Raw genomic sequence first — 144,179 nt, 5'->3', positions numbered from 1 at the left:
CAATCACAGAGGTCAGACGTTTCTTGTAGTTGGCCACGAGGTTTGCACACATTTCAGGAGGGATTTTGTCCCACTCCTCTTTGCAGATCTTCTCCAAGTCATTAAGGTTTCGAGGCTGACGTTTGGCAACTCGAACCTTCAGCTCCCTCCACAGATTTTCTATGGGAAAAAGGTCTGGAGACTGGCTAAGCCACTCCAGGACCTTAATGTGCTTCTTCTTGAGCCACTCCTTTGTTGCCTTGGCCGTGTATTTTGGGTCATTGTAATGCTGGAATACCCATCCACGACCCATTTTCAATACCCTGGCTGAGGGAAGGAGGTTCTCATCCAAGATTTGACGGTACATGGCCCCGTCCATCGTCCCTTCGATGCGTTGAAGTTGTCCTGTCCTCTTAGCAGAAAAACACCCCCAAAGAATAATGTTTTCACCTCCATGTTTGACGGTGGGGATGGTGTTCTTGGGGTCATAAGCAGCATTCCTCCTCCTCCAAACACGGCGAGTTGAGTTGATGCCAAAGAGTTCCATTTTGGTCTCATCTGACCACAACACTTTCACCCAGTTGTCCTCTGAGTCATTCAGATGTTCATTGGCAAACTTCAGACGGGCATGTATATGTGCTTTCTTGAGCAGGGGAACCTTGCCGGCGATGCAGGATTTCAGTCCTTCACGGCGTAGTGTGTTACCAATTGTTTTCTTGGTGACTATGGTCCCAGCTGCCTTGAGATCATTGACAAGATCCTCCCGTGTAGTTCTGGGCTGATTCCTCACCGTTCTCATGATCATTGCAACTCCACGAGGTGAGATCTTGCATGGAGCCCCAGGCCGAGGGAGATTGACAGTTATTTTGTGTTTCTTCCATTTGCGAATAATCGCACCAACTGTTGTCACCTTCTCACCAAGCTGCTTGGCAATGGTCTTGTAGCCCATTCCAGCCCTGTCTAGGTCTACAATCTTGACCCTGACATCCTTGGAGAGCTCTTTGGTCTTGGCCATGGTGGAGAGTTTGGAATCTGATTGATTGCTTCTGTGGACAGGTGTCTTTTATACAGGTAACAAGCTGAGATTAGGAGCACTCCCTTTAAGAGTGTGCTCCTAATCTCAGCTCGTTACCTGTATAAAATATACCTGGGAGCCAGAAATCTTTCTGATTGAGAGGGGGTCAAATACTTATTTCCCTCATTAAAATGCAAATCAATTTATAACATTTTTGACATGCGTTTTTCTGGATTTTGTTGTTGTTATTCTGTCTCTCACTGTTCAAATAAACCTACCATTGAAATTATAGACTAATAATTTATTTTTCAGTGGGCAAACGTACAAAATCAGCAGGGGATCAAATTCTTTTTTCCCTCACTGTATTTGACCATACTTCTCCATGCTGAGCAGTATGGGCTTGGGAAGCGGTGGTGGGGGTGGGAGTAGGACTGGTTCGGATATCACTCGCCACCGATGTTAGCCGCGTCGGGGAATCAAAGTCATGAAGCCGGCGTGTTCGTATCGCAGGACGCTGAGCGCTGCGCCTCCGTCTCCCATGACGTAATACGTGTGTACAAAAGTCACCTGACACAGCAACACAATTACACACCGAAGTGTCAAGCAAGCAGGCGAGCTGACAAGTTAAATAGATTCAGCCCTAAGATGTCTGCTGTAAGGGATTAATTTAAAAGACGGCGAGGTCAGCGGGAGCGATACCGATTGAAATACCACCACGTCGAAACCGTCGCGCGGCCCAGGCTGCCCGCCTCTCTCTGTGCCTCTGCCTGAAACACGGCGCCTTCGCTCTGCCCAAGCGGCGGCTGCTGCTGCTCCGCTTCATCACCACAACAACAACGACGTTGCGTGCCGGGAAGAAGTCGCCCGCAGAGGTCAGCGCGGGGAGCGAGTCGCGTCGCCACCGACGCGCCGCGGGCGGTCGTGCGGGGCTGCCGGCTTGGGCGAGCCGGCTCGCTGGGCCCCCGAGACGGCGTCGTGCGTGGCGGGGACGGCGGCGGCGGTGTCCGCTCCGTGCCACGGTTCCATTTCGACCCTAGGCCCAGCCGGGTGGATTCCTCACCCCCCCCTCCACACCTCTCTCGCATCTACCCCCCCCCCCCGGTCTCGTGTAATGCGCGCCTGGCTCTCCATGCCCCCCCCCCACACTGATTTTGCCTCCCTTGCCTGTCAAAAACATGTTTTTTACAAAGGGGGGGGGGGGGGAATCGCGACTGTAACTAACAGGGCGGCTGTGGGGGCGGCCGTGCCGCTCAGGACCTGTGGGGGAAGGGGCGGCGGGGGTCACTGATCGCCCCCCCCCCCCGTGTGGAGCCGCGCGGAGGAACTCCTCGCGCGGAGAAACTCCGCGCAATGGATCCGTGCCTAATTCCATTGTTTGTATCCCCTCCCGCCGGCCCTGGCCGAGCCGAGTGTACACGTCTCGGTTTTAATAGTTACCGCGCCCGTGTAAATCAAACACTTAATAATAATAACAACTGCTGTAGGGCAATGCGAGTGCTATGATGCTGGAGTCTACCGATTTGCCATTATTTCTTTTTTCATAGCTTACATCTTAATGAAAACATTAACCCATCGCCGTGTATGTGTAGTGGCAGGCAAATTAATATCGAAATAATGATCTAACATAAGTGGTGGTTTGTTGATTCCGCGTTGCTTGTTTAATGTTTGAGTGTTTTATTACTGAGATCTGCATAGAGACCCTTTCTATAGCAAGCACACTGGCATGGCTTCAGCAAGAGTGAAGATCTCGCTGGAGCATTACAGGCGAAGACAAACGAGGCAGAAGGTTAAGGTGAATGATCCACGCAAGCGGCGATTTCTAGACAGCAAGAGGAGCCACTACGTCCAGAAGCCCCCTGCCCCCAGCGTGCCTTGCGTGTTCAGAGGCGTCACCGCGCGCTTGCGATGCGCGCACACCAACATCCAGAACGATGGCCCCATTATCTGAGACAGCATCGGGACAACGAGACAACCGCATCCTGGTTTCTTTCTCGTTCGGAATCATCGGTGCAGTATAGCCACCATTGCCTCACGAACCGTCTTGCTGTATTTCCCTCCACAGGCTACAAGTATCCCATGCAGGTGAGTCAACGCACACGCCTAGGAGGAATGAGGAGGGGGAGGGGAGAGACACCGATGGCTCGGATTAGAGTCGGACCAACCGGACTTTTTCAGCAAAAGGAATCTGAACGCTTTTGGTCATTCTCACTACCCGAGACTGGGATGGACCAAAGGCTGGGGCTGCCACTCGTCTCCAAGTGGACGCCAGTCACGTGGAGCAGCGCCTCTCCACCCCAGTCCTCGTGGGAATCACCACCGTGGACTAAACAATAAATGGATGCAGGGGTCACAGTAAAGTGGAAATGTTTTACTTCAGAATTAAAATAATGCTGAGCATTAAAACTGAACGGCAGTAGCCACGGGTACAATTGACAAAGCAATTGTTTGACAGCACAGGACGATGTAGTGGCGTTAGACCCGCTGTGATGGCGAAATGTCTAAACACGTGAATTCATGAACCCATCTGTGCAGACATCTCGCATGCATGGTGGGTCTTCTCTAGGTGCTTCACCTTCCTTCATGGGACTGGTTGAAGTATCCTAACTCAGGACCCTACTCAAAATAGTCTTAATAATCAGACTTTCTTTGTTTTACTTAAATGACAACAGGTAGGCGAATTGCAGTGTTCTGTTGTTACTGAATCATGAAAAGAAATATCGCATAATGCATGATCAATACATTACAATGAAATAATTAAAATCGAGTCCCCATTGGCGCAGATAGGATCGGTGGATCTGATCTGGGTCGGATCTGCAGGAACGTGGATCGGCTCAGTTAGGCGATGGATTACAGTGCACCGATCCGATCCGCGGGATTGAGTCCAATTGCACCATTTAGTCGGGCTTGTTAAACCGCACAGCCTCGTGCGAGTGTCCGACTGAGTCGGTGCCCTATCCACTGGGCCGGTTCACTGTAAGGGGTTAACGGATCAAAGTCCCCAGCGAGCGGGCGCGTGAAGCTTACGAGACACAGCGCCCATTTTAAAGCACATTTTGCCCTAAAATAGACATTAAAGATTATTTGTCATCATTATCATAGGCCACTGTGTACTAGCATCAAGGCTCAAAATTTCCACAATTTGGAAATAATAAATAAAAATAACAATCAAACAGACCCTGCCCCGTTTGTTGCAGAAGCGGTGCAGCATATGCCAGGGAGCCTCACCTGTCCGTAAAGAGAAGACTTTAATTAATTGACATGCACGGCCAAGTGTTGTGAATTCTGTCCATGCATCCAATTCCTGCCGTCCAAACAAACGCTGCACGAGAGTAAACAAAGACCCCCTCGTTTGAGTAAACAGCCCAGCGACGCTGTGCTGCTCTGATAGACAACACTCTTGCTGGTTTCACAACAGAGTTCATTTTCTTCAGGGCATGTGGACAAAGTGGCAACACTTGGGCCAGTGTACAGATATTTGTGTTTGACAAAATATTTTATTTCATGGGAAGCCAGCTGCTGTGTTTGTCTGCTCCCACATTCCTTTTTGTTTTATTGATTCTAAGCTCCAGTTTGCATCTCAGACGATCTTTTTTCGTAAAGACTCATCTTGTTTGGAATCACAGGTTGATTTTCAAACCAGAAAGCAGCCTCGTGATTGGTCGTTGTGGCGACGCGATGAGATTACGGTCCTATACTCACTTTGCTTAACAGACTCCCACAGACGACATTATCTTTCTCTTTTGCATTTGACAAAGCGATTCATTTGAGCTGCCCCCTTGCGTCTGCATTTGCAGCTCCGCTATAGACCGCTGCTTGCACGTGTATTCCACACCAGGACAAATGTAGCCTCCCTGCTGAGCTGTGCAGCAGATGAACACGCTGATTTATGCAAATATCGTGTCGTCGAGCTTTCCGCGGCCTTGACGTTGTGAAAATGGCCAGAGGCCATCATAGCTGCACTGACTCATGAACAGCGGATTTTATTCACATCTCTGTGGCGTGATTTTAGCAAAACATTTGACTGGCAACTGCATGCACAGAAGGCCTCCCATGGGTCAAGTCACCCTGACATTGAAGCACCCGTCTCTGGCCTTCCTTGGGTCGGCTGTACATGTACAATGAGTACATTTACAGTCGTGAAGAGGGCTACGCCTAGGTCACCTCGGCCTGAAATGAGTGCCCTGAGTTGCATTCTCGAGCACTTATTGGGTCAGCTCCCCCCTTGCGGCTGGGGATCAAGGATGGGTCTCAGAGCACCAGTGTCCCTATGGCCCCATATTTAGCCGTAAAAAAACCGCTTAATGTTTTTTTTACGCGGTGTAGATCGTCTAACGATCAGATGGTATGTCTACGATAAACGCCGCTCGCCTTTATCGCGGGAGCCGGTAGATGTGGTTCGCTCAAGTTGAGAGTGAAGTTTACATTTGTGCGCAGATGACGACAACAACGTCCCCGAGTTTTAAATCCGCCGGGGCGACGTTTCCGCATTGCCGCCCGACCGCTGTCGTGGCCGGTGCGATGGCGCACGGTGCTTGCAATGCCGCTTGCAAACGTGCACAAAATAATTGTTCTCTGCCTTCTTCTCCAATTTGTCAACACACACTTTATAACCTGCTCTCTCAGGTGGAATACTTTTTTTTTGCGGCTGCCACTCGAGATGCTTCCGGGGTGTCTGGCTTCTCCGCAGAAGCGCAATTACCGCATCCTCCGCTGCCGCCCTGAGCCCAGAGAGGTGGCGCTGACTCGCGGCGTCCGTCTGCCTCGCTTCTGAGGCTTCCCCCTGCGAGTCGGAGGCTTTATCTCGCCGTCTTTATCGGGGTACGTCGTCACAACAAAGGCGCGTCGCGTGACCTACGGCGATGTAAAATCCTAAATTAAAGACGTGCCGCCGAATCAGTTCGGTGATTGTCCAAGATCCCATTTATGACAGACTCCGACTTAAAAGGGATTAAGAAGAGCGATGGAAAGTTCTGGAGGCTGCAGATCAAAATTGAGATAGATCCGCACAATCTTCTTCATGTTATGTTCCGCAAGAAAAAAACCGTTTGAAATTGCTAAGCGCACTTTATCGTAAAATTGTAAAAGTTCACTTGCCTTTTTAAATAACCATTCTACATCGTGACTCTTGTCTTTTCAAAAATAAAATAAAAACTGATGTTGGATTGCAGGGAGGAAGATTTGTCCACTCAAAATACGCACCTTTCTTCCTTCCTCCTTTATATGACTTTGCAGCCATGGGACCGACCGTCCCCGCCCACTCACTCATACCTGCAGCTAAGTGGCTTTTATTTCTTTTGGCGAGCAATGCTTGGCTACAGTGAGCTGGGACAGCTCTCTAATCTCTCATTGTCTGGGGATGATTGCAGGACGCAATTGAAGCATAATGTGCCCTGGCAAAAAGAACCAGAGGCGGCCATTTCCAATTATGGGCCTGGGACTGCCTTCAGCCACTTGAAGGCAGCAAAAGCTGGCAGTGCACGTGAATGTTTCCCCCCCATCCGTCTGCACTTACCGTGGCAGGATAAATGGCCATTTGTGCGTCATTTTAAAAATAAAATAAAAAGTGTTCCATCTTAATTGGCGGTGGCCACTGCTCGGCACAACTTGGAAGGATGTGCGTGTAATCTGTTAGTGAATTATAGGCTCACATTAGCTGCAGAATCCTTCTGGCCTTGAGCTTTGACCGCCTCTTAAATTGTGGAAATTGCTAATGTGTATTTTTGGTTGAGCTTAAGAGGCTGTGCCGAGTAGGACGGCATATCAAATTAGGCTTTCTTTTTATTGCTGCCAGGTTACGTAAAAAATGTATCTCTAACTGTTTGAGACTTTCTTACATAAAGTTTTTCATACATATTTTTACTTATTATCTATCCAAAATATAATTGCTTAAAATTTATCATCATCATTATCGTAATTTGTATCATCAATATCACTGTATAAGCAGTCTGGATACTTCAGCATAGTTCTGGTATCGAAAACCTTTTTGCAAATAAAAGTGTCAATTAATTTTGATTTTGGCCCCATGCCGAGATTGGCAGAGTGCAAGTTCAAATCACAGTCAGAAGCGGACTCAGCTTATCATCCATCCACCCCCCGTACGTCCGAGTAGCATGGTTGGCTACGTATGGTGTGAAGTTCAACATGCATATGTAAATCCAGCATTGATAAAAATTACCAGATTTGTGGAATTATACGGTGGTTCTATGCAGATGCTTGTGTCTGCTGTAGGAATATAGAATTTCCATCACTGGCTAAGGGCCAGTAACAGATATGAGCGAGGGAACAACTTTGACCAGGCCTGCCTGTGTTGATAAGGAATTATTTGTCACTGTGAGCAAAGTGCACACACTTTGTAAATGCGCTGACGCCCGCTTCAAGTCAGGGGTCACGGGTGACATGGTCCGCACTTCAAGGATCATTTGGAGCCACCGATGGTGACCAAAAGTGGCAAATTGAGGGATATGAGAAGCAATTTACTTTCAGAATTAGTGGCTTCAACTCTGTTTCAGAAGACATTTTTTACGCCACTTGTGCGATTTTCTAAATAATTATGTCACGAGGAAATGAAACAGTGAGAACATTAAGTGATAGCACTAACGTTAATCCTCAAAACTGGCCGGAATACTTGTCTACTGTAACCCGGTCTTTTTAAATGGTACAATTGCCAAGCAGAGGCCTTGTGCCCTTCAGTGCATAATGGGCACTGGTCATCAAACCCACATGACCTTGTATTTCGTCACTAGCTATAATTTTGGACGTTCCCATTTGATCATTAATTTGGTTTAGCTAAATACTGTATCTTAACGATAAAAGCGAAGGTCTTGCTTATTCAGTGGGCTTTTACAATATCTAAGGGGTAAATTGAAATAACGACTTGTTTTGGTTACCGCAACCGGTTGCTCTTGCAAAATAAAACGCAACTTGTGAGTTGAATAAAAGTGATGTTAATTAGTGATCACATTTTTTGGTGTAGCATCGGTCATATGATTATTGTGGTGGGCCACTGCAGGATATTGTTTTCTCAATTATATACACGCATTGCTCTGGGCTGAATGACGAGGCCAACATATCAGCTGGCCACGCTGAAAAAAGCAAGGGAATTAACTGGGGCAACTCATTAATATTTATGAAAAACTGTATATATAAAATATATTTAAAAATAATTTTAAAAAGCATAATTATTATTAAATATGCAATGAGTATGGAATCTACAGTGGCTTTAATAGTAACGGGCGTAACGATTAGTAGGCAGATGATGTGGGATTTTGGATGGGTTGTGACGGGGCCTGGTCTCCGGGGAGAAGCCTTCCCAGCCTAATTGCCTCGCATATCTCCGCTCTACTCCCCTAAAACATCGCGGAATTATCAGCAACGGTGCTCGCGCGCCCTGCGCCCACTGTTCTGTCGGGTAGTCCTTGGAAAACCAAGGAATTTTTTCCCTTCACGTATAATGCAAGGTAATGAAGTGGAAAAAAACACTATTAGAGACCTTTTGTGGTTTGTTGTTAGGTTAAACGTTTGGGCACGCCTCGCTCATGCCGTCCTTCATTTGAATGCGTCTCACGCGCTCAAAGTGCGCTAATAATGCTCGCTTGTGTGGATTAAAAAACAATAATAATATTGCCAATTGTGGTGTTGGCAACTGCGGAGCATTGTTAATGTTGCGGCGCTGAATACATTTTCAACGACGTTTCGGTGAAGATTCATGGCGGGCGCGGGCCACGATCCCGCCGAGTGGCCACTGGCTGTGCCGCGGGACCGCGCGCCGCTAGGGAGTTGCCGCCAACTCTTCAGAGTGGCACGCCAGGTCTTGGCCTGCGGTAGATTTCCTGGGCTCCCTCTCCACCATGGGGGGGGGGTTCCTTTCTTTCTTTCTCCCTCCAAAACTAAACTTGCGCACCACTTTGGGTTTTATCGTCTTCAGGCCTCTTCCCGCCCCCCCTCCGCCTCTCCGCCAATCCGGCCCACGCGAGAAGCGACGAGCGAACCGGCAAAAACCTCGAGCAAAGAATCGCTGCCGCTTCAATAAATCTGAAGAGTTTATACAGTGGGCGGTGGCAGGCCGGTCGATGGCGATGAATTGGCGCTGTCTGCAAAAGGATGTTCCTTTATACGAGCAGCCGTAAAACCCTGCCTGTAAAACTGACCCATAAACGAGGAACGTCTTGTCATTGATGGTTCTGTAAATCCCGATCTGGCCCAGTTTACGTCTCGTTTTTGCCGATGCGGCCGGTGGTCCTGTGTGGTGCACACACGCAACAGGCGTCCCCCCCACCACCACCACCACCACGTTGTTCAGTGCTCGTGGCCAACTTGGTGAATGTTGCCGCACTCTCCTCTGGCGTAGGCCGCTGCACGTGAGAGGATGAAAGGTTGAGGGAGCCGCGTGCGCGATGCATTCACGGCGGGGGGGGGGGGGTCATGGATTAGGCGCGTGGCCCCTGGGCTATTGTTGTCGTTGTGCCCCGCCCCGCCCACCCGCAGGTGCCCCGGTGGCACGATCACAGGGCAGCACTTCCTGGCAGGGGTGTCGCCTGTCCATCTGAAAAGGCCGAGGGCCGTCCGTGAGACGATCGCAGCACGAATCCCGTTCGGGAAGCGCCACGTTGCGACCCGAGCCTCCGACCCTTAAATGATCACTCTCCAACTGAATGGTTAAATTTTGACTTAAATCACTTTCGTGATTGCAGGAATTCATATTGCAATATGTGGTTCTTTCGGTAAAGTCACGTAGAAAAATAATATTTAAAAATAAAGGGAATAAAAATTACAAATATTAAATAACAAAATAATAAACAAAAACCCACTAATGTTGACTGTAGCCTGGTTCTTAATTGGAGTGAATGTACCGGCAGTCTATGATGTAGACTGTAGCCTGGTTATTAATCACCAGGCTACAGTTTACATTAATAACCAGGCTACAGTCTACATTATTGACTGACAGTACACTCATAACCAGGCTACAGTCTACATTATAGACTGCCAGGACACAGTACACTCACTCCGATTAAGAACCAGGCTACAGTCTACATTAGTGGTTATTTGTTGTTTATTATTTTTATTCCCTTTTTTTTCTACGTAACTTTACCGAAAGAACCAAAGAATATGAATGGTTAAATGTTGTGACTTCCATGGTTGCGTTTTTTTAGCAATTAGATATATCATACACGAAATCGTAAATCATATTAATATTAAATTACTCTGTTAAGTGTAATGTTACACAAGTCATGAATAATGCAACGGCTGATCAGGCCATACTTTTAAAAACACTTTGGCACACGCTTTTAGCGAGCCATGGAAATAGAGCTTGTTCTGCTCATCTTGTGAACAACTAAAACGGCTGCTCGCGTGGTTAAACAAAATAACTGAAATGTTCTAAACAATTGTAAAGTCCTCTGTCAATCCACTGCTGAATGAAGGACGCCTCCACCATGTTGCTCATGGGGGTTGTTTCACCATACTTCACCACACTGGTCAGTGTGGGTTGGCGAGTGGAGGGTGACGGGGAGGGAGTGGCGCGTGTTACATTTCGGTTTTAGGGATCTCCAACTGTGATGAAATCAAAAGAAAATACAAAAATCCATTTCCGAATTCACGACTAATGCCGTTAATTTTAAATGCTTTTGCAAATGTTGGTTGTTCACTCGACCTCAGGCCTCTCTGTGTGCTATGAGGAAGGACCATTGCATGAAACGTCGCCTATTATATACTTTCTCTTAATCCCACAGTGTTATTGACATGTGTCGAGTATCATTCTTGGTCCCCGTAATTTTTTGCGTTTGCAACATATTAAAGGTGTTTTGTACAAGAGTTATATTTCACACCGCTTGCGGTAAATGCCCCACCAAAGTCACCACGGGGCTGTGGTAATTGAACCGCCGGCTGCAGAAACTTGCCCAATGGAAATCGCGCTGACCACTCGTCTCTACTCGGCCACGTAACTGTTGGGTCGCGTCTGCCAATCTGGTGTAAGCTTATCCTGGTGGGAATGCGCGTCTCTTGCACGACGCCACTAGCTCTTTGTAACTGTAATTTGCCGCTGTGTAGGCTTAAGCACACGACATATGGATCGGAAACACACGGACACGGACAAAGCACGTGGAACAGAAGCTGAAAAGTGTGCAAAGAAGCATAGACGAAGACTCATGCTGGGGAACTGCACTGAGAGAGAGAAAATAAGGAACACGTGGATCAGAGAGCAAGTGTAAATTGGAGGCATTGTACTGACTGTTGAGGAAAGTAAGTTGGCGAGAATGGGACAATTACCAGAGGAGGTGGTGGTGGTGGTAGCGGCTCAGTGGCGAGGCTGGCAGCTGGTGGAGAAGCCACGTCTCAGAGATGAGATCGTCTCGTGTGCAGGGGCGACCGTGGCATCGTGCGATCGTGTGGGCTGACGATGGCACGAGGAGGCCTTCATATTGCAAACTACGACATCGCGCTGGACAAGAGGAGGAACTCGAGCAATGTTTTGTGTTTGATGCCATGACATATTATGGATACTTCTGATTAAAACTGCCGCCAAGCATGGACAGACCTTTTATAACTTCACTTCTGGATGAGGGCCTCTCCATGCCTATTTGGCCATACTTCACCACGCTGGTCTGTGTGGGTTGGTGACGCAGGGTAGCATAGACGTTGGAGAGAAGTACAGCAGAAGAGTGTGGACGACCTGCCATCATCCCTCCTAGCTGGGTGCTCGCGGCCCATTGCAAATGTTCGGGTCACTTTCTGGACAAACACTTGTGCATGTTTTCGTGAATATTCAACAAACTTGATAATAATCGCAGCTGCTGTTGCCGCAAGTAAGAGATGGGCCTCGGCGCGGGTGGCAGGGCAGAGGCGCCACTGTCGCGGAAGTGGTGGTCGAGGAGGTTCGAGCCTCGTGCCGCTGGTGGGAGGGGGGCCGTTGGAGGCACGGCCGCTCGTGACTGCTGCTGCAGGAGCAGCAGCCGCAGCAGCCGCAACAGCCGCTAATGTAATGCGACTGAAGCGCTCGGTAAACATTTATAATTATTTTTTTTATTTAAACGGCGAATTTCCTCGCCGTGCGCTGCGCGTATCGAGTCACCCCCGCGGTGTGTTTACTTAGTGACGCACACTTATTTTCACATTTTGCCCGCGCCCCGTATTCAACTGTGACGCGTCGGGGGTCGATCTCAAACAAGACAGATTTCCGAGGCTTTCGCTAAACAACAATAACTCGTGATGTTCGTGCAAGCTGAACTGAAGGTCGTTTGCGTGCAGCGGTTGCAGTAGTAATGGCATCATTAAACTAAACTATTTTTGTTTATTTTACCAGGTCAGGCCCACTGAACTGTATAACTCTTTGTCATAAGCGACGTGGCCACAAATGATATCCGAATGAAGTGGCCTATCATCATGTGGAAATGTATAGCAGTCAAATACTAGAAACGCACGTTTCTAAATGTGGAGGGAAAAACTGGGGGACCGGGATAAAAAATCCTTGCGACCACGGGGTGAACATGCAAACTCCAAACATACAGCAGCAGGCGTCCGGGACGGGATCGAATGCACGACCTCCTGTATACCAGGCGAGGTAGTTAACATCTCCTAGCCACCGCGGCGTCCATCGTAACCTCCTCCTGATGGACGGTGCCCCGTTTCAAGGGAGCGGGAGGTGTCTCTGCTTCGTCTCAACTTCCCTGTGCAGCTCGAGCAAGACGAGCCCAGGAGGTCTCGCGACAACAACAACAGCGGCAATCGGGTCAGCGCGCGCGCGCGCGTGCAGCGTCCACACGGCAACGCGATCGGAGCAAACGTTCGCGTTCAAACGCACGCGCCCGCTTTGGTGAGTTCAGCGTGGCGACGTGCCCCAGCCGAACGGGGAAGGCGAGGTGGGGATGTCAAGAACGTCGTCCTTCTCCATCGTACACGCGGAGAGCCACACCGCACGTCCCGTGGCTTGGGGCCTGTTTGAAGTCTAATTTACTCAATCAAAGAACGAAAAAAGTTTCAGTTAAACTTCTTTGATTATCCCTCAAAACCAGTCAGAGGACATTATAGAGAAGAAAGTGCTGTAATGCATTCAGCATCGTATTTTGCATCTCATGAATACAATTAATATCACCGAAATAATTTGCTGTAATTTTTTCCAAAGTAAAAAGTTAAATAATCTTTTTGATGTATTCTGTTAAAGCGCTGCGGTAATTAAGATTGCCAGTACTTCAAAGTGAAGTGCCTGTGTGTGGATTTTGCCCAGCCCCTATCCCTATCCTTGCCTCAAGCAAACAGAGATTAATTAATAACGTTGCTATGTTTTGCGAATTAATTCATTACAGAGTTGCTATTCAATTAATTTAATGAAGTCAAGTGATATAACAAGTTGTTAATCGAGGCAACAACTTATCAATTCTCCATTAGTTCAAGGTAACAGTCTGTCTGCTTGCATTACAAATAAAACAATATTGGGACCTTCAGCAGAGCCTATGGGGACATTGCAGTTTAATTGGATGCTCTTCGACTTGCCAGAGTTGCTATTGCATTCACGGATGCCAGCCCTGGCTGGAATTGGAATGATTTTGTTTCTGCCACCATTGCAAGTTGACTGTGAAAGGTGGGCGGGGTGGGTGGGTGGGGGGGGGCGACTGCCCTTGCGTGTCCAGCTCCGCTTGTGCTCCGCTTGCCAGTGTCTGAAGTAGTGTCTGCTTACAGGGTGAGCAATTTCTCTCGGCGACACCATCACGTTGAAGAATTGTGTGATGGACACACGAACACGGGCTTTGTTATCTCTTTTAAATGCAGTCATTTTTCTGTACAATTACATTTTCAGGGTTTTTTTTAACATTCTGCGTTTGTTTAAAATTTGCGTTACTGCACGGGCACACGGTAGTCTACAACTCACCTGGCACTGATGTCACGGGGTCTGTGAACTCCAACTCACAGGAGACCGTATACCTTGTCCACGACTGGCCCCTGGCAGGGGCAGCGCCACTGACGTGTGAATGACATTGGACGCTGGCTACGAGTCGACGCTGCGTTCCCACAGCTCCGCTCGACTCGAGCCGAGTTCCTCGCGATCGTGGACGCGCAGCGCCAGCCCCCCTGGTTCCACCTTCCCCACACTCACCGCTCTGCACCCCGAATCGTCGTGAATGCACTCGCTAGGCTGCGGTGAATTCACTCGGTTGGCTGTGAGGCACCCAGTTGATGCCCTATAGGGGCGAACCCACACAGAGAGCGGTGGTTGTCGTGCGCCTTCGGCTGTGCAGTGCGAGTTGGAATCTTGGTTAATACATTAAAAACAAACACTTTAAAGTTATTGCCAAGGGAGTCATAATGGCACTCTAGTGATGTTACTTCTGTTCATGTTGTAATGCAAGTGCTGGGACAAAGTGCCTGACTGTGATTTACAGACACTCGTTTGCATTCATGAAGCTCACGGTGCCCAGGGTAAGCGCGTGTCCGCAGTGGATATTAGTTTCATCACAATGTCGACCTTCGAACTTTATACCTTGACCTCAGTGCCCGCACCTGTGTGTCTGGCTGGTTCATTTTCGTTTTTTTTACCGGAACATCTGTGTTGGGGCAGTGGTTAGTGCACTGCACCGTGAATCCGGCTACCTGAGTTCGATTCCCAGCTCGCATCATTGGCGCGTGGTGATGTAAGCCAGTCCAACCCCACCCCAGTGGAAATGGTCAAACGACCCCCATTACTCACACGATGGGGAGAGGTCTTAATCCAGCAGTGGATTGAGAAAAGGCTGTACATTATTATGACTATACATATTCATTACCTGTATGTATGTCTCATACGCAAGCGCTGCGCTTGTGTGCCCCACTCCACCCGCGTCCCTGCGCACACATGGCTGCAATGGCTGCACCTTTGTGCCCCGCCTGCATAGCTCCGCCTCCACGACTCGATGCGCACACCTGGCCGGAGCACCTGGCCGGTGGTGCCTCTCTTCTTAAATAAAGGCAAAGAGAGAACAGCTCGATGGCCCTTTGTCTAGAGATTCCCAGAAATAATGTCCCCACAACAATAGACAGGAAATTGCGAACATTCGAGCAGGTTTAATAACACGACGGTTAAAACCGCTGCTGATTGTAATTTTAGTGGATAATTTAAGCAGCGAGAGAGTTCTGCGCTTTCAGAAGAACTGGCGCTATGGGTGGGCACGCAAGCACCGAAGAATCCACAAAGTGAGAGCGGAGCCCTCGAGCAGAGTGGCTGACACGAGCTTACGCTGCTCCTGTGGGAATGAGATTCACTAACGCTGAATAGCAATGAGCATTTAAATAGTGGCAGGGTGAGGATAGTGATGAGATGGTCCATCGATAGCGAAGGGACTGCAGCGAGCCAGTCAATGTCTCATCACCGATAAGTCATTAGGGTTTAGACTGAATGTGGTGAAGCACTGCACAGGAGTCGTGCTTGCGACACCATCTCGCACCTGGCAGCAACGCAACTTTACAACTCGGGACGCAGCCCAAAACTCTTTGGGGAGCGAGAGGAGCTGTCGGGCTTCCACAGGAGTGCCCCTCCGCTAGCCCACCCTCTATGTCGGCCGTACACCTGGCCTGTTCGCCTATATCTCTACCCCCGACCGCACCATCTGTACACCTGGGCGATACGCCCGCAGGAATGCAGAATGCGTTCTGGACACGTCCTCCGGCGCCGTCCTGGCGAGCGGCCGTCGGTAGACTGATACGAGGGCACTGCCATTCACAGGGGCCTTAGCAGGACCCTGGCACTCCGCGGGGTCTTCGCCAGACTGCCTTCGTAAGTTCGCGGAACCGGCCTCCCCCCCCCCGCTGCACTGGGAATGACCGCGGTGCAGCCTGCAGAGTTGGTCGCGTGGGCCCACGCAGCGTCTGCACGTTGCGTCGGCCGGGGAACGGAAACATGCGAGGGGTGTTGATGTTGTTGTTGTTCCTCTGAAGAAATGCACGTTCACGCGAGCGCGCCTCGCTCCGAACAACAACAACAATAAGAAAACAACGAAGGGCGCGGTGCGAGGCCGCGGAGAGCCTCAATGAGTTTGTGAGCGCACGGGCAAGCAGTGGAACATCGTTGCCGCTAATAAAGTCTATTGCATACCAATTTCTTTTCACAGCTGAATACATTTACTCGGCTTTATCAGCTGTGAATTATCTGCGCATAACCCCTTGTGCAGCCTTAGCCCCGTGACTTAATGCTGCGCGGGCCATCTTACGGGGCAAAAACCATCAGCAGCAACAAAGGGGAAGAAAGGGTCTGTTTCTGTGTAGATTGTGTCTGGAGAGACTGCAGTCTGCACCCGCTCTGTTCTGCTGCTTCAAACAAATGAATTGCTATCTGCCTTTCAGCCATCTGAGATAGCCGTTTATATACACACACACACGCGCGCGCGCGTGCGCGACCATCGTGCTCTCCGGGTGTGTACGGAACTGTACAAACCACGCACGTGGCAGCCAGAACTCAGGAGTGATTTGGGAAGAAAGTTCTGAGAATATAACTCAGACTTTGAGAGAGGGTCCTTTTGAGGCCGAGTTCTTTTGTAAATCATTCTAATATTTACACGATCGCAACAAGGAGCCGGCGTACGCCTCCATAGATATATAACACTGTAAACAGTTTGTATTGACATTTGTGAGAAGCGATTTCTGTCATTTATTTTGCCATGTAACATCCCTCTTTTGTAAGGGAGGCCCGGGTAACTGTATTTGAATGGAGATTTTTTTATTTTACATTTTAGCTGTAGGTCATTTAAAAAAAATGTGTCAGTGGCGCACACAAGGCCTTTGATATCATCAAAGGCGTCTTTAACATCCACTTCATAGAAGAGGACATGCTTTTATAATTTTGGGTTGAAATATTGGGCTGCTTTTGGAATAAAACCATTAACCGTGTACACTCTGGCCCAGTGGTGAACACATCATTCACTGAGCTGGGTTTGTGTCACGGGAAACAAAAATAACAGCGGAGGAGAAGTGGCACAGTGGTTAGCACACTGCACTGAGAATAGTGGCACAGTGGTTAGCACACTGCACTGGGAATAGTGGCACAGTGGTTAGCACACTGCACTGGGAATAGTGGCACAGTGGTTAGCACACTGCACTGGGAATAGTGGCACAGTGGTTAGCACACTGCACTGGGAATAGTGGCACAGTGGTTAGCACACTGCACTGGGAATAGTGGCACAGTGGTTAGCACACTGCACTGGGAATAGGGCCACCATAGCTTGATTCTAGGCCACTGCTAACATCAGCGGTGAGTGATATCTGAGCCGGTCCTGGGCTTCTTTCTCAACTCGCACTGACCAGCGTGGTGAAGTATGGTCAGATCCCCCATGACCAACACGCCACGGAGAGGCTTTCATCCAGCAGTGGCTTGACAAATAGTTGCTAATTGTTATAATAATAAATTATTATATCATTCGTGGAGTAACAGCTTGAAGCAGAACTCACAGAACCGTTTCATCGTTATCATGCCAGTGATACTTATACCAATTACATACTATATATATAACATGTATCTTTATCTGAAATTGGTTTAAAAAAAAACTGCCGGCTCTCAATTAAATTACATTTTTTAAACAGCCCGGCCTCTTATGCCTGTGTGCGCCGATTAATCAGAGTGTACGTCTTACGTGAATGTTAATTTTAAACGTGCACACTCTGTTTAATATTGGCTTTGTCGCGCACGGACGGAGTCGCTGGGATCTGCGGCGGTGGCTCAGCTCTCTGCCTGTGGCCACAGTGGCTCGGAGTTGTAACCCGGCGGGGGGAAAAAAAGAGAAATAAAGCAACCCCCAACCCCCCCCCCCCTAAATAATGAAGTAATTTAGCGGAGCCTCGCGTAACTGGCGACCCCCCTACTCGAGCGGGGTACGCGCGGTGCCCCCCGGGTCCGGTTTAGGAGCGGCGGCGGCGGTGGTGGTGGTGGGGGGATGCCGGCTGCAGGTCAAGAACCGCCTCATTACGAGGAGCATCCAGCCTGGCTGGAGGAGAATAAAAGGGGCGAGCAGCAACGGTGTGAGGGGAGGGGCCAGTGGGGGGGGGGGACTTGCCTCATCGTTACTACAGAAAAAGCAGAAATTAGAACCCCACTGTCGCTTTTATTTGGGGTCAAAGAAAAATCTTTTTTAAAATACTGTTATCGATTAATTAATCTTTTACACACACACACACACGTTGTGGACATTCCCACAAACTGTTCCATTTGTGAACCCTGAGAGAACGGGAGTAGGCTTTGTCTTCCCTTCAGAATGGCTCGAGGCTTCAACGAGGATGGGAATCTGAGGGAAGGATGCGGCGTGGCAATAATGAGGGATCGTAGAGCAGTGGGGCACACGTGGGCTACGCGTGGGGTTCACGATTAATAAAACATCGCGGGGCACACAAGGGAGTGTCTTCATTTGAGGGCGCAGCGGTGACACGTCCGGGAGTTATGACACGAAAGCCGCTCGCCTTTGGGGTGCGCTCTGAAAAACAGACTGGCTCCAACAAGGGAATGTGGAATTTCCACAGGGCTGCAAGTGGAAATGAGCACCAATCCCATCCATCGCGCCAGCTGTGAGATATTCTCCGGCGTACATTAAGAACGTGTCGAGACGATTACAGTCGAGAGGCGTATTGCACGTGGTGGACGGTGCATAGATTTATTGATTAACGGTTATTCTCGGGGTAATCGGTGCATCCCTGTGTAAGAATACATATTTTTTCAATTCAAGTTCTGTTGTGTGTAAAGAGTTTCCGTGACGCTTACAGCCACTGGAGGCCGCTACATTAACTGTGGCTCAGCGGTGGAATGAGCGGCCTGAAATCTCAAGGTTGACTCAGCCGGTCATCCCTCCAGGGTCACTTCAAGTCGACCGTGGTTGTCCTCTGAGTAGACGCGCGCACGGGCCCATCGTAGCGATATGGAATTGTCAGCACAAGAGGATGAGCCACCGCCTCAATGCTCATTTGTTGCAAGAAATCGCTTTGGTTTTCTCAGAAGAAACGATCCAAGAGTCGAACCTGCGACCCTGAACCACAACAATTCACCGAATCGCCGGGGGCGCCGAATCATTACGGCCCTGCTGCGCACTGTGAGTGCTCGCCCCGAGCTTGACCCCACGACCTCAGGGACGACGACCGCTCAAGCACTGACGCGAGCCCTGGCTCCCGGTGTCTCCCGGTGAGCCGCCCTCTTCCCGTGCGCGCCGCTCAGAGGAATCTCTCCTGCTACGCCCAGCTGCGCGAGCCCGGTAGCCGTAGGAGAGCACGTGTCACCGCCAACAGCTGGTTACACCTGGGCACGTTCTTTTAATTGGGGTCTGGGGGCCACTACCGCTGACCCCTGCTCTCTCCGCCGCCAGCGGGGCTGGGGACATTCCTCGTGGACCCGCGCGCCGCTGGGATCTGCAGCCATCATCCGCCTGTTTCTCTTCTGGCCTCAACGTTTCCATTTCAGCCACCACGGGGAGTCATGGTGGACCAAACCTTCCGTTCAGATTTCACGCCACGTGGATCGGTTTGTTTATTTACGCGTGTTAATCGGGCAGTTTTACGTCGAGACATCTCAAAGCGCCCCGTGGCACACACGGCAAGGCTACACTTTAAGATTTAACGCATTATCTGGTGACGTTGCTGCTGCTGCTGCTACAGCGTTGGCAGCGGTGCACAACCAACTCAACAGGTTCGTCAATAACGCCGTGGCCTCGAAAGGAGAAGCACAAACACACAGTACATATATATATAAAAACACAGTATATATAAAAACACACATTATATATAAAAACACACACAGTATATATAATTGGTGACGTTTGGGGAAACAGGCCTCCGTGTGCCCGAGCTCCAAGTAACAGATCCATGCGCTCTGACTTTGCCCAAATGCCGCCTATAATGTTTTATTTTCCTTCAATGCAGTGCTATTGAGTATTTTACACTCTTAACAGACGCAATCAAAAACACGTTCCATAACAATTAAAATCACCATTGAATTGTGCCTCGTGAAATATACCACCTCTTGCCTTCACTCAGATATCCATTACAAAATAGATGCGTCGTTCCAATCGGCTCTGACCTGGGTTCAAAGATCGTTGATTGATTGATTTATTAGATTGATTGTTGGAGTGATTGATTGACTCCGGTTAAAGTGTAAAAACAACAATGCGTACGTGCACAACCACAGAGAACAACTCTTACCGCATGCGTTCAAGAGATGTCAAGAGGTCAGGAGAAGCCAGAGGACACCTCCTGTTTCACCACAGTTTCAAATGTATAACGTCTCTGCGATTTGCTCGAGGCCTTCATGCGGCAGGGTATAGAGCGTAGCTGCTGGTAGTGGCGGTGATTAAGATGATGATGTCCGGATGAGGGAGCAGCAGAACGCGGGGGATAGCGCCGCTCACGGATTTTGCAGGATCACCCATGCCCCAGGTGTTGTTTAACTCCGTGTCAGTGTGTGTGTGTCCGTGTGTGTGTCTGAGTGTGTGTGTCTGAGTGTGCGTCTTGGACTGGCTCCAGTTTAACAGCAGAGGTCTCACTCCGAATCAGTCGAGCGGCAATATCTTTTCATCGGTTGCGTAACGCTGTGTGGAAGCTACCTGGTCTGTCGCTCCGCACTAAGCTTCAGGTCTTCTCGGCCACGGTCATTCCCTCCCTTCTCTACGCTTGCGAAACGTGGACCCCCCTAATGGAACATCTTGGCCGGTTAGAAACATTTAGGCTGGCCTGCCTACGATCCATCCTGGGTTTAACCAGACTGGGTTGTGTGAGGAGCTCACAAATCCTTGAAAGATCTGGGCAAGGTCCCATCGGTGAGCTCCTCCGGCGGGCAAGGCTGCGATGGCTGGGTCATGTAGCCCGCATGCCCAGCCACCGCATGCCGAAACAGCTTTTGTTTGGCCGGATTGAGGGGGCTAAGCGGGCGCGGCACGGGCTAGAGAAGATATGGAGTGATGTGGAGGACGTGGAGCTGAGTGGACTTGCCAATGACTGGTACCAGCGGTGTCAAGATCGGCCTCTGTGGAGGAGGCTCGTGAAGGATGCTACTGGGCAGTTGGAGGTAGTCGCCCTCCAACAACAACGGAGGGCGGAGGAGCGACGCTCAGAACAACGAGCGGAGCGCCGGGTGGCTAAAGCACAGCAGGTTGGCACAGTAGGCAGCACAGGTGGTGCATCAGCCAGTCATCTCAGTCAGTCGACCCGTGGCACCTGGGTCTGCCCCGTGACCTCCTGCCAGCGGGCGTTCGACACTTCACGTGGCCTCAGGGTGCACATAGCCTGGCACAAGCATCGTGGTGACGTCACCGCCACTTAGTGGCGAATGGCGGTTGTTGTCTTGGTGTGCATACGGCATGCGGGTAGTGCAGCGATTAGTGCACGGCGCTACGAACCTGGCGACCGGAGTTCATTTTCCGCTCAAGGCCAACACCAATGACGACCAGTTGCGAGGTATAACTGAGTTCCATTTGCGGGCTGAACATCAGCATTGAGGAGACACAATCAGCTGGGCGCGGTGCTGGCCACACAAGTCCTCCTAGCCGTCAAGGGAGCTCGCTGACAGAACTTGCCCCGACAGTCTGTCTCTGTGCACAAGGCCACGTGCTCATAATTTGATTTCGCAATCTATCTTTTTTTCATCTTATTTTTTGGCGTCTACCATTTTGGTATTGTTTGCACAGTTGTATTTACTCTATTAGCCTAAATGTTTACTTTAACACATCATTTGCATATCATTTGCGTCAATTGCGTACCACGGCTTCTTGCAATGTAAGATTCGATGCGTGTATTGTGAGTGTACGAATACATTTTAGTTGATGCATCATGCTTCATGTGCATCTTGGTCTTAATCTGCCGATTCACTCCTCCGATTAGCACGGTTGGCTACGTACTGTGCGAAAGAAGTTCAACATACATACATACGTGACATTACATAACGATACAAATGTGCGCATCATCCGCATTAAAACAATCATCAGATCTTGCGCCTTTCAGACCAATGCTTTCCAGGAGTGTTTGTTTAAGCAGGCAAACCGTGCCGGGATTTCAACCTTGTGGGTCTCGCCAGCAGGGTCAGGGCCTGATAAATAAACACTGCCACGCGTGGGGAGCATTTCACGAGAAGCAGCCTCGGCAGATGCTGCTGGAAAGCGCTCAGCGGAATGCGCGTAGTGTGACGGATGCATTTTTGTGCGTGGAGAGATGGACGTGTATTTGTTTACGCATTCATCATCAATCACCATAAGCAGCCGTGTTTTTGTTTGTTCCACTGCTGGATGAAGGCCTCTCCAAGCCGGGCCACCGCTGCCTTAGCTGCCCTTCGTGGCGATGATTGACACGCTGCACCGGGCACAGGACCGATTCAAATAGTTGATGTTCGGTGTGAGCGGGAATCGAACTCGGTTTGCCGGGTTGGTAGCGCAGTGCAGCGCTCACCGCTACACCACCGCTCCCCAGCCCATTACATGTGCCCGCACTGAAGCACAGAAACACAGAAGCGCAGAAGCACTGAAGTACAGAAGCACTGAGGCACGTGCAGATGGACAGTGCACTTACACTCCCTCGCGACCACAACCCGTGCTTAAACACGGCCAATATTACGAGGCCAAACTTGTCAGAGGTTATTTTCCTGGGGCTCCTTCTGTGGACTTGTGAATGTCCCCCCCCCCCTTCCCCCCAGCAGCCTCTCTCACCCCCCATCTCTTTATTAAACATTTAATGCAAATTTGCCGGCTAATCCTCACGGACAAATAAACCAGATATGCGAGGCAGCCGCGGCGGTTCCGAAATATTCCCCTCAAATAACGAGAGATCCCGGGCCATGACGGGCGAGCGCTGTCCGTATTAATCATTTTTAACGACGCTCTTAGCCGCACGTTGCCGATGTTTGGTCTAAATTAACACCTCTTGTGGATTCCTGGGAATAAAAATTAGCTGAATTACGGCGCTCCCTTTAGACGGCCCGCGCCGCCGTGGCGTGAGACGAGCGGCCGATTTAACGCGTCGCGAGATGGGCTCTCCACTCGCGCAAGCTGCCCACACTCGGGAGATGATTTATGACATATTATTTATGAGCCAGTTGTTTATGCCATCAGCCTCCGCAAAATGCTAATAATGGAGGTGGGCTCTGGACCGCAAATTACATGAGAGTTTCGCAAATAAAGAGAGAGCGCGAATAATAATACTAACCAAGCTTCGAATACATGAATTATGGTTTAAATAAAACTCTGGCACAAAAACACCCCCCTACATTTAAAGACACATCGCTGTGACGTTCATCTATCCACAGGGACAGCGAGGATTTAGTATTAGTGATATTACATTTTACCGTTTGATAACTTGAACTTGTTCAATGCACGCTTGCCTGTAAATCAATCACAACAAAGTCACCGGCAGGCATCACTATATTTACATTAATTAATAATGTCCCAAAGACCTGTAATTCTTAACAAAAAATGGAAAACTCGACAAATATTTAACAACTCGGGGCGCGCGCAGATCTTTATTGAGCCGCTCGGCGTGCTGGCATGACGAACGCCGCCTCTGGGTGATGGCTGTGTCTTGCGAGAGGCTCGGGATCACTTGAATATTCGCTCTTTTAGTCCTGGCGATGTACAGCGTTCCTTGCTCTCTTAAAATAAAAATGTATTTTACTTGGCAACAATACAGTGCGAGCTTGCAATAAAGGCAGAGAGGTACTGGGCGTAATTTCACGCGGAACACGCGAGTAGAAGTACAGTGCAAGGATTTGAATGGTTTAAGGAATGCACTTTGCTGCTGATTGCGGCAGCGCTCATTTTGAAAACCTTTCCTGTCGCCCCCCCCCCTCTCTGTTTAATTCTGAAAACATGGTAATCATAAGTAGAGGCTCCATATGGTGGAGATCAAAGGTGTTTTATAGAGTCTGCCTTTACTTCATCCCCAGCCAACGCTGTTAATTAGACAACACGATTAGACGCGATAATAAAACCCAATTAAATTGATACGAACAGATTGGGGTATGATGTTCTCTGATGCAGGCTGGACCTCCTTGTGAATTTTGACGGTCCCAAGCCCCGTGGACTTTGCAAAAAGTGAGATGTTCGCTGCTCAACACGGAACTTCTAACCCATCATTGGTCATAACGGTAACGTTGGTAACAGCAGTTTCAATACTGAATTACTGATACCGAATTCCAGCCAGTTATATTAATTGTGCAATTGCTACACTTCGGAATTTCTGCATTCGATTGTTTGTGACTAAACTGTGTTTCCCATTAATTGCGAATGGCAGTTCTATTATTTATTTGGCTAACTTTTATTTTTTACGGGAGGCATCTCACATTTATTTTGTTCACCGCTTGTGAACGAAAGCGATGTGCACCAGGGCCGTGTGTGGATGCGGGGCTATTGGGGGACCGGGTGTCAATCCCCCCCCTCTCCCCCATTGATACCTGGGTGTAAAACCTATTTTGTGCGAGCTCACCACGCGAGTGAGACAACGTCGCATCTCCTCCTCTCGCCTCGCACCGTGAATGTAAACGCGTCCACAGGGGAGGAGGAGGCTGCTGACTGCCAACAGCGGAGGATGACGACGTAGGACGCGAGCGAGTCGCTTGTGGCGTCAGAGAGGGGACGGACGATGATCCCAATGTTGCGTCCGCGAAAGGCGACGCGCAAAGCCCACCACACGCGCCTGCCCGCCTCCAGAACACTCGTCCTAGCCAGCAGTGGAGCTGTATGCATGTATCTACGCGTGTTGAACTTCTTTCGCACCACACGCAGCCAAGCACGCTCATCGCAGGTGTGGGAGGGGGGGGGGGGGTAAAGGACACACGAGCGGGCCGCTGCGAGCCGCAGGCCTCCCCGGAGTTGTTCTACGCGTGGAGCGCGCCGCGGGTTCGCTGGTGCGCAGGAGTTTGCGGGGCTGATGGAGTGGGGGTGCGGGGGAGTGCAGAAGTTGGCGGCTCGCGGGTAGCGGCACTCCCCTGGCGCCCAAGAAGCTCTGTTGATGCGTGGGCACGACTTGTCACCAGCGCGCTGTGTTCCCTGCCAAGCCAAATTGGTGCCCGCTCAAGTCGCCCCCTCCCTCCACCCCCTCAACTTGGGGAAATTCCGCCTGGGCCACTGGAGACCAGCACGACGTGGAATCTGCATTTAGCTGCGGCGTAGCAGGGGGTGGGAGCAGGGGGGGGGGCGATTAAAACGATCCGCGGTGTCCCCCCTCCCGCCCACTTCCCGCAGCTCCGATCGGGGTTCGCACGGGCGAACACGCGTTCATCGAACACGCGTTCATCGAACACGCGTTCATCGAACACGCGTTCATCGAACACGCGTTCATCGAACACGCGTTCTGCGAAGGCTCGTAACGACGTGCTCTCTGCCGCATCACACCGCGATAAGACACAAAGTGTCTTATCGCTCTCAGATCGGTCTGTTGCACGCAGCAGAGTATGACGATGACTTCGGCTTTGACTTACGGCATCTTCCGCGTGCGCTGGCCGACGGAGGTGGGGGGGGGGGTCAGAAGTTTGTGGTGTCGGGGTAGTAATCGACACACGTCGATGAATGTCAACAGCACGAAGGACGACGCGCACGGCAGTGCCAGGGACGCGGCGCTGGGTCGGATCGCACCGCGACGCACGGTGCTCATTTCGAGGCCGAGTTGACCTCTGGGGAGGTCACACCCAGGCGAAGATATCCGCTTCCTCCCTACTGCTGGCGGTGGCCTAGGAATCGATACCGCCGTGTTTGTATCTCGGTCCGCGAGCCTCCATTACGCAGCCCCCCTCCCACTCATCAACGATTCCCGTGTAGCCTTGAACAGACCGTGGGGACTGTGGGGGTGAGTGTCGTCAGCGAGCACCTATTGATGTTGACACGGAGTACGGGAGGAGGGCGGCGTGGTCAGCACCACTCGCTCCATCCTCTTTTTCCCACAGTGCCGATGTGAACCCGCTGCGTCGAGTACTCGTGTAAGGCTAAGTCGACCTAGTGGAAGGCCATGGCCGGTTCAGATACCACTCGCCACTGATGTTAGCCGTGGCGGGGAGTTGAAATCGGTGTCACTGGGTGCATAGTGCACTGCGAAAAACACTGCCCCACCCTTCCACACAAATACTCGTGCGTGTACATACACACACGTACTCGGGGCATTAAACATTTCAAATTTCTGAAAATAAATGTACCTACCTGCTACTTTTTCGCACATGAATGGCATTACATAACCAGTCGATTGACTTCATGAATACAATGACGACGATCCCTTGTCAAAATGTGTTGGCTGTTGTTCTTCTTACACGGTGGGTTCCCCCAAGACCATGCATGCAAATTCATTTTAAAAGAATGTTTACATGATTGGTAATCTTATGAAAACAAGTAACAAATCCAATATATGGTTTATTGTTACATTTAGTTCAAATACTTTCCTGGCAGAGAACACACAGAACACAACAAGTAAATGAACAAAGAAACTGGAATGCATTGCTGCTAAATGGCTTGGCGTACAATCACATTTTACAACGTTCTAGCCTGCCCACAATCGCAAGTTCACCGCTGTACAATTCGCGTTGGTACGATGTCCACTGGACGCATTGAATGTTCACTTCGTTTTTTCTCTCTCTCTCTCTCACACAATCTTCACAATTGCACGTGATCCTGGCGGTTTGCACGGAACGCAAGCAACGCCGCTCTGCGTGCGTGCACGCGATTCTTAAACGTGTTTGGTTATCATGTGAAAAGTCAGCGGCCTGGCAAGTACAATCATCTTAAAAAGAAGCAGTTTGCAGCGGAAAAAAAAAATATTTAAGTTAACCCTGTGAGATGTGAATATTTCATTTAGGCAGCATTGTTAAGTGTGATAATTAATGAGGGGGCTGTGAGATAAAACCCCACGCAGGGCTGACAGCACTCAGGGTGGCTTTATCACTGCAGGACGCTAATTTGCAGCCGGGCCTAGCGAGCAGGAGACTTGGCAGGGGCTGGCTGGGTTGTTGCTTGGGTTGTTTTGGGTTTGGCTGGGTGGTTCTGGGGTTGGCTCGGTTGTTCTGGGTTTGAATGGGTTGCGCTGTGGCTTGTGCTGTGGCTTGTGATGGGTTGTGCCGGGGTTGCCTGGGATTGGAGCGAGTGGCGAAGGCGGCGGTTAAGCGGCGTGGGTGGCAGGAGAGTGGGGAGCCCGCACTCCCACTGCCAGGCCTACAGGCTTCACTGGCTGCCAGCCCACGGATGCGCACTCCCCGCGGTGAGCCCGTCTAGCCGAGGCCCCGGCCAGCTGGCACAGTCTGCCCGGCCTGTCCGCGGTGCATCATTAACGCCGACAAATGGGCGGGTAATTACTGAGAGGGCCCCCGGACTAGGGCATGATGCGGGCTCACGGCGCTAATCTGCGGAGTGAGAGGGGGGCACTGGCGGGGTTGGGGATGGATAGAGAGCGAGCGAGCGAAGAAGAGAGTGAAAGAGAGAGAGGGAGGGAGAGGGGCGATGTGTGATGTAGAGAGAGGGAGAGGTGGGGGTGCCAGAGAGAGCTGGAGACCGCCTCTCTGCTGGGCGATGTTGAGTGCTTGAAATGTTAATGGCGACCAGATTGAGAGTGTCATCCGGAACATCCGGTGGGAGATGCTGGCGCGAAAGCGGCCAGCAAACAAGTAATGATGAGTCTGCTCGACACAGAATGTCAATGTAAAGTGATTCTTTTTTAATAAAAGACAATGGGTTTTAAACTCAAAGGAGCAGCTTATACAGTTTTTATACATTAAAAAAAACAATGCAGCTGCCACTGCAATTTTCATGTGTGCCCTGGACAGATGGTTTTCCTCCATTTTATCAGTGGTGCATTGTTAGTGTGGAATACTGTTGAGCTTTTAGCGTGTTTCAGAACGCGAATTGTTGCAATCTGTTTCATGAAATGTTTTTGTTTGATAAAAAAAAACTTTTACACAACAACAAATTGCTTTTTTGTGTTGTCATGCACATCATCCATTTATCCAAATGTGTCCACTTGTGGTATTTATTAATTTATCAATAGGAGGGGAGGGGGGGGCGCCATGTCTGGGTGCGGTGTTCGTGGAGGGAAAGGGCGCCTGGACTTTAATGAAAGCAGCTTTCAGTTTCCGCATTAATTGGCCCACGCTGCCTCCGTGCCTCGCTGTACCCATGCCCCAATTCTGTCACGGGGGGAGCGGGGGGGGTCCCACCACCCCCCCCGCGCTCCCCCGTAATTGGGTGCCGTGCCACTGGGACCTGGAAGTGAACGAGACGGACGATTTCCGCCGTCCGTGACCCAGACGAGCAGAACCACCCCGCTTCGCCGTGCCCGGGTCTCCCCACCACCCGCGGGAACGCTCTTCCCCCCGCCTCCTCCCTCTTCCCCCCACCTCCTCCCTCTTCCCCCCACCTCCTCCCTCTTTCCCCCCACCTCCTCCCTCATCCTGCTCCCGCTGCTGTCCCCGACTCTTCCCAGCGCTCGGGTTGCCCTCCGCCCAGGTTTTGGTTTTCTCGTTCCCCCCAGCGCGCCCCACTGCCCCCACCGGTCGTGGGGAGCGCCGCCCCCCTCCTCCAGCGCAGATGGAGGAGCGGCTTCCCGCTGGGCAGGAGCGGTGTTCAGGGTGAGGGTTCAGGGAACTGGAGTTAGAAGGGGGAGTGAGAAAAAAATCAACAGCAATGATTTGTGTGTGCGTATACGTGTGTGTGCGTACATGTGTGTGCTTAAAAAAAAATCATTAAACTTAATTTTCTCAGGCTGCTGTATAGCCCGGCTGGAGTGTGGTATGTCCTCCCAACTAAAAATACCCTCACCAGCAGCGGACCACTGACTATAATGGCAAACATACGCGTTTGCCATTACTAACTTCGGCTGTTATTATATTAAGATTTTTTCTTGGTGTTGTTTTAAGCAACACACCGTCGGTGCGACCCCCCTCGGCGGCCCGCGCTCGCGATTGCTACCGAGGGAGGGCCCTGGGTCCCGTGAGCAGCGGGGACCCCTCCACACCCCCTGGGTCCCGTAAGCAGCGGGGACCCCCCCACACCCCCTGGGCCCCGTGAGCAGCGGGGACCCCTCCACACCCCCTGGGCCCTGTGAGCAGCGGGGACCCCTCCACACCCCCTGGGCCCCGTGAGCAGCGGGGACCCCCCACACCCCCTGGGCCCCGTGAGCAGCGGGGACCCCTCCACACCCCCTGGGCCCCGTGAACAGCGGGGACCCCTCCACACCCCCTGGGCTCTGTGAGCAGCGGGGACCCCTCCACACCCCCTGGGCCCCGTGAGCAGCGGGGACCCCTCCACACCCCCTGGGCGGACACTCCCGATTGCGCCATGGCGCGCGATGGCTGTGGCTTTGGCTCTGGGACGGCGCAGTGCACGGAGAAAGTCGACTGACGACGGAGGTTGTTTTTCCTCCCCCCCCCCCCCCACAATTATTAGATTTTTACGTAAAATGTTTGAGAAGCCCCGGACCGATTGCAAGTTATTTTCTTTCGAGCAGTTTTCTTTCTCTCTCTCTTAATTTTCGCGGGGTAAATGTTCTTCACGAGGAGTGTCCATGGGGGAATTATTTAAGGTGAACCTGGCCTTGATATGTAATTACATACATTGTAAATTCAGAGGGAGCAAGATAAAGAGTGGAAGATATCGAATACTCGAGGATGCATGCTGCAGTCCTTTCTCAATCTGTCGGACTCGCAGTCGTAGCTACAGTTTCATTCTTGCTCCCTTTGGTTTCAGTGCCAGCTGTGTTGAAATCCACCCGTGTGTAATTTATACCTGAACACCGTCCACTGTGTGGTGGCGAAGTGCTGCCACGGGGTTGTGGTCACCGGCCATTCACGTCGGGGCAAGTGATGTTGGCACTTCTATTGCACCTCGTCTGACCCACCGCTGTCAACCAGCACACCAGTGCGTCGTGGGAGTGCGCGGATAGCATTACGCATCCTGACAAAAGACAGAGGTTTGTTGTAAAATAAAATAAAAATCTCCTTTGGATGCAACCCACACTGACCAGCGTGGTGACGTATGGCAAACATCCGCCACGCGCGACACGGCGTGGAGAGGCCTTCATCCAGCAGCACTTTGACACGGGCCTGTACATTAACTTTTTGAAATTAGTATACATGGGCCAGAGGCTTGTTTGTATGAGTAATTACTGTACTCTGCTTTAGGAATCAAAGCGCTGATGCTGTTGTGAGAGGCAGTTGCAGAGACACAAAATTCAGATTGTTGGCAGATGAGAATCCCTTAACCATTGCATACAAAATGATGCCATGCTCGTCTATAGCAGGACCCAGAACGGAAATGTTTGTGGCAATTAATCTCGGAATGTGTCCAGATCAAACAAGCAGGCAGGCGGAGACATTGTAAAAGTGTTGTGTGTTTGGTGGTGCTGAGCCTGGTCATCAATACCTGCACATAAAAAAACGCATCATGTGAAATTGGTTTTGCACATAATTTGGCCAAATTCCTGCTCTGAGACTTAAACTTATGGGTTGTATTGCCATGCAATGGACATTTGCCTGTGGCAGGGTGGGTGGGAGAGCGCAGCCTCCTGGAGTGGATAAGAGGTCAATTTAATTGAAGTGAACTCACAAGGAGTGCTGCGATATCTAATTCGGCGGACCGTTCTCGAATCATGATGGTGTCACTCTTCCAAAGGGTTTCCGAATGGAGTATCTGTAACGCAGGGCGATGTGACGGCTCAATTGCAATAAAGTTGGGGACGATAACAACAAAGTACAATAACCCCACCCTCACAGACAACCACAAAGCAATGTTTGGCACGTCCCCGATCAAACAGCTGACGTCCCGCGTGACATCACGGGCCCGCGCGCGTGCTCTTGGTCCTGTTGTTGCCACCGAGGTCGACGGATTCACAACCAAGACCTCCATGCAGACCTTCCTCGTGCTGCGTTCGTTGCTGCGAGCGCGTAGAGAGTTCCTCAAGTGTGGACGGATTTCAGATCAAGTTGCCGTCCACTTCGTTAGAGACATTTGACACTCCCTGGTACTGTTTGCCAAGCCAAGCGTGCGCCAGTAACGTCCATCATCCTGGCCAGAGTAATTATACACAGAGACATTGCAACAACTGTGCACATAACTTCAATTGCATAATCTTTATTAGAATTGCCAATTTTCCAAAAATATATATGATGAGCGCACCCAAAAAGACCGCTCGGTCTATGACATCATGGCAAGTTCACTATGGGCTGTACCACCTGGGACACAAGTGCTGTACAGGGAAACACTGTGCAACACAATGCAATAAGAGCACAGTCAAGGACGTGATATCCAATGTGAAACTGATCACGTGGTGGAACAATTCAAAGCGGCGAGTTTGGTGGCAGCCGTCAACACAAACGCCGACTTCACACCGAAGGAAAAGCTCTAGGGATGCAAAGGATTGTGGGATTCCAAATTCAATACAATCCGATGATTGGCTTTGGAATTCCTTAATCTCCCGTGGGCTTTATCAATGTTAGGTATGATATTCCAATGGCTTGGATAGGTACTGGAAACCCACAGTCCTTGGTGGGCATCATGATGATACTCCACGTGACGTCTCGCAGGGTGAATGACGCGTTTTAGATCAAACCTCTGTTGCCTAAGGGAAGGAGAACGATGCAGTCAATTAGGCTACAACCTCCCGATTCAAATAAACTGTGGACACGGTGCTACGCGTATCATCAGGGACTAGAAGCGTGCCGGTTAGCTCGGTGCGCTGTGAACCCGGTGGGTTAAGTTCAATCCCCGACACAGCCTGCGGAGGCTTCATCCAGCAGAGGAGTGACAAATGACTGCGAATGACGGCAGTTTTGTTCGTTAACAAGGATATCATCACCAACATCATCATCGAGGTGAAATATAGGAGGCAATTACAAAGTTGAAGTTCATCAAGATGCAACTATTTTTTCACCCCAACAGGAAACAGCGGAGCGAAGGCAGTGGTGTATTTTAAGATGTTTTTTTCTTACGTAATTAAAGTGCATGTTTAACATGTTGATAATTATATGACATGCATATTTTCCATCACTTTGTATTAATGTAATACACCTTGGCACGAAACAAAGAATTGCTTGTAAGGCGGCGTTGAAACGTGAGGTGTAAGAATGTGTTTCTGCTGGTAACCATGAAGGCTGCTGATTTCCATTTTATATTTTATATTAATTTAACACGGTGCTTAAGCTTAGACTGCAATTTACGCCACTATTTTAAGGTCCAAAGGCTACATCCACTCAAACACCTATCCAAGAGAAGCAGTCCCAATCATGAAGAACTCTAGGCTAAACGCAAAAAAATATATAAAGTTAACAATCATATATATAAATTTATATATCAAGTTAACAATAATCAAACACGGACGAAGAAAGTTTGGCCTCACAGTCATGACCACACGCTGATAAAAGCCTCGAGCACTGCCGAACTCCGACACTTCGGAACAGAGACTTTACCAGCACCTGAATCGCAAAACATAATAATAAAAGTATTAAATACGAGTCTCAAAATCTTCACCATTTAAGGTCTCGAGGGAACGCGTGGGGTTTATCCACCGCTGACCGAGCTCTTGCTGCGCTCCGCTCCCCTTAAAGGTTCCCTCGGTATGTGCGGTGCAACTGGCCCCGACTGAAGCCCCCGCTCTTTCCCTCTCAAGTCTGTGCCAAGTCCCTTAGGCGAAGCTGCGCCTAATTAAACCAGTTCGGGCACTGCGCTTGGGCCCATTTCCAACTCGCCCCGCTAATTTACAAAAGGTCCTGGTCTTTGACATGCGACTTCAATTCTGTCTGGACGCGAACAAAGCCTCCTGATGGAAAGGAAGTCTGAAATGGTCTGGCATTTGCAAAGAGGTGGAAATTTGACCCCAACCCTATTATGCAGTGATCTCATCCCTCTGTGATTTGGCCCGCGCAGCACCGGGCAGTCGAAGAAACTTTTTTGGTCGCGGTGCCCTTGTTTTCACCGCGTGCTTTTATTTCCCCCCCCCACCCTCGATCTCACTGCCCCCGAATCCCTGCCCTTTCCCCACTCTCCATCCCGTCTGCTCTCACTCCTCTTTGCTTCTCACCCCGCCCTCTTGTCCCCGCCCCTCACCTCCTCTAACCTCCCCCACCACGCGGTGCCCCTTCTAGCTCCGACAATGGCTCACGCCGGCCCCGACGTTTCCAGCCAGGTCCGGCCGAGGACAACAATGGGCTGGGTGCGTGGATTGGATCCGTTGCTAATGAGGCGCTGTCTCTCCGTCCGCCGTGCTGGCGGCCTGCTGCTGATCAAGGCCTGAACCACTGCCAGCCGGGTCAATTGCCCGTGGCCTCTGCAAGATCGTCCCGCAGCAATGGCTAATGCAAAGGTGCGGCTGGAATTCTCGCAACGCACTCAGCTGCAATTACCGCCAGCTCAGGTCCAGACTCGTACTGCTCCCCAAGGTTCCTTGGATAACGCGTGGAAGGTGCACACGGTAATAATCCCGAGCAGCTTGAGACGAGCTTGGGAAAAATATAATTGGCTTCGTCTTTGCGTTTAACCTTTTAAGGGTATGAAATGTTTAACTTTGTTTTAAAAATACATGAGGGCATTGCGGATCATGCTGTCATTGCATTTGTTATGATTTCTTTAAGGAATTGCTACTAAAGGGTTTTTCATACGCGTTTTTTTTAAAGGTGAAGGAAACAAGGAAAAGCTGTACATGCCTGAAAAATGTCCCAGGCATAAAAAATGCCCCCGTGTGTTGTCAGCCGGAGGTTCGGTGCGCGCGTTGCTAGCGAAGCCGCAGTCTTAGGTAAATATTCCCATGCACAGCATCCGTATGAGCACAGGAACCCGAGCGGTCTTGTGTGGCAATAAAACCAGGAGCACTTAATTACCGTGCACTGTTTGCTGTCTGTGCTGTGGAATGGTTTTGGCATCAGAATTTGGCTTTTATATATACAGTGAGGGAAAAAAGTATTTGATCCCCTGCTGATTTTGTACGTTTGCCCACTGACAAAGAAATGATCAGTCTATAATTTTAATGGTAGGTTTATTTGAACAGTGAGAGACATAATAACAACGAAACATTTCGGAAAACGCGTGTCAAAAACGTTATAAATCGATTGGCATTTTAATTAGGGAAATAAGTATTTGACCCCTCTGCAAAACATGACTTAGTACTTGGTGGCAAAACCCTTGTTGGCAATCACAGAGGTCAGACGTTTCTTGTAGTTGGCCACCAGGTTTGCACACATCTCAGGAGGGATTTTGTCCCACTCCTCTTTGCAGATCTTCTCCAAGTCATTAAGATTTCGAGGCTGACGTTTGGCAACTCGAACCTTCAGCTCCCTCCACAGATGTTCTATGGGATTAAGGTCTGGAGACTGGCTAGGCCACTCCAGGACCTTAATGTGCTTCTTCTTGAGCCACTCCTTTGTTGCCTTGGCCGTGTATTTTGGGTCATTGTCATGCTGGAATACCCATCCACGACCCATTTTCAATGCCCTGGCTGAGGGAAGGAGGTTCTCATCCAAGGTTTGACGGTACATGGCCCCGTCCATCGTCCCTTCGATGCGTTGAAGTTGTCCTGTCCTCTTAGCAGAAAAACACCCCCAAAGCATAATGTTTCCACCTCCATGTTTGACGGTGGGGATGGTGTTCTTGGGGTCATAGGCAGCATTCCTCCTCCTCCAAACACGGCGAGTTGAGTTGATGCCAAAGAGCTCCATTTTGGTCTAATCTGACCACAATACTTTCACCCAGTTGTCCTCTGAATCATTCAGATGTTCATTGGCAAACTTCAAACGGGCATGTATATGTGCTTTCTTGAGCAGGGGGACCTTGCGGGCGATGTAGGATTTCAGTCCTTCACGGCGTAGTGTGTTACCAATTGTTTTCTTGGTGACTATGGTCCCAGCTGCCTTGAGATCATTGACAAGATCCTCCCGTGTAGTTCTGGGCTGATTCCTCACCGTTCTCATGATCATTGCAACTCCACGAGGTGGGATCTTGCATGGAGCCTCAGGCCGAGGGAGATTGACAGTTATTTTGTGTGTCTTCCATTTGTGAATAATCGCACCAACTGTTGTCACCTTCTCACCAAGCTGCTTGGCAATGGTATTGTAGCCCATTTCAGCCTTGTGTAGGTCTACAATCTTGTCCCTGACATCCTTGGAGAGCTCTTTGGTCTTGGCTATGGTGGAGAGTTTGGAATCTGATTGATTGATTGTTTCTGTGGACAGGTGCCTTTTATACAGGTTGAGGCTAGGAGCACTCCCTTTAAGAGTGTGCTCCTAATCTCAGCTCGTTACCTGTATAAAAGACACCTGGGAGCCAGAAATCTTTCTGATTGAGAGAGGGTCAAATATTTATTTCCCTCATTAAAATGCAAATCAATTTATAAAATGTTTGACCTGAGTTTTTCTGAATTTTGTTGTTGTTATTCTGTCTCTCACTGTTCAAATAAACCTACCATTAAAATTATAGACTGATAATTTCCTTGTCAGTGGGCAAACGCACAAAATCAGCAGGGGATCAAATACTTTTTTCCTTCACTGTATATAAAAAAACATGTCTCAGATTTTTTTTAGTGTATTTAAATTTACGTTTGAGTTTTTTACGTCTGATAGCGGAAGTCGCACCACGTGGGGGATGGATGGGAAAACAAAGAATCTCGGTTGCTAGTGGACTCGTTTCGGAAAGAACTAAAATCGAGCTTGTGATTGAGCAGTGCGCACGTGACACTCACCTGGACGTGCGCGCATGCGGGACGCCTCGTGCGCAGTTTCAAGCAAGAGCAGAGGTGCAGCCCTGGAATCGCTCGCTCACGCCACTGCCACCAGAAGGGACTCACTGCTAGAGGGAGCTCTAGGGGATATTTGGTCTACTCTTCCTCGCTAAACAAAAGTCTTGGAAGAGATGGGCGTACCCACACTTTGGCCCACCACACGCGCACATTCATACCGCTGGGTACACAGAGGCGGCGCTGGGGGGTTTGAGACATTTTCACGCTTCGTTTAACTGCCGCGCCGGGAGCTCGAATCGAAACGGTGCCCTCTGGATTGCAATTCCAGTGCGCGAACCATTCACTGTCCCACTGTGCACTGTGGCTGCAGCAACAGCTCCCTGTACCGGAAGCATTGCATAGTGCAACATAGTTTTTTTTTTATCATTGCCACGGTGAGGCCGGTTAGCCGTGACGGCATCACGGTGGCCGGGAACTGCCCTAGGCGCCCAGGCCGTGAATTTCAAATGGAAACCTCATGCAAAAGTGACGCTTTTTCAAATGTGACGGGAAGGTCCAAAACGTCGTGTCTGGATTCATAAGCCACGTCCTGGACGAATTCCAATTTGCTTCAACTCCATGCCAACTGGAGAGGATCGTGGACACACTGCAGGAGCGAGAATAACATCGCACGACTCTCAGAGGACTCGCCCCTGAATCTGAACTTCATGGGAGAGCTCACGCCTTGTTCTCACTGGGAAGGAAGTGCTGCTGCTCGTGTTACCAATACCCACGATGGAATCACTCTCAAAATGGTGCCATATGGCCGGTGATTGCATACAAGCGGGCAGCAGCATGAAACGTCGGACATAGCCGATGGACGTGCTGTCGCAATGGAGGGGGCAGGGGGCACGGTGGCCGCGTCTCTGCGTGCCACGCGCCAGGACTGCTGCTGTCGCCCGACCACCCACGTGTTCCCCATCGCAGCATTCACTCGCTGGCGGTTTTATTGTGGTTATTCTTGCCTTTGATGGAGAATGATGAGAGAGTACACAAATGATGGGTCATAAGTTATTAATATAGTTATTGTTAATGAAAAAAAACCCCATTTCGGTTGAATATAGAATCCTTTATCAGCTGCTCAGTAGTTGTTGTGTGTATATATAAACATCTGGATTCTGCAGTTGACGCTCTGCTGGTGAACATCATGGCCAGCACATCCACGGCCACGTTTCCCACGTTATGAAAATGATAACTTCAGTGACCAATTGAACATTAAAAACGCAACCACCGTGGTTCTAGCTGCTATCCCACACGGTGGATGTGTAGTCGTCAAGACGTCGCTAATGTTAGTGAAATATGTGTTTATTTGATTATCGATGTTCTGTGTTCATGCCAGCAGTCCCTAACCTTGCATTATTTATTTATCTATCTATTTATTTAATTCATTTATTTATTTTGAACGTCATGTTTGTAAAAGTTGTGTACACACAAAGTACCTAGTGTGAACGATATCAAATGTTTGTAATATTTATGTAATAATTCCTGAATCACATTTTTTGAATGTCTTAAAATGTATTGACCACTTTCTTGATGTGTTTGATTCCCACTCACGGCCAACACCAGTGACGATTATGTGAACCGGTCCCGGGCCTCCCCTAGGTCGACTCAGCCTCTAATGAGTACCTGGTGCGGTGTGTAAACATTGCCAATAGGGAGACAAAAGCGGTCGGGCGTGGTGCTGGCCACCCCCTCGTGTACCGTTCCGGCCTTCATAGGTGCTCGCTAACAGCACTTGCCCCTACAGTCTGTTAAGGCTATATGGGGGATCTTTGTCTTTGTATCTATGAATGTGTGTATCTATGTCCGTGCTGCACTACCAACCCGACCATCCGAGTTCGATTCCGGCTCACAGCCAACAACAGTGATGATTATCCAAACCGCTAACAGCACTTGCCTCAAACGTGAGTGAAGCCTATAGGGCGATCTTTGTCTTTGTGGTGCTGCCAACATCAGCCCTCATCTGTGGTGCTTGCCTTAATTAATTAAAATCCATTCTTTAAGCTCGCGATATATGCATCAGATTTCGGGTACGATAATTATAATTGATCAGTGATGTTTGATTTGCGTGTTGTATGTAATGGGTTCGTGTGACCCATGCAGCCAGTTGAGGGCGCTAGAGTCGAGTTTATTTTGTTTAACCAGGTGAGAGGGAGAGAGTTCAGGAGGTTAGTCTCATTTGCAAGAGTGATCTGGTATCACCAAAAATGACCAAGGCGAAATACGTTAATACGTTAAAGCGCAGTCAAACAATTAAGAGAATTGAAATCGGAGTAAAAAACAAAGTCACCGCAATGGTATCGAGATAACGGAATCTCGGATGGAATCGCAGCAATTCAAATACATCGCCAGGGAATGCATTGTCGCACCCCGACTCGCCGGGAGGAGTCACCCCAAAGTACTGTGAGGCTAAACAAGGAGCTTGTGTTTGGGTCTGCGTGCTGCGTTAGATAAACACGCACACACTCTGTGTGTTTGTGTAACACGAGTGTGCGGGCACGTCTGGTTACGCAATGGATCTCAAACTCTCACAAGGGTTAACAATATTAATCTCTTGCAGACATTTGTCAATCCACTGCTGGATGACGGTTTACCCCACGCCATGTCCGTCACGGGGTTGTTTGAAGAGACTTCACCAAGGTCAGTTCGGATATCACTGGCTGCTGATGTATGCCAATCGCCACTGATGTTAGCAGCGGTCGGGTATTGAACTCAGATCGCGGGGTTCGTGACACTGTGGAGGATAAGAGACCCACAGGGGCTAAAGATGAAGATGTGTGGGCCAAGTCAACGATTAAACCGACGGACGAACGATGACCCCCGACTCGATCGCGCGGCATCAAAAACAAACGATTCGAGTGAATCCGCAAGGAACCAACAAAACAAAACAGGCGTCGCTCCTCCCGTTGATTGATTCCTGATGGGGGCGAGAGGCGCTCCGTGAGACGACGCGGGGACAAAGCGGGGGAGGGGGGGGGGCCTGAGCGGGTTCTCATCGCTGGGCGAGGAGAGGGCCTCGCGGACACAGCTGTTGCCCCCCCCCCGCGCGTGCTCAAGCGAGCCCGCTGGGGTCACGGAGCCACCAGGGGATCCTGGGAAAGTTCAAAAGCTGCAGCCTCCCAACTTGGCTGGGCAAGGGCGGGTTGGGGTGGCCGTGGGGGTGGGGCGGGAGAGACGCAGGGGACGAGGGGGAGTTGCGAGGCTGTTGGCCAGCAGGGAGGGAGGGGAAGAATGGAGATTGGAGGGGAGGGCGGGAATGGTTTTGGGGAAGAGGCCTGGGACCTAGGTATGGTGGGGGGGGAGAGGGCGGGGTGGCGGTGGGTCGGAGGGTGGCGGTGAGTGGTAGGACGAGGGGGAAGGGCTTCGTTTTTGGGGAGTGCTTGCAAGGGAGGGGAAGCTTCGAGAGCACAAACAGTCGTCACGTCCAGACAGCCCCATTTAGAGCCCCGTGTCTGGCCAGGGATTATGGGTAGCAGACGGACAAAGGAAGGGCAGCGGGGGTCTGGTGTCTGCAACGCCCAGGTGTCTGATCTCTTAAGCCCTCTGCCAGAGAGAGGACGGAATTCCGTGCAGCCCGACCCGCACGCCCCCACCGCCAAACTCGAGTGCCCGTATTGAGTTTCAACATTTATACATTTTCTGTTGTCATTTATAGCAGGAATGTGGAAAATTCACCGCGGTTTTTTATTATTATTAAGAATGTTCAAGTAACAAAATTAATAAAAAAAGAAAACACAACCTATGAGAGGAATTCACATTATTTCTTCTTATTCTATACCAGCCTCCAATTTCTCTGCCTGGGTAAATACTGGCGTGGCTTCCCTGGCCAGTCGTGCCTCTCTCTGCACGTCGGAATGTAAACTTGCGATTGCCCTTCATTAACAAAAATAACCTTAAAACACGGACAAAGTTTACGGTGTCAAATATGTCTTTTGAACGAAATAAGAAATGAAATCTTGCTTGGCAGAGATCTCAACAACAACAACAAAAACAACCAGCTTGTTTTTTTTTTTAAATCAGCTACATCATTCACGATGTAATCCCCGTTTCTGGTGCATTTGTCGTGTTCCCTGCAGCAGTGAAAGGTGCTGACACAGGCACCCGCGGTGGACGTCACACTTGTAAGAGCAACCATAGCCACCCTTTTCCTCCCAGCGGCCTCGCGGGCACAGCCGTCACACGCCAGCTCTCACGATCGCGTGGGATCATCGTCGTTGTTGTTATTATTATTATGGGATCGCATTGTGCCGTATGGGTATAGACACGCGTGACGAGTACCTCCATTCACAATGCTCCACCGATTCTCCACTGATGTGCATCGTCAAAATCCACCTGCTTGACGCGCGGCCCCATCGGTCAATGCTGCCCACAGAGAAGGAGCACTGATCACTCAACGTCATTGTGGAGAACGTCCAGGTGACGAGACGTAGCGCAGAGTTACGCCTCCTTCCCTTGTTGCTCTCTCCACACAAACAATCAAAGTATTTGCTTACACATCCCATCGGTCACGTGGCCTACGTTTGTTCAGCAGCGTTGGCTTATTTAACAGATAACACGAGCGTCGTTCGCATGATTTTCCACGATTTCTCCACAAATGATCTCCCTCTGCCCGGCAGTGCATCAACAAGAACCTGGACGTTATCATGCATGCATTGTTGTAAATACTTTGTTTAAATCACTGCTCAGAAGTATAATCCGAGATAACCACTGTCCACTTTTGACTCGAGTTTGTGGCACAGGTATATTATAGATTATACAGGGCAGGGAGATGGCCACTTGGCTCTGTCGACATTTTTGGCATTCGTTGTAAGAGATTTTTGACCGTCACCCGAACTGTCGTGCAGTCCGAACTTTCGCTGTGACGCTGTTGAAATGGTTGGTCACGTTGAGTTGGCACGTGTCGACCGATGTGGAGAACCGGAGAAGCGATCCTCAGGTTGTGGTCTTTGGCCATAGAGACGCGTGGACAGGTGAGCAGGACTGAGATTCACGGCGGCACGGCGATTAAAGCATTATACCTGCCAGGAATCACATCATATGCTCGATAAACCCGTGTTCTACGCGAATCTATAGAGGTGTGCGCCCGATATAGAATACCCATAGCCGGTAAACTGGTGGTAAGTTTAAAAATCTTTGCTAAAAACGTAAAATGCAGTTCCATTCCCGAGTGGAACAAACGTCCGGCTAGGCGTGGCGTGCATCACGGCAACAACCGGTCACACGTTCATTTCCCTTTGTTCTTGTTCTTCACACGTGGTTACTGGTGCATGCAGAAAACAGATTGTGATATCGATAATATTCACCTGATAGTGTGAAGCGACTTGTGAAAGTGAAAAGCTCATTCGTGATATCATTGTTATTAGGATTATTTTTATTAGCCGTAAATATGTATGGTTCCCATCCAAAAGCTACCACCCCATAGCTACCATCCTCTTGCTACCATCTTATAGCTACCATCCTATAGCTACCATCCTGTAGCTACTACCCTATAGCTACCATCCTATAGCTACCATCCTATAGCTACCATCCTATAGCTACCATCCTATAGCTACCACCCTATAGCTACCACCCTATAGCGATCATCCTATATCTACCATCCTATAGCTATCACCCTATAGCTACCACCCTATAGCTACCATCCTATAGCTCCCATCCCATAGCTCCCACCCTAGAGCTACCACCCTATAGCTAACATCCTATAGCTCCCATCCTATAGCTCCCATCCTATAGCTACCATCCTATAGCTACCATCCTATAGCTACCATCCTATAGCTACCATCCTATAGCTACCACCCCATAGCTACCATCCTATAGCTACCACCCTATAGCGACCATCCTATAGCTACCATCCTATAGCTACCATCCTATAGCTACCATCCTATAGCTACCACCATATAGCTACCACCCCATAGCTACCATCCTATAGCTACCATCCTATAGCTACCATCCTATAGCTACCATCCTATAGCTACCACCCTATAGCTACCAGCCTATAGCTACCATCCTATAGCTACCATCCTATAGCTCCCATCTTATAGCTCCCATCCGATAGCTACCACCCCATAGCTACCATCCTATAGCTACCAACCTATAGCTACCACCCTATAGCTACCATCCTATAGCTACCATCATATAGCTACCACCCTATAGCTACCATCCTATAGCTACCATCCTATAGCTCCCATCCTATAGCTCCCATCCGATAGCTACCATCCTATAGCTACCATCCTATAGCTACCATCCTATAGCTACCACCCCATAGCTACCATCCTATAGCTACCACCCTATAGCTACCATCCTATAGCTACCACCCTATAGTTACCACCCCATAGCTACCATCCTATAGCTACCATCCTATAGCTACCACCCCATAGCTACCATCCTATAGCTACCATCCTATAGCTACCACCCTATAGCTACCACCCCATAGCTACCATCCTATAGCTACCACCCTGTAGCTACCATCCTATAGCTACCACCCTGTAGCTACCACCCTATAGCTACCATCCTATAGCTACCACCCTATAGCTACCACCCTATAGCGACCATCCTATAGCTACCACCCTATAGCTACCACCCTATAGCTACCATCCTATAGCTACCATCCTATAGCTACCACCCTATAGCTACCACCCTATAGCTACCATCCTATAGCTACCACCCTATAGCTACTACCCTATAGCTACCATCCTATAGCTACCATCCTATAGCTACCACCCTATAGCGATCATCCTATAGCTACCACCCTATAGCTACCACCCTATAGCTACAATCCTGTAGCTACCATTCTGTAGCTACCACCCTATAGCTACCATCCTGTAGCTACCACCCTATAGCTACCACCCTATAGCTACCATCCTATAGCTACCATCCTATAGCTACCACCCTATAGCTACCATCCTATAGCTACCATCCTGTAGCTACCACCCTAGAGCTACCACCCTATAGCTACCACCCTATAGCTACCACCCTATAGCTACCATTCTATAGCTACCACCCTATAGCTACTACCCTATAGCTACCATCCTATAGCTACCATCCTATAGCTACCACCCCATAGCGATCATCCTATATCTACCACCCTATAGCTACCACCCTATAGCTACCATCCTGTAGCTACCATCCTGTAGCTACCACCCTATAGCTCCCATTCTATAGTTACCATCCTATAGCTACCATCCTATAGCTCCCATCCTATAGCTACCATCCTATAGTTACAGTGAGGGAAAAAAGTATTTGATCCCCTGCTGATTTTGTACGTTTGCCCACTGACAAAGAAATGATCAGTCTATAATTTTAATGGTAGGTTTATTTGAACAGTGAGAGACATAATAACAACAAAATAATCCAGAAAAACGCATGTCAAAAATGTTATAAATTGATTTGCATTTTAGTGAGGGAAATAAGTATTTGACCCCCTCTCAATAAGAATGATTTCTGGCTCCCAGGTGTATTTTATACAGGTAACGAGCTGAGATTAGGAGCACACTCTTAAAGGGAGTGCTCCTAATCTCAGCTTACCTCTATAAAAAACACCTGTCCACAGAAGCAATCGATCAATCATATTCCAAACTCTCCACCATGGCCAAGACCAAAGAGCTCTCCAAGGATGTCAGGGACAAGATTGAAGACCTACACAAGGCTGGAATGGGCTACAATACCATTGCCAAGCAGCTTGGTGAGAAGGTGACAACAGTTGGTGCGATTATTCGCAAATGGAAGAAACACAAAAGAACTGTTAATCTCCCTCGGCCTGGGGATCCATGCAAGATCTCACCTCGTGGAGTTGCAATGATCATGATAAAGGTGAGGAATCAGCCCAGAACTACACGGGATGATCTTGTCAATGATCTCAAGGCAGCTGGGACCATAGTCACCAAGAAAACAATTAGTAACACACTACGCCGTGAAGGACTGAAATCCTGCAGCGCCTGCAAGGTCCCCATGCTCAAGAAAGCACATATACATGCCCGTCTGAAGTTTGCCAATGAACATCTGAATGATTCAGAGGACAACTGAGTGGAAGTGTTGTGGTCAGATGAGACCAAAATGGAGCTCTTTGGCATGAACTCAACTCGCCGTGTTTGGAGGAGGAGGAATGATGCCTATTACCCCAAGAACACCATCCCCACCGTCAAACATGGAGGTGGAAACATTATGCTTTGGGGTGTTTTTCTGCTAAGGGACAGGACAACTTCACCGCATCAAAGGGACGATGGAAAGGGCCATGTTCCGTCAAATCTTAGATGAGAACCTCCTTCCCTCAGCCAGGGCATTGAAAATGGGTCGTGGATGGGTATTCCAGCATGACAATGACCCAAAACACACGTCCAAGGAAACAAAGGAGTGGCTCAAGAAGAAGCACATTAAGGTCCTGGAGTGGCCTAGCCAGTCTCCAGACCTTAATCCTATAGAACATCTGTGGAGGGAGCTGAAGGTTCGAGTTGCCAAACGTCAGCCTCGAAACCTTAATGACTTGGAGAAGATCTGCAAAGAGGAGTGGGACAAAATCCCTCCTGAGATGTGTGCAAACCTGGTGGCCAACTACAAGAAACGTCTGACCTCTGTGATTGCCAACAAGGGTTTTGGCACCAAGTACTAAGTCATGTTTTGCAGAGGGGTCAAATACTTATTTCCCTCATTAAAATGCAAATCAATTTATAACATTTTTAACATGTCTTTTTCTGGATTTTGTTGTTGTTATTCTGTCTCTCACTGTTCAAATAAACCTACCATTAAAATTATAGACTGATCATTTCTTTGTCTGTGGGCAAATGTACAAAATCAGCAGGGGATCAAATACTTTTTTCCCTCACTGTACCACCCTATAGCTACCATCCTATACCTACCAATCTAAAGCTACCACCCTATAGCTACCATCCTATAGCGACTCTCCTATAGCTACTAGCCTATACCTACCACCCTATAGCTACCATCCTATAGCTACTACCCTATAGATACCGTCCTATAGCTACCACCATATAGCTACCTTCCTATAGCTACTACCCTATAGCTACCATCCTATAGCTACCACCCTATAGCTACCATCGCCAGCCAAGTCACCCAATATACTTTTCCATCCACCCAGAGCTCTCCCCTCCATCACCAGCCCGCATCTCTCTCGAGCACCCCCCTCCCATCCCGCCCTCCGCAATTCCCCCCCCCCTCCCTCACCGCATGCCGCTGTGAAGCTACGGGCCATGGAACAAACAGCGCTCTCGTGCAGCTGTCGAGTGTTTACGCGTCTCGCGGCAGACAGGTCAAGAAGTCCACCCTCTCCTCCGATGGTCCAGCGGCGAGCGCACGGCAGTAGGCAGCGCGCGCCCAGACTGATATTAGCTCGGCTAATTAGCTCAGCACAGCGGCCACATGCGATCTTGCTTGTACCCGCGTCGCCTGTTGTTGTTGTTGTGCTTGCGTGTTTTTTTAATGTAAGTGGAGTTATTTATTTATTTGGTGAAACGCTTATTTATTTGTTCGTGAAATAGTACAAACGTAGAACGCGCGTTGTCGGTGCTGTTTTCCATCACTTCCACGTTGCTGCATTTGTTTCAATTATAACAACAACAAAGAACACCGCTTACCCCGCGTGCTCACGCATCGCAAGGGAGAGGTGGGCACACGGAGCCACAACGCCTCGCGTGCACGGCGTTCTCCTGCGTTCAGTGAGCAAATGAGACTCGCTATGATTCTTGACAAAATTAGTACTAACGTGCGTGATTTTATATTTTGGGGAAAACAAATATATTACGTCGTTTTTTTAAAATTGTTCTACATGTTATTGCTGATTCATGTCATGCTGTGTAAGCCTGCTACTACAGTTTGTATGTTGTATGTTATTAATTATGCATTATTAACAGTGGCCATGCACTGCTGGGTTAACGCCTCTCCCTTACCGGACTTCGTGGGTCACGGCACTGGTCAGTGTGGGTCACGGTACTGGTCAGTGTGGGTCACGGTAATGGTCAGTGTGGGTCACGGTACTGGTGAGTGTGGGTCACGGTACTGGTCAGTGTGGGTCACGGCACTGGTCAGTGTGGGTCACGGTACTGGTCAGTGTGAGTCACGGTACTGGTCAGTGTGGGTCACGGCACTGGTCAGTGTGGGTCACGGTACTGGTCAGTGTGGGTCACGGTACTGGTCAGTGTGGGTCACGGCACTGGTCAGTGTGGGTCACGGCATTGGTCAGTGTGGGTCACGGTACTGGTCAGTGTGGGTCACGGCATTGGTTAGTGTGGGTCACGGTACTGGTCAGTGTGGGTCACGGTACTGGTCAGTGTGAGTCGCGGCATTGGTCAGTGTGGGTCACGGCACTGGTCAGTGTGGGTCACGGTACTGGTCAGTGTGGGTCACGGCACTGGTCAGTATGGGTCACGGTACTGGTCAGTGTGGGTCATGGCACTGGTCAGTGTGGGTCATGGCACTGGTCAGTATGGGTCACGGTACTGGTCAGTGTGGGTCATGGCACTGGTCAGTGTGGGTCACGGTACTGGTCAGTGTGAGTCACGGTACTGGTCAGTGTGGGTCACGGCACTGGTCAGTGTGGGTCTCGGTACTGGTCAGTATGGGTCACGGTACTGGTCAGTGTGGGTCACGGTACTGGTCAGTGTGGGTCACGGCACTGGTCAGTGTGGGTCTCGGCACTGGTCAGTGTGGGTCACGGCACTGGTCAGTGTGAGTCACGGTACTGGTCAGTGTGGGTCACGGCACTGGTCAGTGTGGGTCACGGTACTGGTCAGTGTGGGTCACGGCACTGGTCAGTGTGGGTCATGGCACTGGTCAGTGTGGGTCATGGCACTGGTCAGTGTGGGTCACGGCACTGGTCAGTGTGGGTCACGGTACTGGTCAGTGTGAGTCACGGCATTGGTCAGTGTGGGTCACGGCACTGGTCAGTGTGGGTCACGGCATTGGTCAGTGTGGGTCACGGCATTGGTCAGTGTGGGTCACGGTACTGGTCAGTGTGGGTCACGGCACTGGTCAGTGTGGGTCATGGCACTGGTCAGTGTGGGTCATGGCACTGGTCAGTGTGGGTCACGGCACTGGTCAGTGTGGGTCACGGTACTGGTCAGTGTGAGTCACGGCATTGGTCAGTGTGGGTCACGGCACTGGTCAGTGTGGGTCACGGCATTGGTCAGTGTGGGTCACGGCATGGGTCAGTGTGGGTCACGGCATGGGTCAGTGTGGGATGAAGTAATTCCTCCGGTTCCCCATGTTTACGGCGCGCTAGGCTAATCACTCCGTCGCCACTCCAATAACGATTTATGATAATATACTTTATTATTTTAATGGAATCCAAAATGAGGACACGTTGCTTTACCTATCATGACTCCTGAAATATGAAAAGGAAATTTTAAATAGATTTTATTATAATGAGGCACACGTATAAAGTATTCAAGGCATTTTGTTTTCGTTATTTTACCGTGAGAATTCTTTGCAGACGTTCAACCGAGGCGGCGCAATAAACCTGGACTTCCCATAGATCAACTCAGTCTTAAATGAGTGCCCGACGACGCGGCGTGGTCTGCATTAAAATCGGGTGAAGCCGCCACGACTGTGACAAACGTGGTACCTGGCCACAGCACACCCCCTTCCTCTGCTCTCCTTCTCGCGTGCCACGCCAGCCTTCATCGGTGTTGGCTCACGACGCGTGCCCCAACAGTCTCACAAGAACAACCCCTGGAGCGTGTTTAACTTTGTCCCACGTCAACATCTGGTGCGTTTAGAGCCACGCGTGGTGTCCGTGCGAAATGCGCTGTTGAGTGATGCTGAAATAAACTTTTGGGCCTGTCCGGCTGCATTAAAAAGGCTTTCTCATCGCAGACAAAAGCAGGTGGTAGCACAGACTTCATTTTCTTCGCCTGGCTGAGATGATGCATTATTAACCAAAATATTCATTTGTCTTCGGCTGAAAATTCCATGCAACAGAAAAAAAAAGGCAAAAGGTGGAGAGGGGGGAGAGGTTTCGCACAATTCCACGCGAACATTTTTAGAATACATTTTCTGCGTACATTTTTTCTCTCGTGTTTGTGTTTTGTTTATCCAAGCGGCGGTGGCGTGTGCAAGAGGCACCCGCACAACTATGCAGCAGGCTCCTCTTCATTTAGCGAGCTTTAAGTCTCGTCGGTGTGTGCGTGTGCGCGCACAAGCAAGGAGTGAGATAAGCCCCAGCTAATCCTCAAAGACATCTTGGGATATTTTTTTCCTTGAGCATCTCCACCAGCTGTTGCAGCCTGTTTCTTTTGCGGTGTCGTGCGAAATAAAGAAAATTAGATTAGGAAGTGCGGCTGGCGAGCGGAGGGAGAATTCGAGGATGCGCGTGGAGGGCTCCACGCCGCTCGTTTTTTTTACGCCGTGGCGGTCGTGACGACTTTCTGCGATGCGCTCACATTCGGAGGTTATAAACACAAGCGGGATCATAGTCTCGCTCGCGTTGTTTCTCAAACGGTGTGCCGATTGTTGCCCTGTAGCAGTTTCACGGGGGAGGAACGCATGGCAAGCATCCGAGGATTGTGATTTAGTTTATTTAATTTGGAATTACGGGTAATCATCATGCTTGGTGATATTTTCCCCATGGCACTTGTGCACAGTGGTCTGTTTTTACGGTATTCAACATTGACTTCATATCGGGGTACACTTTATATAATGTTAGCAACATATTGAAATTCATAATATATATTAGCTTTATGCCATGCAGCAAGAAGCAGAAAAGAACGTAATCTTTGTTGGAAAATGTATTTAAAGTGAGTACCAAATATTTAACAACCGTGCTTCAATTCTGGCTGACAGCTGTAGATTAATTTTACAAATTATTTATGGTGTTTCATTTTTCCAAGTTGGACATTTCATCAATATCTTCACGTCTTAAAATAAGCTGGTATCTCAAGACAGATTTGGTCACGATCATTTGAGAATTTTTATTTTCAAATCCCAAATATTTCCCCCTGAGTGGATAGTTGATATTTTGCAGTTGGCTAAATTTAGGACTTTATTTTCAAGGTCATAAATCAGAAAACGTTGACATTCGAGGTGTCCATGAACATATCATAAAAAAAATCACGAATTAAATTGTCCAGGAGTTTGGGCTGAGTCGATAAAGCAAACCACTCATACACTGGGTCGTGCGAACATTTCATTGGAAGAGTCTCATCACTCTCAACCTCCACATGACGTCGTAAAGTTACACTCCAAAAATCCGCGGTGAGAGTCCCGCGCACTCTGTGACCCGCAGTCCTCTAAAAACTGGCGATTCATCCCATTGGCTACACGGCATCCTGGGAGGGAAATATTTCAGCCATCATTGGTTAAAAAAAAGCATCGAACTCTGGACTGGTTTCCACAACCAGTGTCTCATCAGCAGAGTTGGGCTGGGCATTTTGAAATGTTACGAAAAGGAGGAACGCCACGGTGGGGCAAGGCCCAGGCGGAGGGGGCCCGGCTCGTCTCACGCAGCCCACGAGTGCTGCTCACCAGTCAACGTGTGGTCACCGGTCCACGTGTGGTCACCGGTCAACGTGTGGTCAGCGGTCAGCATCGGTCACTGGTCAGCATGGTCACCGGCAGAGCCCTGCCGGCGCGGTCGTCCTCAGGACGACCGCTTGTGCTGCGATCGAAACGTCGTGATATATAATTTATTATTTTTATTTTATTATTTTTCTTCTACCTACGTGACTTTACCGAAAGAACCAAAGAGTATGAGAGACAGAGGAACCGCAGCGCGTGGCGCGGGCCGGAGGGCATTGCCCACGGCAGTATGTGCCCACGTGTTGCTGTTATGCCACCAAGTGGAAAGAAAAGTCAGGGTGTCTGCGTGCTCCAGTGAGCAAGAGGCACGATACATTTCAATTGATAGCCCTAAGCCAGTGGTGAAAAATCCATATTCCTATGATGGGGGCCAGTCTCTCCACAGGACAACCAATTTTGACGTAACTTTATAATCCAGAATTGTCTTGACTGAACGAACAGCTGATCGGGATTTAAGCCGGCAACTTTCCTACTGTGAGTCGATCACTGACCGCAGTGCCACTGGGTCGGACGTTCTGATGGCATTTCACGAAACTTGTAAAGATACAACAAACTTGATTCGGGTTTTTTTTAATATCACGAGCTATGTCCCAGTCGAACATTTTCTGTAAGGCTGCTTTGGCTAATGTCGAATGGTTTTGGCACAGTATCTGTGGATTTCTCTTATGACTTCCACATGTCCCTAGTTTTGACAGTTGTGGTCGCGTGATCGCCCCAATGGTCTCGAATAGGTGTTTGATATCGTGAGTTAAAGTGAATAATAAAAAAACGATGGTAAATGGTTATGTTTTTGTAATGATATTTATTTTGGCCAGAATAGCTTTGAAGGCAGTGTATGAAGCTAGCCTTGCGCTAACATTCACAACGCAATGTGCTGCCCCATTGAAGTTTCAATCTGAAGAATGCTGACTGCGCCAAAATTAAAACGTGGGGCCTGCACTGTTTCAGCGAATGTATCGGTATTTTTTTCAAACACTCACAAAGTCTGCTTAACACAGCTGCGCAAGGCGTGAACGACAAGGAGAATTCGCAGCTCTCAGCCTTCGCGCTACGAGAGCAAAGCTGCTGCTGCTAACACCTGGCCATGCTGGGTGTAGTCTCCAGCGAAACGTCGCTCGTACAAAATTGTCAACAAATGTTGCTTGGTTTTCAACATTCCTCCCCCGGTTTGTTTTAAATCCAAAGCAATTGGCGTTTGCCCATCACGTGACGACTTGAAGTGATTGGCTCTGTCGGGTGGTGGAGGGTATCGCTGCAAATTGGCATCGTGACCTTCTAAACGATCATCTGACCCAGGAGTAATTAATTGTGAATCAATCCTTTAAAGTGAAATTAAATGCGAATTGAACACAAATGCATATTTTCAGTGCTGTTTGTCTTCAAAGGTACTGACAAAAATAAGTAATGCACAGTACTGTAATAAAAAATGTAAGTGACAATTCATAATTGACCTTACGGTTATGCATTTGTTTGACTTCCGGCGGAGTGTTGTTTGCAGTGGGGAAGACCTGTCCCCAAATAACGTAGCTTGTCCTGCTCATGACACCTGTACACGCCTGTAGGTGCGCACTGCATGGATGCACACGTGCTCCTAATAACGAGGACTTTCTTTACAAGAACATCGTGATCAGGATCAAACAAACTAAATACGGCGATATTCTCAATTCCCATTATTGACCACGTAACCAGGACGAATCTCCTCTCTTGGTCAGCTGATGCTTCAATCCATTCGCGTCTTTACCAAAGCCAGGGCAGAAGCTCGAACCCGTCAAGTCTGATTCCTGACACCGAGTGGTTTAGCAGGCGCACGCACGCACGGACACGCGCACTCTCACGCAATACGCGAGTTAGTTTCAATCGCACAGCATGGCCTCTGGTAGCAGCCCAATGGTGATATTGTATTCAATTTGTGGTAACGCAACAGACCCCCGTCGCAGTGTGCAGCCTGCACTGGCTTTGAACCGTGGCTGATGGGTGCATTTGGATGCTGGTTGGTCTTTATCATCCATTCGTTCCTGATGATAGGCTTTGTTCTTTGTGGTCACCGCTTTCATTAGCGTGCTATTGGTTTAAAAAAAAACCCCGTTTAGGGTTTCTAAATAAAAGGCTTTCCAAGTCATTCTGCTGCGGGACGCTTGGCGTGGTTAATGAAAGTGGTTTCGAATTACAGGTATTAGCGCCACACGCGCCAAAAGGTGATCAGACAAGTTTCGTCTTCACACAGCGGGCTGCGAGATCCTAAAAAGAGAGGGGACTAACACCCTGGTGGGAAATGGCACTGATAATTGTCTGTTTAAAAAGAGAGAGGGAGAGAGAATTCGTTCGTTTCATGGTGCATGGGAACGTCCGTGATGAGAGGAGATGATGAAAGATATGCTCCAGCGACGAGGACCACAGTAGTTGTGCTCGAAGTAGACATTTTAATGCTGCCTACAGACGAGATTCATTGGCTCAGCCAAAATCTACTGTGAAGCCACCAATTTCAGTCCATAAATCTTTCTTTATCGGTAAAACACACGAAAAAAGAGGACCGGCCTGCCTCTCACGTCGGCGCCCCCCAGCGAGTGCTCAGAAAGTGCGACACTCCAGACACCGGCTACAGCGGTCGTCGTCAGACGGCTCAAGTGTGGACACGACGCGTGAACACCGTCGCCGTTCACCCACACCAGGAGGGAGCAGCGGCGCAAAACCGAGGGCGGTGGCGGAGCGGGGCGCGGGGGGAGAGGAGAGGCCCGGGCAGATATTAAATAAAAAAAGGGCAACCTGTCTTTACATTAACAGTTATTGATTAAGTGTCGCTGATAAAAACACGCACCCTGCCAAGGCTATTGCTTGTGGTGTCAGACTAAAGCTTTTCCCTGCTCTCTGTGTTTGACAAATGAAATCGGCGCACGGGCAGGAGCAACGTGGATTCCCCCCCCTCTCTCCGAGTCGACAGCGGACGGCGAGCAGCAGCAGCGGCAGAGGCAGCAGCAGCAGCAGAGGCAGCAGCAGTGGCAGCGGCAGAGGCAGCAGCAGCAAGCGGCTATAGCAGAGGCAGCAACAGAGGCAGCGGCAGCAGAGGCAGCAGCAGCAGCAGCGGCAGAGGCAGCAGCAGCAAGCGGCTATAGCAGAGGCAGCAGCGGCAGAGGCAGCAGCGGCAGAGGCAGCAGCAGCGGCCGCGGCGCGAATGCCTTTTTATTAAAATGACACCGCGAGCGGAGAAACGCGCGCACGGCTCTCGAGAACCCGGAGGGGCACCGCGCTCATTGGAGGTTGCGAAGGTTTGGAGGACTAAATATAATGAGCGACAAGTACACAGCAGCAGCAGCAGCATGCGCAGCGGGTAGCAGCGGGTAGCAATGTGTGACTCGAGGGGAAGTGAATCGATGGTGATCGTGAAAATGCGACGATTAAGAGGCGCGCTGTCGGCACTCTCCGGTTAAGGACAACTGCGAGGGGAGGTCGGCAAGGGCCATCGGTCATGCCAGCTGGCAGTCTTTGCCTTGTAAAGTATAAAAGTGATTATTTTTCACAGCTCATGTTTGACGCGTGCAATAGCCAAGCTCGTTATATTTATGAAGTCAAAAATAATCAAACATTTTTTTAATAAGGACGGCGCATTCGCCTCCCTTCGTTGACAGACAAGGCGCTGTCTAACAAATCATTAGAAGTTTAGCGAATGCCATTGTGAGCCACTCCATCTGCCGCTGCCAACAATATTCATTTCTTATTCATAACCCTGCACATTTCCTTAATCGCCCTTTTCGTGTAAGGGATTTTTTTTTAAATACGACTCCCAAAGAATATGGACTGAACGTTTCGCGCCCTCTACGAGCAACGCAGCTGATCCTCCAAGAGCCTTCTTCGTATCGCAGATTAACAACGCGCGCTCTCCTCTCGGGTTGCGCGCTGCTGTGGTTGATAAGCGCGGAGGTTCGCCAAGGTGCGACTTTGTCATCGCGATCAAATCAGCCGGCACGTCCACAGGAGCTCTCGGCGGGGCCAGCCACGGGTATCCTCACGCAGCTGATTGGCGGCCCTTAATGATTTTTGATGACAATCTTAGTCCAATTACTGGTGCACGTGACCTGTTGCTAATTGCGCGTTATGTGAGAGGTGTAGTGGTTTGACACTCGCCATGAAGACCTCCGATTAGCACGGTTTGCTACGTGCGCTGTGACAGAAGTTCACCATACGTGTGCGTACAAGACGTCGGTTCTTTTCTGGAGGAATTCGCACGCTGGAATTCCATCTCCCGGCAGCTGAAACAATGGCGCGACTCTCCTAAATCACCCCCCTCCCCCCTATATATGTCCATCCAGCAGTGTTAACAGTGCTGTACTACAGTTAGTACATCAGCAGGTTGCCTGGAGTGTGGGGGGGGGCAGTGTGGGTACCCCCACCTCTCGCAACACGCTGTGCGTGTGCCCAGCGTCGAGTTTATTCATGCCGAGGTTCCTCGGCCAGGAGTGAGCAAACAATCGCAGGGCCGCACCTTGCATCACCTGGCCCTGCTCTAGGTCGACTCAGCCCTCCATGTGTACGCGTTGCGGCCGTGTGAGCTGCGTCAGCACTGGGGAGGCAGAGCCACCGGCACCCGTGACAGATGTCCGCCTCAGCCTCTCGTGCGCCGTGCACGTAGCGCGTATTAGGTGCTCGCTAACAGCGATTGTCTCTTTCTTTACTGCAGCCTTCACCCATTTGGTTCTCAATCGCATCTCGCACCCGTAGGTTAAGAAGAAGAGGAACCACTGCTCTCCAGACTCTCTACGGCTCAACAGCGGCACTGGGCGTGTGATGCTGCTGCCGAATGCGCGCTGGGGCGCTGGAGAAGTGGCGAGCGCACTGGACAATGATCCCCGAGTTCGATTCCCGGCCACGGCTACCATCAGTGGCGAGTCATATATAGACCGGTCCCAGGGTCTCTGAAAGGTAGACTCAGTCTGAAACGATTACATGTTGCGCTGTGTACAACATCAGCGCTGGAGAGACAAAGGCGTCCAGGCGTGCTGCGAACCACACCACTCCATCCAACATCTACTGTCCCGGCTTTATAGGTCGTCGGGTTAATTTGGCCATACTTCCCCACGCTGGTCAGTGGAGGTTTGCGAAGCCGGGCAGCACAGACGTGTGATTGTGCCGCACTCTGCTTGGCTGCCCGCGGCACAGCTCCCACCCGAGGCGGCGCTCCGCGTGGGTCGCTGTGCGTGAGACGCAGAGGCGGGCGGCGCCTGGAGCAAGGGCGGGGACGTGGGGGGGATGCCGACATCGCTCGCCGCTCATTGTAGCCGTGGTCGGGAATCCATCTCAGGTTGCCGGCGCCATCCACTGCGCCACCACTCCACCCGAACTCCTGGCACCATGGAAGCGGCGTTCCGCTCGGAAGAGCGCGGGGCGATGCTGGCTCGGGCGAGGAGCAGTGGCAATTCCACGTTCCCTTGGCGGGGGTCACTTCCCCCACAGAAAACAACAACTGTTGACTCCTCACCAAACGTGGTCCTTTTCCCCGACCCGCAGGAGCAGGAGGCGGGGGTTGACGGTGCACCCCCTGACGGGGACGCGAGGAGCTCGCACGCCTCGCGACTCTCTCCCTGCGCTCTCCTCCAAGTCGCCGCGTCACACACCGGCAGCTCGCCTCGGCCGAGGGGGGGCGGGGGGGGGCACGGCGTCGTTGTCAACAACGGGGGGGGGGGGTCACGGTGTCGGACGCGAGGCAGCGAGGACCCCGGCCACACTTCGTCCCCCCCCCCTGGGCTGGCATCGCCACACTCGAGAGAGAGAGGGAGAGGGAGGGAGGGAGGGAGACGGCCTTCCTGGTGATCCCCAACCAAGATGGAGCATCTGACACGGCCTTTCTTGTTCCCCCGGCAATGTATGTACACGAGTCGTCGCACATTCAGAGATGTTTACAAAATAAAGCTGGTGGCTTCATGAGCAGTTGCACCGCCTGCACACGAAACAGCTGTGCCACTAGGCATTGTCAAGTTGGTGTGCCGATATCTTTCATTCATAACGACCACATCCTGGGAAGTCAACAGTGGATGTCCTCTGGACATACTGGTCCCCGCCATACGAGTGTGGAATGTCCACCATTGACTCAGGGTCGCCCAACGAGCGTGCGAGCGAACACAACCGCACATCGAGCGTGCACACGACGACACTTTTAGAATTTGCACAACACAAACAGACGCGGTCGGTGCATCCTTGTTGGGTGGTTTTGTTTCGTCGCTAACACGGTGCGCTCTTTCATGTCACCACCCCCCCCTTTACCGGGTGCCCTGAGCCCTGGGCCGCATTAGGAGCGCGCTCGTTACGACTCCGCGTCTCGGGGCCACCGCGCGAGTGAAGACGCCCTTCAGAGGCTGGCCCGCCGCGACATCTGTCGCATATCACGGCGCGTGTACGTGGCGCGCGTGCGTCCGTGTGTCTGTATGTATGCGGCGAGCGGTGGCGCTGCGGTTAGCGCGCTGGGGTACGACGCTGGCCGATCCGAGCTCGAATCCCGCTCAGGGCCAACACCAGTGGCAATCATCTGAACCAGTTCTGGACTTCCCCTAGGTCGATTCAGCCTCAAATTATCAGCTGGTGCGGTGTGTAAACATCACCAGTGGTGAGACAAAGGCGGCCGGGCGTGTTGTAGGCCGCCCACCCCCTCGTGTGCCGTACCGGCCTTCGTAGGTGCTCGTGCGTGTGTGAAGCGGTGGCGTGTTTAGCGAAACTCTGCTACGAACACGGGGACCCAAGTTCTATTTCCGGCCATAGCGAACATCAGTGGCGACTGAGCCGGCCCTGGCCCTCCCTTAGCCCTGAATGATGGCCCAGTGGACTGCTGCTCTCTCAGGAACAGGGTGGTCGATGGCAGAACAGCGCCGATTCCGGCCACGACAACCAAATTGTGCGACTTAGCGGTCTTAATCGGTGCCCGCTAACGGCGCTTGCCCCAATAGTCGTCTTAGTTTACTTATTTATAAGCAAGAGAGAGAGAGAGGGGGGGGTTATGCAGGAGGGTAGCAGTGACGGCGCAGGACGCGAGAATTCGTTCAATGCTCGCTGCACGCACGAAGAGCACGCGGCCCGCAATGACTCTCGTCGCGGCCCCACTGTCGACGGTCCACGCGGCGCGACTTAGCAGAGGCGTCGCGGTTAGCGAGGAGCGACGCTGCGACAATCCCAGCGCGGGGTGAGCGAGCAGTGAGCGAGCAAGGAGCGAGCAAGGAGCGAGCAAGGAGCGAGCTTCCCCGCGCCGCGAGTCCCGTGCAGTCTTCCCCTCTGGGGGCTACGGTGGTTGCAGCCTCTGCCGGTCACACGCGCGGACAGACGCGGACACACACGCGCCACACACACACGCGCGCGTAGCCACACACACACGCGCGTAGCCACACACACACGCGCGTAGCCACACACACACACGCGCGTAGCCACACACACACACGCGCGTAGCCACACACACACGCGCGCGTAGCCACACACACACACGCGCGTAGCCACACACACGCCGCGTAGCCACACACACACACGCGCGTAGCCACACACGCGGACACGAAAACACACACAAACGCGGACGAACACAAGTGGCAAAAAAAGACAAAGATGTCCCGTGTAGCCTCCATAGGATGATTGGGCAATCAGCATCATACACAACGTGCATAAATGCCGAGCACCACGCATCAACACATTGCAGAATACTGTGGTCACGACACGTCACGAGACACGCGCAGTGCGCGAGACAACACACACACATCTATCGTATAAGCAGACAAAGACAAATGCCCCCCGTATAGCCTTAACTGACTGTTGGGGCAAGTGCGGTTAGCGAGCACCTATGAAAGCCGACACGGCACGCGATGGGGTGGGTGGCCAGCACCACGCCGGACCGCCTTTTATCGCCCTAGTGGCGATGTTTACACACCGCACAAGGTACTCATTTGAGGCTGAGTCGACCTAGGGGCGGGCCAGGACCGGTTCATATAATCGCCACTGGTGTTGGCCGTGAGCGGAAATCGAACTCGGCGACCCCGTTCATAACGCAGCACGCTCACCGCTACACCACCGCTCCCACAGCATGTGAACACTCGCGTGAACACTCATGGGCACAGACTACGTCACTGTACGCGAGTGCCTATTACGACCGGTACGGCGCCCAAGGGGAGATGAGGCTGATTTGAAAAATTACAGAGCCAATAGCCTCTTGTCACATGCACGTGAATAGTTCACGAAGATCATAGATAATCGAATAATGGTCAAGTTAGAGGCCAGTCAACCACGAGATCAGGCTGGATTTAAAATTGGATTTTGTTGCATTGACCACATACAAACTGCCAATTAGACATTCCAAAAATACATTCCCAGTATGCCCAGCTATTGTAGATTACAATACACGCATTTGATTTAGTGGTAACTGATCCAGTCGTTAAAACTTCACAAACCAAGATCTTTGTTAGAAAAACACACATATATACAAACATTATCTCAATAATGAATATAAGATGGAACAGCTCCACTGGGCTTGCATCAAGTAACGCAATAGACATGAGAAGATGATTCCGACTCGGAGATATATACATGGTTACCGACGCTGTTGAGAAAATATTTTCCAAACATTCGCTTGGAGAAATGTAGGCATAATGGGACCTCCTTTGCCAGTACCAAAATATGAGAATCGGTTTTCCCCTTTTCTCTGGCAACAAAACAGCTGTGTTAAGATGTTAAAACACCAAACTGAAACCTTTTACATGGAATCATGTTTGCATTAACCACAATACTTGTGGTCAGAATGCAAATAAAAACATACTCTGATAATATATGTGGCATTGTCTTGAAACTTATTGGTCCACACCAGAGACAGCTTTCTTTTGAGCCTCGTCTCAAACGGTGTGAGACCAGAGGACGTCAAAAGGCGTATACAGCTCAAAGACAATGCATGATCAGAGTAATGAGAGCTCGGGTTGAGCATCTACATCATGGGACCTCATTTGCCAGTCCCAAAATATGGGAATAGGTTTTCCCATTTTTTTCTGGCAACAAAACAGGTTGCCAGAAAGAAGGGGAAAACCTATTTTCAAATGTAGGCATAACGACGCTTGACGAGAATATTAAACATCTCGGATTCGCTGAATGACAAAGTCATCGTGACAACCATCGGCAAGTGGTCGGATTTAAATCACGGAAATAACTTCACAAAGCAAGCGGCAGCAGTGGGGCTGAGATCGACTTACGGGGAAAACCAAAGTAACGTGCAACGCGTTCACAGGACACACTGAGTGAGTTGTTTGGCGGGGCACCATCGGACACGACAACAGAGTTGTCCGTGTGTTTAGTGTCTGAGTTCAGTGTCTATGTATCGGGTAATCTCTGAATGCGGGCCGGGGTCAAACTGATGACGTAAAGAGGCGAGCGAGAGTGGAGGGGAGGGGGGTAGCACCTCGCCCTGCCACCACACAACAAAGACCCCCCGTATAGCCTTAACAGACTGTTGGGGCAAGTGCTGTTAGCGAGCACTTATGAAGGCCGGCACGGCATACGAGGAGGTGGGTGGCCAGCACCACGCCATGTCTCTCCAGTGGTGATATTTTTACGCACCAGGTACTAATTTGACTCGACCGAGGGGAGGCCCAGGACCGGTTCAGATAATCATCACTGATGTTAGCCGTGGCCGGGAATCGAACTCGGGTGGCTAGGTTCGTAGCGCAGCGTGCTAGCACACACACATGCACACGCACAAAGCATTATCACCAGACACTCTCTTCACATCACGATTGTCATACGGAACGTTGCAAATTTACTAATCCTGACGGACGAATTAACATACAAATAATCATACATATACCCTGCATCTCACATATACATAACGCATGCTCTCTACACATGTCATACGCATATCCGGCAGTGGATTGACAAGGGACTTCACATTTGTATATTCGTGTGTGTTATTTTAGATGCACGCATTGCACAACCAGTGCATAACATGCTGAACACGACACGTGCGAGCATAATGGAATTCCTCGATTACATAACGTTACCCGTAACACAACACAGTACACACGCACTCACAGCCTACAAACACGTAGACTCGCCTCTCGTGCGGCTGTTCTCACACCGGTGGGAGAAGTGCTGTGAGCGAGCAGTTGTGGATGCGGCCGGCACGCCACAAGAGGGGTTGGATTGTCTAAATAACACGGTGGTTCGCCTTCGTATCTCCACTGCTGATAGATACACAGCACGTCAAGTACTCATTTGAGGCTGAGCCGAGCTAGGGGATGCCCGGCGCCGGTCCAAATATTCACCACCGATGTTGGCCGTGAGTGGGAATCGAACTCGGCTTTCCGGCATCGTAGCTACACTACCGCTCCCCGTCAACCATAATTACACACGCGCGAGTCTTACCGAAGCACTTACAACACGGGCCCACAGTTTGTCCCAACTGGAAATTAACCGAGCGAGTCTTTGTTGAAACTTTTTTTTTAATATGCAAAAATAAATCTATAAGCGGAGGGGAAAAACATATGACACTCGGGCCTCTAGCGCGGAATGCATTATAATTCGTGAGCGTTTAAATTGCACTCACGCTGTGCACTTTCCTGCGGTGGCGTTATAATGATTTCTCTGTCGCTCGCCACCGCTATCTGTGAACCTGCCACGGGGCTGCGAGAGCCGCGCTCCGACTCCGCTCCGTGTACACAGCCCACGAGCAACCCACGAGCAGCAGCAGCAGTAGCAGCCTCGCGAAAGCTGCCAATGCATCGTCTGACCCTTTTAATTGTGAGTTGGGAAAGTGTCAGAAGCTGAATAATGAAACACTCGCGCGCACACAAAGACAACGGCCCCCCGTATAGCCTTTAAAATATCTATGAAGGATAGCACCACGCCCGGCCGCCTTTGTCTCCCCAGTCGGGATGTTTGAACACCGCACCAGGTACTCATTTGAGGCTGAGTCGTTCTAGGGGAGGCCCAGGGCCAATACAGATTATCGTCACTGGTGTTTACCATGATCAGGAATCGAACCCGGGTGGCCAGGTTCGGAGCGCACACGAGCACACACGAGCACACACGTGTACGCTCGCACACAGACACGCACGAATACCACGGAGGGATCAAGTTGGACATTTATTTTCAAACTACGGTTCTTGCTTACGCGTGTTGCTTTCTTTAAATGGCACCGGCACACACACATACAAAGAACCCCCGTATAGCATTAACAGACTGTTGGGGCAAGTGCTGTTAGCTAGCACCTATGAAGGCCGGAACGGTACACGAGGGGATGGGTGGTCAGCACCACGCCCGACCGCCTTTGTCTCCCCCGTGGCGATGTTTACACACCGCACCAGGTACTCATTTGAGGCTGAGTCGACCTAGGGGAGGCCCAGGACCGGTTCAAATAATCGTCACTGTTGGTGTTGGCCGTGAACGGGAATCGAACTCGGTAGCCGGGTTTATAGCGCAGCGCGCTAACCGCTACACTATCGCTCCCCCCACACACACAAAAACACACATACACACACGCGCACATACACGCAAAGTGATCAAAGACAAGATCACCCGTACAGTCTTAACAGGCTGTTGGGGCAAGTGCTGTTAGCGAGCACCTGTCAAGCCCGGCGCGACGCACGAGGTAACGGGCGTGGCAGGAAACCACGCCCGACCGCCTTTGTCTCCCCAATGCTGATGCTTTATGCACCTCGCCAGGTACTGTACTCATTCGAGGATAAATCGACTCTGGGGATGTGCGCTTTTATGCACACAAATAAAAAAGATCCCCCATGCAGTTTAGCCTGCGTAGACTGTTGGGGAAAGTGCTGCAAGCGGGCACCTAATACGGCCGTGATATACGCACAGAAACACGCAGAAACACACACACAGACACACACACGCACTCTACCGTATGCATCACCACCCCCACCGTCCCGTCACAATCCTCCTCCTTCCCTCCCTCCTCCCCCCACTCCCATACCCCACGCAACTGCGAGGGCGCCGCTGGAAGGGAAAAAAAAGGTCTGCAGTCGTTTTCCCTCGACAGCAAATTCCTGAAGCGAACGCGGCTCCGAGCGAGTGAGCCGCACCGCGACAGCGCGCGTGCTCTCGCGCGGCGCGTGGGGAGCGGTGGCGCCGTGGTTCGCCAACTGCTCAACAGAACCCCGACAACCTCGGTTCGATTGCCGACAGTGGCGAAAATCATCGGGATGAGGTTGTGCAGGAACCCGAGGTCGCGACTCGGCCTTGGGAAATGAGTTCCTTGGGAATAGTGATGTGGCCGGTCGTGGTGCTATCCTGCCTCGCATCCCGTATTCCGTACCGGCATGGAGAGGTGCTCGCGAACAGCACTTGTTCCCAGCGGTCTCTACGGATATGCGGGGGAGTTTCGTGTCTATTTAAAATATTTGTATGGCAGTTATTGCTCGACGACAGCTGAGCAAGTCGGTGAACTGTGCCGTTCCCATCATAGTCGGGAATACGACGAAGGAGGCGTCGTTGCAACCCGACATTTGCCACCGACAGAGCGCCTCCACGTGCAGCCAGCGATACGGGCTTTTTCTTCTTATGCCTTTGTCGTTGTTAAGACTTTGAACATTGTCGTAAAACACCAACGCGTGTGCAACTGCAATGCAACCTTGGTTGCGTGCGTGAGCATGCACTCCTGTCGCTCGTGCGCGCACAGTCCACGTTGCATGGACCTCGAGTCGTCCAGGAAACGTCTTAAGTGAGTCTCAAGCCACTTTTTCGAGAGATTCCTGCTTTAGTAATTTGACAAATCCCTTCGAGAGTGACGACAACATCCCACGTTTCCGTCGACTCACGGCTCGCGGGTGCTCGCAGTTGGCACGGCGCACGCGGCCGTGGTGTGGGCAGCCCCACACCACGGCCGCTTTCTTTCTCACGAACGCGAAAAGCCAACATGTCAGGTGCTCGTTTTACGGCTGAGTCGACCTAGGGAGGCTCTCAGGAGGGCATCCTGCAGCAATGTACATCTCAAACCGCGACTGTCAGCAGGAGTTGGTGGCGGATGTAGGCGAGCGTGCGCGCGAAGGCCAGCGACTCATTCCCAGCAGCCAGACGCCACTCATCAACAGACCACCCCCAGCCACGACTTGCCACTGATGTCTATGATGTCTATGAGATCTGAGACTCGAACCCAGGCCGCCGAGTTCGTGACTAATTATGCGCATTCCTGCACACTCCAACTGCCCGCAACACACAAAGACAAACATATCCCTATAGCCTGCACAGGCTGTTGGGGAAAGTGCTGCTAGCGATCACCTGTGAAGGCCGAAGCACGCCACGCGCTCCCAGGCGATCCGCTGTGCAACTCATTCAGCCGGGCCGGCCAATCGCAGCCCCTGCACTGCTTCTGTACTGCCGTGCTGCCCTGCTGCCCTGTTGCCGGCACGGCAGAACAGGTCGGGAAATTGCGCGGGTCGCCACGACACTGGCCGGCTCGTGGTGAGCGCAACGTGGAGCGACTTCAACTGAAACGTCGACAGGGCCGCGTGCGCCGCTTCCACGGCGACAGGGAGGACGCACGCGCGCAATGCTCCATCGCGTCGTCACGCAGCCGCGATCGGGGCGAGCACGCGAGACGCGTCGGTCTGACGCGCACCGTCTGTCAAACCTCTCGGGATAGATGCCCGTTCCTAGTCGTTGTTTTCTTCTCCAAACGTATGCACGGTGAACTTCTTTCGCACAGCACGTGGCAAAGTCGTGCTAATCGGAGTTGCGGTGGAAGAGCTAATCGAGGAAAACTCGCACGTCACGTATTCATTTGTTTCGCGAGATAGAACGTGACAGGTTTTCGTTTGAAAGATGACAACGACTCGGCTGCTCTCCCGCATTACGCGAGTTCCCATCGCGTTCCCGAGCGCATTGAGCGGAATAAGCAGCAGCGACGTTTGGTGAACGCGTGGCATCGCCCCCTCTCCCCCAAATCGCTACACCTTGATCACGGGATGAAAGCGAACACGCGGAGAGTAAATAATTATCGTAGATCAAACGCTTTGCTAACGGGTGATTAAACACACCGTCAGGTTCACGCGCATCGCAGACACGTCGCGTTCATGCGCGGTGACTTCTGACTAAATGCGCACGCTCGGCTGCGTGCAAAGTTTGGGGCTACAGTCGAGGGTTGACTCTCACGACAAGTTGATGAGACCCACGGATCCGCTTGCGCTCGTAACGCGCCAGCATCTCGCAACCGTAGTCGCTCGAACATCAACACCGACACCACAAAGGTCCCCCGTAAAGCCTCAACAGACTGCCGGACCAACAACCCCGTAGTGCTACTGGCACGTAGGGAGTTATCACACGTGGTGTGACAAGTGTTTACACACCACGTACACACCATGTACACACCACGCACACACCAAGTGCACACACCATGTACACGCCAAGTACGCACCATGTAAACACCGCACACGTAGTAGAATTACAAACCGAGTTCGTACGTAGATTGTTCCGATTGAGTCAAAAATAACAATTGGATGAAGAAATCACTTTGCATGCCTTTTGAGAGAAAACAAGAATCCGTGAGTCTGCGCTTCGTGAAAACCTCGATCGTGTGGCGATAGCACGCGATCGCCTGCTGCCGTGAAAGCCTGGAGATGCGAGCCGTGACCATCAGTATCGTGAAGGGAGATCCGCCCGTTCTCTCACCTCTCAGGCTTCTCGTCACAACCCAGGGGAGAGGAAGTTCCGGCTCTTCTTTATCAAGGAAGGTAACCGCGCGTGCCATTGGCACTTTGCCGTACCAATACATTAGTGCAAGGTGTATTATGAGCCGACGTTTCGGGAAAAGGTCCGTATTCCAAGCAGATGCAACACGTGGTAAGACTGCGTTGTAGAGCTATCATGGAAATGCAAAGCCCTGTTGGAGTAATGGCATAGTACGACGATTATCGAGGCACCTACTGAGGCGTGATGTAGTCACCACCACAGCCGCCTTTGTCTTCCCAACGCTGACTTTTACACCAGGTAGTCGTTTAAGCCTGAGTCGACGATGCATGAACCAACGACCGATTCAGATATCACTCTCCCCCTCATGTGGTGAGATATATAACTTTAGTTGCCGAGTTATTGGAGCGATGAACTAAAAACAGCGCCGCCACCTCATCCTACACACAAGACAAAGATCCCCGTATAGCCTTCACAGACTGTTGGGGCAAGTGCGGTTAGCGAGCACCTATGAAGGCCGGCACGGCACACGAAGGGGTGGGTGGCCTGCACCACACCCGGAACACATCGTCTCCCTCGTGGCGATGTTTACATATCACACCAGGTACTAATTTGAGGCTGAGTCTACCTAGGGGAGAGCCAGGACCGGTTCAGATAATCGTCACGAGTGGTGGCCGTGAGCGGGATTCGAACTCGGGTCGCCGGGTTCGTAGCGCAGCGTAGCGCTAACCACTGCACCCTCCCACGCCAACGCTCCCTCAGTACACACACACACACGGACATATGCAGTACACACACACGGACATATGCAGTACACACACACTCACGGACACAAACGCTTGGACACCGCTCTGCCACGCGTGGCCACAGCTGCGAGTGTCGGGGGCCCCATGACCGCGTGCTTCTCTTCACATTTCTCCAACATCCTGAGTGCGTTAACTATTGGCAGTGTGGTGGAGCGGTGGCGCAGCGGTTAACGCACCGCACGAAGAACCCGGACAATTGCGTTCAATTCCCGGTCACGGATAACATCAGTGGCGAGTGGTGCACGAACCGGTCCCGCATACCTACGCCTATCAACAATCCTGAATGACCGGCGCGGCGAAGTATGGTCAAGCAGTCGAAACCTCCGCGCGGAAATCCGTCATCGTAGCTGCGGATTAACAAAGGGGATGTGAACGAATGTGATGCGCTATTCAGCTGTGTGTAGTATTCGACGTGCCGATGCAGAGGTTGATGCCCAAAGGCTGCGCCGTGTCGAGTCACAAGGCGGCTTCATCGCGAAGCGTCGGGGCACGGCAGCTCGGCTGTGGTCCGCCCAGGCGACGGACGGGATGGACGTCTTCTTATTCTCCTTCTTCTTCACTCCTCTTGATTTATCCGCGCGAATCCCCTTCGAGATGCCGCGGTGTCTCTCTCCGCACGGGAGAGCCCGCGCGCCACTACGCGTGGACGCAGTTTGGAGTCGCCAGTTGTTGAGTCGCGAGTAGTTTCCGAACGCGCCCTCATTGACAAGAGCCGTGACGCGAGGGCACAGCACCCCATAGTTCACAACAGCAAGGGTCTTTAACGTCTGACATAGATTACAACGGCCGCACTTTGGTCGCATCATTCACCGTACACATTTTCTTCGCTGGTGCAGGGATCAAAACGACGGTTCCGTGCCAAGATGGTGATCGTTGAGCTATGGAATTGGAGGAGCGGTGGCGCGGTAGGTTCAGGCGCTGCGCTATAAACCCAGCAAACCGAGTTCGATTCCCGGCCACGGCTAACATCAGTGGCGAGTGAGATCTGAAACGGTCTTGCCCGCCTCCTTCCATCCACCGCCCACATTCACCAACCCGCATTGACCGTCGCGGTGAAGTATGGTATGGTCACCGCGACCTCCACGACTGACACGGCGTGGAGATGCCTTCGTCCAGCGGTAGCTTGGCAGAGGATCGAATTCGTATTAACTGAGTTTAACTTGCCGTCGAATAGACGGGGAATTGTGGCGAAGGCTTTACGATTCGCTCTCATCGTTGACTCTATGCAGTGGGCGCACATCACGCACATGGAGTCGATCTATAGCAATCAGGCGCGTGCCTCGTGCCTGTACGGGGGTCTACGTGCTCCCTTCTGCACACTGAATCGCTTTCAAACCCCGTTCTTTATTTTCCGCCTTTACTGCTCTATTAACCTTTCCTGCCGTCTCAATCTCATTCTCCGGGACATACCTACACGTGTGACACGTTGCGACTTTAAAGTGACGTTCACGCACGCAGGCTGAGGAAGAGATATTGCAAGGGTAGCCGTGGTCCGTGCATGCACAAGTGCGCACACAGACGTACACCCTGCACCCACAGGCGTACACGCTGCACACCCTGCACACACAGACGTACACGCTGCACACCCTGCACAAACAGACGTACACCCTGTACACACAGACGTACACGCTGCACACCCTGCACACACAGACGTACACGCTGCACACCCTGCACACACAGACGTACACGCTGCACACCCTGCACACACAGACGTACACGCTGCACACACAGACGTACACGCTGCACACCCTGCACACACAGGCGTACACGCTGCACGCGCTGCACACGCGGGCGAAATCTGTGTTTCGCACACAGTGGGAAATTGAACATTGCGGGCTTCGATCAATAGAAGCTGGAAACCTAGAAACGATATCCGCATCCGTCGATGATTTGTTAGAGTGGTATTCCAGTAGAACGATAACGGCCAATGCGGTTAGGACATTGCAGACACTTCAACACACACACACGGACGCAATGCGCGGCGCGTCTCAGCGCGGTCCGTGCGAGCCCCGTTACCAGAGAGATCACTGCGTAATTGCGTAATTGCGCAGTACTGGGCGCTCGTCGAGTTGTCTCGGAGTTGTGCGGGGAGGTGGAGGGTGGGGGCTGTGGTTGCGGTGGTGAGATTTCGGATTTGCGATGTTGAGGGCCCATCGGAAGATTAATTCCAAGTGTGTAATACTAGAGGTCTAATTATGAGCACTATTAATGCGGCGAGAAACGCGCCCATTGATCAGCGCGGCCTGGGCCCATGCCGCCCGCGTGACGCGAGCGCGCAACTGGCCCAGACGCCGGATCCAGTTTCCCTCCCAATCCCCTCCGCCACTCAGCCCCCCTCCTCTACCACCCCCTCCCCCCCGCTTACTGCCCCGCCCCCCGCATGCACCCAACTCGTCTCCTCCAGTCTCTCTGGAACCCACGAATCGGACCACAATCAAGTAAGCAGTTATTTTGACAATGTAAATCTGATTGCCTCGGTCCAGCGCGACGAGGCTGGAAAACAATACGCGCGGGCCATAATTATACCGCGAGAAATATACTGTTACGCGTCGCAATTACATAATAATACCGGCCGGTTATGTATGTCAATTACTCCTCATTGTCCGAACCGCGTCCCCGCGTAATCACGAGTTAACAGTGGCCGTGAACAGAGGCGGCTGCAGGGAGAATGAACGCGGCATGCGACGTTCACGCGTCTCAACACGCTCACGCACAGAGACACACACACACACGTGTCATTTATTGTTTTGTTTTCGTAAAGGTGCAGCGAAGGCACATTTATGGCCGTGGTTTATACATATCTAAAATCTTTATTTCTATTGAATTAATTAATTACTTGGTCTTTACATACCATATATATTCATTTTTACCCGAGTTTACGCATTGTGCAAGCTGCTGTCACTGCATATCATTTGTAGCGCGACATAAGCACACACACACACAAAGATCCTCCGATATCCTAAACAGACTGTAGGGGCAAGTGCTGTTAGCGACCACCTATGAAGGCTGGAACGGCACACGACGGGGTGGGTGGCTTGCACCACGCCCAGCCGCCTTTGTCTCTTTAGTGGCGATGTTTACACACCGCGACAGGTACTTATTTAAGGCTGAGTCGACCTCGGGGAGGCCCATGACCGATTTAGATAATCGTCACTGGCGGTGACCGTGAGCGGAAATCGAACTCTGGTCGCCAGGATCGTAGCGTAGCGCGCTCACCGTTACACTACCGCTCCCCACACACGCACACTAACACACGTGTTCATATACAAACGCGCACACACTCACAAGCACGCACACACACGCACGGACACGCACACACATGCACGGATACACACACGCACCGGCACACACGCACGGGCACACACGCACGGACACACGCGCACGGACACGCACACACACGCACGCACGGACACACGCACGGACACACACACACGCACGGACACATACACGCACGGACACGCACACACGCACGGACACACACACGCACGGACACGCACACACACGCACGGACACATACACGCACGGACACGCACACACACACGGACACAAGCACGGGCACACACGCACGAACACACACGCACGGACACACACGCACGGACACACACGCATGGATACACACGTACGGACACACACGAACACACACGGACACACACACATGGACGGACACACACACACGCACACACACGCGCCGTGCTAATGGTCGTTTTATTTACCGCGAGCGAGACAACGCCAACGCCGAACACGGCGCGCCGCGACTCGGCGCAGGGCTCTTATCGCAGCGCAATTCAGCTAAATACGCAGCCGACCTCTAATGCGCATTCGCCAGCTCTAAACGTGATTGATATTCATAGCGGACACTTTTATTGCATTATGATTGCATTTATGTTATTTATAGCTGCGGGTGTCGTGTAAGTGCATACGCCTTTCCGTTCAGAGGCGCTTCCAAATCTCCCAAATCAGCAGCACATCCACATCCCAAACGCGCGACGCGTCCCACGCCAAACCTCTGCCGGTCGCATTTTGATTCCCATGGCTTCAACGTGGTAGGTGAGACAAGAGCAGGGTGGGGGGGGGGGTCTTTTGGTTGGACGACTGCAAAGAAGACTGCAATCTGAGTGATTGTGGGGAATCTTTCGTTGCTGGGGGGAGGAGGGGGGGGGGATGAAGGGGCTGCGTGTTGCAACCGAAGTCGTGGGGTTCAATCGAGATGGTTGGTGGTGAGCGGGGGGAGGGGGGGCTATGCTGCGTGAAGTGTAAGTGGACGGTCAATAATGTACGTCGTATCTGGTCTCAAACAATTGTCTGTTGTTATGTACACACACAAACACGACGGCCTCATATAGGCTAATGGCAATCATGTCAGCGTGCGCGAGTGCACACAAAGGGCTGTGTCTACAGAGACGGTGCCTCGTGGCGCACTGCGTGGCGGGGTCGCCACGGCCGCGCGCAGCGGAGGGCCGCGGCCGCGAGATCCGTTGCAGCAAAAATCCCCGGCGCGGCTCCCTCCTCCTCCTTCCTCCTTCCTCATCCTCCTCCTCCTACCTCCTCCTGCTGCTAATGCCGCGTGCGGCCGCGCGTTAAAGCGGCGACAAAGCGCGCGCTTGACACCGCACGGACGGCGCGCGCGTTACTCACACACACACAGTTAACACACACACATAGGTAACACATACACACAGGTAACACACACACAGTTAACACACACGGGTGACACACACACACAGGTAACACACACACAGTTAACACACACGGGTGACACACACACGGGTAACACACACACAGGTAACACACACACAGGTAACACACACACAGGTAACACACACACACGGGTAACACATACACTGGGAGTGTCGTGCTGCCAGCTATGGCTGCAGCTTTTTTGTCGTACGTGTTATGTATATCGTTTATTGTTAAATTTAAAATCACAGTTCCTATGATTACTGTTGTTACATTGTTTTTAAAGCTTTATTTTGGTGATACGAAAACATATGGTTAATCTAAATTGTCTTGTGATTGTTGTTGTTGGCTTGCACCACATTGTGATTTTTGCACACAGCGTTTTAATATTTATTTTGTGTGGAATATTTGCTGGTTTATTCCAGGATGTTTCTGTTGCGCATCGTCGCTTTGGGATGTTCTGTGTTCATATTTTGTTTGTTGCGGTTGCACCCGACTTAAGAGCCGCATGGCTCACAGGGCTATACCTAATAAATGCAACTTGAAAACTTGAAACACACACAGGTAACACACACAAACGGGTAACACACACAGGTAACACACACACAGGTAACACACATACACGCAGGTAACACATACACAGGTAACACACACCCACAGGTAACACACACACACACGGGTAACACACACACAGGTAACACACACACAGGTAACACACACACAGGTAACACACACACACGGATGACACACACACACACCGGTAACACACACGGGTAACACACACACAGCTAACACACACACACACACAGGTAACACACACCCACAGGTAACACACACACAGGTAACACACACACACAGGTAACACACACACGGGTAACACACACACAGGCAACACACACACAGGTAACACACACACAGCTAACACACACACACAGCTAACACACACACACACATGACACACACACACGGGTAACACACACACGGGTAACACACACACAGCTAACACACACACACACGGGTGACACACACACACACACAGGTAACACACACAGGTAACACACACACACGGGTCACACACACACGGGTAATGCACAAACACGGGTAACACACACACAGCTAACATACACACACACACGGATAACACACACACGGGTAACACACACACACGGGTAACACACACACAGGTAACACACACAGGTAACACACACACGGGTAACACACACACAGCTAACACACACACACACGGATGACACATACACACGGGTAACACATACACACGGGTAACACACACACAGGTAACACACACACACAGGTAACACACACAGGTAACACACACACACGGGTAACACACACACAGGTAACACAGACACACGGGTAACACACACACACGGGTGACACACACACGGGTAACACACACACGGGTGACACACACACACGGGTAATGCACACACACACAGGTAACACACACACAGGAGTCATACACACACACACGGGTAATACACAGGTGATACACAAAGACATCACCCCCCGTATAGCCTTAACAGACTGTTGAGGCAAGTGCTGTTAGCGAGCACCTATGAAGGCCCGCGCGGTACACGAGGGGATGGTTGGCCAGCACCACGCCCGACCGCCTTCGTCTCCCTAGTGCTTATATCGATACACCGCACCAGCCATTAATTTTAGGCTGAGACGATCTAGGAGAGGCCCAAGAACGGTTCAGATATCGATCACCACTGTTGTTCGTGAGCGAGAATCGAACTCAGGTCGCTAACCACTACACTTCTGCTCCCTACACATACACACACACACGTGCACATGCAGATCACACACACACACTGCACATAGAATACATGCACACGGATTACACACACAATACGCACGCTCACACACACGGGGGTTACACACACAATACCACCCCAAGTATTGTCACGTTCACACGTGTGTGTGTGTTCGCGTTGGAGTGTCACTCGCCAGCTGAGCCGCTCACCTACCGCACTCAGCCACTCACCTATCGCACTCAGCCAATCACTTACCGCACTCAGCCACAAACCTACCGCACTCAGTCACTCACCTACCGCACTCAGCCAATCACTTACCGCACTTAGCCAATCACTTACCGCACTCAGCCAATCACCTACCGCACTCAGCCAATCACTTACCGCACTCAGCCACTCACCTATCGCACTCAGCCACTCACCTATCGCACTCAGCCAATCACTTACCGCACTTAGTCAATCACCTACCGCACTCAGCCAATCACTTACCGCACTCAGCCACAAACCTACCGCACTCAGTCACTCACCTACCGCACTCAGCCACTCACCTACCGTACTCAGCCACTCACCTCCGCAATCAGCCACTCACCTACCGCACTTAGCCAATCACCCATCGCAATCAGTCAATCACCTACCGCACTCAGCCACTCACCTACCGCACTCAGCCACTCACCTACCGCACTGGGCCACTCGCCTACTGCAGTAACATGCAGCGACACGTGCATGTCAGCACCACGTGCACATCGTCCGGTAACGTGCGCGTTCTCCACAACGCACATCGTACTGTGTGGTGCGCGTCATGCGGCTGTGACACGAAACAATCGCGCGATCGTGACTACTTGTACGTAAAATCGTGATTTACATGATCACTGTCATCATCAATAGCCATGGTCAATCCACTGCTAGATAAACGCCCCTCCCTCCAATCCCGCGGCAACATCTCGCGATCCCGCGACAATCCACCCAGCACCTGCGCGCGGGCCGATTTCATTGACCCATCTCCTCGCTGATGTTTCCCTTACACAGTACTCTATATACATGTGTGTGTGTGCGTGTAGTTAGATCGTGGTTCATGGCAACGTGAGTATGCTTTGGCTGTCGGGAAGCGCATCATGAATCGGTATCAAAGCGCGGTGATGCATCGGTAGCTGTCAATCACGGCGCGGTCACTTCCTCGTGCGGGAAATTAACTCGGATCCGGGAATCATCAACGAGGTTGTGCGCAGAGAGAGAGAGTGGATTATTAAGTGGCTTATAGCAGGCACGGGATGCTTTAATTATACATTGCGCGGGGTGCGATGTAAGCGCATGCAATTCACTTACACGGTGCTTATTGGTTAATGACCTATATATATCGCTTAGGAGAGGTGTGCAGAGGTGACACTGTGGTTAGCGCGCCGCGCTATTACGAACCCGGCCACGTGAGTTCGACTCCCGGTCACGACTAACACCAGCGATACCGAAACCGGTCCTGCAGTACCATCCGCACTTCACAAACCGAGGCGGCGAGCAGGAGGGGCCCTTCATCCAGCGGTGGATTGAGAAGAGGATGTGACAATTGCGAACACGGAGCGGAGAGCGAACGCGATGCAGGCCGATCCGGGGTAGGGGTGGGGGGGTGGCGTGCCCTGCGCTGTCGCTTCGTGCCGGTCTCGTCAGGGTTACATCGGCTTCGTGTTGCATTCACAGCCAGCAAGCACCGTCTTTGCCGTTAATACATCGCGCGTACATTCGTTCATCGATTATCGCTATGCGTACACGCATATATCAATCGTGCAGATTTGAAAGATGAATATTAGGCCCGGGTGATTGCGAACGCACGATAAGTGTCCACTCCGCACTCGGAGCGCAACAATTCGATTGCAATTGCAGCGCATTTGAGTCACAACGTTTCGCGAGTACATTGACTGGCGCACACACGAATGTACACTGCTCGTGTGGAACACACGCACGGACACACACACTCTCACACACGGACACACTCACTCTCGCACAGGGACACACACACACTCACACACTCGCACACGGACACACACACTCACACACGGACACACACACTCCCACTCACACATGCACACACACACTCCCACTCACACATGCACACACACACACTCCCACTCACACATGTACACACACACACTCCCACTCACACATGCACACACACACTCCCACTCACACACGCACACTGACACATACACACACTCACACATGCACACACACTCCCACTCACACATGCACACACACACAGTCCCGCTCACACATGCACACACACACACTCACACTGACACACACACACACGCACACTGACACATACACACACTCACACGCATACTGACACACTCACACACGCACACTGACACATACACACACATAACAACAGCAGCCGCCGTTCGCCGCTACGTGGCGGTGTCGTGAGCACGTCGCCTGTGCCAGGCCAGGTGCACCCGAGGCCACGTGTAGTTGTGGGACGCTCTCTCACAGAAATGTCAGTGAGATGAGATGACGGGCAGATGCAACACTTTATTTTAAAACCGAGTAACCACGGTATACAAACACACACACACATACACACTCATATACATATACAAACACACATACACACTCATATACATATACAAACACACACATAAACACTCATATACATATACAAATATATTCCCACACAAGACAACGGTCCCCCGTATAATCTTAACAGACTGTTGGGGCAAGTGCTGTCAGCGAGCATCTATGAAGGCCAGGACGGCACACGAGGGGGTGCTTGGCCAGCACCACGCCCGACCGCCTTTGTCTCCCCAATATTGATGTTTACACACTGCACCAGGTGTGCTACCCTCCGATTAGCACGGCTTGCTACGTACGGTACGAAAGAAGTTCAACATATATGCATACTCATTTGAGGCTGAGTCGACCTATAGAAGGCCCAGGACCGGTTAAAATATTCACCACTGTTACTGGTTGTGAGCAGGAATCGAACTTGGGTGGCCAGCTTCGTAGTGCAGCGCGCTCAACTCTCCAATACCTCTCGCCACACATACACACACGTGCCCACTCAGACACACACAATTACTTACACATACTGTACTGTACACGCATACGCACACATTTCCACTCACACATACACACATGCACTCGCACACTCACTAAGACGCCCATACAACATGCAGACACCTACGATATACATTGACTAACACACATTCTCGCAGTCACACATGCATTCACGAATTCCCACACACTCGCAACAACAACAACAACCGCCATTCGCCACTAAGTGGCGGAGACGTCACCACGACGCTTGTGCCAGGCCATGTGCACTCGCAAACACACCCACACATCCACTCCTACTCACATACCCACTCATCCACTCCCACACACAGACCCACACAACAACAACAACCGCCATTCGCCACTAAGTGGCGGTGACGTCACCACGACGCTTGTGCCAGGCTATGTGCACCCTGAGGCCACGTGAAGTGTCGAACGCCCGCTGGCAGGAGGTCACGGGGCAGACCCAGGTGCCACGGGTCGACTGACTGAGATGACACACATACATCCACACACACACACCCACACATCCACTCCTACACACACACACCCACTCCTTCACACACCCACTCCCACACATACACCCATCCACGCGAAACGCTCTCTCGCACGCACGCACACACACGGTTTCGCACACACACACACACGCTTTCGCACACACATACACGCTCAGATACAAAACACGTACACTTTAACGCACAATTTAACTCATAATAAACACAACGATCACCCATATAGCATTTAACAGACTGTTGGGGAAAGTTCTGTTAGCGATCACATATGAAGGCCGGAGTGGGTGGCTAACACCACGCCCGAGCGCCTTTGTCTCCCTAATGGTGATGTTTACACACCGCATCAGGTACTGTACTCATACAAGGCTGAGTCGACTTAGGAGAGGCCCAGTCCTGGTTCATAAACTTGGCATTGTCATTGGTCGCGAGCTTGAATTGAACACGGGACAAAGGGGGTTTAAGCGCAGTGCGCTAACCACTTCACTACCGGTCCCCCCCACACACACTGACCCCGCACACAGTCACACATAAACACACACGCACACTCTCTCCATACACACTCCCACAAACACACATTCATACTCTCACGCACAGCACACCTTCACAGACACGTACACACGCACCACCACTCACACTGTCTCTCATACACACACGCACACTTTTACACACACTCTCTCACATAGTTCACGCATGCACTGTCTGTTACACTCACATACTCTCATATAGATTCACACACACACACTGTCTCCACACTCTCCAGCGTGGTGAAGTATGGTCAAACACTGTTTCACACCCTCTCTCACACTCTGACACTCACAAGACAAATACAAAGATCCCCCGTATAGCCTTAACATACTGTTGGGGTAAGTGCTGTTAGTGAGCAACCTATGAAGGCCGGCACGGCACACGAGGAGGTGGGTGGCGAGGAGGTGGGTGGCCAGCACCTGACGCACACTCACAAACTTACACACCCACACACTTACACACACACACACTCACACACACACTTACACACTCTCACACCACACACACACTTACACACTCTCACCCACACTCACACTTACACACTCTCACCCACGCACACACATACACACTCTCACCCACACTTACACACTCTCACCCACACTCACACACTCTCACCCACACTTACACACTCTCACCCACACACACACTTATACACTCATACCCTCACCCACACTCTCACCCTCACACTCTCACCCACACCCTCACCCACACCCACACTCACATCCACACTGACAACCTCACCCACACTCTCACCCTCATACACACTCTCACCCACACTCTCACCCACACCCTCACCCACACCCTCACACACACTCTCACCCACACCCTCACCCACACCCTCTCACACACACTCACCCACATCCTCACACACACCCTCACCCACACTCTCACCCATACCCACACTCTCACCCACACCCACACCCTCACACTCTCACCCTCACCCACACTCTCAACCACACCCATACCCTCACCCACACTCTCACCCACACTCTCACCCACACTCTCACACACACCCTCACCCACACCCTCACCCACACCCTCACACACACTCTCACACACACCCTCACCCACACCCTCACCCACATCCACACCCTCACACACACTCACACACATTCTCACACACACCCTCACCCACACCCTCACACACACTCTCACATACACACACCCTCACCCACACCCACACCCTCACACACACTCTCACACACATCCTCACACACACCCTCACACACACCCTCACACACACCCTCACCCTCACACACACCCTCACACACACTCTCACACACACCCTCACACACACCCTCACCCACACACACACCCTCACGCACACCCTCACACACACCCTCACCCTCACACACACTCTCACCCTCACACACACCCTCACCCATACCCTCACCCACACCCTCACACACACTCTCACACACACACACACCCTCACCCATACCCTCACCCACACCCTCACCCTCACACACACTCTCACACACACCCACACCCTCACACACACCCTCACACACACCCTCACACACTCTCACCCTCACACACACCCTCACCCACACTCTCACACACCCCTCACACACACCCTCACCCACACCCTCACACACACCCTCACACACTCTCACCCTCACACACACCCTCACACACACCCTCACCCACACTCTCACACACACCCTCACACACACCCTCACCCTCACACACACCCTCACACACTCTCACCCTCACACACACCCTCACCCTCACACACACCCTCACAAACACCCTCACCCTCACACACACCCTCACACACACCCTCACCCACTCTCTCACACACACCCTCATACACACCCTCACCCACACCCTCACACACACCCTCACCCTCACCCACACCCTCACACACACCCTCACCCTCACACACACCCTCACCCTCACACACACCCTCACCCACACCCTCACCCACACCCTCACACACACCCTCACACACACCCTCACACACACCCTCACACACACCCTCACACACACCCTCACACACCCTCACACACACCCTCACACACACCCTCACCCACACCCTCACACACACCCTCACACTCACCCACACCCTCACACACACCCACACTCTCACACACACCCTCACACACACCCTCACCCTCACCCACACCCTCACCCACACCCTCACACACACCCTCACACTCACCCACACCCTCACCCACACCCTCACCCACTCACGCACGCGAGTCGCGCCGCGCTATCCACGAGCGCAGCCCGGCCCGGCCCGGCCCGCTCCGTGCGCTCTGCCCACGGCCGCGCGGCCCCGCCGCGCCACCTCGCAAAGGGGCCGCCTCAGCCCTCGCCTCGCCGCTGATCAGCGCTGCCTGACGGCCGCCCAGACATCAACATTAGCCGCGAGCAGATGGAAAGGGGTCGCGGTACGGGTCAAGGTCGGCCCCGCCTGCCATTGATTCGGCGGTTTGATGGATGGCGGCCGCCTCGCCCCGGCACCCGGCCCTAGGTCCGGCACTGGGAGCGCAAACAATTAAAAAAAACACAGAGAGAGAGAGAGAGCGGCCCGGGACAACGACGCCGGTGCCATGAACACACAGACAGCACCCCCCCCACCACCACTCACTCCACCCAGCTCCCCACACCCCCGCGCCCTGTCTCAACACCACGAACCCCGCCGGTCACACACACACACATATATATAAATCACTAGAACATACCTAGCACATTTTTAACTTATAACATTAGGCCATTACTTATTTACTAATTGCAGTGTGAGGTGCGCGCGGTGTAGGCGCCCTCCCTACCCGCACGAGTCCCGGCGATGACCACGGAGCTCCTCCGCTGGCTCTCTGTGGCCCGCGTCCCCTCGCCCGTACACGCCGCCCGTCAGGAGCAGCGCGCTTTGCTGAACGCGCGTTCACGTGTACTGCACGCCCGATGCCGACAGTAAACCTCCAGTACACCTCCAGTACACCTACAGTACACCTGTGTAAACAGCGCCGCAGGTGAGGCCCGCGAACCGCGCGCGCGGCGTGGATAGCGGAGAGGGGAACGCGGTGCGGGGGCCGCCCCGCAACGCTCGCTGCCCGACCCCCCTCCCCCCCGTGGCTCTCGGTATGTACTTCGGTGTACGGCTGCGACGGGCGGTTTCCGATTTAAGTAAATAAATAAAATAACTTGCTGCTGCTGTTGTTGCTGGCGATGCCACCGCTGCCTCCTCCGCCGCTGCTGCTGCTGCTCGAGCGATGTCGAGAAGCGAGCGAGATGATGCCGAGCGGCGCAGCAGCGCATTAGCTGAGCGCGCGAGATCCCACTCAGAGCGGCGCGCCCAATAAATAACACAGCGCGCGCATAACATTACACACATTACACACCCGGCGTCTCTTGCTGCATGCGCCTGTGTGGTGGAGCACGGCTGGGTAGAGTGGCGGGGGCTGCTTTGTGTGCTGGATGGCTGGCTTCGGCAGGGTGGTTATTGGAGAAAGAGGTAGGGGGGGGGAGATGTAGGGATGATAGTGGCTGTGGTAATGGTGGTAGTGATGATGATGCCGGTGTTATGAAGGGTTGAAACAAAGTGTGGGTTGTAGGAGGTGATGTTGAGGAAGTGCCCCGTGGAAGCGTCTGTGTGCAGCGTTATCTATCCATCGGATGCGCGTGCTGCTTGATTGAAATCGGCGCTTTGACACACACGGCGGTCACGTGTGTGTTTATTTTGGACGCGGACGCATCCGCACATCCAAGCGTGCGTGTTTGGCGTTTTATATATTTATTTAATTACTGTATTTCGCAGTGTCCATCGCCTTCACCGCTTCTCGCCTTCAAAAGAAGAGCGGGATCAATATTGTCTGCGGGACTGAGAGAGTGAAAACGGCTCCTGGATCGATTCAATCCATGCCGGCTAACCTCAGAGGCACCCAACGTCTACTCAGCCGGTCACTTTAATGGGCTGCCTGGTCAATAATGCAGGGGTCGCCAGCCTTAACCCCGCGCCGTTTCGCCTGCCTGACTTTGAAAGCCTTTGAATAATCAGACCGAGGTCACAGGCATGGCTAACTTCAAGCGTGGAAGGAAACACTGATCGAAGGCATGTTCACTAACATACAAAAGTAATTGTGCCTACGGCTCATTTTTTTCGTGGAAGCCCTCCTTTCGAGCAAAGCGAGAGGCTCTGTTGTCCGCGAATCGATGGTTATAATAGAAGCCCGCGCTGTTTTGATTGTCCAGATCAATTAAAATGGTAAGCGTGCGACGGTGGCGACTCCGCGTCTGTGCAGCAGCCTCGGTACGCGCGGCTATCTCTCTCTCTCGCCCTCTTCTCTCTCTCTCGCGCGCTCTCCCTCTGTCTACCTCTGCATTTGTTTTGCCTCTCCCTCTCTCCCTCCCTTCTCTCTGCCTCGCGGGATGTATCGGCGATGGACCCGCAGCCAGCGGATGCATCGGCAACCGCTCCTCTGCGGCCGCGCGCAGCAGAGGCAGCGGCGGCGACAGCGTCTGAAGCGGCCAGGGAGGGACCCCTGCGCGCCGCGCCGAGACCCACGTCTCGCGTGGCGTCCAAGTTCGAGTTGAGGGGTGGCGGCGGCGGGGCTCGAGGTTGGGGAGGGGGGAGCGGCGGGGCGGGCGGGGTGGAGGGAGGGAGAGGTTGGGGGAGTGGGGGTGGCGGTGTGGCAGAGGGCGGGAGGCGAGGCTGCTGGGGGTGAGGGTGGAGAGAGGGAGGGAGAGGGTTCTGCGCTTTGTGTGTGCCCGTGCGTGCGTGCGCGCGCGTGTGCGTGAGTGTGCGTGCGTCTTGGGAGGATGGTGAGGGTACGTGAGAGTGCGTGAGCCCGCGCGCGCGCGTGTGTGTGTGTTGGCAGGGAGCGAGAGGGTGCCGAGGGTAGGCGCGCGCGTGCGTGTGTCGGCGAGTGGAGGCGAAGGCTGGTGAGGAGGGTGCGCGCGTGTGTGTGTGTGTGCGCGCTTGGGGAGGCGGAGGAGGGCGGCTGGGAAGCGGCGAGCGGGAGGCGCGCGGGGTGGTGTCGTGCGGAGGAGGGGATGCGAGGCGAGGCGAGGGGAGGGAGCAAGGATAGGGGAGGAGGGGACCGCGAGAGAGGGACGCGCCGAGCCAGTGTACTTGAACTTAGAGGTTACATTCCCCCCTCGCGCGTCGCATCACGGCAGCGCTATCCCCGCAATCCGCGTCCCACCTCCTCCCCCCTCTCTCCCCACCCCCTCAGCCACCCACAGACCCCCCCGTCCTGCCCCCGCCCGCCATCTTTGTATTATTTCCGATTTATTTTATGTCGCGCGCGGCCATTGAGGAGCTGATTTTCTCCGGACCAGAGCCGCGCTCGTCGATGTGACCACTGGGCGAGTGCGGCCACCATGTCGCGCCGCAAGCAGGGCAAGCCGCAGCACCTTAGCAAGCGGGACTTCTCGCGTGAGTCCCCGCCACTCGCCGACACCGACACCGCCGCCGCCGCTGCTGCACGATCCCACTGCAAGCATTGTTTTAAGATAACCGCACTTAATATTACCGCTGCTGCTGCTGCCGCCTGCCTGCCTGCCTGCTCCCACTTCTGCCGTGACACCGAACACTTACCGCTCTGCTGTTTCGCGCTGTTCCCGCCGCCGCTGCTTTTTAAAACAAAACCAAAAACTGCTCGGCTTTGCTTTTTCTCTTCTTTGGTTCGCGTGGGCAGTTTTGAGTGTCGCCGCTCTTCGTGCTGTTCCCATCACCGATGGCTCGCGCTGTGTGCTCATCTGTGTTGTAACTAAAAACAACTGTCTCCATTCTAGGATTAATTGTGCCCAGCGTCGCTGTGATGATCCTGGTTGTTACATCGGTAGCTCTCTGTGTGTGTGTGTGTTAGGCTGTGTGCTTGCGTGCGCGCGCGCGTGTGTGTGTCATACAAACATTGCCGTGCGTTCGATGGGTTGCGGCTATTGGCGACGGACGGATGCGCTGGACAGCCGGCGTAGTCGTTGCTGCAGCGCTGGTAGCAGTGTTGGTAGTCGTGGTGGTGGTAGTCGTGGTGGTCGTGGTAGTCGTGGTGGCAGTGCCGGTCTGAAGGGTGCCTCGCTCGGGAAGCTCGCGGGGTCCGGCGCGGAGCTCGAGGCACTTCGCGCGGTGCCGACACCGCGGGCCACTTTTACGCATCCCCAGTCTCTCTCTCTCTCTCGCCTGGGTGGGGGGGGTCCACGAGTGGTGTAGTTGCCGTGCGAGTTTGGTGTTTGTTTCCCATCCTGTACTGTGATGCCAAGCCCGGTCTCTCTCTGTCGCGTGTGCTGGGCAGGCGGTACACGTGTGAGTGTGCTTGTGATGTATGTGATGGACCGATGTCTATATATCGTGCGCGTGTGTTGGCAGGGAGTGTGCGTCTGTGTGTATGTCTTGTGTTGGGTGTACGGATGTCTATTTCGTGTGTGTGTTGGCAGGGAGTCTACGTGTGTGTGTGTCACGTAGATTGTATACAGATGCTCATATCATGCGTTGGCACGGAGTGTTATTAATGTATGTCATTTAATTGGTGTACCAATGAATATATCGTGTGTGTGTTGGCAGGGAGTCTACGAGTGTGTGTGGCACGTAAGTGATGAACGAATGTCTGTATCATGCGTTGGCACGGAGTGTATAAACGTGTAACGCCATGTGTACATGTGTACACGCCGTGCTAAATACCCGCATGATGTACGCGTGCATCTGTGTGTGTGTGTGTTTGTACGAACGTACGCTTCGCTATACAGATCGCCAGTGTGTCTGTATGCCGTTAAATATGCATGAATGGATTCATGTAGGCGATGCACTCGAGTACGTTCGCATGTCGATGCGCGCCCGCATTTATCATGCATACTATGCAACGCATGTGCGTTTGTCCGCCTGTGCGTGCGTGAAGCTTCCTTGTGTATGTCTACGTTTGTAGGGCTCAGTAAAGCGACGCCGGTAGGCAGGAGAGGGCAGAAGAGGTAGTAGGCAGGAAGGGTAGTAGGTAGGTGCTGGCCGGTAGCTGGGGAGTTTGTTCCAACGCTGGTCAGCCCTGACTGGGTACGTGCGCTCTAGAGCCCCGCGTTCCGGGGGAGCCCCGTTATCTGAGTGGGCCGAGGGAGCCGGCTTCGGCTTCTAGCCGGCTTCGGCTTACAGCCGGCTTCAGCTTCCAGCCGGCGTTTCTAAATCGCTTGCGGTCCCGGCGTCCGTCCACATCTCGGTCGCGGCTACGAGCAATCACACCTCCCTTGCCCACAAGGCTCTCACGCAGGCGAGGAATGCATACGAATGCCACCATCACCGCCACTACGAATAATAATAATAACGACGACGACGACGGTGATGTTGCCGATGTTAGTGGTGGTGAAATGTGTCCGCGTGTTCGGTCGGGACAAGCTGTGCGCGTTGCGCGCCCGTGGAACCCTGTGTCGCGAAGATGAGATTCTTGAGGCCTCTCTCTCTGTCTCACCAATTCGCGTTCTTCTCTCGGAAACTCCGCGCTCACTGCCGAGGCGCCCATTTCCCCTACCCGCCGATGTCTCGGATACTGCGTCTGTCTCTGTGGACGTGCGTCCTGTAGACCCGTGTCGATGTAGAGTGAGACACGTGCGTCCTGTGGACCCGTGTCGATGTAGAGTGAGACACGTGCGTCCTGTAGACCCATGTCGATGTAGAGTGAGACACGTGCGTCCTGTAGACCCGTGTCGATGTAGAGTGAGACACGTGCGTCCTGTGGACCCGTGTCGATGTAGAGTGAGACACGTGCGTCCTGTGGACCCGTGTCGATGTAGAGTGAGACACGTGCGTCCTGTAGACCTCGTGTCGATGTAGAGTGAGACACGTGCGTCCTGTGGACCCGTGTCGATGTAGAGTGAGACACGTGCGTCCTGTAGACCCGTGTCGATGTAGAGTGAGACACGTGCGTCCTGTAGACCCGTGTCGATGTAGAGTGAGACACGTGCGTCCTGTGGACCCGTGTCGATGTAGAGTGAGACACGTGCGTCCTGTAGACCCGTGTCGATGTAGAGTGAGACACGTGCGTCCTGTAGACCCGTGTCGATGTAGAGTGAGACACGTGCGTCCTGTAGACCTCGTGTCGATGTAGAGTGAGACACGTGCGTCCTGTGGACCCGTGTCGATGTAGAGTGAGACACGTGCGTCCTCGTGTTGAGCTCATTGCACCTTGGCTGCGTTTGTCTGCGTGTTGAATTGTGTGGCCGAGTGATGCCACTTTTCAGCTCCGTGTAGCGGGTCGGGATTGTTGAATAGTGTCTGGCGATGGTGATGATGATTACGGTGGTAAAGGATGATCCAATTCATTGCACACCGCTTCTGATTTAAGTTCTTGAGATGTCTAAATTGTAAGACTGTGGTTAATAAAACACGTGTGTAGGTGCGCATATCGCGATGCGTTCCTAATCCATTTGTTCAATAAATTTGGCATAATTTGGCATTAATTCCCCAACGTGAAGTGGACATTATAACGACCCTAGATGTTTGCGAAACCAGTTCTGTTCATCAGAACCGATTTAATAAAAAAAAATACGTATGTGACCGCTTATTCGTATGCCGAAGCTAGTATTTACAAATTCCAATTGCGGCGCCTATGAAAATAAAATATAAATGAGATGAATATCGGTCGCTGGTGGTGGGATGGTGGGGTCGGTAGCCTGTGTCTCGCGAAATTGATTTCCCTCCTCTAAATCCACCGATGTGTCTGTGTCCAAGCCTCGTACTCTCACGCGCTCGCTCGCACGCACTCACGCGCACACTCACACACCGTTACACTCAAGCACTCACACGCACTCACGTACGGACATGTTGCGGACATGTACCACTCACAGACGCCGCGAGCTAGCTTTTGATACAAAAATAACAGATGGCAGATATATAACGGCTTTTATATTTGTTCGTTTCTGACATCGCAGCCTACCTAGCTCATTTATATATATAAAAAAACACCCAAGATCGGGCCCTTCTCGTCTGATCACGAAGTCCCAGCCCCGAATATCGAGGTGACGTGGACTGGATAAGGGATCATTGAACGCGGGCGACATTGCCCGCGCCGTGCACCATGATGGGTGAGGCGGTGCTCGTCTGGACGAGTTCGCCGGTGAGGAGTGCGGTGCGCTCATCACACTATGTGCAGCGCGCGGGCAGTGCGCTTCGACAGACGCCCCATCAGTGTCGGGCTTGGGGGGCGGGGGGCTCGTGAGGGGCTGTGTGCGTATATATGTGTGTGTATGTATATATGTGTGTGTGTGTGTCCGTGTGTCTGGTGCATCGAGGTTTTGGGGGGTGGGGGGGGCGATGAATTAACGGATGGTGGGGAAGGGAGTTGTGGGAGAGAGAGGTTGGGAGCATCAAACCGTGCAATGCTTATGGGTGACGATGATCGTGGTGGTGGTGACCATGATGAATTCACTGTTGGCCAGGTGAGGCACGTTAACCCGCGCGGCGCGCGAGTGAGCGCACGCGCCTGGGCTGAAGTCGGGTAACTCGGCTCCGCTAGGATCCCGATGCCCCCCCAAACCCTCAAACCTTACCGCCTTGGGCATCTCTCGCCCTTCTAGTTTAGCGCTCTCCTGCACTGGGTGCTGGCGCTGCAACTCGGCCCGCGCCATGCGGTTGGCACCGAGCCGGCCAGGTGCGCCGCCACGGTGCCCACCGCAGTGCCCATTCCGGTACCCACCGTGGTGCGGAGGAACTCGTGGCTCTGCTCCTGTGATTCACGGAACCGATGTTGATTGCCGTCGTCATTGTTGCCGCCACCGCCGCGGCATTGTTGAATTTCGCATTAACCCTTCACGCGGCCGCGTGGACGAGGAGGAGGCGTGTTCAGCAGACGTGTTCTACACACGCACGTGTGTCCACCGTGTTGCTAGTATACCTGTCTCGTTTACCGCAATGATTAGCCGTGCGCGTGTTATTGCAGTCGATTCCGCTGCGCAATTGAGTCCAGCAGAGCCCCTTCCTTGGAGCCTGGCGACAGCCTCGCGCGCACCCCTTCGTTACGTAACTTGATCGCGGGCAGCGTAGATTAATTAATTAATCAATTGGGAATGCCTCACCTGGCCCAACCGCAAGGCACTCACTTAACCCAGGATCAGCGATGCGATGTTTCATAACATTTTTCCCGCAGAGCGCTGCTCGGCGACGAACGCCCGGGCCACGCTCGCACCGATCCGGCGTCGCCTCTGGAGAAGATTAGTTTGCAGCGTGCTGCGGATGTTATATCCCCACTATTGATTAAAAGGAGTGCTTATTTGAAGTTGCGACTTTACACTTTGACCGTTTTTCGCTTGACCGTTTTAGCGAGTCCCGTGACGCGTCAGCATGTGAATGCGGTGCCTTTATTATTCCGTCGCACACATTATGCGGCAATCGTGTCGTGATCGCCGTCAAGAGACGCGAACAATATTTACGAACGCGCTTCTGGGCAATATGTGAACGACTTAAGTGGTGGCGGGGCTTAATGTATATATATATTTAACTGAACCCTGTGTCAAGTTAATTGGATGTAAATTTTGTTTTTCGCATTCGGCCCAATGTTTGCAATCCGCTTTGTGTGAGAGCGTGTGAGACTGCGTGGCCAACTCCGCGGAGTTTGAAGCTGCGAATCGCAGACAATTTTGCGGTAACTTTCCCCTCCCTTCTACAAATATGATTAATTAATGTAGCTCGGGATTAAATTACCGTTGAGCATAATGAAAAGTGCTGAGAGTAATGTCAGACATCCACGCGACCGCCAAGCGTTATGTACATACCATATGGTCAATTCACACCTCTGTTACTTTTTTAATTGCCTTGTGTGTTTTTTTTTCTGTCGTTGGAGCATCATCAAATATTCCAACTCATCAGCCTTAAAGTTAATTTTATGCACGGATTTGCATTCTGTCATGAATAAAAGAATTGCACACTTGGCGTAACATCTGACACGTACATTATTTAATTCTCAGGCTCTGGGCATGTTCTGAGCCCTCTGCTTGTTGTGTAGCGGCCCGGGCTATATTTCGTGCTCGTGTTGTCCGTACAGGGGGTGGCGGTGGATGTGCGTTGTGCGTATCAAAGAAGGAAGCCACTGGAATTAGATTTGCCGTCTTCAGATGTTTTGCTGTCTCAATGTCTCAAGACAGTGTGCAGTGTGTGCGGTGTGGTGTGTCTATGGGATCCTGTGTCTGGCTTGCTATGTGTGGTATGCTGTGTTGATGGTATGCAGTGTGCGTTATGTTGTGTTGACGGGGTCCTGTGTCTGGCTTGCTGTGTGTCGTGTGCTGTGCGGCGTGCTGTCTATATGGTATGCTCTGTGTGGTGTGCTGTGTTGATGGTGTGTCTGGTGTGCTGTGTTAATAGTATGCTGTGTGTGGTATGCTGTGTATAGTGTGTTGTGTTTATGGTGGGCTGTGTTTGCTGTGTTATGTGTGGTGGGCTGTTTTGTGTGTGGCATACTCTGGTGTGCTATGAGTGGTGTGTGTGTGTTGTATGCTATGATGTGCTGATTGTATGCTGTGTGTGGCGTAATATGTGTTGTGTGCTGTGCTGTATGTGGTATGCTACGTGTGGTGTGCTGTGAGTGGTGTGCTGCGTTGACTTTGTACTTTGTTAAGTGTGCTGTGCCGATGGTGCGCTGTGCCGAATGTGGGGGCAGTATTAACGGTGTACTGTGTGTGGTGTGCCGTGTGGATGGTGCGTCTCGTGTGCTATGCTTAATGTGGTGTGCACTGTTTATGTTGGGCTGTATGTTGCGTGCCGTGTGCTGTGTTTGGCATGGGGTGTGTGCTATGTGTGCCGTGCTATGTGTGGGTGTGCTGTGCTGATGTACTGCGTGTTGTGTGCCGTGTTGCCCAAGCGTCAAATCACTGCACCGTGTCCTTCGTTATTTTTCAGCGTCCGATTATTAGCGCCGTTTGGTCGGATTGCGCCATTTCATAGAGTTACGTTCCCGCTCAAAGTCGGTCTCCTTAAAGGTTTCAGTGCCGTCCCGGTCTCGTTAGCGGCGTTTTGACGGTGTTGGGCACGCCACCAGCTTGCGAGACACGCAGCGCGGCTCGCCGTTCGGCCCCGGCTTGCGAGCTCGTGACGAAAGCCAGGATCGCCGCCCCGTCTGTACCATCCGTGATCGCGCCATGGTCCCAGACGCAGGAAATTTGGCTCGCGCACCGTGAAATTCTCCACAGCTCCAGGTGTCGGCTCTCTCCCAAACTCAAGCCAGACGCCCCCCCCCCCGCACCCCCCCCCCCTTTCGCGGCACCGCTGTTGCCGACGGCGTTCTTAAAAACCAAAGTTATCCTTTCAATAAATCCCGCAAACGAGTTTCATCATGTAAGGCATCTCGCCGTCGCGCATTGATGATTTTGTCTCTCTCGCGAGGCGGCGGACGGTCATGGCGGCTCGCGAGAAAGCGTCGTCGCGGTGATGAAAGGGCCCCATTTCGGGGGTCCCTCGACTCCGAGCGTCCGGGGGGTCTCCGGCGCCCCGTGCCGCCCGGCGCGTGCTCCGTCAGAGGGCTGCGCGTGATTATGGAATCGCAAAACCGGCTACGTAATACGCTCCGTGGTGGCAAAAGAATTGTACGGATTATTTCAGGCCTCCTATTGCAAAAATTATTCTGGAGGTGTGGGAACTCTGCTCTTGACTCTTTGCGAGCAGCACATCCGTTAGGAAGTTTAGTTTTTCAGAATCATGCACACACGCATTGCCTTGGTTGCTCTGGTTCGGGAAGATCGCTCCAAGGTCAACGGATTGTCGTTTGTGTTTGAAATCTTGCAGCACTTCATGTCAGTGATGGTAGTCGTGTGTTGGGCTTGTGCATGCATATCTGCCTATGTGTGTGTCTGTGTGGGGAGCGGTGGCGCAGCGGTTAGCGTGCTGCGCCACGAACCTGCCGACCGGGGTTCGATTCCCGCTCATGGCCAACACCAGTGAAGATTATCTGAACCGGTTCTGGGCCTCCCCTAAGTCCACTCAGCCTCAAATAAGTTATTTGTGCGGTGTGTAAACATCGCCACTGGGGAGACAAAGGCGGTCGGGTGTGGTGCTGGCCATCCACCCTCTCATGTGCCGTGTCAGGCTTCATAGGTGCTCGCGAACAGCACTTGCCCCTACAGTCTGTAAAGGCTGTAGGGAGATCTTTGTCTTTGTGTACAAATGTGTGTACGTGTGTGCGCAAACCAATTTGTGTCATTCACAAAATTCTATCGACTTGAGTTTATAGATGCATACTTACTCGCAGAAACGTTTTTGGACGTGAATTTAATTAACATGCCTAAAATAAAAAAAAATAATGTCGAAATCAGAATTAAGGGACAAGCAAGAAATTCCCAATTTTTAAAAAATAAACTTGTAAAATCAGATCAGCTGACAATAAATGCGTAGATGAACATGCACACATCTCTCGATGTCGCACGCACACGCTTCCTATCTTCATACGATCTACGAGGGCTTCCAAACACATTCTTTCACAGCCATATGGCACGATTAATTTAATCGCCGCTGTTTAATGAATTCCAAGCAAATGAATAAAAAAAACGTTCCAAGCAAATGAATAAAAAAAATCCTGGGATTCGGACGAGTTTCGTCGGGAGCGCCGCACCGCCGCGGTGTGGTGCCCTCCTGCTGCGCCGTCGTCCTACCTGGAACTTTGTCGCTGTCTCTCTGCCGCTACCTGTGGTGCTGCGGAGAGCCGCCCGCCTCGTTACCCGTCGCTCCGTCGCTAAACCGTCGTCGGTCGTCTCGTCGGTCTTCTTCGCGTGCGGCGCCCGCGCTCGCCAGCGTCACGCGCGTGACGTCTGCCACTTTGGCCGCCGGGGCCTTGCTCGCGTGGCGGCCCAGAAGGAGCAGCGTGGGGGCACGCGTGAAGCTGTGGCCTCTTTGCAGGAGGTCCACCGCCGCGGTAATGTACGCACCGTGTAATAGCACCCAGTCACTTCCCTGTAATTAACTGTGCGAGAGCCCATTGAGGTTCATTATATTTTTCTTCTAAAGATATTCAGATAATTGCAGTTAGATATGAACTCGTTTTAAAATTGGCAGTTTAAATTCGGGAATTTAGCTGTAGGTATTTTATTTGAGCAGAGACACTGGCGCGACATTGCCTTGTCTACATCCTTGTGATTTGTGTCTGTTTATCTTAATTCACATGATCTGTCGTTTACCCTGAGATTGGCGAAATGTCGTTGGGCTTGCACCACCACGGCTGCATTTGTCATCTCTGTGTTTTCTCTCTTTCATATTATTCTGCCGCTATGATGTTTTCCCTCACGGAAACTGTAATCCTGATGCTGAACGTTTCCTAATTTATTTTCTTTTACGGAACCCCGGCGGGGGGAAAAATATATATATTAGCCGAGCTTTGACCTTACGCCCGCGACCAGAAAAAAAACCCACCCACAAAAACACGTAAACACAAAAACAGAACAGCTCCTCGGAACGGCGCTTGCATTCACTTGCGCCGCGGGACCGCGATCGCTGCAAGGGACTTCGTGGCGATGCGTGTGGAAGGGGCGCGAGCACAACGCGCGCCAGTGTCGAGCTATTTGTGGCTGAGCGTCTCACAAGGGCCGGAGCGGCGCTGGGGAGACACTGGGGAGGCTGGGAGGGAAGTCCGGGCTCCGTGGGTTCACGGTCGAGCGCTATCGCCGCCCGTGCTGACGCGTTATCGCACGTTCATTCTTTATTTTTCTTTTAACCCCCAGTCCTCAATCTTTAAGCTCTTCCCTTTCACTTGAGATGGAGCACAAATATAATTGTCATTTATGCGCGCGTGGTTTCAAGCCGGGGGAAGAATAAGTGTCAACGGATGCCGTGTCATTGATGGCGACGTAGGTGAGACCGGCAGGATTGAAACATCGCAGGGCCGCACTGGGGCACACGTTTCTAAAAACAAACTCACCATTGTATCGTTCCCACGGGTCAGTACGCCAGGGACAGTAGCTCGGGCCGTACGTTTCTCTTACGCACGCACGGACGCGTGTGCGTGCGAGTGCTGAGCCGCACAAAGAGCAAGGCCGCCCATAGCATTGGTGGTTGGAGCGTCCGCCCCTCGGTGGGAGTGCGCTGGTTTGTCGGTTCGAATGTTGCCCCTGGCCGGCGGCACAGCGGGGCACGGTCTGGCACGAAGTGGACGTCTCCGATGGCGGAGGCGCGCCTGCGGGTGCCATGGCCCAGCGGCCATGCACGGAATATTTGTCGCTGTTTAGGACGCGAATGTGGCGCTGTCGATGATGCCGATACCTGCGCTGGTCGCCATCAGGAGAACGGACCGGGGGTTTCTCCTATAACAACAACGCCTCCACGTCAGGCATAGCTGATGGAGAATCATCGGTGACAGATCGATGTTGATTATCTTTTGAAATAATAATCACGATAATAATTATCTGCAGCTCTTCGTCAATTGACTCCTGGACGAAGGCCTGCAAACGCCGTGTTGGTCATGGGGGTTCGTTAACCATACTTCACTCTGCTGGTCTGTTGTGTTGTGGTTACATTTGTATCGGTTTGGTCACCACATTCATAGCGTTGTTATGGAGGCTGAACATCCAATCATTCATTCATAGGCCAAAGCCTGACTTTGCAGCAGAGTAATTACCAGTAGTGTCGTCACATGCAGAGTCACACATTTCTGGGGCGTGCGACTTGATCATTTACTGAGCACTGATTACACCCCCCACGCTCTTCCATCCAGAGCCGGAGCAGGGGTTCGTTCAAAGCCAATTCACACCCTGCAGGTCAATTCAGACGGAGCGAAGCCACCCGTGTCTGGGTCTAACACCGCTCTTTACTTGTCTAGCATAACTCTGCTAATCTATTTGATTTTATTATAATTGTTGCTTGTGCCGTATTAGTCCGGCACGATCTGAGGAAAGAAGCCCAGGCGGCAGACCCTGGGTTTCTGCGGATGGTGCGACAGGGAGGGGCTAAAGATACATTTAGGAGTCTAACGTCCCATCACCCCGGCCGCTCGTCTTCACCGTCTCTTTTGTGCTGTTACAAATTTTTGACCGCATCGTTTGTCTGGTTGTATTTGCCCTGTTGGCCTAAACGTGACGACGCCAGCGTGTCGCTGGCGTCGATGACGTCCCCACGCTCGCGCGTCAGTGACGTCCACCCCCCCCCCGCGCGCTCGCGTTTCTCTCCCGTGTGCTTGCGCAGCCGAGCCCGAGCGCGTGGAGGCGCTCATGGGCGACGAGGAGGAGGAGGAGGATGACGACGAGGAAGACGACCGCGCGGCGGCGGCGGCCGAGGCCCAGGCGCCGGGCGGTGCGGGCGGCGCGTCCGAGCAGGACCTGCTCACGTGCGGGCAGTGCCAGCTCACTTTCCCGCTGGCCGACATCCTCCTCTTCATCCAGCACAAGCGCAAGGGCTGCGAGGCCTCGCTCTGCGCCGACAAGGGGCCCGGCGGCGGTGCCGGCGGCGGCGGCGTCGTCGCGGGTGCTCCGCGGGCCTCCCCGCCGGCGCATGCGCTGGTGCGGGCGCCCGTGGATATCGGCGTGCAGGTGTCGCCCGAGGACGACGACCTGGCTGCGGGGCACGCCAAAGGAGGCCCCGCCAAACGGGAAGGCCCGGCGCAAGGTGAGCGCGGCGCGGCCCCGCCCCCCCCAGCTACTAGACCCTCTGCCACCTCTGTCCCCCACGCCCTCTGCCCCCTCTGCCCCCCACGCGAGATCGGCGCTCACTCGCGACGTTTCGGAGCGGATTAGAGGTGGCGTGAATTTAGTTGGCGGTCCTGTTTCAGTGGCTGGAAATTCCTCGTTCCCGTGGTAGGGTCCAGTATCTTCAAAGAAAGACCATTTTGTTAACTTTCTGCAAAAGTGGTGGCATTAATTTTATTGGCCCTGAAGGGAAGACGGGATGAGTCGACGTCTACCCACGGTTTGAATTTACATTCTTTTGCATGTGAGACACACGCTGTGACGGCAGGGCCACCCTTGCGGATTAGCGATATTTACTTTTAAATAAATAATCTGCTCGCGTTTGACGCTCACCTGAAGGGACTCTGAGGTGGCCTGCAGAAGGCAGTACAGCAAGTAGGTTTCCCATAACACTTTAATCTCATCCCCTGCGATCCCCCGGGCACAGCACCCTCGATCAGAAATGTGGTAAAAAATCTCCGACGGTGGGTGCCCTCGGGAATTTCTTGAGACTCTGCTGAGGAATTCTGGGTAAATGAAGGAATATTTGTTTGGTTATTTTATCTGTCCATGACCTTGCCAAATCGGCCTTGGCGGGTAGAGCAGGAGCTTGCGTGCCACGGAGGGACGCGGCGTTCCCGCCTCGCGATCCGAAGCCACTGACGACCGTCGGGGCGCAGGGCACGAGGCGACTCGGTTCTCAGTCTGTGGTCGTTCGTGTCGCTCGTCATGGCCATGTCACGAAAAATCCTTTGAAAAAGATGCATATTTTTTTTCAAGCGATTTACAAAATGCTATAACGGTCGGAATTGCTGCTTTCGTGCGATTGTGCCAGTTTTGCAAATGGAGCCTTTGTGGTGTTGTTGCCGGAGAGATGGATTGCTTCACACCGTTTGGGTTTCTTTACTTGCCGCTCATTCTCAACGCCAGTGTTGGTGGCTGCGCTTCTCTTCCCGCTCGTATCGCCGCGGCATCGCGTCATCTTCACTGCTGATCGAGGCAAATGAAAGGGAACGTGTTTTGCCAACCAGGCCCGTTTGTCTTGATGTTAGCGGAAGGGCCGGGGCGGTGTGCCGGGCCGCCCAGGTGGGCCATGTAAGGGAGCGCTGACTTTGTCGCCACGATAGGACCCCCGGAAGGTTGTGAGTTAACGGACCTGGAGTCGCATCGGTGGAGTGTGTTGCTTGCAATCGGAAGGTTGAGTTCAAATCCTAGTCGGGGATCGACTCAGCAACTCATCTATTCCAGGTCGATACAATGGGCGCCACTTAGAGGCAACATTAAAAGTGGTTCCCTTTTGGAAAAACTCACCCCTAGCATAGGAATGTGGAGTTTCTACCAGCAGCTCAGTGCCATAAATATGGTAGGAGTGCCAGCGATTGAGTGGGAAACCACTCTGACTTTTTCGTGGTGAAGCATTGTGGGTAGGAGGGGCCTCCATCCCAATGGTCTTTGCCAGACTGTGCCATCGTGAGATGGCATAGTTCCCTCCACTGTGAGATGACATCGGCCACACACCTCTGTCAGGCCATAGCTGAGTGTGCTGCTCCAGGTTATACTGCTGCGTGGTGATGTGACAAAGATTCCTGCGTGTGGCATTCGACCAAAGCACAACCAGGGCCTCCTCAGTAAACAATCTGTGCGCACGCCATAAAATATTATTCTACGTATAATTTTGTAAATTTTGAAAAGGCACGACAATCTTTTGATATTTTACAATGCACCCAAGAACAGATAATGACATTTGTCTGCAGGCTGGTCCATGAACGCCAAACACGTTATGGCCTGGCTTTGCCCACGGTGTTGGGATCAGCCCGACGTTGCTTGGAAATCGATGCGGAGCGGGATTATACCGATCGATAGCGACGCGCATATGAGGAGCGCAGCCCGTGGGGGGTGGCGCGAGCGCCGTGCTAGGCAGCTGTCGCGTGGCCGCCGCCGACACCGCCTAGGAGCGAGCGTCACGTGGCACGCCCGTCCGCGGCCGCGCGTGCCTCGCCATCGCCGCCCCGCGAGGGTCCGTGGAGTCGATGGCGCCCGACCTCCGTTTCGCTCGGCACTGCTTCCCCGTGCGCGGCCTCCGAGCCTTGCCTCGTCAGGGGCCCGCTCGGCGAGGTCGTCGTCGTCGCCGTCGTCGTCGCCGTCGTCGCCGTGTGCGCCCGCGTGTCCGTGCCCCGTACGCCCGCGGTTGTTGTGCTCGATTCGAGGGTGAGGAGAGACGTTTCGTCCGTCACAAGATGACTAACGAACCCTGTTTTATAGGGCGCGCGTTTCCAGCGCGGTACGCGCGCGTGCTCGCCGCCCGCGCACGCCCGGGCCCAGCGCGCGGGTTACTCGCACGAGGTGTTTAAACGGCCCCTGTGACCTTCGTCTCAATGGTTGGTCACCCGTTACACACCGCGCCTCCTGCGTGGACACGCCGTTGTTGTTGCCGCACGCGAGGCCGTTGTTGGGCGATGTAAAGCCGCCAGAGAGGGATATGAAGAAACAAGGTCGTTCGCATTAGCCTTGGCTGCGACCTTAACCCGCAAGCTCCGGGCGGACGCGTTAAGCTACAGTACATGTGATACATTATTCCTGTGACACGTGAAGATGAATTGATTTCTCTATTATTGAACATTTATCTGTATTAAAAAAAAAATCGTATTTTTAAAATAATTTTATTTCTCTCTCACTCCATCTCTCTCTTTTCTCTCATTTTTTTTTTATAAAAGACTCGCTTATCCAAATAAACCGTTATAAGCCTCTGTCACTTTAAAGCCTGCCGCTTTGACAGATTTAATTTGATTTAGGTCTGTCCCTTTGAAAATCGCTAATGCTCTTGGCCTGGTCTGTAGTGGCAATGGCGGCCGCTTTGAATTTGATTGCATGCCTAATTTCCACGGCGCGCACAGCTGCCTCGGGGCCCCTTTCTCTCGCCGCTGACCTTGGTCACTGGGTTGAGCGGCCAGGGGCTCGCGCCGCCTTTGTCTCCTGGTCGCCTCGCGAGCCACGGACGCGCCGGCTTCCCAGGCACCGCGCCGGCGGAGAGGGGTGGAGAGCGCAGTCAGGGGGCGGCGTGGAACCAATTTGGACTTTTCCTTGCAAGAATAAATATACACGCACGCTCGCACGCTCGCGTATACGTGCCGTGTGTATACTCCGGCGCGTGTAACCATTTAGATGTCAGGTACAGCGCGGTTCTATCACGGGGCATAATGCGAACTACATCTGAATTTGACCCGATGAGTTGAATCCTCACGGATTCTATGCACGTGCAGTGTTCTTTACTGTAAATATAGTTTCTTGGAAGTTTAAGCGTTTCACGTATCCCAGAGTCTGTTCTACGAGCGTGCGTATGTGTGCGTGTGCATGGGTGTGAGTGCGAGGACACAACACAGCAGATGCTCGATGCGGACTCGCAAAACACCCCAACAACACCGGCACACGTGTACACACAGACACACACATGGGGGGTGTGTACACACATCACGACAGCCAGCGGCAGTATTTTAAGTCCTCCCGCTATCGAGTTACAGGTTGTGTGTAGTGTTGGGGGTATGTGTACAGGTTGTGTGTAGTGTTGGGGGTATGTGTACTGGTTGTGTGTAGTGTTGGGGGTATGTGTACTGGTTGTGTGTGTTGTTGGGGGTATGTGTACTGGTTGTGTGTAGTGTTGGGGGTATGTGTACTGGTTGTGTGTGTTGTTGGGGGTGTGTACTGGTTGTGTGTAGTGTTGGGGGAATGTGTACTGGTTGTGTGTGTTGTTGGGGGTATGTGTACTGGTTGTGTGTTGTTGGGGGTATGTGTACTGGTTGTGTGTAGTGTTGGGGGTATGTGTACTGGTTGTGTGTAGTGTTGGGGGTATGTGTACTGGTTGTGTGTAGTGTTGGGGGTATGTGTACAGGTTGTGTGTAGTGTTGGGGGTATGTGTACAGGTTGTGTGTTGTTGGGGGTATGTGTACAGGTTGTGTGTGTTTGTGGGGGTATGTGTACTGGTTGTGTAGTGTTGGGGGGTATGTGTACTGGTTGTGTAGTGTTGGGGGTATGTGTACAGGTTGTGTGTGTTGTTGGGGGTATGTGTACTGGTTGTGTGTAGTGTTGGGGGTATGTGTACTGGTTGTGTGTAGTGTTGGGGGTATGTGTACTGGTTGTGTGTTGATGGGGGTATGTATACAGGTTGTGTGTTATTGGGGGTATGTGTACTGGTTGTGTGTTGTTGGGGGTATGTGTACTGGTTGTGTGTTATTGGGGGTATGTGTACTGGTTGTGTGTTGTTGGGGGTATGTGTACTGGTTGTGTGTTGTTGGGGGTATGTGTACTGGTTGTGTGTTGTTGGGGGTATGTGTACTGGTTGTGTGTTGTTGGGGGTATGTGTACTGGTTGTGTGTAGTGTTGGGGGTATGTGTACTGGTTGTGTGTTGTTGGGGGTATGTGTACAGGTTGTGTGTTGTTGGGGGTATGTGTACAGGTTGTGTGTTATTGGGGGTATGTGTACTGGTTGTGTGTAGTGTTGGGGGTATGTGTACTGGTTGTGTGTAGTGTTGGGGGTATGTGTACTGGTTGTGTAGTGTTGGGGGTATGTGTACTGGTTGTGTAGTGTTGGGGGTATGTGTACTGGTTGTGTGTTGTTGGGGGTATGTGTACTGGTTGTGTGTTGTTGGGGGTATGTGTACAGGTTGTGTGTAGTGTTGGGGGTATGTGTACTGGTTGTGTAGTGTTGGGGGTATGTGTACTGGTTGTGTGTGTTGTTGGGGGTATGTGTACTGGTTGTGTGTAGTGTTGGGGGTATGTGTACTGGTTGTGTAGTGTTGGGGGTATGTGTACTGGTTGTGTGTGTTGTTGGGGGTATGTGTACTGGTTGTGTGTTGTTGGGGGTATGTGTACTGGTTGTGTGTTGTTGGGGGTATGTGTACAGGTTGTGTGTAGTGTTGGGGGTATGTGTACTGGTTGTGTGTAGTGTTGGGGGAATGTGTACTGGTTGTGTGTTGTTGGGGGTATGTGTACTGGTTGTGTGTTGTTGGGGGTATGTGTACTGGTTGTGTGTGTTGTTGGGGGTATGTGTACAGGTTGTGTGTAGTGTTGGGGGTATGTGTACTGGTTGTGTGTAGTGTTGGGGGTATGTGTACAGGTTGTGTGTAGTGTTGGGGGTATGTGTACTGGTTGTGTGTAGTGTTGGGGGTATGTGTACTGGTTGTGTGTTGTTGGGGGTATGTGTACAGGTTGTGTGTGTTGTTGGGGGTATGTGTACTGGTTGTGTGTTGTTGGGGGAATGTGTACTGGTTGTGTGTTGTTGGGGGTATGTGTACTGGTTGTGTGTTGTTGGGGGTATGTGTACTGGTTGTGTGTTGTTGGGGGTATGTGTACTGGTTGTGTGTCGTTGGGGGTATGTGTACTGGTTGTGTGTGTTGTTGGGGGTATGTGTACAGGTTGTGTGTTATTGGGGGTATGTGTACTGGTTGTGTGTTGTTGGGTGTATGTGTACAGGTTGTGTGTGTTGTTGGGTGTATGTGTACTGGTTGTGTGTTGTTGGGGGTATGTGTACAGGTTGTGTGTTGTTGGGGGTATGTGTACAGGTTGTGTGTAGTGTTGGGGTATGTGTACTGGTTGTGTGTAGTGTTGGGGGTATGTGTACTGGTTGTGTGTTGTTGGGGGTATGTGTACAGGTTGTGTGTTGTTGGGTGTATGTGTACTGGTTGTGTGTATTGTTGGGGGTATGTGTACTGGTTGTGTGTAGTGTTGTGGGTATGTGTACAGGTTGTGTGTTGTTGGGGGTATGTGTACAGGTTGTGTGTTGTTGGCGGTATGTGTACAGGTTGTGTGTTATTGGGGGTACAGCACAGCGAGATTGTCCAGGGACTGTCGCTCTCTCGTTTTTTTCGGAGTACCCCTTCCCTACCCCCCCGTGTCCCCTCCCCTCTCACCCCCACCCACCGCCACCCCCTCTAGAAATATACGAGCTGGTTTATTCACATTTAACTTTTTGGGCAGCCTTGCCAGCGAGCGGATTGTTACACGCGGCGCACGGCCATTGTCAAAACACCCCAAAATTGCCGTAATTAATGCCTTTTGTTTTTTTGAGACTGTCCAGGCACGCACGCACGCGGGGAATAATCAGATACCTCTCGCGGAATGTCAAAATCCGTCCCGTCTTTTTTTCTCCTTTCCCTTTCTTTATTTTCATTCTTTATTTCCATCTAGGCCGTAAATCCGCCGAGGCCCGGTCGTGGGTCGACCGGAGCGGCGAACGCGGCCGCCGCGGGCGAACGGCGTGGCCCCGACAACAACGGAAGCCAAATTTGGAAAGAAAATCTCGTCCAGCCCCGGTGCTTTCTTTTTTCTTTTCACTGTTAAATAACAACAACAAAACTCGTAAGAAAGACGCGGTTCAAGAGCGCAGGCCGGTTCAGGGTAGCCTTCTCCTTCCTACACCGCCCCTCCCTCCGTCCTCTCTTCCTCTGTCTCCCCTGATGAACACTGTCCCTCAAGCCATTTCTCTGCATCTCATCGATTGACGCAGGTGTTTAAACACTGTCTTCATTATGCGCCTGAGAGGGCCCTTTGGGCTTCTGGGGAAAAGGGACGTGGGGAGCGCATGCAGGGGTTGGCAGGAGGCACCGTGGGCTCGGTGAGGGTTCGTTTAGAAGATGGGGCCCCTCGTATCCCCTCTCCCCCTCCCACTCTCTCCATTTCAACATCGAGCCCCTGGCAAAGAGCCGTGCGTCACAGTTCTAGCCACAGGGTCCCTTCGGAGACGGAGCTCAGATGTGGTCCTCCTGATGTCTCACGTTCTGTATCACTCACGTCCGAAATTCGTGAGCTAGAAAAATCAATAATAATGTCACACTTGCGTCTTGACAACGGCACCGCCGCCATTCAAAACAACTCCGCTCTAAGGCCCTCGGTCGACTAATTCACTTGGATTTTTGCTCCCACGCATTTCATGAGGTTACGATTAAGTGATTGCGGCAGAAAAAAATACACAATGCCGCCACCGCCGCCATGACCCACTCAATCTACGCCATTTCGGCACAAACGAAAAAAAAGAAAAGGGCCCTCGTTCCTTCTCCACGCTCGTTGGCCTCCGGGCGAAGTGCGCGCAATCCCCGCGGAGGAAACGGCCGCAAACGTTTACGGTGGGGCAGCAGCGGGCGGCCGTAAAAGAGGCGTCCAAAGCCATCACCTCCGCGTGGCTGGCAGCAGCACGAGGCAGCCCGGGGCTCACGCGGCGCTGCCAAGCGTCGCGGCGAGCACTCGTGAAGCGCCGCCGGCCGTCGCGAAACCACCGCCGACCCTGGCCCGGCCAATGAAGCGCCCCGGCCACAGCGTTTCTTGGGGTGCTCGCCTCTGCGGCTCGGCAATTTGCCCAACCGGGCGCCGGGAGCTTGTGAGACGGCGATTGTAACGGACGAATGGAATAACAGCGGCACTTTGGCCGCAACAACAACAACGACGACGACAGCGGTGGACGAATTCGCGTAGAGACAACGCGGGGCAAAGAGAGAGAGAAAAGTACGAGCAACCACTGAGAGTCGAAAGAGACCGGATTGATATTTCTGCCGCAATTTGTTTTACAAATAGTTGCATTGTATTGCTGTCATGTAGTGGAGAAAAAGGTTTGCTTGTGCAGCCGTAATTTAATGTTGCTATATTTCCACAATTTACCAGAGTGGCTTTGTCATGCCAGAAGTAAGGAAGTCAGGGCCTGGCTGAGGAAGACAGTGCTGTCTGCCGCTTGTTTGATTTATTACTTAAAGCGAGTGTGGCTAATTGAGGCCACTGAAAACGGTCTGTGTGTGCATCGTAAACTTCTCAATCTCTTCACCTCAGCTACGAAGAGCTGCCCGCTGAGTCGACGTCCCCGTTTCCCCATATTCCGAGTCCTGCATCTGCACTGGCCCGCAGGTTGCCACGTTTGCACGCAACGCAGGCCTACGGTGCCGAACACGTGACTCACGATGAGGATATCTCTCAGCGTGATGCTGGGGCAGACCCCTTTGACTCGCGATCGGAAAAGGTGCGGTCCACAATTGATTCTTGGATCAGATCGCGTAACTTAAAACCCCAGAGTGTGAGTTCACGTTGTGGGTAGTCCTACAGATAGATTGGCCCCAGCCATACGAATGTGGAATTTGCTCCACTGGCTCAGAGCTTCCGATGGAGACGAGCCACCGTCCGTCGCTCGTTTGAGCACAGGGAGTTTAAATGAGAGACGCCTCCGTTATTTCAAGAGACATTGTCCGGGTCTTTCAAATGCAGCCTTTCGCACTTGAGTGGACCATAGACAGGCGTGTTGAATGCTTCCCGACCGCGATCCGTGGAGGAGGAGAATGCTTGTGGGCCCTCACTTTAAAGCCCTTAAAACGATGCTGTGGTGCGTTTCACGATGCTTCATCATGGGAAGCCATCAGCGCTTTCACTGGGAGCCCCGCAAACTACGCGACCACCCCTGAACTCTTAAAAATCTACTTTGCCCGAACAACAAAAACATTCTGCTAATCCCGCTGGGCAGCACTGTGGTTAGAGCCTTGACCCTCGATCGGAAGGTTATGAGTTCTAATCGCGGTCGGGGGTCGGCCCGGTCTATCACCCCCACCGTTGCCTACGAATCCAGTAGCACTTTGTTTGTGCACATTTGGCAGTGCTAGCCGCATGGCGAGAGCCGCCGAAGCCAGAGGAATGTGGAATTTCCACCGGAGGTGAACACGTTTCGTCACGGGCACATGTTGTCGTTTAGGCCCAAAGCGCCGTCTAACCCGTCACACGTTCTCGCTGCGGCATGGGGACGCGGCGGCGGTGGCGGCGTGGCGGCCGTGTGGGCAGAGCGTTTGCGTCGCCGCGGAGTGGAGGGGGGTGTAGTGGAGAAGTGTCTGCCTCTGTGAAGGCGTCGAGAGAGCGCGGTCGCCAGGTCTGGGGTTGCCGTCGCGGTACGGTCGCCGTACGCGGTCGATACCGCGTATTTTTCTCGCCGCCGAGGGATTCCTGCGGGCTTGGCGTCACGGGTGCGTCTTCATCTCCACGCCTCTCCGAGTGGTGCAGATTTAGAGGCGGCGGCGGTCGGAATGCACGCGGTTTAATTGTCGTGCAGTCACACTTCATCTGACGACGGCGCAGCCACCGCAACACTAAAAGCTATTGAAGTGCTGTTATTTAAAATAATGCCGTTATTGTTACTGATAGTAATAGCGCATTAACCACGTGCATTAACAACGTGCGAAAAGGTGACGAGGCGAGGGTACATTTCCATATGCAAATCCCACTGCCCGCACTCCCACCCACAAACGCATTGTACAATTTTTCAGAGATATTGATGAAATCCTTGTGAAGAGGAGGTGACGTGGACAGGGGCACGCGTGGCGGACGAGGAGATAGGGAGAGAGACGGGTTCACGCTCTGGCCGGGCACGGCTGATGGGGTGCTTCGTGGTGGTAGCAGCTCGGTGGGCTTGCTCGGGGTGGGGGCGGCGAGGGCGGTGGTCGGTGGGTGCCCGCGGGGTCGCCAGGGTGGGCCTGGCAGCGCGTCGAATGTTTTAGGTCGGCAGGGGTGGGGGGGCTGAGACTGGCGGTGGGGGGGGGGGAAATGCCGCGATTGGGCATTTTAATTACGGGGTGTCATTGCCTTAGCGAGAGGGCCCAGGACATTAAATCCCAAGTAGACAAATCAGCGCCGCTATCACTCCACAACAGTTCAATGGCACAGCTGCCCCAGGGCTCTTTCCCAGCCTCCTGCTTGAGGAAGCGGCGGATAGCGCTGTAATTGATGTCGCAAAAACACGGGCCATTCCCTTCCCCATCTCTCCCGGTGCTTTGTAGATTTACTAACGCTCATTTGAATATTAAAAACTTCTTTAATCTTCAAAGGCAAAATGGGCTCATGAATATTCATTTTGGCCAGAATCTAGTTCATTAAGTTGTAATTAATTCCAAAATGACCATCAAAATCCTAGCACCACATCCATCCTATTGCCTTGCCCCAACACTTTTGCGGGGGAAGGCTGGGGGAGGGGTAGGAGAGTAAGCTGGCTGTGGGAGGAAGGGGTGGGGTGATAAGGGGGAGGGAGGGGAGTCTGGGAGTAGAAGCCGGGGAGGGATTCCGAGGTTTTTGCGTCCGTGTCTCCAAACACCTTGAGGTATAGGCTGTTGTCATTTAGTGGCATTCTTCATGTCCAGAAAAACGGATGTGGGGGCTGCACCGAAGGGAGGAAGGTGGGGGGGGCACGTGGATGAGAGAGTGTAAAAAAAAATGCTCTGCAAAAAAATCAGCAGCTCTGATTTTTTTCTAAATCTGCAGCGAAATTTGACTTGTTAATTTTCCCGGTTACTTTCCGCTATTTCATTAGAGTAATTTGCATATGAAGCTAGTGTTAATTACTTTTCATCATGTTCCTGCATTATTAATGAGCCGTTCCCAAGCTCCGTGTCGTCCTCTCCCAGCTCACCGCCCCCGCGACAAAGTCCTGGGGCTGGAAGTGCAGCGAGACGGAGGCCTTCGGACGAGACGCGACAGCAGATAAATATGCATGAAGGATTTGTTTGATTTTCGGTGGCTCGCATTGCAGAGGGCAAGTGACTCCTTTCTCAGTCGATGAGCCGTCGGCCCCTAAACAACAACAGCGATCGCAAGGAATACAACAAAAGAAAAGTACGATCATTAAACAAAAAACGATCAAGAATTATTTACGTGTAGAACGGTGTCATAAACTTGAACCCGCCGCTTGCCGCTAATGAAGTGCGTCTTCTCATTTGCGGCGATTGTTCGGGGTTCTGACTTTTTTTCCCCGTGCATATTTATTTGAGAGGTCCTGTTGCATTTCGCCAGATAATGAATTTTATGATCACTTGCGTACAAATTGTAAGTACGGGAGCCTTTGTGTTCTAAATGGCTCGAGACGGTAACTGTTATTGTGGGACTCAGTCTCCGTCAGAATGGTTTTATTTCAGTGCCGGGTTGCTCTTCGGGGTGAAAGTTTATTTCACACGAGAGCAGAAGGCAATTAATTTTTTCCTTTAATTATAACATTAAAGCAACAAGCAAGGCACGTTTTGTTCATAGCAAAAAGTGCAATTGGGACAAAGGATTTTCTCTCTCTTTTTTTTTGTTGTTAACGCGGCATCAGAGTCCGGCGCGGTCATGGTGCCGGAATGTGCTGCAGTGGCCGTGTTAGGTATTGAATGCTTTATCCAATTAATGTGTTTGAATAATGACTGGGATTATTGCAATCTTTATAATACCATTTCCCTTGATGTGAATTAACATTCTTGTCAGGGAATTCGTGCAATTTGAATCATGTGGCAGACAGAGCAAGAAGAGTGATTGCTTCTCATTTTCATTGCTTTATCGCACGACCGTGTCCTTAAAATCACGAGTGGGATTTAAAACCGACGATCGCGAGCGTTCACAGTGTGCGGCGACGTGACAGAGTGCTCGACTCGCGACCGATCGGAATATTGCAAGTTCAAGTCGCAGTTTGGGTTTTACTTGGCCCATAACATCATCCCTCTGGGGGTTACTAAAATAAGTACCGCTTTGTGGAAAATCAAGCGGCGGGCTCTCCCGTGGATACATTTTGGTCGCCACCGCGGCACCGTGGAATATGTACGACTGGCCCAGAGCCACCAGCTGAGATGAGTGCCACCACACGCCCGTCTCCGTATGGAACACTTTGATGAATATTATCTCTAGACAGACATTAAGGTTTGCTAATTGAAAGCACTGGCGATTGCAGCATGATGGAGAGAAGAGGGCTGGAGAGAGCATTACAGACCCAGCCCAGCGTGGAATGAACGCAAATATCGAGAGAGGAAGAGAGAAACGTTACCAGTCAGTGGCACGGGTGTGGAGATAGCGGGGGAAGAGAGAGGGGAGGCCACTGACTTCGATTGAGATGAAGCAGCAACAACCGAGAGGCAAGCAGATTAAACGCTGCCCTCGTTTTGCTCGCTTAAGACTGTTGGGCCAAGTGCCGCTAGCGAGCCCACATCACGGCCAGCACGGTCTACAGAGGTCAGGCCACACACAGTCTCATTTGTCTCTCTGGCCTTGCGATTGACACGTCGCACTCGGCACTCACTTGCGGCTGACTTGGCATACGAGCACGACTTTCGGTACCTGGTATTGCCATTGGCGCCAACCACAGGTAGCTACGGTCAATGATTGCGTGGCCTCAAACCGTACCCCAGTCACCAATATTTTCAGCGCGGTTTGCACGCTGCCATGCCGCAACTCTTTGAGAGAGCACGCGCACGAGCGCAGCGGACTCGATGCCGCACGAGGCATTCAGCCAGCATGCAGGCCCCCACGTCCGCCCGTCACTCTGTTAATGGCGTAAGCGCTTGGTGGCCGCGTGCGTGCGTGCGTTTGCTCCGTCTTGTCACTGTCTCGATGAGCGCCGAGTTTGCCCGAGACTGCCGTGGATTGATCGCCCACTCTCCTGCGGCGGCGTGCGACCCGAGACCTCCCTAGAGATATTTTCTAAAAGGCACCGCAGCGAACAGAGACTGCTCAGAGCTGCCTGCCTGTTTTTTGCCTTCCATTTTATTACAATAATTCACAACGACAACAGCGCTCGTCAGAACCAGAACTTAGACACTTTATTTTTTATTTTATTTGCATTTCTTTGTCCATACTATTATTTTTGCCCGTGCCGTTTATCCTTGCGTGCCAGGCCACTCTCTTTATTTCGCATTCCCTTGCACGGACCGTCGCTGCGCCCGCTGGGGGTGAGGGGCACGCCGTGGACGAGCGCCGCGTTTTGCCGGCTCGCCCACAGACAGCAACGAGCGCTCGCCGCTCTTTATGGAAAGTTGTAAATTTTTATATGAGGCTTGTGGGATGCGCTGAATATTTTATGATCTGATCCCGAGTATGTGTGTGTGTGTGTTGTTGAAAATGGGCCAGATTTTCGGCGTGCAGCATTCTCCGCACGGCGCCATCGCGGTGCGTTCTCGCGCCCCCCCCCGCCCCCCCTCGGCCGCGATGCGCCGGTCTCGCGTCGCGCTGCGTAGGTGCCTTCCGTGCGGTTGCTTTTGTCAGATTGCCATTTGTTTTGGTTCCGCGTTTCATTCTGAATGTGTGTCATTTCCAATTTTTCTCGTTGTCGTTACCCTGCCGATGCCGAGACGTTCCCCCTGCGAGTCGGCGCGAATGCTGGCGTTGCGAAGTTGCCCGTTAAACGACGCCGCTTAATGATGCCGTGATCGTGGTGATTGGGTGCCGTGTCCGCGAGCTCCGTGAGATTCCTCCAAACGAGAAAAAACCGGTGCTGGGTTCCGTTTAACGCTCTCTCATTTCTTCCCTGCTCCGGAGGGAGTGGAGCCAATTAGCGGTGTGTTTGTGCGTACGTGCCTGCGTGTGTGTGTGCGCCTGCGTGTGTCCATACATGTCATATATGAATACGGCGCACACTATTGCATGAGAATAGAGAGGCAGAGAGCAAAGTCAAGTCTGTAGCGGTGACGTGCGTTTACAACGCTTGTGTGTGTGTGTGTTTATATGGGATGTGTTGAGGTGTATTTTGAGATTGTGATGTTGGTGTATGGGTGTTACAGTAACATTTGTTCACCTTCATTACGGCAGTGTCTTAATTTCAAATGCTATAGTGAGGGAAAAAAAGTATTTGATCCCCTGCTGATTTTGTACGTTTGCCCACTGACAAAGAAATGATCAGTCTATAATTTTAATGGTAGGTTTATTTGAACAGTGAGAGACAGAATAACAACAAAAACATACGGAAAAACGCATGTCAAAAATGTTATAAATTGATTTGCATTTTAATGAGGGAAATAAGTATTTGACCCCCTCTCAATCAGAAAGATTTCTGGCTCCCAGGTATATTTTATACAGGTAACGAGCTGAGATTAGGAGCACACTCTTAAAGGGAGTGCTCCTAATCTCAGCTTGTTACCTGTATAAAAGGCACCTGTCCACAGAAGCAATCAATCAATCAGATTCCAAACTCTCCACCATGGCCAAGACAAAAGAGCTCTCCAAGGATGTCAGGGACAAGATTGTAGACCTACACAAGGCTGGAATGGGCTACAAGACCATTGCCAAGCAGCTTGGTGAGAAGGTGACAACAGTTGGTGTGATTATTCGCAAATGGAAGAAACACATAAGAACTGTCAATCTCCCTCGGCCTGGGGCTCCATGCAAGATCTCACCTCGTGGAGTTGCAATGATCATGAGAACGGTGAGGAATCAGCCCAGAACTACACGGGAGAATCTTGTCAATGATCTCAAGGCAACTGGGACCATAGTCACCAAGAAAACAATTGGTAAGACACTACGCCGTGAAGGACTGAAATCCTGCAGCGCCCGCAATGTCCCCCTGCTCAAGAAAGCATATATACATGCCCGTCTGAAGTTTTCCAATGAACATCTGAATGATTCAGAGGACAACTGGGTGAAAGTGTTGTGGTAAGATGAGACCAAAATGGAGCTCTTTGGCATCAACTCAACTCGCCGTGTTTGGAGGAGGAGGAATGCTGCCTATGACCCCAAGAACACCATCCCCACCGTCAAACATGGAGGTGGAAACATGCTTTGGGGGTGTTTTTCTGCTAAGGGGACAGGACAACTTCACCGCATCAAAGGGACGATGGACGGGGCCATGTACCATAAAATCTTGGGTGAGAACCTCCTTCCCTCAGCCAGGACATTGAAAATGGGTCGTGGATGGGTATTCCAGCATGACAATGACCCAAAACACACGGCCAAGGCAACAAAGGAGTGGCTCAATAAGAAGCACATTAAGGTCCTGGAGTGGCCTAGCCAGTCTCCAGACCTTTTTCCCATAGAAAATCTGTGGAGGGAGCTGAAGGTTCGAGTTGCCAAACGTCAGCCTCGAAACCTTAATGACTTGGAGAAGATCTGCAAAGAGGAGTGGGACAAAATCCCTCCTGAGATGTGTGCAAACCTGGTGGCCAACTACAAGAAACGTCTGACCTCTGTGATTGCCAACAAGGGTTTTGCCACCAAGTACTAAGTCATGTTTTGCAGAGGGGTCAAAAACTTATTTCCCTCATTAAAATGCAAATCAATTTATAACATTTTTGACATGCGTTTTTCTGGATTTTGTTGTTGTTATTCTGTCTCACTGCTCAAATAAACCTACCATTAAAATTATTGACTGATCATTTCTTTGTCAGTGGGCAAACGTACAAAATCAGCAGGGGATCAAATACTTTTTTTCCCTCACTGTATATTCTATTGAGTGGAGCAGTGGTTAGTGCACTGCGCTGTGAACACGACGACCCGAGTTTTATTCCCAGCTACGTCTAAAACTTCTTTCACACCATACATAGCCAACCGTGCTACTCGGAGGTGCGGGGTGACATTCTGAACCGGTCCTCAAACTCTGCCCTTCACCGAACCCACCACCGCCGACTCGGTGTGGGGAGGCCTTCATCAAGCAGTGGATTGAGCTGTACATTCTTGTAATGTTAGGTGAATATTACACAAAGTGTGTGTTGTTTTAAATAAGGCCGTTTGCAGCTTGACACAAATAATTTACGTCATTCTACATGCGTATGTGTACACCATTTAGAATATCTATGCGTGCGTGCGAAATGTTTGTAACAAAGTTATTTGTGAGGATTTATTTTTATATATATTTTCTAGGGAGGGAGAACGGTAGTCTAGACTTTACCACTGGTGATCCAGGTCACGCTTGCAAGTGAGGTCCATCCTCGTCTCTGGAGCTCTCATCTCGTCACACATCAACTTGAACTTCCCACATCGCAATCCCGGGCCACCTCGGTTTGATTCTTAACCAGCGACAACGCCAGTTGGAATATGTGATCTGAATCTGACCCTGGCCTCTCCTTGTTGACTCAGCCTAAATGGAGCACGTGGTACATGGTGTTGCCACCGGCAATGAGACAAAAACAGTCAAATGTTCTTTCGCCCCCCCCCCCCCCCTCGTCACGTTCCACGCTGGCCTTCATAGGCACTTACTCAGAGCTCTCGGCCTCACGTTATTCAAGGCTGGACAAAGGTCCTTGTCGATGTGTTCCTGTGACAGTACGTGTGCACAAACAATGCGCATTTTGTGCCACTGCTGAAGGCCGGTGCAGTGCCGCCGTGCGCCGGCCACGGCACAGCTGAGCGAGCGAGCCGTGAGCGCGCCGGGGAACGCGCGCTGGCCACGGAGACAGTCCGCCCTGTCAAATCAATCGCTCAACTCTCACAGCTGCCCCGGCAATTTTTGTGGGATATTACCGAAATGCACCTCTCCACAGTAAATTGGACGTTAATGACCCTGTGACATCATTATCATCATCCTCCAGAGGCTATTGTGTGCTTATGTCATCGTCCAAGTCCCACATTTGACAATTAGCTGAATTAATACATAAGCTCCTTCCCTTGCAAAATCTGTTCCCAGGTCTTGCCAAAAAAAGCCAAAATGAGAGTCGTTCAAGCCTCCCGGTTAATTGTTGGGCAGCAACTGTAACGTCAAAGATCAGTGTCAAAAAGGAATAGAAGCGGCGAATGTGAATTTTTGACATCGGGTCCCCCTCTTGTTTTTGGGTTTTGTTTCTGCTGTCAAAAGGTAGCAATTTGTACACGCCCTGGCAATTTGAGTATGGGGAACACAGCGGGAGAGGGAGCGTTTGGGGGGGGGGGTGGGGGACGCTGGGCAGGAGACGGCGGGGCGCTAGGGGGGCTCTAGGGGGGGCGCTAGGGGGGCGCTAGGGGGGGTTCTAGGGGGGGCGCTAGGGGGGCTCTAGGGGGGGCTCAAGGTTGGGCGCTAGGGGGCTCTAGGGGGGGGCTAGGGGGGTTCTAGGGGGGGTGCTAGGGGGGTTCTGAGGGGGGGTTCTAGGGGGGGCGCTGGGGGGGCGCTAGGGGGGGCGCTTTCTCTCTGTGTCGCGGGATGCGAGGGCAGCGCGTGGCACCGTGGGGGTTCAACCCAACTCTGGCGGAGTGGGATGGAAGGGGCCAGAAGAACGCGACAGAGAACGACGCAGCGGCTGCGGTGGACAGACGGGGAAGGAGCGAGTGGCTGCACGCGGGATGTCGCCAGTCGGACAGTCAACGTGGTGCGGGATCAGAGAAGGTGAAGGGGAGCCGGGCCCTGCCCAACGACGGCGGTGGCGGCGAGGAGGAAGCAGGAGGAGGAGGCCGCGTCTCTCCCAGCCGTCACCAGGCAGACAGGAAAGGCAGCTGCTGCTCCACGCAGAGCGCCCGCCACCCCCCCATGCCCCCCACATCTCCCAAACCCCGGCGCTCACTCCACAGACTCAGACACAATAGAGAGGAGGAGGAGCGGGTGAGTGGGTGGGTGAGTGAGTGGGTGGGTGAGTGAGTGAGTGGGTGAGCACAGGCAGCCCGGCCCCTCCCCCACACCCCCAGGCCCGCACCCCTCCCTGCCCCCCCCTCTCCGGCGGCTCAGCCCGGGAAGGTCGCTGCGCTGCCACCTGCCTCTGGGCCTCGCGTCTTCTGTCTTAACCGCTCCCTTGGCCATCGTGAACAACAACAACAATTCACTCCAGTTGACCTGTAATTAGTTGTTTGTTTGTCTATTAAGTGTCAGATTTGTGTGTTTTTTATATCTAGTCACTTGGCGGCGTTCGTTTCGTGTCAACGTCGCCGCCAAAAGAGAGACAAAGGAGGCCGCGCGGGCCACGATGTGCGGTTGCTCTCGGGGGTCCACGGGGAACCTTGGTTCGCACGTGGGTGACGGCCCTTTGGGAGGGGCGGGGGGGGGGGATTCGCTATGGGATGTCTGTGAAAAAAAGCTCGATAGCTCATCGGATTCCTACAGTATAAATAAACATTCGGATTCTGGCAAAGAAGTTCGACCGGGTTGCGTGCGGCGCCTGCACGCCGCTCCCTCCCTCCTTCCCTTCCTCTCCCCCCCATTCTCCTCTCCCCCCCTTTCTGCTCTCCCACAAGACCATCAGCCGAGTGGGGCAGCGAGCGGAGAGAGGGAGGCGGGGTGGGGACAAAGATGAGAATCAAAGAGCTGCTGCTGGCCGAGCACCACAATTGTGCCTCGACTTGCCGCCTTGGCCGCGCGTGTGCGTGCTGTGTGTGAGCTCCGCGCCGGGGGCGAGACGAGTCGCACGCTCGACGACTCCTTAGCGACTAATGTTGACGTGCGGTCTGGCGGACCCGGCCAGAAACCGGTCGGTCTGGTCTTGGGGCGAGACGAACCGCACGCGCGCTGCTGCTGCTGCCCCGGTGATAGCGCAGTGCGATGATGATGATGATGGCCCAATGACTCCCAAACTTAGATCGCTCCGACACGACCGCCTCTTCCCACTGGCTTGTCGCAGGTGCTCGGTTTTTTTGCTTGGTTTATAATGCCTCTATGCTTAACCCCCATCACGCGTGCCACGATTTCTTTTTTAACAGCTCCAAAAATGTCCACAATGTTGCTCCCTATTGGGATGCATTTAGAATGTATTTAGAATGTATTTAGAGTTCACCGCTCTGCTCTTGGATGGGTCATGAGCTGACAGACCACTTCAGCACTGAATCTTAGTTCTCAAAACGCTTATATGTGCGGTTGTTTTTTTAAAAGTTTATTTTGTTTAATTTGTCAAAGGGTATTGAAATCCCCAGTGCTGTGTTTTGCCGCTCTGGAGAGTTACTTGTGGAGCCCCATTTATTTGAAGACCCTAAATGGGGGTGACTATGAAGCACGTGAAAGTTGTGTGTAGGAGCTCTCCCTAATGGGGGGTGCCGGTGATTGAGAGATCTATTGGTTGACGTTGCCGATGCTGAGTCGCTGTGAAACGTACCTAGACAGACATTTGATTACATGTTTTTAAATCTGTGGAATGTCTCCTTCAGCGATAGACAAACATTCTACCCCTCGGCATTTTCAAATAAAATGCATTTATAGTTGACACGCTCTCGCAGAATCGATGTCTTCATAAACTGCGCGGCCAAAACACGATACAACCAAAACGAAACGTACACAACTATATAATGTTTAATAAAAGAACCACCACCCTCAAAGTCACTTTTTCATGAACTAAAGCAATACAACAAATTGTGAGCGAACCAAAACGATCGGCGTATTGCTGAGGTTCTCCCTCGAGCTACACAGAAGGCGTGCATGGTACACGACCGGGAATAGCCGAGCCACCGGCTCCACGGAAACGCGGCCCCTGCCACGTGGCACTTGGCACAGGCGCAGGAGGAGAACCGAGGGCAGGGCCACGTTGGAACAATTTGGCTTTGACGTTGGCGCGTTCAGGGGCCCGATGGTTTTTTTTTGTCGGCGTGGTATGCTACGAATCTTAGAGGGACGCGACTGACAACTCTTTGCTCAGAGAGAGAGAGGACAATGGAAGCCTGCTTGAGTCGGTCTCTTTTCTCTCATTGCCCCTTCATTTGTTGTCTCAGAATGGCATTTTCCTGCAAAAGTTCTACGACCTTGCATTATGCTCATTCGCTTTGGAGTGCGTCTTCACGTCACGCCTTCTGAGTCAGTAATATGCATTTTCGCGTGGCCCGATTTTACTCCAATTGTAATCATTCTAAAATAGTAATCAGCAGTTTAAACACCTAAGAGGTTTAGTTTCTGTACTTCCCTACAATGTCGACATTCGTCGGCAGATGCAACGCCACCGCTGGCTCGTTGTCCTGCGGATATGCAAATGGCCCGTTAATCTGTTCGGCACAAGAGCTGCGAGGTGGTGATGTGTTGAAGGGTAAGAGAAAGGGAGAGCGAGCTTAAGTGTGCATCTGGTGTGTGATGCACGGGCATCTTCGCACTAATGGAACACACACTCAAAGATAAGGGGCATTTATTTCGTGCAAGTCTGGCTTTTGGAACGGCGCACAGCATCGACCATTGGATGTGCGGTAGGTGTGCCGGTGAAGGTACGCGCAGGAGGAGATTGCGTTCCTATCGCGTTGCTCGTTTACAAATTGCCGGCACTGTACTCGGCGGAGGCCGAGCTGGAGGCGATTGGCTGCCGCCGGAGCCTCCTCGAGACGGAAGCTTCCTTGATTATGCATCGGTCGCCTCGGCAGCAGCGAACGCTCGCTCGCACGCACCGCCACGGCACCTCGGAGCACTCCTCTCGTTTATTAAACAAGAGAACTTAAAGCAAATTCGAATAAAGTACGTCTGACCTCTCATTTCCCTTATTTCCAGCGGAATAGTTAAACAAATTCTTATAAAGCACGATAAGCAAGCTCTGTGGATTCAGTTACTGCAATTACAGCTCTTTGGCCCGTTTTTTTTCATCTTTTCTTTTTTTCTGCAGAAAGAAAAACACCGAAAGTTTGTTTAATGGAATTTTCAGGAACTGGCCCCTCACCTTTTCTGCCAAGCCACATCTCACACTCCGGCAGAGCCGGGGCCATTGGGGAGGCTGGTGGTGTACACAGCACGGCCCTGGGCCGGCTTAGACTAAAATAGGATGTGACCTTAGCATGCTGCATTATTTAAAAGAGAATAATCATTTGATTTATAATTTTAAATATTCTTCTGCTGGCGTTGAAACTGTTTCTGGAGTTTCTTTGTGTATTTTTTTAAGGAAGGTAGTATTCAGATGGGAGTAGCAGTGCTTTGGTTTGCACTCTGTGCTATGAAACAAGTTTCCTGAGTTCCAATCCCGGCCATGGCTAACATCAGTGGCGAGTGATATCTGAACCGGTTCTGCCTGCCCGCTCCACCCCTGCACGGCTCCGGCACTCACCAGCGAGGTGAAGTATGGTTAAAATAACCCCCATGGCCTACGTGGCTTGAAGAGGGCTTTCGTCCACCAGCAGTGGATTAAATAAATTTAACATTAAAATATCTAACTTTAATGAACTGAATAAGACAACGATACAGCTAACAGGCCCGCAACTTAAATGTTTTTTTTTATTGGCATTTGTTGATCATGACATACTGGTTTCAAACTTTTATTAACATTAATCAGCAGACCAATCATCTACACATCTTCCAGTTCCTCGGAGTGAGCAACCGTTATTAGGGCTATTAGATGAGCTAAAGCAGCAGCGTACGGTCTATTCGCACCCTGACCTCAATCTACCAGTGTGAAGCTGCACGTTGTTTGGCGTTCAGTGCGATTTGCATGGAAAATCAGGGCGCATTGAAAATACACGATGTCAGTAGTACAATTTAATAACTTTTAAATTATGCGTTGCATAATTTTCTTAACTATGCCTTATATTATTAGCAATAATGTGACATGATGTGCTCTTCGTATTCCAGTATTTAGGAACATCTCGCCGCGGTCGTGAGATGTTAATTCCCTCGCCTGGTATGCAGGAGGTCGTGGGTTCGATCCCGATCTTGATGCCTGTATATTTGGAGTTTGCGTGTTCTCCCCGTGATCGCGTGGATTTTTTTCTGTGCCCTCTCCTATTTCCCTCCATGCGTTTAGAGTATTTGGCTGCTGTACAATTCCACATGATAAGCCACTGCATTGAGCTATCATTTGTGGCCAGGTCATTTCTGAAAAAGTGCCATAGAGCTCAGTCGGCCTTACCTGGTACAATAAACATAATTTAAATAGGTTGCCCCCTTTGCATTGTAACGGCCAACCAAATGCCGTGCTCATAAATCGTTCTTTTGCACTTATACACAATTTGCTGTGGATGACAATTGCGTTTCTGGAAACCGTACAAGCCTGCCCGCGTCTCGCGACGTCTGCCGCCGGTCGAGCCCTCGCCGCAGCCGCCGCGTTTACCTCGGCACCGCCGCGGCACGCACGTTGCCACCTTCGGCCGGCTCCTGAGTTACTCACTGCGAAAAAGTCAAATCGATGTAATCCATTCTTGCCTACCAGATAGATGTGTGTGTGCCAGTAACACATCCTTTGCTGCTCCCCCCCCCACCCTCCACCTCCCTTTACTTTAATGGGCACTTTCTTCGCCGGATTTGTGTTTTGTTAGGCGGTGCGTGGATTTTTATTTACGATTGCCGTGCCGTGCCTGGTTCGTGTCGTGGGGTCGTAGCTGGCGACAAGGCGGTGGGGGAAGTAAGATTCCTCAGACTGCCACCTCGGCGTTCCGTCCCAAACACGCAGCGTGAGCGCAGACTTTCACTGGGGCCTGCGTTCAGGGTGGCTGAGGTTTAGTTGTGCTTCTCGGTTTATAAAAAAAACTAATCCAGAGAGCAAGTAACATGGTATGAATACGCCTGGACGGTAACTGCCCCATCACTACATGTTTTGGACGTTAATGTGAGTAGTTTGAAAGTTTTGGGCAGAGTGCGGTGTGGTGAAAGTGTCAATAGTCTATCACCGTTGTTAGATTGGGTTTAGCGCTGAGCTCTGTCTTGGGTTATATCACCTGGCGTCGCCACGTGCTCCATACGCCGGCGAATCAATCACATCTTTTATTTACATGTTTAACTTTTTCTCAGACCACGCTGAGACGCGGCGTTTTATTTTTTGCCAGAGGGATCGGTGGTGGTTAAACGACAAGCAAAGTAAAAAACACAATTGGGCTCGGCACTGACAGTCAAGTTATCATCATATTCCTGTGAACATTCACTTTACCCTATGTGAACATGATGCGCTACAACATTTGCTTTATCAAGCTCCGATAATATTTTATCCACGACTATTTTCCTCTGTTGACAGTATGATCCTTATGGCGGTACCCGGGGATACCAAAAAATACAGAATGGCCGAGGCAATTAAATATTTTATTTCTGGGACACTTTTTTTCCCAGGGATGTAGTTAACTCCGCGACTGGGGTACTTGTCAATCCGAAATCAGTGCCACACTCCGCGATGTCGAAACGCAGCGAGGACGATTGTGCCGAAACCCTGAACGCTCGCGGCACGCACCGTGGCGGTGCATCGACCATCAACAGACTAAAAATGACTGCATCACGGACATTATGCGAGAGCCGGGGGTACTATGGTACCCGGGGGTACCGCCATAAGGTTAATATGTTTAGATTTCCACTGGTAAAAAAAAATAATTGCTATGTCTTTGGCGTGAAGCCCTCAAACTGCATACTCGGCGAACCACCTGTTAATGTACCTACCGTTACATCCATCGGTGTAAGTTACACGTGTGGCCACTGCAGCCGCACAAATATGAAATTATTCATTACCTTTTCATTGCAATTTACACGCGAGTTATTGTAGCACGACATGAATAAGGAGTCATTGAACGCGTATTCGTGGAGACGCACCGTGCTCTCACGTCAGCCGGGTATAAATGAGAGCTCGATTTGGATAACAAAACAACACCGTTTTTGTAAAATCTCTCTTTGCTTGAATAGTCCTTTGGAGCCATTGACGAGTGCTTAATTTGTGTTTACGATCGACGGCGTGAACAGGATTATTGTGTCAGCATGGTGCGTTCAATTGCCGTCTGAGGGTCAACCCATAGAGCTACTGCACGCAAAATTATTCCATTGCTCCGTCTCCACGGCGGCCAGGCACTCTCAGCGTGTTCGCTCCGCCGGCTGCCGCTTGGTCGCTCGCCGTTACTACCGACCACCGTCCCTTCTGGCGACGCGTCCTGCCGGCGCCCACTCACTCGACAGTCATTGATATGCGCCTGACTTGTACGCGTTCTCTCTGATCCATACGGCTTCTCCTCTGGCAGTGCAATTCCCAGCATGCTCTTCTGCACGCGTCTTCATCACGCACTTTTCAACGTTTGTTCCATTAGCTTCGTCACTTGATCCGTATGTCACAGCGTGTAAACATACGCCCATTAATTACCTTAGCGACACTTTATCTTAAATCGGGCACTTGGTACTCTGAAACGAAGCCGAATTGAATCCGTGATAGGTGGGGAAGATTTTTGGTGGCTGCGACGTGGTTGGGGGTGCGGGGGGCGTGGTTGGGGGTGCGGGGGGCGTGGGGGGGGGCCTTCACAATCCGTGCCTCCCTGGCCTTCGTGCGGTGGCAAGCGACCATTAGCCGGTACCGCCGGCGCCCCGGGGGACCGGCAGCGGTGCGGTGCTTTGCCGCTGTCGACGAGCGCGCAGCATCAATTGCAGTTTGCCATCCCAGAACCCAATCCAAAATATAGGAAAAAAAGAACCTGACTGTCACGATGCTTGCCATCACACCGCCCGTGATTATCGCTGAAACATTTTCTCAGGTGCCTTGGCCTCGCTACAGCAGTTTCAATTTTCCACAAAATCCTTAACGATTTATAGCTGTAAATAAAGCCCTCCTTCCCAAGAGGGCCAAGGCGCCATCCGCAATGCGCTGGCTGGCTGGTGTTAAAAAAAAAACATCAGAACAGGTCGTCTGGTAGATTGGATTTTCTGCATGCGTGCATTACGGACAGCGGGCCTCCCCTCCCTGCTACATTAAAAAAAACCCAGAGTAGAGTCACCGGCCAGTATCACCACTCTTGAGTAATCTCCAGCTGGGCTCGCCAGCATTGACCTTGACAGTGACATAGAGCAGCCCAAGGCATCTGTGACAAGGAGCTGCCACCGCAATAAATATTTGTCCCCCAATGCATGTTTTAGAGAATACACCCCCAGCGCTCGGCTCGGCGCCACCAGCGCCTCGCTCGCTCGTGTGTGCGTGCGTGCGTGCGCTCACCCACGCGCACGCGTGCTGCGTTTCTCGCTGTATATTTTAGGTGTTGCCTTTTTTCGTATTTACTGTTTATTGTTGTTTATTGTTCCTGTAAAAAAATGTTGTTGCTTTACTGTTCCTGCTTACTGTGTGTGCACTGGATCAAATAATAATTAGCATCCCTCGGCTGGATAACGGCCCTCCCCACGCCATGTCGGTCAGCATGGTTGTTTAACCGTATTTAACCGTCTTTAACCGTACTTAAACGCGCTGGCCCACGTGGGCTGGTGAAGAGGGATGGGGACCACCGCTTCCCCCGTGTGCACTAAACCGGTCCCTACTAGATAACAAATAATGTACAAAATACACATAAACACACCGCTGTGTGAGATGTTGTAATGGGTTCGACCGAGCACTTGGAGGAAGAAAACAACCGTGATTTGACAAACATCTGCCTTATAATTATTCTTGTTGTAGTATATTTATGGTTTTAAAATTCTTAACAATGTATGCGTGCCCATTTTTTTAAAATCCCCTACTGCAGCCTTGTATTTTTTATATATATTACACGTCTATATTTTGACATGGATTTTCTCAAAGTCTCTGTAGTCCATTTGCGCAGTGGTTTGTTGAAAACTTGCTTTGGCAGCCTATAATTCTCTGCACAGCTTCACCAATTCATTCTCTTGGCAGCGTTTTATTTTTAATGGGGATGGACCTGACCGAGGCTGCACGGTGAGCCGCTCTCGGGCTCCCATGCCTCCCGGACCGTGGCTCCGGATCCCCAGGGACGGCGCTGCGTATTACCTCCCCACTCCAGGCTCTCGGCCCCACGATCCGTTCAGTCTTGTGCGGACCGCGCTATGTGAAGTAAAGCTACTGCCTGTTGATTGGTGTGCAGGAAAAGCGGAGATGGATTCTATCCCCTGGAGCCGGGAGTCGAGAAAACGGAGGATTTGGATGTTATTACGGGTATAGCCGAGGGTGTACGTGGACATGAAGTTTGCAATGTATTTATTTAGTGCGTGGCTGCTCCGTTTAAGCAACTCGCTCGGTATACCAATGTGCGCCCACTTCGTGGAATGGGTCAATAGAGGGTGAACTCATCTCTTTGGCAGAAAACGGCCTCTACACTGGACACCACTGGCGATTTGCCGACACAATGGTGCCTCTTTTACCCACCCCAGACGGAAGATGGGCTTACTCCATCTGAAATCAGAATTTGAATGCATGGCTTTGCTGTTGTTGCCCGCGTTTTCTCAGAGCACGGCACTGCCCGGGTGTTCATTACTGCAGACGTCAGCAATCGATAAATGACAGCAGAAAATCGCGACATTCCCCGTTAGGTATTGCCACTTAAAAAACAAAACAAAGCCATTTTTATCGATCTGACCTGTGGTGTTGCTTGCAAAGTTATTGAGCTGAGTTTGAGTCGAGTTCCTGATTGCCACCTTCACCAGTACCGCCACCACCACGGTAATTTCCATCGCACGGCACGTCATGCCGTCCTACGCCAGCCATTGTGAACACAGCCAGGCCACGTGGTGTCATCTGGCAGCCTGGCCAGCAGACAGAGCTTGATCTTGTCACTTGCTAAATGCTCTTCTGATGTGCGATAATGAATGGTGTGTCGTGACTCTCCACGTGGCCCGTGCCCGTTGCACCACGCGTGGCCCCGGTGCCCGCATGGACCCGTGGCGTCCTCCTTGCGCCCGTAGCGCTCCGCACGCCGCGGTCGTTACGAACTGTGGGGCCGATTGGGCGTCTTGGCGTGGCGCCGTGGTTAAAGCGCCGTGTCGCGCAGTTCCGCCTGACTCGGAGTGACCTGAATGCAGAAAAGTTTGCACCTTGGGCTCGCGCAGCGAATCCGAAGGGTTCCTGAACGCGCAACACCGGCAGCTCGTGGCGGGGCCGCGGTTTCTGAACGCTCCGCTCGTCAATGCACTGCTTCATTGTTTCTTCGTGTTTTTGTTTTTTCGTAAATAAAAATGGTTGGGGTTCATTCGCTCCTACGTTAAGCGCTCAATGCCCAATGACTGTGATGGAGGCGCGAGACCACGTGTGTGCGTGCGGGCGTGTGTGCATTTACCTCCAGGTAGTTTGCCTACTTTCCGCCAAGCGCTTTATTTGGAGGATTTTAAACAGCGATTCCCCTATGGAGACATACAGACAGGGCATATCACACGCCGTACAACCGGAAGTCGTTTCAATCGGATGTCGTCACAGTTGCTCAAATGTTAGCCGTGGTTAAGCCTCCCAGATGTGCGAGGTGGCCAATCAGGAGGCGTTGCATCGTAGTCCTGGAGCGACGGCACGGCGGTGCGGGTGTCTTGTTGAGTCGACGGCACGCAGCCCTTCCTCATTTCTCGCCGCATTCTCGAGCTGAGCAAGGGAAGGCCTGCGAGCTCACGGTCCGCGCCACCGTCAGTGTGCTTTGATCGCCGACTTTAGTACTCGCGTTAGTACTCACTCTCTTGTGCAAATACAGGTGGACAGAATGTGTGGAGGCACTTTGCTTGCACGGCAGCTTGAGAGAAAGTCGGAGGCGGCAGGTGATGGCTGAACCATTGTGACTCATCTCCAGAACAACACGCACTCCCTCTGTGCGTGATTCACCAGCCATTCCATTGTCATTATTTTTAATTAGGAGAAATAGAACCTTACGTTTTTAGACAAGAACCTGCTCATGAATTACAGCCCTTTGTCAATCCACTGCTGATTGAATGCCTTTCCAATGTCACGTGCGTCAGAGGGTTTTTTGACCGTACTTCACCACGCTGGTTCGCGCAGGGTGATGGAGGGTTTATGGTGGCCCAGAATCGGTTCAGACCTCACTGGTGTTAGCCACGGCCTGGAATCAAACTGGGTTTGCACGGTACGCTAACTAGTTCACCCCCTCTCCGTACACATTGCTCTGAAGTTGACGCTTCGCGCAGAGCAGGGGGAAAGGTGCGGAACATCAACGTCTCGTGGAAACGCTTATCGTTATTGTCCCATTTTATATAATTGTTTCAATAATATCTGTAAAATATATCTAAAGCACATAACGTGGGAGCAGCAAGAGCTTCCTCTTTTTCACGTGGGTGCGTGTACGAATCTGCGGACGTGCATGCGAATGTGCGGACGAGCGGACGTACGTGCGTGCGTGCGTGCGAAGGTACATGTGTGGGTGTGCTTGCGAACGCACGTGCGGACGTACACGTCCATGTGTTAGCGTCGGGATGCCCCACGCACACCCCGCTGGCCGAAGCTGCCGCCGCGTTTGGCTGACTGCGGGCGCGAGGGGAAGTGACAGCGACGTGCTGAACCTGACAAATCCATTAGCTCGCCGTATTTCACGGGAGAAGATGATTCGGGCCCCGGGCGCGCGGGGGGAGCGGCCGGCGGCACGGGACGGTCCCCTGCGTCGCGAGCGGTGGGAAGTTCACGCGCGGCGACGCAGCGTGCGCCACGGCCGCGGCAGGCTGAACGTTCTCGGGGCACCCGACGCGGACGCGTAACGAGCCCGAGGCTTGACCCGCTGCCACGAGTGCGCCGATGAAGGCGACGCAATTACGGCGCCGCCAAGACTCTGCGCGCGCGCGCGAGAACAAACATAAAGAATTGTGCGCCCTAATTTCCGTCGCTAATTATGATTCTCGGTCGGCCTCTGCTGCATTACTAACAAGGTTTGGTTGTATTTCGATTGAAAGCTTTCGTGACTGCAAGGATTCATCTTCTTTGGTTCTTTTTCGGTAAAGTCACGTAGAATGAGAATAAAATAATAAATTGATAAAATAAAATAACACAGTAAAATTCTCACGACGTTTCGGCCGCTTGTGTTGTGGCCGAAACGTCGTGAGAATTTTATTGTGTTATTTTATTTTATCAATTTATTATTTTATTCTCATTCTACGTGACTTTACCGAAAGAACCAAAGAAGAAGGTTTGGTTATCACAAAGTTAAAATTGTATGAATATTGAACGCGTGTGGCTTTGGGACTTTGTAAATCATTGTTTACTTATTGGTGTATAATGAAAATAAAGCAATCCCCAGCTTCGCCATTGCTTCGGGAATGACCGATTCAGAGGTGGATTGTCTTCATGAACCCGTCGTGCTTTGCGTTGTTTTTGACCACCGATTTTTTTTTTGGCGCGGCAATTTCCCGTTGCGCGTCCGTCCGTCTGTGCAGCGCCACGCGAGGGCCGGCGTCGTCGGCAACGCTGAGATCGATTTCCGCCGAACCCCCCGATATGCTTCGCGTCGCTGTCGTCACCGTGTGAATGTGTTGGCCTGCACAAATTAACGCGAGAATGATGAAATTTGGTGTAAGTGTGAAGGGGAATACATCGTGGCGGCGTCGGTGAGGGTAATTATTTGTTTCGGAATGTTTGTTGTGAGTTTACGCCACGTCATGGTCTAAGCGCCGAGCGTATTTTTAAACACCCCCTCCAGAAATTAATGATTGTGTGTTGAATGGAGCCGGATGTCGTGTTGGCTTTTCTATTAAACAATGCAGCGGCTAAAATGATTTCTTAACTTACTGTAGAATATCTGAACATATCAGTGCTCATTGGCCTTATCGTAACTACTTATTATCATTTGGAATTGTAAATCTTATGCCACGATTTAATTTCTTGAGTCTGAAACCCTGGTGAACTCACGCGTGCATGCAAAGACGAAGATCCCCTCCCTGTATAGCCTCAAAGAGTGCAGGGGAGAGTGCTGTTAGTGAGTAACACCTACAATGTTAGTTCTTAACACGTACTGTGTTAGTGTGTAACACCTACTGTGTCAGTGTGTGACACCTACTGTGTTAGTGAGTAAGACCTACAATGTTAGTTCTTAACACCTACTGTGTTAGTGAGTAACACCTACTGTGTTAGGAAGTGACACCTACTGTGTTAGTGAGTGACACCTACTGTGTTAGTGAGTGACACCTACTTTGTTAGTGTGTGACACCTAATGTGCTAGTGAGTGACACCTACTGTGTTAGTGAGTGACACCTACTCTGTTAGTGAGTGACACCTACTGTGTTAGTGTGTGACACCTACTGTGTTAGTGTGTGACACCTACTGTGTTAGTGTGTGACACCTACTGTGTCAGTGTGTGACACCTACTCTGTTAGTGAGTGACACCTACTGTGTTAGTGTGTGACACCTACTGTGTTAGTGTGTGACACCTACTGTGTTAGTGTGTGACACCTACTGTGTTAGTGTGTGACACCTACTGTGTCAGTGTGTGACACCTACTGTGTCAGTGTGTGACACCTACTGTGTTAGTGAGTAACACCTACTGTGTTAGTGAGTAACACCTACTGTGTTAGTGTGTGACACCTACTGTGTTAGTGTGTGACACCTACTGTGTTAGTGTGTGACACCTACTGTGGTAGTGACTAACACCTACTGTGTTAGTGTGTAACACCTACTGTTAGTGTGACACCTACTGTGTTAGTGAGTAACACCTACTGTGTTAGTGAGTAACACCTACTGTGTTAGTGAGTAACACCTACTGTGTTAGTGAGTGACACCTACTGTGTTAGTGAGTGACACTTACTGTGTTAGTGTGTAACACCTACTGTTAGTGTGACACCTACTGTGTTAGTGAGTAACACCTACTGTGTTAGTGAGTAACACCTACTGTGTTAGTGAGTGACACCTACTCTGTTAGTGAGTGACACCTACTGTGTTAGTGTGTGACACCTACTGTGTTAGTGTGTGACACCTACTGTGTTAGTGAGTAACACCTACTGTGTTAGTGTGTGACACCTACTGTGTTAGTGAGTGACACCTACTGTGTTAGTGTGTGACACCTACTGTGTTAGTGTGTGACACCTACTGTGTTAGTGAGTAACACCTACTGTGTTAGTGTGTGACACCTACTGTGTTAGTGTGTGACACCTACTGTGTTAGTGTGTGACACCTACTGTGTCAGTGTGTGACACCTACTCTGTTAGTGAGTGACACCTACTGTGTTAGTGTGTGACACCTACTGTGTTAGTGTGTGACACCTACTGTGTCAGTGTGTGACACCTACTGTGTTAGTGAGTAACACCTACTGTGTTAGTGAGTAACACCTACTGTGTTAGTGTGTGACACCTACTGTGTTAGTGTGTGACACCTACTGTGTTAGTGTGTGACACCTACTGTGGTAGTGACTAACACCTACTGTGTTAGTGTGTAACACCTACTGTTAGTGTGACACCTACTGTGTTAGTGAGTAACACCTACTGTGTTAGTGAGTAACACCTACTGTGTCAGTGAGTGACACCTACTGTGTTAGTGAGTGACACCTACTGTGTTAGTGAGTGACACCTACTCTGTTAGTGAGTGACACCTACTGTGTTAGTGTGTGACACCTACTGTGTTAGTGTGTGACACCTACTGTGTTAGTGAGTAACACCTACTGTGTTAGTGTGTGACACCTACTGTGTTAGTGAGTGACACCTACTGTGTTAGTGTGTGACACCTACTGTGTTAGTGTGTGACACCTACTGTGTTAGTGAGTAACACCTACTGTGTTAGTGTGTGACACCTACTGTGTTAGTGAGTGACACCTACTGTGTTAGTGTGTGACACCTACTGTGTTAGTGTGTGACACCTACTGTGTCAGTGTGTGACACCTACTGTGTTAGTGAGTAACACCTACTGTGTTAGTGAGTAACACCTACTGTGTTAGTGAGTAACACCTACTGTGTCAGTGTGTGACACCTACTGTGTTAGTGTGTAACACCTACTGTGTTAGTGTGACACCTACTGTGTTAGGGAGTGACACTTACTTTGTTAGTGAGTGACACCTGTGTTAGTGTGTGACACCTACTGTGTTAGTGAGTAACACCTACTGTGTTAGTGAGTGACACCTACTGTGTTAGTGTGTGACACCTGTGTTAGTGTGTGACACCTACTGTGTTAGTGTGTAACACCTACTGTGTTAATGAGTAACACCTACTGTGTTAGTGAGTGACACCTACTGTGTTAGTGAGTAACACCTACTGTGTTAGTGAGTGATACCTACTGTGTTAGTATGTGACACCTACTGTGTTAGTGAGTGACACCTACTGTGTTAGTGTGTAACACCTACTGTGTTAATGAGTAACACCTACTGTGTTAGTGAGTGACACCTACTGTGTTAGTGAGTGATACCTACTGTGATAGTGAGTAACACCTACTGTGTTAGTGAGTGACACCTACTGTGTTAGTGAGTAACACCTACTGTGTTAGTGTGTAACACCTACTGTGTTAGTGAGTAACACCTACTGTGTTAGTGTGTAACACATACTGTGTTAGTGTGTAACACCTACTGTGTTAGTCAGTGACACCTACTGTGTTAGTGTGTGACACCTACTGTGTTAGTGAGTGACACCTACTGTGTTAGTGACACCTACTGTGATTTTGAGTAACACCTACTGTGTTAGTGAGTGACACCTACTGTGTTAGTGAGTAACACCTACTGTGTTAGTGAGTATCACCTACTGTGTTATTGAGTAACACCTACTGTGTTAGTGAGTGACACCTACTGTGTTAGCGTGTAACACCTACTGTGTTAGTGAGTGACACCTACTGTGTTAGTGACACCTACTGTGATTTTGAGTAACACCTACTGTGTTAGTGAGTGACACCTACTGTGTTAGTGAGTAACACCTACTGTGTTAGTGAGTATCACCTACTGTGTTAGTGAGTAACACCTACTGTGTTAGTGAGTGACACCTACTGTGTTAGCGTGTAACACCTACTGTGTTAGTGAGTGACACCTACTGTGTTAGTGTGTGACACCTACTGTGTTAGTGAGTAACACCTACTGTGTTAGTGACACCTACTGTGTTAGTGATTGACACCTACTGTGTTAGTGTGTGACACCTACTGTGTTAGTGAGTGACACCTACTGTGTTAGTGACACCTACTGTGTTAGTGAGTGACACCTACTGTGTTAGTGAGTGACACCTACTGTGGTAGTGTGTAACACCTACTGTGTTAGTGAGTGACACCTATTGTGTTAGTGAGTGACACCTACTGTGTTAGTGAGTGACACCTACTGTGTTAGTGTGTTACACCTACTGTGTTAGTGAGTAACACCTACTGTGTTAGTGAGTAACACCTACTGTGTTAGTGACACCTACTGTGTTAGTGAGTGACACCTACTGTGTTAGTGAGTGACACCTACTGTGTTAGTGAGTGACACCTACAGTGTTAGTGAGTAACACCTACTGTGTTAGTGTGTAAAACATACTGTGTTAGTGAGTGACACCTACTGTGTTAGTGTGTGACACCTACTGTGTTAGTGAGTGACACCTACAGTGTTAGTGAGTAACACCTACTGTGTTAGTGTGTGACACCTACTGTGTTAGTGAGTAACACCTACTGTGTTAGTGTGTGACACCTACTGTGTTAGTGTGTAACACCTACTGTGTTAGTGAGTGACACCTACTGTGTTAGTGAGTAACACCTACTGTGTTAGTGAGTAACACCTACTGTGTTAGTGTGTGACACCTACTGTGTTAGTGAGTGACACCTACTGTGTTAGTGAGTGACACCTACTGTGTTAGTGTGTGACACCTACTGTGTTAGTGAGTAACACCTACTGTGTTAGTGAGTAACAGCTACTGTGTTAGTGATTGATACCTACTGTGTTAGTGTGTGACACCTACTGTGTTAGTGAGTGACACCTACTGTGTTAGTGTGTAACACATACTGTGTTAGTGTGTGACACCTGTGTTAGTGTGTGACACCTACTGTGTTAGTGAGTGATACCTACTGTGTTAGTGTGTGACACCTACTGTGTTAGTGAGTAACACCTACTGTGTTAGTGAGTGACACCTACTGTGTTAGTGTGTGACACCTACTGTGTTAGTGTGTGACACCTGTGTTAGTGTGTGACACCTACTGTGTTAGTGAGTGATACCTACTGTGTTAGTGTGTGACACCTACTGTGTTAGTGAGTGACACCTACTGTGTTAGTGTGTAACACCTACTGTGTTAATGAGTAACATCTACTGTGTTAGTGAGTGACACCTACTGTGTTAGTGAGTGATACCTGCTGTGTTAGTGTGTGACACCTACTGTGATAGTGAGTAACACCTACTGTGTTAGTGAGTGACACCTACTGTGTTAGTGAGTAACACTTACTGTGTTAGTGAGTGACACCTACTTTGTTAGTGTGTAACACCTACTGTGTTAGTGAGTAACACCTACTGTGTTAGTGACACCTACTGTGTTAGTGAGTGACACCTACTGTGTTAGTGTGTAACACATACTGTGTTAGTGTGTAACACCTACTGTGTTAGTGAGTGACACCTACTGTGTTAGTGTGTGACACCTACTGTGTTAGTGAGTGACACCTACTGTGTTAGTGACACCTACTGTGATTTTGAGTAACACCTACTGTGTTAGTGAGTGACACCTACTGTGTTAGTGAGTAACACCTACTGTATTAGTGAGTATCACCTACTGTGTTAGTGAGTAACACCTACTGTGTTAGTGAGTGACACCTACTGTGTTAGCGTGTAACACCTACTGTGTTAGTGAGTGACACCTACTGTGTTAGTGTGTGACACCTACTGTGTTAGTGAGTAACACCTACTGTGTTAGTGACACCTACTGTGTTAGTGAGTGACACCTACTGTGTTAGTGTGTGACACCTACTGTGTTAGTGAGTGACACCTACTGTGTTAGTGACATCTACTGTGTTAGTGAGTGACACCTACTGTGTTAGTGAGTGACACCTACTGTGTTAGTGTGTAACACCTACTGTGTTAGTGAGTGACACCTACTGTGTTAGTGAGTGACACCTACTGTGTTAGTGAGTGACACCTACTGTGTTAGTGTGTTACACCTACTGTGTTAGTGAGTAACACCTACTGTGTTAGTGAGTAACACCTACTGTGTTAGTGACACCTACTGTGTTAGTGAGTGAAACCTACTGTGTTAGTGAGTGACACCTACTGTGTTAGTGAGTGACACCTACAGTGTTAGTGAGTAACACCTACTGTATTAGTGTGTAACACATACTGTGTTAGTGAGTGACACCTACTGTGTTAGTGTGTGACACCTACTGTGTTAGTGAGTGACACCTACAGTGTTATTGAGTAACACCTGTGTTAGTGAGTGACACCTACTGTGTTAGTGAGTAACACCTACTGTGTTAGTGAGTGACACCTACCGTGTTAGTGTGTGACACCTACTGTGTTAGTGAGTAACACCTACTGTGTTAGTGAGTAACACCTACTGTGTTAGTGTGTGACACCTACTGTGTTAGTGAGTGACACCTACTGTGTTAGTGAGTGACACCTACTGTGTTAGTGTGTGACACCTACTGTGTTAGTGAGTAACACCTACTGTGTTAGTGAGTAACAGCTACTGTGTTAGTGAGTGACACCTACTGTGTTAGTGTGTGACACCTACTGTGTTAGTGAGTGACACCTACTGTGTTAGTGAGTGACACCTACTGTGTTAGTGTGTGACACCTACTGTGTTAGTGAGTAACACCTACTGTGTTAGTGAGTAACACCTACTGTGTTAGTGACACCTACTGTGTTAGTGAGTGACACCTACTGTGTTAGTGAGTAACACCTACAGTGTTAGTGTGTGACACCTATTGTGTTAGTGAGTAACACCTACAGTGTTAGTGAGTAACACATACTGTGTTAGTGTGTGACACCTACTGTGTTAGTGTGTAACACCTACTGTGTTAGTGTGTGACACCTACTGTGTTAGTGTGTAACACCTGCTGTGTTAGTGTGTGACACCTACTGTGTTAGTGTGTAACACCTACTGTGTTAGTGAGTGACACCTACAGTGTTAGTGAGTAACACCTACAGTGTTAGTGAGTGACACCTACAGTGTTAGTGAGTAACGCTTACTGTGTTAGTGAGTATCACCTACTGTGTTAGTGAGTGACACCTACAGTGTTAGTGAGTGACACCTACAGTGTTAGTGTGTGACACCTACTGTGTTAGTGAGTGACACCTACTGTGTTAGTGACACCTACTGTGTTAGTGAGTGACACCTACTGTGTTAGTGAGTGACACCTACTGTGGTAGTGTGTAACACCTACTGTGTTAGTGAGTGACACCTATTGTGTTAGTGAGTGACACCTACTGTGTTAGTGAGTGACACCTACTGTGTTAGTGTGTTACACCTACTGTGTTAGTGAGTAACACCTACTGTGTTAGTGAGTAACACCTACTGTGTTAGTGACACCTACTGTGTTAGTGAGTGACACCTACTGTGTTAGTGAGTGACACCTACTGTGTTAGTGAGTGACACCTACAGTGTTAGTGAGTAACACCTACTGTGTTAGTGTGTAAAACATACTGTGTTAGTGAGTGACACCTACTGTGTTAGTGTGTGACACCTACTGTGTTAGTGAGTGACACCTACAGTGTTAGTGAGTAACACCTACTGTGTTAGTGTGTGACACCTACTGTGTTAGTGAGTAACACCTACTGTGTTAGTGTGTGACACCTACTGTGTTAGTGTGTAACACCTACTGTGTTAGTGAGTGACACCTACTGTGTTAGTGAGTAACACCTACTGTGTTAGTGAGTAACACCTACTGTGTTAGTGTGTGACACCTACTGTGTTAGTGAGTGACACCTACTGTGTTAGTGAGTGACACCTACTGTGTTAGTGTGTGACACCTACTGTGTTAGTGAGTAACACCTACTGTGTTAGTGAGTAACAGCTACTGTGTTAGTGATTGATACCTACTGTGTTAGTGTGTGACACCTACTGTGTTAGTGAGTGACACCTACTGTGTTAGTGTGTAACACATACTGTGTTAGTGTGTGACACCTGTGTTAGTGTGTGACACCTACTGTGTTAGTGAGTGATACCTACTGTGTTAGTGTGTGACACCTACTGTGTTAGTGAGTAACACCTACTGTGTTAGTGAGTGACACCTACTGTGTTAGTGTGTGACACCTACTGTGTTAGTGTGTGACACCTGTGTTAGTGTGTGACACCTACTGTGTTAGTGAGTGATACCTACTGTGTTAGTGTGTGACACCTACTGTGTTAGTGAGTGACACCTACTGTGTTAGTGTGTAACACCTACTGTGTTAATGAGTAACATCTACTGTGTTAGTGAGTGACACCTACTGTGTTAGTGAGTGATACCTGCTGTGTTAGTGTGTGACACCTACTGTGATAGTGAGTAACACCTACTGTGTTAGTGAGTGACACCTACTGTGTTAGTGAGTAACACTTACTGTGTTAGTGAGTGACACCTACTTTGTTAGTGTGTAACACCTACTGTGTTAGTGAGTAACACCTACTGTGTTAGTGACACCTACTGTGTTAGTGAGTGACACCTACTGTGTTAGTGTGTAACACATACTGTGTTAGTGTGTAACACCTACTGTGTTAGTGAGTGACACCTACTGTGTTAGTGTGTGACACCTACTGTGTTAGTGAGTGACACCTACTGTGTTAGTGACACCTACTGTGATTTTGAGTAACACCTACTGTGTTAGTGAGTGACACCTACTGTGTTAGTGAGTAACACCTACTGTATTAGTGAGTATCACCTACTGTGTTAGTGAGTAACACCTACTGTGTTAGTGAGTGACACCTACTGTGTTAGCGTGTAACACCTACTGTGTTAGTGAGTGACACCTACTGTGTTAGTGTGTGACACCTACTGTGTTAGTGAGTAACACCTACTGTGTTAGTGACACCTACTGTGTTAGTGAGTGACACCTACTGTGTTAGTGTGTGACACCTACTGTGTTAGTGAGTGACACCTACTGTGTTAGTGACATCTACTGTGTTAGTGAGTGACACCTACTGTGTTAGTGAGTGACACCTACTGTGTTAGTGTGTAACACCTACTGTGTTAGTGAGTGACACCTACTGTGTTAGTGAGTGACACCTACTGTGTTAGTGAGTGACACCTACTGTGTTAGTGTGTTACACCTACTGTGTTAGTGAGTAACACCTACTGTGTTAGTGAGTAACACCTACTGTGTTAGTGACACCTACTGTGTTAGTGAGTGAAACCTACTGTGTTAGTGAGTGACACCTACTGTGTTAGTGAGTGACACCTACAGTGTTAGTGAGTAACACCTACTGTATTAGTGTGTAACACATACTGTGTTAGTGAGTGACACCTACTGTGTTAGTGTGTGACACCTACTGTGTTAGTGAGTGACACCTACAGTGTTATTGAGTAACACCTGTGTTAGTGAGTGACACCTACTGTGTTAGTGAGTAACACCTACTGTGTTAGTGAGTGACACCTACCGTGTTAGTGTGTGACACCTACTGTGTTAGTGAGTAACACCTACTGTGTTAGTGAGTAACACCTACTGTGTTAGTGTGTGACACCTACTGTGTTAGTGAGTGACACCTACTGTGTTAGTGAGTGACACCTACTGTGTTAGTGTGTGACACCTACTGTGTTAGTGAGTAACACCTACTGTGTTAGTGAGTAACAGCTACTGTGTTAGTGAGTGACACCTACTGTGTTAGTGTGTGACACCTACTGTGTTAGTGAGTGACACCTACTGTGTTAGTGAGTGACACCTACTGTGTTAGTGTGTGACACCTACTGTGTTAGTGAGTAACACCTACTGTGTTAGTGAGTAACACCTACTGTGTTAGTGACACCTACTGTGTTAGTGAGTGACACCTACTGTGTTAGTGAGTAACACCTACAGTGTTAGTGTGTGACACCTATTGTGTTAGTGAGTAACACCTACAGTGTTAGTGAGTAACACATACTGTGTTAGTGTGTGACACCTACTGTGTTAGTGTGTAACACCTACTGTGTTAGTGTGTGACACCTACTGTGTTAGTGTGTAACACCTGCTGTGTTAGTGTGTGACACCTACTGTGTTAGTGTGTAACACCTACTGTGTTAGTGAGTGACACCTACAGTGTTAGTGAGTAACACCTACAGTGTTAGTGAGTGACACCTACAGTGTTAGTGAGTAACGCTTACTGTGTTAGTGAGTATCACCTACTGTGTTAGTGAGTGACACCTACAGTGTTAGTGAGTGACACCTACAGTGTTAGTGTGTGACACCTACTGTGTTAGTGAGTGACACCTACTGTGTTAGTGAGTAACACCTACTGTGTTAGTGTGTGACACCTACAGTGTTAGTGAGTGACACCTACAGTGTTAGTGAGTGACACCTACAGTGTTAGTGAGTGACACCTACAGTGTTAGTGAGTGACACCTACTGTGTTAGTGAGTGATACCTACAGTGTTAGTGAGTAACACCTACTGTGTTAGTGAGTAACACCTACTGTGTTAGTGAGTCCCACCTACAGTGTTAGTGAGTGACACCTACAGTGTTACTGTGTAACACCTATTGTGTTTGTGAGTAACACCTGCTGTGTTAGTGAGTATCACCTACTGTGTTAGTGAGTAACACCTACAGTGTTAGTGAGTGATACCTACTGTGTTAGTGAGTGACACCTACAGTGTTAGTATCACCTACTGTGTTAGTGAGTAACACCTACTGTGTTAGTGTGTAACACCTACTGTGTTAGTGAGTGACACCTACTGTGTTAGTGAGTATCACCTACTGTGTTAGTGAGTAACACCTACTGTGTTAGTGAGTGACACCTACAGTGTTAGTGTGTAACACCTACTGTGTTAGTGAGTGACACCTACTGTGTTAGTGTGTAACACCTACTGTGTTAGTGTGTGACACCTACTGTGTTAGTGTTTAACACCTACTGTGTTAGTGTGTGACACCTACTGTGTTAGTGAGTAACACCTACTGTGTTAGTGAGTGACACCTACAGTGTTAGTGAGTAACACCTACAGTGTTAGTGAGTGACACCTACAGTGTTAGTGAGTAACGCTTACTGTGTTAGTGAGTATCACCTACTGTGTTAGTGTGTGACACCTACTGTGTTAGTGACACCTACTGTGTTAGTGAGTATCACCTACTGTGTTAGTGAGTAACACCTACTGTGTTAGTGAGTGACACCTACTGTGTTAGTGTGTGACACCTACTGTGTTAGTGTGTAACACCTACAGTGTTAGTGTGTAACACCTACTGTGTTAGTGAGTAACACCTACTGTGTTAGTGAGTGACACCTACTGTGTTAGTGAGTGACACCTACTGTGTTAGTGAGTAACACCTACTATGTTAGTGTGTGACACCTACTGTGTTAGTGTGTAACACCTACTGTGTTAGTGAGTGACACCTACTGTGTTAGTGAGTAACACCTACTGTGTTAGTGAGTGACACCTACTGTGTTAGTGAGTAACACCTACTGTGTTAGTGAGTGACACCTACCGTGTTAGTGAGTGACACCTACTTTGTTAGTGTGTGACACCTACTGTGTTAGTGAGTATCACCTACTGTGTTAGTGAGTAACACCTACTGTGTTAGTGAGTGACACCTACTGTGTTAGTGTGTGACACCTACTGTGTTAGTGTGTAACACCTACAGTGTTGGTGTGTAACACCTACTGTGTTAGTGAGTAACACCTACTGTGTTAGTGAGTGACACCTACCGTGTTAGTGAGTGACACCTACAGTGTTAGTGAGTGACACCTACAGTGTTAGTGAGTGACACCTACTGTGTTAGTGAGTGATACCTACAGTGTTAGTGAGTAACACCTACTGTGTTAGTGATTGACACCTACTCTGTTAGTGAGTACCACCTACAGTGTTAGTGAGTGACACCTACTGTGTTAGTGTGTAACACCTACTGTGTTAGTGTGTGACACCTGTGTTAGTGTGTGACACCTATTGTGTTAGTGAGTGATACCTACTGTGTTAGTGTGTGACACCTACTGTGTTAGTGAGTGACACCTACTGTGTTAGTGTGTGACACCTACTGTGTTAGTGATTGACACCTACTGAGTTAGTGAGTGACACCTACTGTGTTAGTGTGTAACACCTACAGTGTTAGTGAGTAACACCTACTGTGTTAGTGAGTAACACTTACTGTGTTAGTGAGTATCACCTACTGTGTTAGTGAGTAACGCTTACTGTGTTAGTGAGTATCACCTACTGTGTTAGTGAGTAACACTTACTGTGTTTGTGAGTATCACCTACTGTGTTAGTAACACTTACTGTGTTAGTGAATATCACCTACTGTGTTAGTTAGTGAGTAACGCTTACTGTGTTAGTGAGTATCACCTACTGTGTTAGTGAGTATCACCTACTGTGTTAGTGAGTAACACTTACTCTGTTAGTGAGTATCACCTACTGTGTTAGCGAGTAACACTTACTCTGTTAGTGAGTATCACCTACTGTGTTAGTGAGTAACACTTACTGTGTTAGTGAGTAACACTTACTTTGTTAGTGAGTAACACTTACTGTGCTAGTGAGTAACGCTTACTGTGTATCACCTACTGTGATAGTGAGTAACACTTACTGTGTTAGTGAGTAACGCTTACTGTGTTAGTGAGTATCACCTACTGTGTTAGTGAGTAACATCTACTGTGTTAGTGAGTATCACCTACTGTGTTAGTGAGTATCACCTACTGTGTTAGTGAGTAACACTTACTGTGTTAGTGAGTAACACTTACTTTGTTAGTGAGTAACGCTTACTGTGTTAGTGAGTATCACCTACTGTGTTAGTGAGTAACATCTACTGTGTTAGTGAGTATCACCTACTGTGTTAGTGAGTATCACCTACTATGGCCATAGCAGTGCACAAAGGCACGCTGTGGCCAATTCCCTTCCGTCTCTGTCTCCCCCTTGCCGATGTTCACACGCCACACCAAGTGCTGGAGCTAAGTTTACAGAGGGGGACGCTCTGGACAGGTTCGGATACTTGGTGTCAGCGATTTTGTCCACGTAATGTTCAACCGCTTCCCACCTGCTTAGGAAATACACGTGTGTGTGTGTATATATCGCGAACTCAAAGATGAGACGGAAACAAAAAAACTATCATCGCTGCAAAGGGGCACACGCGAGGACGTGGTGGGGTTCCCGCCGTCATTTAAGGAGTCGAGAAATGGCAAGGCAGTTTCCGTCAAGACAGCCCAAGCCAGTTAGCCTATCACGACCCAGCCCTTTGAGCTGTCTCCAGCCGTTACCTATAAAAGCTTTTTGTCTGCAGGCTGTTCTCTTCCAAGCAACGTATATTTAAGTGGAGAAAGTAATTGCATGCATCATTCATGGGGTGCAGTCTCTCTCTTTACCACGGCAGGCTGTCAAATCGCATCCGCGTCCGTGCCCCCATGCCCGAGTGAAATTTCGAGGCGCTGGCGTCTGTGGGGCCCTGTCCCCGCTGCCCTCCTGCCAGCGCCGCCAGCGCCAGTCGAGCAGAGGGGCCCCCACAACCGCGCCATTCGTTCTGCGCTTCTTAATTATCGCTTTTTAAATTCGTCTCAGTCATCACCAACAAAAACAAATTAATAAAAACGACATTATTATATATCTTCTTAAAACCCACGCAGAACAAAAAAAAATCAGCTGTGAACTTTTAATTAGAAATACTCTTTGGGACATTTTTTTTCAGATGAGGAAACTAATTACGCTTACCATAAAACTGACGCTGCGCAAATAACAACATAAATCGGGGCCGTTTTGTGGATTTCTGCGCCCTGTTTGGAATTGAAAGCCAAAGTCAGAGGTCCGGCCCCTTTCAAACGTTACCGTGCACCGTCGCTGCCGGGGCCACCATGCGACCGTCGAAGAATTAGGCAAAGAGTCTCCATGACTCATGGTGGAGAGGGCAGCGCGTAGATAAGGCCAGCATCTCAACTTAATTTCTTTTCCCCCCACCCACCCACCCACCCCCACCCACCCTTCTCTCCCGATCCTTTCACTTGAAATGCTAAAACCGTGGCTTTGTGAGCCCGCGTCTCGCGCCCGTGCAGGTGCGTCCCATTTGTGTTCATCTCGCATAGTCTTTCCATTAGACTCCAAAGGGGTGAAGGTCAATCTTTCACACTGACCAGATGTGGCATTAGAGACAGGTGACCAGAATAGAAAGACTGAAATCACGCTCGCCACAATGAATGGATGTTCTCTACCTTTGTGGAAGATGTCTTTTGTGTGGGTCTCTATGCATGCGCAGAAAGCTTGAATGTGGTGTCTTGAATAGTGATGGATAATGGGGTGGCTTTTTTTTCCTTATTGTCCATGAATGCAGATTCTGTGACTAATTCCACTTTGTGCATATTTATAACAGTGCATGAGATGACCAAAATCCAATACATAGGCAAAGCCAAATCTTGAGTAAAAATCCATCGTAGTTATGAATGAGCATGAAAACTCACAATAATAGCGATAAACGTTTCCGATATAATAATTCGTCGTGTTTTATTCCTTAATGGTCAAGGTTAATAATGTTTTAACAAATTAACAATAACGTATCAAAATTAATCAAGCAGCAAAGCGTGAATTAAATTACAGCCACTGCAATTGGTAACGGCCCTGTGCCCGTGGGTAGGATGGGGCCGGCCGGGCGGCCGCCCTTCCATACGCCGCTTCGTACTCGCCGGGGGTTAGGACCTCCTAACGAGCCGTGGCCACGGCGGCTCCGTTTTCTCGGCAACATCCACAAATGGCCCGATGGCCTTCGTACCGCCCGGGCAGCAGACAGGTGGCCGACACGCCACCGACACGCCACCGACACGCGGTCGACACGCGGCCGACTAAACGGCGGCCGTGTCCCACGGGGCGGGAGGAGGCTGCTCATGCGGCCGACACCCAACACGCGGCTGACACGCGGCCGACACCATGCTGACACACGGCCGACATGCAACTGACACGCTGCTGACACGCATTCGACACGCGTCCGACATGCGGCCGGCGAAACGGCGGCCGTGTCCCACAGAGCTGGAGGAGGCTCCTCACCTGCCGCCAACAGCCGATTAGAAGGACATCTGCAGAAAAAAACAAGTTCAAAGCCTCCGTGTCGTAATTTTAAATGCGATGTCGTGCTCGGGGGAGGCTGTGTTCAAAATAACAAAACAACGATGGGGTGGGGGGGGGCACAGCTTTGCGGGAGTCGTTTCTTCTCCGCCACCGCCACCGCCACCACCACCACCACGTCGAGTGGTTTGTGGTTGGCTGCGCCTCGTGTCACCCGCGCCAAGGGTTGCCTCCACCTTCGCTTCTGACCGCTCGCGGCTTCTCCGCCGCGTTTCCCCAGCGGCCCTTTCCTCGGCGGATTATCATTTTGTGTCTTTAAGTCCTCGCAGTCGACGTCGTTTGTGTCTGCGAGGAGGTGGTCAAGCGTTGCGTTTGTTTTATTGGTCCCACTAAATGGGGAGGGGGGCCTCTGATAAGAGTGTATCCAACGCCGTTTTAAACGCTTTGCGAGCCGCCAACTGAAAACCCGTGCCAATAACGGTCGGCATGCCACGGATGATATCTATTGGTTATAGTTTAGTTTGATGGGGCCAATAAGGCACAGCGGTAATGGACAATGTGCTGCTTTGCATTATGCATTCCACCAGCAGGCAATTACATTTTTGCTTTGCATTTTAAAACACTTTTGAAAATATCTTCAATCACTTTGCCAAGATATGAAATGTATTATCAGCAATTGAGGATACAAATACCATAGATACATTAGCCCAATAGCACGAGTATTGCATTAATTGCTGCGAAGGAAGTGGGTTCTCTGAAATTAATTTTGGCCGCTCGCCGCACGTGTCTCTTGGCAGAAATACGACGCAAATAGAAACTGATTTCCTGTATTTCTCATTGAGTAACCGCTGTGCTCACTCGATTCTGTTGTGGAATCGCATTATCTCAGCACGATCAATGAGGGGCGATGGCGGTTTTGGTTCCGCGAGGGTTTGTCAGCGGCCGCGGCCGAGTGAATCCTCCTCTCATCGCCACGCCCGAGCCCCCGTCGAACGTTAATCACGCAATCAAACGTGCCCCGTTTGTCACGGTGTACCACGTGACATCTTTAAGAAGGTAACACGAATTGAAGAGCGGTAACGGTACGATGGAAGTGCCGTGGCAGGGCCACCGTCGTGAGCGCTCCTCCGCATAGAGAAGCGGATTGCATTTTCGTGACAATATTTCCCCGTTTGTTAAAGGGACGGCACACATGGCAACAATACTGACTGGCTTTAACAATAACGAAAATCATTATTAAGTAATTTTAGCACGGGCCTTTTCAAATTAAATAATAGACCGCCGCCCACTTACATTTTCGGTGAAAATATGAGGTCCTATAGACTGAGGAAGGCATTAACTCTCCAAGGTAAAGTGTTAATTACCATAGAATGACCACATTCACAATTGCAGATAAGCTTCACGGGTAGAAATTAACCTTTTTTCCATAACCTATTTTGAATACGGACACCCCGTGCAAGTATTTTTTCCCGCACAAAGCGTTACTCTTTTACAAAATGAACCAAAACTGGTGCATCTATGAGTATATAATTATTAATATTATTATGCGGGCAACAGGGGAGGCGGGGAGCGTGGCTGAAGCCGGGTAAATCGCGCAGCATTTTAATTTCACGTCGATGAAATCTCACTCGGCTGTTTCTACCGCGCCCGTCTCTCTGTCGACGCCTCCTCTCTCGCCGGCGCCCACCACTCCCGAAGATCCGAGGTGACCGTAGCCCTCCCGCCCCCGCGTGCGTGCGTGCGTGTCGTTGTCGCTCGCAGGGAAGGACGAGCCGTGCAGCTACGTGTGCACGACGTGCAAACAGCCCTTCTCCTCGGCCTGGTTCCTGCTGCGGCACGCGCAGAACACGCACGGCTTCCGCATCTACCTGGACAACGGCCACCCGAGCAGCCCGCTCACGCCGCGCGTGGGCCTGCCGCCCTCGCTCGGCCCCGACTCGCCCGCTCAGCCCCCGCCCCTGCCTCCGCCGCCCCCCTTGCCGGGCCTGCACCTGCCCGACGCCAACCCCTTCAGCTTCCTGCGCCTCTCGGGCCCCCCCGTGCTGCGCGACCACCACCCGGGCCTCCGGGAAGGCGCGCCGGGGGGCCCCGGCGGGCGGCTGCCCCCGACGCCGCCGCTCTTCAGCCCGCCGCCCCCCAGGCCGCACCTGGACCCGCACCGGCTCGACTGCCTGAGCGCCGAGAGCATGGCACTGGCGGCGGCGGCCGCCCACCACCACCACCACCAGCACGCGCACGCGCACCAGCACGCGCACGCCCACCCGCACGCGCACGCCCACCCGCACCCTCCGGGCGGCTTCGAGAGGGCGCTCAGGCTGAACCCCATCGGGATGGAACCACCGCTGCCGATGGATTTTTCGCGGCGGCTGCGCGAGCTTGCTGGGAACTCGACGCCGCCGCTTTCCCCGGGCCGACACGGCGCCCTACCAAGGCTTCTGCAGCCCTTTCCGGCTGGCGGTAGCGGCGCCGGGAACAAGTCGCCTTTTCTCGGCACTCCCCCTCCCCCGCCACTCCCCCCGCCTCCTCCCATCCCGCCCCCTCCCCCTCCGCCGGCCTCCGTCTCGCCGGCCGCGTCCTCGCAGTCGTCGCTCAAGCCCAAGTCGTGCGAGTTCTGCGGGAAGACGTTCAAGTTCCAGAGCAACCTGATCGTGCACCGGCGCAGCCACACGGGCGAGAAGCCCTACAAGTGCCCGGTGTGCGACCACGCCTGCACGCAGGCCAGCAAGCTCAAGCGGCACATGAAGACGCACACGTGCTCGCCGGCCGGGGGCTCGTCGCCGTCGCACGGCGGCGCCGCCGGCAACTCGGAGGACGGCCGCTCGGAGGCCAGCTCCCCCGAGCCGGGCGCCAGCGAGGGCCTCCGCGGATCGAGGGAGCGCAAGTACCGCTGCGAGGGCGACGGCGACAACAACGAAGAGGAGGAGGAAGAGGAGGAGGAGGAAGAGGCCGAGGAGGAGCTGGCCGAAGAGGAGCGTGGCCGGGGCCGGCCGGACTCGGCCTTCGACCTGAACGCGGAGAGCGGCCGAGATCACGAGCGCAACGGCAAGCCGGCCGAGCGCAAACCGCTTGCGCTCAACGACGTCATGGACAGCGTCGGCCTCAACCCGATGCAGCACTACAGCGAGGCGCTCAAGCAGATCCTGGCCGGCAAGCGGCGTCAGTGCCCGCCCCCGCCCGAGCACCCGCTGGACGTGATGAGGGCGCCGCGGGACGGCCCCGTCGACAGGGACCCCTCCTCCCACGCCGAGTCCAACCACGTCTCCGAGAGCCCCGTCAACGGCCGAGGGTTCTCGCCCGGGCAGCTCCCGGGCACGGCCGTGCCCCGGAACCCCCCGCCCATCTCCAGCCCCAACCTGCTCAGCACTTACCCCAAGCGCATCAAGCTCGAGAAGGAGTTCGAGCTGCCGCCCGCACCCATGCTGCCCACGGAGAACGTCTACTCGCAGTGGCTGGCGGGCTACGCCGCGTCGCGCCAACTCAGCAAGGATCCTTTTTTTGGGTTCGGGGACTCTCGCCGGTCCCCGTTCGCCTCCTCCTCGGAACACTCGTCGGAGAACGGCAGCCTGCGCTTCTCCACGCCGCCCGGCGAGCTGCTGGACGGCATGAACTCCGGCCAGAGCGGCACGGGCAGCGGCAACAGCACGCCCAACCTGTCGGGGCGTTCCAGCTCCAAGGACGGCCGGCGCAGCGACACGTGCGAGTACTGCGGCAAGGTGTTCAAGAACGGCAGCAACTTGACGGTGCACCGGCGCTCGCACACGGGCGAGCGGCCCTACAAGTGCGAGCTGTGCAGCTACGCGTGCGCGCAGAGCAGCAAGCTGACGCGCCACATGAAGACGCACGGCCAGATGGGCAAGGAGATCTACAAGTGCGACATCTGCCAGATGCCCTTCAGCGTGTACAGCACACTGGAGAAGCACATGAAGAAGTGGCACGGCGAGCAGCTCATCTCCACTGACGACGAAGTCAAGTCCGAGCACACGGAGACCAGTTGAGGACGGCGTGACGTTTCCTCTCGCCCGCCCACCCGCCCATCGGCCGGCCGGCCATCCGGTCCATGCCTGGTTCCGTCAAACCCCCCCCCCCCCCCCACATCGACCGCCACCACTCCTCTAGACCGCTTGGCCGTCCTGCTCTGGTCCTAACTCTGGACCCGTTCTGCTCCCCCCTTCCACCCCGCGCCCCCCTCCGCCCCCTGCCGTGTTGGCCGTTTGCATCCACGCACTCTCAGGCCCACAAGCACGCACAGCCTCTCGCTCTTCATTCCATTCCAGCCCTGGCGTGGGCTTTTAATTTCCTCCTGCCACCTGTCCGCCCGCCCGCCCACCCGCCCCAGCAATTATATATTTCTAACTTTTATTTATTTATTTCGTTTGCTTTGGGTGCGAGCTGGAAGTTTGTAAAGTAATGTAAAAGTTGTGCTGATTTTCTGCCATAAAACTCGAATGGAAACACTAAATGCGGGAACAAAAATAAATCCTGCCTCTACTTTCAAGCGAACGTTTCAAGGAATGACCCGACTTTGAATCCCGTTGCTTACAAATCAAGCTCATTCATTATGCCAATATCTTTGAGTCAAGGCTAATATTTGCAAAATGTAAACGAAAATATCTACTTTAAATATCGCCTTAGAGGGTATTACATTCCGCACGGTCAACCTCGTCGACAGCGTGGTCGCTGCAATGGTGCCCACCTGCGTTGAGGACAACACGGAAGCAGGTTTATTTAATCGGTGGAGCCAACTTCTTCGTGGGTTGAGTACTAAATTGAGTGAGGTTATTCGCTTTGTAGCACTGCTTAGAATTCCAATAATGGCAACGGTGACCACCAGGCACACGGGAAATGTACAAATATAAATAACGTTGATGCGTTCTTTCAGCTTGCCCAAGTCATTCAAGAATTTGTTGTCCAGAAAGTTTCCACAACTTGTTTTGTTTTAGATCGTCAACAATTCACTCCCCATGGGACCAAATTGAACAAGAACAGCAAGGGAGGGAGACAGTTGGGGGGCGGGCGGGGGGGCGAGACGGAGGGACGGAGGAGACGCGACGCTCTCTTGGGCAACTCTGTGGCTGTAAGAGAAGTCCCCGATGTGGCTGTGGCTGTAAGAGAAGTCCCCGATGCTACGCGTCGGCGACGACGTCCCTCGTCTTTCTCTCTCTCTCTCTCGTGCAATAACGGTCGCGCGTGCGGCGGGGAGAGCGGAGGGGCACGTGTGGCGCGTCCAGTCGATCGCAGGTCACACAGGTTCCTAGTTTTCCGCAAAAATCCTCGGCGCCTTTTCAAATCCACAGTGGCTTATTACCACAGATTTGACAAAATATATCGGCAAGCTGTTGAAATAGACGGCGACTCTCAAAATAGAAGTAAACATTTGCGAGCCTCCTTTTAAAAAGACGAGCAGTACGAGACGTCCAACGAAGCGAGTCGCGTTGCTCTGTCGAGGTTGCATTTCAAGTAATAATGGGATCGGAAAATTAATGTGCGAGTGCCTTGTTAAACAGTCTTTCCCCAGAAGCAAACGGAGCCTTCACGACATTTACCGGCCAGAACTTCCCAGGAATATTCTGCCGCATTTAAAAGCGCTTTTTTGGCCTTTTTCTTCCGACGAGATTAAAATCTCACGCTCTGCTAACTGGATACGTCAGGATGAATGCTTGCAAGAGCTCATCACTGCTTTTGTAGTTTTAATCCTGCCTTGCCTGCGTCGAGGGAATCCCGTTCGGTAGCGGCGCGCGCGGAACGCAAAGCACTGCACGCGCCATTTGTACAGTAGGAATCACACACGGAGATGCTAGATATTTAATTTTGAGATTGCCTAAATTATAAGCTGTAAGACTATCACATTAATAAACAGTTGTAGCACAAGCGGAGAGTGAGAGAGGGGTCGATTCTAGCACTGTTTTTCGCATCCCTGATTGTTCAGGGATTAAAGCATGTAAACTAAAATGAAATGCGTCGCTTAAAAAGGACCGTTTGTTACTGATATCAACACTTAACTGAAAAAAAAACGCACTTATCGGCCACTGCGGCTGGTGTAATTTTAGCTCTAAGCTAGCCTGTCGTACTATCTTATTTGCTATGGATGAATCTTTTAAAGGACTGAACACGTGAAAATGGATCTTCAAAAAATAGTATTGCATGAGAGAATCCGTTTCATCCCCTTTCTTTCTCCGGTAGCTTTGGTACTCGCTAGGTTGCAGATGCTGTATTTTACTTGTCAGTATAGTCGTTGATCTTGGATCACATTAAGCAAAATATAATTCAAGTATACGGAGAAGAGGCATATGAGTAAGGTGACGAGACAGAAGAATTACGAATTCAATGCTGCATAAAATGTGTCATTGTTACCGGTAACTATATATTGAGAGAGAAGGAAAAGTGTACGTTTGGTGTTTATGCATTTATAAATATTTAAAAATGCTAGTTACAATGGAAACGCCACAGCCGTGGTCCTTATCGGTAACTATTTCTATGTTGTTTGATGTAGATGTTAATTGTTGGCACTATGCTGTCCATAACTGGGCTTGTAATTTTTAAAAAAAATAATAATAATTGCTTTTTGATGTTTTTTGGTAGGATTTTAGTGGTACGCAGGCTGCCATGGTATATTTTTTAATTTGGCAGGATAATATACAGTGTGGGTAAAGAGGTGCAGCAGCATCATTGATGGTGCTGTACGTTCTTGAGGTCGGGCAAAACTAAAATCACGTGGGGGGGGGGGGGCTGCAGACAAGAAATATTGCACAGATGGGGTGGGGGGCACGGGTGGGGGGGGGGGGGAGGTGTCGTATAACGACTGTAAAAGCATAATACGAAAAAAATGGGGAAAAAATAATTTTGTCACTTGGAATTTGTAGGTGATGTACAAATGTTTTTGTCAATAATTTCTATATATGGCATCTAAATGATTTGAATGCAGGCCTTTTGTCAAACAATAGGTGGTGTGTTTTTAGCGCAGTTTGGTCCCCTCATGCTTTTTACATTCCAATATTTGATATTGTTGTATATGCAGTAAGCTAAGTGTCCGCTACGTCTTCAGTTACATTTCTTTCCTTACTGCCAACACTCATGGTGCTTTTGTACTTTTGACTGAACATCATATGCAAAGTGATCAAATGTCACTTAAGTCAGTGGTTTTATACATTGTTTCTCCTTTTGGTTCAGCGTTGTAAATGGCGAGACACAGTTCATTTGCTTCATGCCTATCTCTCTCTGTGTTTTATTTGGTAATTTTTTTTCGTTTGTTTAGTAACCCTGTAATTATGGAAATGCTCTCTTGGTACCCTGGACATGTTCGTAATTTGCTATGAAACTTTATATTTATTTTTTAACGTCGTTCTATTTTTTTTTCGCTTACAAGGCGCTCTGTTAAAAATGGAAGCGCGGTTTAAATGTCTGTTTTTTTTCTTTTAATTTTGTCAATTTTTTTTTAAAGAAAAATCTGTAAGGTGTCAGAGGTTGGCCTAAGGTCTCCTTACCCTGACATTTGAGTATTTATTCCGTCAATGTTAAAGATGCAAAATTGGTTCACCCAACATGCACGCTGTTGTGGCCATTGTTATGAATGCGTCCTCAAAAAAACCACGAAAAACACAAAAAAACGATAGCTCATTTAGCTTTTTTAAAGCCTCCTTTTTTGTTATTGTTTGAAACATTTCAAATAAAAATTTTTGGAAGTTTCTTCCAACTACTGTTTTCCCATTTATTGCTTTCTCGCAGGTTGCCGCAAAATACCGCAGCAAGCAAATGATTTTTCGGGGGTCATCGGGGTCACATGCTCGAAGATCGGCCTAAAAAGATTCTCCATTTTAACGCGAGGAACACGCCGCATGCATAAAATAAAATAAAGTGGGTTTTTTAAATGACTTTTCAAACACTGGATTTCACTTATTGCCTTTTTGAAGAATGAAAGCGTTTTTTGTTTTGTTTTTACGTTCCCTATTTTACCTGGGGCCAAACTCTTGTGTTGTGGGGACGATTGTTTTTTTTTAAACCAATTTGTTTCGTGACCATCAAAGCGGACCGTCTCCGCTAAGTGTGAGCGTCTGCATTTTTAGAGCCGTGAAACCCACAACCTTTGACAAATGCGGGCGTCCGCATCGTGGACAAATGAGTCCCCGTATGCAGGCTTGCGGTGTGGCTGAAATCTGCTCCCGTAACCCCACACTGCGAGCTTGCAGTCCCCACGCCCCTCACCCACCCCCATTGCCTCTCGCGGTTCGCTGTCGATGCCCGACCCGCAGAGCCCCGGCTCGTCGCCGTCCCTTCACTCCCGACTTGTTGATAAAAACCGGCCGAGTCAAAACTGTCCCATCTACCTTTTAAACGCCAACCCAAACCCCCAGACCTCACCTCGCCCCCAACGAGGCACCTTGGCAGCCTTCCAAACATCCGGGGGCCAAGACGAAGTGGAATGACTGCACGACGAGGTGTCTGGAATGTTAAGTGTGCGCGCGCCAGTCTGGAGAGGGGTGGGGGCCCGAGTAGGGTTAGGGGCAGATTTGATTGCAGCTTTCGCCTCTCGGATCTGGCCTGTCTGCCTTTCGACAAGGTGGATATTTTTTTTTGGCACGCTGTCCAGTGGAGGCATTAGTTGTGGCTGGAGGTGGGTGCAATGGGGAGAGTTCGGTGTGGGTCTGGAGCTGTGTTGGAGGGGGGGGGAAGGGGGAAAAGGGGAGCAGGGGTGGGAGAGAGCGACGGGAGAGGTGTGTGGTGGGGCAGATATTTTGCCAAAAGTGGGAGAAAAATGTAAATAAAAAATATATAGCGTTTGCTTTCTACCTGACAGCGCTGATGAAAGCTGATGTTTTTGTGCGCTCTTACTGCACGACACTTTGCTGGCTCTCACGATGGGGAATTTCATCGCTAGAGGTGCGCAACTGGGAGCCGCGAGTGTTCCACCTAAAGCCTCCATTACTCCGCTCTCGACTGCTAAATCCACCGCATCGGCGGCGTGTAAGAAAATTGACAATGTTCCTATTAAGTCTCTAATTGCATGGAAATACAGCGGCTAAGAAGTCGAGTAATTTTTCTCGCGCTCCACCGGACCCGATTATCACCGTGCCACCCTCGCGAGCCTACAAAGAGCGACTGGCTGTCAGCAGTTCCTGCCGCTAACCTCTCCAAAAGGAATTCTCTTTGGAGCATCAGAAAGTGAAGAATATAGAGAGAGGTGGGGGGGGGGAGCGGGAAAAAAAACCTAGCTGCAGTCAAGTCATGGACGTTAAAGAAAACGAAGCATTTTGCGGTCGGTGTGAAAATG

The 144,179-nt window shown here is 51.1% G+C and overlaps 1 protein-coding gene and 2 long non-coding RNA genes across 5 annotated transcripts; 1 reads left to right on the top strand and 2 right to left on the bottom strand.

Moving 5' to 3' along the window:
- Window positions 1-28,414: 28,414 nt before the first annotated feature.
- LOC116939713 (uncharacterized) lies at window positions 28,415-79,698 on the bottom strand. 2 transcript variants are annotated; one of them, XR_012940163.1, is made up of 4 exons: window positions 78,484-79,698; window positions 77,914-78,035; window positions 29,665-29,832; window positions 28,415-28,524 (listed from the first exon to the last, which is right to left on the bottom strand). It is a non-coding gene; the product is annotated as an uncharacterized LOC116939713 (long non-coding RNA). The 2 variants fall into 2 exon arrangements; XR_004402456.2 differs by having other exon boundaries at window positions 77,914-79,698.
- LOC142922570 (uncharacterized) lies at window positions 58,897-76,603 on the bottom strand. The gene is made up of 2 exons (XR_012940164.1): window positions 71,710-76,603; window positions 58,897-71,626 (listed from the first exon to the last, which is right to left on the bottom strand). It is a non-coding gene; the product is annotated as an uncharacterized LOC142922570 (long non-coding RNA).
- A 324-nt stretch (window positions 79,699-80,022) lies between the features above and the next one.
- BCL11A (BCL11 transcription factor A) lies at window positions 80,023-142,783 on the top strand. Of its 2 annotated transcripts, none has more exons than XM_032948470.2 (3): window positions 80,023-80,519; window positions 91,215-91,634; window positions 136,676-142,783. In XM_032948470.2, the coding sequence occupies exons 1-3, from the start codon at window positions 80,465-80,467 to the stop codon at window positions 138,907-138,909; spliced, it is 2,709 nt and encodes a 902-aa protein (XP_032804361.1). In that variant the 5' UTR covers window positions 80,023-80,464; the 3' UTR covers window positions 138,910-142,783. The 2 variants fall into 2 exon arrangements, with proteins under 2 accessions (XP_032804361.1, XP_075919456.1); XM_076063341.1 differs by lacking the exon at window positions 80,023-80,519 and adding an exon at window positions 84,386-89,888.
- Window positions 142,784-144,179: the final 1,396 nt, after the last annotated feature.

Source organism: Petromyzon marinus, chromosome 6 (genome assembly GCF_048934315.1).
Source record: "Petromyzon marinus isolate PM22_M1 ecotype Great Lakes invasive population chromosome 6, UKy_Petmar_22M1.pri1.0, whole genome shotgun sequence".
Classification (NCBI taxonomy): domain Eukaryota; kingdom Metazoa; phylum Chordata; class Hyperoartia; order Petromyzontiformes; family Petromyzontidae; genus Petromyzon; species Petromyzon marinus.
The sequence above is the reverse complement of the archived record's forward strand: the minus strand, read 5'-3'. Positions and strand labels throughout refer to the sequence as shown.

Excerpts from the sequence above, each read along its gene's own strand:
- BCL11A (XM_076063341.1), top strand. The coding sequence starts at position 89,819 with ATGCGCGCGTGGTTTCAAGCCGGGGGAAGAATAAGTGTCAACGGATGC. Across the intron at positions 89,889-91,214 it reads TGTCATTGATGGCGACGTAG|CCGAGCCCGAGCGCGTGGAG; the intron begins GTGAGACCGGCA and ends GTGCTTGCGCAG. Across the intron at positions 91,635-136,675 it reads ACGGGAAGGCCCGGCGCAAG|GGAAGGACGAGCCGTGCAGC; the intron begins GTGAGCGCGGCG and ends TGTCGCTCGCAG.